This window comes from Ranitomeya variabilis, chromosome 4, assembly GCF_051348905.1.
Source record: "Ranitomeya variabilis isolate aRanVar5 chromosome 4, aRanVar5.hap1, whole genome shotgun sequence".
Lineage (NCBI taxonomy): Eukaryota > Metazoa > Chordata > Amphibia > Anura > Dendrobatidae > Ranitomeya > Ranitomeya variabilis.
This window is the reverse complement of record NC_135235.1, coordinates 155488297-155593773: the sequence shown is the minus strand read 5'-3', so window position 1 is coordinate 155593773 and position 105477 is coordinate 155488297. Positions and strand designations below refer to the sequence as shown.

The window sequence follows — 105477 nt, the reverse complement described above, 5'->3', positions numbered from 1 at the left end:
AGACCCCCGCATCATTCACAGGACAGGGTCAGCGCAGTAGACACTCTCCCCAGACAATGGGGGCATTTCTGCACCGCACCCAAAAAAGGAAAAACTTTTATACATCACATGAATCCCAAAGTAAAAAAATATTAAAGCTAATGAAATCCTGGGAAAAAAGAACTGCGTTATTAAGAGGCAACTCGGCGTCTTCTGCTTTGCAGGTGGTAGTAATGGCCGCGCACGGAGATCCCCGGTCACCGGACCGCCGGCAGCTGCAGGGACAGGAACATGGACGGAGTCAGGAGCCGGCGCGTCCGCGTCCCCGGGCTGTGTGGGGAGGCGCGGCCGTGGTTGCCATGGCGATCGTGCAACACTGACAGGAGGCGGCGAGTAACATGCCGGAGAAAGCCTCGGTGACGGTGCGGTTCGGTCCGTATATGAACGGCTCCGGTATAGTGCAGCACGGCGTGTCACGGCTGCGGGGGCTGCGAGGTAGGTGACTGGCGAGGAGACTGCGGGACTACATGTTAGCAACGTGTGTGACTACAACGGGTTAACTCAGCATATAAAATCAATTATTGGGACCGTAACTATTGGCTACACGGCCATCATAACAAGATCAAAAAAGTCAGGAGATAAGCTTTGTAATGGGTTAAAATAAATAAAGCTGGGGGGCGGACACCCGTGGGGGGTTTCTGGGACCCCCATCCAAGAGAACCTCTACTCCAGGTGTAATATGTCATCATCTCTGTGCTCCCTGATGTTTTCCCTGCTGCCCAGGACACTGTTTACACTGGACATCAGACATGCCATGCGATTATATACTGCGCAGTTATTGTGCCTCCGCCATTGAGGCTGGGTACCAGTGTCATTACCCTAAGGCCGGCGTCACACTACAGCGTAATACGGACGAGTGCTATGTGATAAAAAATCACATAGCACTCGGACCAATGATAATCTATGGGGCAGGTCCTATCATCTGCTGTTTTCTCAGCCGTATTATACGTGTGAGTGACATCGCAGCATGCTGTGTTGGTCACGTATTATTCCCGAAAAACGCCAATGCAAGTCTATGGGTGCGAGAAAAATATACACATGGACCATCAGTGTGACTTGCGAGAAATACGCACCGGTGTCCAAAAAGCCAGTAATTCAGGGTGCTGTAATGTAAAATCAGGGCCGGCCCGAACGTATAGGCGAACTAGGTGGCCGCCTAGGGTGCCAACCCTAAGGCGGCGCCAGAGAAAAAATAGAAAAAATTATAAAAAATCTTTTCAAAAGGCAAAAGGTGTATGGAGCGGAGCCGTGTGTGTATGAGGTGTACGGAGCGGAGTCGTGTGTGTATGAGGTGTATGGAGCGGAGCTAAATGTGTACGAGGTGTACGGAGCGGAGCCGCGTGTGTACGAGGTGTATGGAGCGGAGCGCGTGTGTACGGAGCGCAGCCGCGTGTGTAGGAGTAGCTATGTGTGGCCATTATACGGTATGGAACATCATGTGTGGCCATTATACAGTATGGAGCATCATGTGTGGCCATTATACAGTATGGAGCACTGTGTGGCCATATTTTTTTGTTTATAATTATTCTTTATGAAACAGTGTGATCAGCAGTGCTAAATGGGTGTGGTTGGGACATGGATATGGGTGTGGCTAGTTATGAATGGGTGTTGTCAGAGACGTGGCCTAAAATGTGCAGCGGCGCGCTTCACGAGCCGCAAACTTTGTCCCTCTTTCCCATCTTCAAAAGTTGGGAGGTATGTTAAAAGTAGTAGGGGCGCAAGAAAATAGTTTCGCCTAGGGCGCCGTAATCTCTCGGGCCGGCCCTGTGTAAAATCACACTGACAGGTTAGAATAGCTAAAATAAATGTCTACACATAGTATAGGCAGATATATATATATATATATATATATATACATATATATATAAATGTCAGTGACACACATATATATATATATATTTATATTTCATAGAGAGATAGCTGAATAGCCGGTAATTCAATTGTCGGGTTCTGTAAAATCATTGCAGAACCCAACAGGATATGACACATGGTTTACATACAGTAAACCATTGCAGAACAGTTAGATTTTTATATGTCCCTCACTAATAATGTTAGAAGTGTCTGTGTGTAAAATTTGGGAGCTCTAGGTGTTAAATTAAAGGATTAATTCATGGAAAAAACTGGCATGGGCTCCTATGCAATTTTCTCCGCCAGAGTGGGAAAGCCAGTGACTGAGGGCAGATATTAATAGCCAGGAGAGGGTCCATGGTTATTGGCCCTCCCCCCTGGCTAAAAACATCTGCCCCCAGCAACCCCAGAAGAGGCACATCTGTAAGATGCGCCTATTCCAGCACTTAGCCTCTCTCTTCCCACTCCCTTGTAGCTGTGGGATATGGGGTAATAAGGGGTTAATGTCACCTTGCTATTGTAAGATGACATTAAGCCTGGTTAATAATGGAGAGGTGTCAATAAGACACCTATCCATTATTAATCCAATAGTATTAAAGGGTAAAAAATACACACATTAAGAATATAGTATTTTAATGAAAGAATGAAACACACAGGTTTAATATCTTTATTGTACCCTCAATCCAAGCAAAGCCCTCATTCTCCTGTAAAAATTCCAAAATAAAAAAGCAACAATACCCCATACCTGTCCGCTGTACAGTCAAGTCCCACACAGTAATCCATATCTGGGGAATTAACATTTACAACTGGGAGTGCTGCTAATGCGGCCGCTCCCAGCTGTAAACGACTGGGGAATGAATGAAACGCAGGGAACGGAGCTTCAGTGACTAGCGGTGCCTTCACCGAAGCTGCGCCCTCTGGCGGCATCTATATATATAAGAGGCATTGTGATTACTCGCTAATCCCGCCCCCTGCACAGTAGCTCTGCCCCACCACATCACTACACATAATCCCGCCCTCCCACCACATTACCACACACAATCCCGCCCCCACCACATCACCACACACAATCCCGCCCCCACCACATCACCACACACAATCCCGCCCCCACCACATTACCACACACAATCCCGCCCCCACCACATTACCACACACAATCCCGCCCCCACCACATTACCACACACAATCCCGCCCCCACCACATTACCACACACGATCCCGCCCCCACCACATTACCACACACAATCCCGCCCCCACCACATTACCACACACAATCCTGCCCCCCACCACAACACCACAAATAATCCCGCCCCCCCACCACATTACCACACACAATCCCGTCCCCCACCACATTACCACACACAATCCGCATCACATCACCACACACAATCCCGGCCCCCCACCACATCAACACACATAATCTCGCCCCCCCACCACATCACCACACATAATCCCACTCCCCACCACATCACCACACATAAGCCCGCCCCAACACATCACCACACATAATCCCGTCCGCCCACCACATCACCACACATAATCCCACACCCACCACATCACCACACATAATCCCACACCCCCACCACATCACCACACATAAGCCCGCCCGCCCACCACATCACCACACATAATACGACCACCCCACCACATTACCACCCATAATCCCGCCCCCCAACACATCACACATAATCCCGCCCCCAACACATCACCACACATAATCCCGCCCCCAACACATCACCACACATAATTCCCCCACCCTATTACCACACATAATCCCGTCCCCCACCACATTACCACACATAATCCCGCCCCCACCACATCACCACACAGAATCCTGCCCCTCCACCACATCACCACACATAATCCCGCCCCACCCCCACCCCATTACCACACATAATCCCGGCCCCCCACCATATCACCACACATAATCCCGCCCCCCAACACATCACCACACATAATCCCGCCCCCACCCCATTTTAATCATTATTATTTTTATTAACTTCATTTTAAGTTCATTTACCACCTGCGTAAGCGCTATTGAATGTTGTCATTATTTACTTTGGTTTAATCACCAGCAGCGTTAATTAGATAGCAATGAGCGTGCCGAGCGTTAGCTGGCTGGAAACAGCTAGTGAACTCATATGAACTCTTGAGCGTGGGAAAGTTTCGGAATATTTTCCCACACTACAGAGTTCATATGAGTTCATGCCGCCAGGGGGCGCAGCTTCGGTGACGGCACCGCTAGTCACCGAAGCTCAGCCCCCTGCATTTCATTCATTCCCCAGTCGTTTACAGCCAGGAGCGGCCGCGTTAGCAGCACTCCCAGTTGTAAATGTAAATGCCCCAGATATGGATAGTGATGGCCCGCATCAAAACCAGGTCTCTTCAGCCTGGCTCAAATGGGTTTTGGCAACAAAGTGGGCAAACAGCCCATTATCACAGATTTGAATAAGTAACTGATGTTTTTAAGGGGTTAACCTATGTATTCTTTTTGTGGTTTCAGTGGCCCAAAGTCATTTAACCTCTTACAAACACCAGTTACTTATTCAAATGGCCAAAATCGACTGTCTGCCCACTTTGATGCCAGTTCTGGTGCCCAGAACCCATTTGTACCAGTCTGGAGGGACCTGCTTTTGATGCGAGGCTCCCTGTTCTATATGTCTGCAGTGTGAGATCAGTGGCCCAAAGTCATTTAACCCTTTGGTTAATGCCCTACGGTGCCCACTTTGATGCCCATTTTTGTGCCAGTTTTATAATTTTTATAGCTGTTTTTAAGTGTGTTCACATCAGGGCACCTCGCTGCATTGTAGGTTATTATTGTGATGCTTATTTTTTGTTGAAAAAACCTATACAAAAACAGAAAAGAAAGAATTGCCGAATAAGAAACTGACGAGTAAGAAACCAACTTCAGCCTCTTTACAAATTTTATATTTGTTAATAAAATGTAATTTATTTTTATTTCAAAACAAATCTTTTCTCAGGACTTTTTTTTTGTTTTTTTATACTGATTTTGACTCATGATCTGGGATCTACAGTAAGAAGAGTCCTGTCTCCAGCACTGTCCTGTCCAAGGATGCAGCGGGGGCACCAGCACTAGTAATACCAGACACACGTTCTTGGGGCGGCAGCAGCACTAGTGATACCAGACACAGGTTCTGGGGGCAACAGCTGCACTAGTAATACCAGACACAGGTTCTGGGGGCAACAGCTGCACTAGTAATACCAGACACAGGTTCTGGGGGCAACAGCTGCACTAGTGATACCAGATACAGGTTCTGGGGGCAACAGCTGCACTAGTGATACCAGACACAGGTTCTGGGGCGGCAACTGCACTAGTGATACCAGACACAGGTTCTGTGGGCAGCTGCACTATTGATACCAGACACAGATTCTGGGGGCAGCAGCTGCACTAGTGATACCAGACACAGGTTTTGGGGGAGGCAGCTGTACTAGTGATACCAGACACAGGTTCTGGGGGCAGCAGCTGCACTAGTGATACCAGACACAGGTTCTGGGGGAGGCAGCTGTACTAGTGATACCAGACACAGGTACTGGGGCATCAACTGCACTATTGATACCAGACACAGGTTCTGGGGCTGTAGCTGCATTAGTGATACCAGACACAGGTTCTGGGGGCGACAGCAGCACTAGTGATACCAGACACAGGTTCTGGGGCTGCAGCTGCATTAGTGATACCAGACACAGGTTCTGGGAGTGGCAGTAGCACTATTGATACCAGACACACGTTCTTGGGGCGGCAGCAGCACTAGTGATACCAGACACAGGTTCTAGGGGCGGCAGCTGCACTAGTGATACCAGACACAGGTTCTGGGGGCGGCAGCTGCACTAGTGATACCAGACACAGGTTCTGGGGGAGGCAGCTGTACTAGTGATATCAGACACAGGTACTGGGGCTGCAGCTGCATTAGTGATACCAGACACAGGTTCTGGGGCTGCAGCTGCATTAGTGATACCAGACACAGGTTCTGGGGGCGGCAGCAGCACTAGTGATACCAGACACAGGTACTGGGAGTGGCAGTAGCAATATTGATACCAGACACAGATTCTGGGGGCGGCAGCAGCACTATTGATACCAGACACAGATTCTGGGGGCGGCAGCTGCATTAGTGATACCAGACACAGGTTCTGGGGCGGCAGCTGCATTAGTGATACCAGACACAGGTACTGGGGGCGGCAGCAGCAGCACTATTGATACCAGACACAGGTTCTGGGGCTGCAGCTGCACTATTGATACCAGACACAGATTCTGGGGGAGGCAGCAGCAATAGCGACACCAGACACAGGCTCTAGGGTCGGCAGCTGCACCCTAGTGATGCAGATCAGTAGCTTCTGTCACTCCAACTCTGTGCTAAGTGCTACTTCCTCCTTCTTGAGTGATGACTCCTTTGCCAGAAATCACACAGTATAGTCTGTCAATCAAGCTGGAGGAGGTGGCACTGCGTGGGGATAGAATCGGAGTGACAGAGACTTCAGATCTACCATAGCCATTTGCATGTCAATTCAAGCATTGATTTCTCAGTAATAGAGGAATGGACTGGTCACATAAAGATATTGGATGATTTGTGTTTTAAAGAGCTACATGCAGATATAAATAGTTTGGGTGTGAAATCGTGTTGACAGATTCCATTTAACTCATTAGTGGCGGTAAAAAAGAAATAGACATCAATATTTGATTTTTTTTCTAACCAGTATTTAATTTTTGTAATTGGGACAGTTATCATTGAGTTGTAAATACATTAATGCATGCAAAATCATGTTCTGTGAAATATTTTGCATATGCATTGACCTCTTGTATTTATCTCTGATAAAAACATTTTACTACTAATGTACGCAATATGAAGCATAAATAAGGTGTTGTCATCAGTGCGTCTGTTCAATCTGAACAATTTTTAGTATCACAGTCAGATCATTATTGTAAATGGAATCTGTCCGTAGGATCAAGACTCCTGAGCATGTAGTTCATAGGAAACTGAATGAAGTGATACCTTGATATTTGTGATCCAATGTCTTATTCCAGAGAAATCAAAGTTTTTCTTGTATGTAAATTAGTAATTCCAGGCTATAGGGAAGATGTTACCTGGAAGATAACTCTGCCCCCAGAGCTTCTTTTAAATTAACGGGGGAGTTACCAGTGTGAGACAAGTAACTAACACAGAGCCAGCGTTATCATCACCGGGTGTCAGCTATACATCATTGCTGACACCCTGCAGTAACGCCCACAATTGGTGCTAGTGCCGATTGCTGGCGTTCAACCCTTCTAATGTCACTGTCAATAGTGATAGCGACTGTCACGGTGTGACCCAACCTAACAGGTGGTCGGTCAACGGACTGCACAACTCACAAATAACAGGATGGAAAAGGTGGGAGGAAGGCCCTATCCGTAGGGAATGGGAGGATGGTCACCACCTGAGCTCAAACCTGAGCTTGTCCCCGCACTCCTCTAGCGCCCTATGTGGGTCCTTCCCCCCACCGCCGTCAGGATACCTCATCCCTAGTAGTCATCTATTACTGCCCTGGCTAGTGCACTGGCCGGCAAGGAGCACTAGCCTCGCCTATGCAGATAATACACACAGGGTAAAGTGACAAACACCAAAAGGGACAAGGTAACAAAAACACCAACACTTTTACATGGTCATAGCATGAAGCTGAAGAATGAACTCCCGTCTGCTAATTTTACTCCCAGTTGCTGTTTTATAGAGTATAGTTGCGTTTATAGCTGCTAAACCAAGTACATTACTAAACACCTGAACAGGCCATCGGCGGCTTCCAGATTTTGTGGTGTACTTTCGAGCCATCTGGTCTACTGTGTCCACTCCAACCTTTGTTTTATTGTAAAATTGTACCGTTTCCATTTTTTTTTTCTTGTCGTTTCCAACTGCTACATCTTGGTGAAGACTACTGAGCAAAATGACATTCTTATTTGGCTTACCTTGGTAAACTGTAAGAGTGATGTCACCATTCTTCATCAGAGTAGTCTCATATGTATTTGTAATTAGGAGACTTGCCTACTACTACTTTTATGTATGGGGTCAAATTGACCCCTTCAGTACTTATAGGTATGAATTGTAAAATCCGGGTCCCTGAAAAAGTTTAAATTCATTTTTGTGTCCTAAAATATACACTACCATGAATACATAAAAGTCACAAAAACTCAGAACTCATTTGTTAAAATTTTAGAAATTATAGGAAAAAGAAATAGCACAAGGGTCAAAATGACCCCTCCGGTAGTTCTAGTGTTTAATGACAATTGCGCTTAAAAAGTCTAACAGTGCTCATTCCCTTCTGAGCCTTAACCTTGTGCCCACACAGTAGTTTTCCACCACATATGGGGTATCTGTGTGCTGAGGAGAAATTGCACTATAGATTATATGGTCCATTCTTTCCTGTTACCCTTGTGAAAATGAAATTTTGCAGCTAAAGGAACATTTTAGTGGGAAAAATGTAATTTTTTTATTTTCTCGGCTCAACGTTGGAAAATTCCTAGGGATAACGTTTCTTCTTGCGGAGAGTGACATGGTAAGCATACCGAGATGAGACATTTAAGCTGCAATGCTCCTCTGGGAAAAATGAAAATTGTCTCTTAAGAGAGGAAGAGGACTAGAACTCTAGTGCCACCTATAGGAAGTAGCAATTCTAAAAGTCAATGTCAACCGTTTAACGAGCCTTGTCACTTGACATGGGATAAAAGCCAGAACCAAAATCTCAATTTGCAGACACTGTGTTTTGGGGTGCTGCCCCTAGTCACTGCAAAGATATGGTTTGGCTGGGTGAAAGGTGTCTGACCAAGATCCAAGGGGTAACATTCCTCCTTGCTGAAAGTGACATGTCAAGCATGACGAGATGAGGAGACTTTTAAGCCACAATGCTCCTCTGGGAAATATGCATATTGTCTCTTCAGAGAGGAAGAGGACTAGAACTCCAGTGCCACCCTTATAACTTCCTAACAAAAAAATTATGTTTCAAAAATGATGCTGATGTAACGTGATAAGTGTTATTTATTTACTATTTTGTGTGACATAACTCTCTAATATGGAACGGGATGAAGGTGTCATTCAATTCGCTGATGAAGACTCGATGCAGATTAAAACTTGATAAAGTTTAATGTACAGGTTTACAGTGTCAACGCGTTTCAAGGCTACAGACAACCTCTTCATCAGGACGAAAACCTAGGTTTCCAAGTTTTAATCTGTATTGAGCTTTCATCAGCAGCGCAGCGCATTGACTGACACCTTCATCCTGTTCCATATCGCTCTTGGTCTCTCCTCGAGCGGTGTCTTGCAGCAGCTGATATTACGTGCCTATCATATGTTACTTCAATGCAACCTTACCAGGTGAGTGAATTCCTTATTCTTAGATTCTGTTATCATCGGATAAGACCCTATTCTAAGGGTACTGTTACACAAAACGATTTACCAATGATCACGACCAGCGATACGACCTGGCCGTGATCGTTGGTAAGTCGTTGTGTGGTCGCTGGAGAGCTGTCACACAGACAGCTCTCCAGCGACCAACGATGCCGAAGTCCCCGGGTAACCAGGGTAAACATCGGGTTACTAAGCGCAGGGCCGCGCTTAGTAACCTGATGTTTACCCTGGTTACCAGCGTAAACGTAAAATAAAAAAAACACATACTCACATTCCGGTGCCTGCGTCCGCTTCCCTGCACTCCTCCTGCATCCTGTGTAAGCGCCGGCCAAAGCAGAGCGGTGACGTCACCGCTGTGCTCTGCTTTCACTTTACGGCCGGCGCTCACAGTCAGTGCAGGGAAGCAGGCGGCCAGGGACCTGACGGACACCGGAATGTAAGTATGTACTGTTTGTTTTTCTTTACATTTACGATGGTAACCAGGGTAAACATCGGGTTACTAAGCGCGGCCCTGCGCTTAGTAACCCGATGTTTACCCTGGTTACAAGCGAACGCATCGCTGGATCGGTGTCACACACACCGTTGCAGCGATGACAGCGGGTGATCCAGCGACGAAATAAAGTTTCAAACGATCTGCTACGACGTACGATTCTCAGCGGGGTCCCTGATCGCCGCTGCGTGTCAGACACAGCGATATCGTATGGATATCGCTGGAACGTCACGGATCGTGCCGTTGTAGCGATCAAAGTGCCAATGTGAGACGATACCCTAATTCCCAGTTTTTCATCCGCTACGCTCTAGTTTAAGAGCATAAAAATTGAGAATTGCGAAATTTTTTATATTTTCTCCAAATTTCCAATATTTTCACAATTAAATGCCAAAAATGTTGACCTAAATTTGCCACTAACATAAAGTACTATGTGTCACAAAAAAACTGTCACAAAAATCACTGGGATACGTTGAAGCGTTCAAGAGTTATTACCTCATAAATTGACACTGGTCAGAATTGTAAAAGTTGGCCTGGTCAGGAAGGTGAAAACGGGCTAACGGGTGAAGGGGTTAATGGTAATCATTGCAGCGGTGTCATTGGCCATCTTAAGAGGTCTGTGCAAATGGCTGTTAAAGGTTATGTTTACTTGAGGCATTTTTGCAGTGTTTTGTAGCATATTGAACTTTTTTCAGGGGGGCTGTTTTAGTGTAAAAAAATTACTGATTTTCCGATCTCAGAAATTGTCATCAAATCTCATTAATGAAACTATATAGCTGATAAATAGTTATACCCAGGACCTAGATTAGAACGAGTAGAGTTCTAAGCAGAGATGAGAGGATTGATTCGCACGACTCCAGTCCATCGTCCAGGTCAGTGGCACCTGACGGGAAGCCCACAAATCTCTTACCTTCTGGTGTGGCATTTGACTTGACAGGGCTGGGGCAACGTCATCTGTGTGACATGATGTATAGATAATGTTGTGCCAGCACTGCGTGATCAACGGCCATGTCAGGGACACGAGAAGAGTCCTGCAAATCGATCCTCTCATCTCTACTTCTAAATAGTTGAAGTCACTAAAATAGTGTAACTTAAGTACCTTTGCAATTTTTTACTACATAACATCTAACTGAATGTTCTTTCTGAATTTTGTACAAGCTGTTGTTGTTTTGTCATAAGGCAGCAATTTTTCATTGAATGAGAATGGAGACATGGCTTATTAACATCCTAATAATGATGTAGAGCTCCTTTTGTGGAATGATGGTGATATCCATAGGTAAGTTTTACTGAATTATGTATAAAGCATACTGTACCTCGATATGCCCATGTCGCTAGTATCTGAGGTAGAAGGGAGGCCTTGGAAAGACCAGAAATAGGTGGAAATGAATACAATTTGTACTTAGATATCTAGACCTAGGCGCAGGAGGGAATTAGATCTGTGAACAGCTGTTTTCAGAAAGTACTAATAATGCTTTGCTTCCTAAAATTGATTCCCAATATACCAGACCATAAATTATTTTTTTCTGTACATCCTGAACTCCAGGAAATCAGTAAAGAACCTTCTAAAAAGGCAATCTTCATTAATACTGTTCTCCAACACTGCTACGTTTGTGACCTTAGCTTTGCTAGCTGCAATAAATTAAATATTTATTATGGAATGTAATACAAGTGTGAGCTTGTGTATAAGCTGCTGGGCTAGATATATCAGCTATACGCATAAAAATTTCATTCAGCCGTGTAATGTTTTGGGTTGTTTGGTATTGAAGTTTATTAGAGTTTCTATTGTTTGGTTACCTAAAAATTTAACCGCTTAACCCTGGGCCATTTTCCGTTTTCGTTTTTTGCTCCCCTTTTTCGCAGAGCCAGAACTTTTTTATTTTTTTGGTCAATACGGCCATATGAGGGCTTGTTTTTTGTACTTTTGAACGACATCATTGGTTTTAACATCTTGCGTACTGGAAAACGGGAAAGAAAATCCAAGTGCGGTGAAATTGCAAAAAAAGGACAATTCCACAGATTTTTTTTCTTTCTTTTCTATCATGTTCACTAAAGGATAAAACTGACTTGCTATTATGATTCTCCTGGTCATTACGAGTTCATAGACTCCAAACATGTATAGGTTCTTTATTATTTAAGTGGTGAAAAAAAATCCTAAATTTGTTTAAAAAATGTGCCATCTTTTGAGACCTGGCGCTGGGTGAGGGCTTATTTTTTGGGGTGCCGAGCTGAAGTTTTTATTGATGTGCAGCGCCCCAGAGTCCTGGTCGTTGCAGTACTGTGGCTCCGCCGCTATGGGGAGCTATGGTGCGTCCGATGGCACTGAAGGAGTTCATCTGATCAGGTATCACAGACACCAATACATTTCACAGCCGGGCCTCCGGGGGGAGCTAAGGGTGCTATTCATTAGGCCACTCCCCACCATAGTGGGTAAACTGGAGGTCAGGCAGGAAGTTAGATCAGAAAGCTGACTGGGTTGGAACCAAGCAACACCTTGTGGCAGAGGGTGTTGTAGGGGAAGATACAGTAGGGTCTCTGTCAGGGGTGGGATCCTGACAGAGGCTTGGCAACGAGAACGAACGTAACGGGACCGTGCCTGCTCCGGGTAGCGGCGGTACCCAAGAAAGGATTAGAAGAGAGATAGATTGTGCTGAGTGAGAAACGGGATCACGCAAAGGAGAAATACCAGTAGGAGTCGTGCTGTAAGATCGAAGCAACATCCTACTGAGGCGCACTACCGGTGGCCGGAACGCCGAGGGAGTAGAATAACATTCAGCTTCAAGCAATACTCCAAACAGCGGCAGGACAGTCAGTCTCAGGCGGGCTGTCTAACTCAAATCACCTATGAAGTCTTGGGAGGCAATTGTGGGAGAGGGGCGTCTCTAGGGTCCCGGAAGAACTCCAGGCCTACCCGTCAAACGGGTGCCGTTCCTACCCGAACCTCAGGGAGGGACGGAGGATTAGCAGAACATCATCTAATCGAGTTGTGAGGGAACATCAGAAACAGACACAACAGTTGTGAGGTACTTTCCGTAAGCACAGCAGGGAAGGACTACAACCAGTAGCGTAGCTACCAGGGGGGCAGAGGGGGCGGTGGCCCCGGGCCCTGTGCTCGGAGGGGGCCCACCCGGAGCTACGCTACTGTCAGGGCCGGTGTTGGGGGCCCCTGCCTCCGGTTATGGATTATCTTTTATTTCCCCTGGGTTTGGACTGCGCATGTATCTAAATGCACGGTACAAATGCGATCACACACACAGGGAGTCAACAGAGAAGGAATCAAGGAATGACAGGCCTCCAATCAGAGTGCAGGGAGTGAGTCATGTGACCGCTCTGCAGTCTGTGGAGGAGAGGGGGAAGGGAGGTCACTCACCCAATCCTGGCTGAGCGCGCTCTCCTTCAAAGCTCCGTGCTGCAGAAGTGATCAGCTCCAGCAGCAGCCAGGACACAGGGAGACTCTGCCTCTGAGCTGCGCTCACTGTCTGCACTGACTAGGAGGAGCCTGAGAGCCGAGGAGCAGCAGCCAGGACCAGAGGACACACTGCACAGAGCAGGTGAACTGATGAGTATCTTGGCACATGTCATTTAGTATTTTTTTTATGTCTAATCTGTTGCTTTGAATACATACATAAGGTATATAAAGCAATGAAGGTTCTTAAACTTGTATGTCTTGTTTATCCTGCAATCAGGACAGACACTGAAAACTGACGTGATTGATAAGTGTCTTGGCACATAGAATTTATTTCATGTGTTTACAATAGCACAAAGATATATCAGATCTGGTGGTGGTGTGAATATACACAGACTAGGTTTTGGAAAGTTTCTTGCCTGACATGATAAAAATGAAAGACTGACATGTGGACTGACAAGTATCTTGACAAATGACACTATATGTAGGCAGATCAAAGCATAAAAAGATAGGCATATAAGTTCAAGAATTCATTTGGCTTTTCAGTTTTATAGGTTTTGCCTATCATGCAGGCCCCATCTGGCGGTTTTTGCTATATACGGTATATATCCACTAAGTTACATTAATATGGAGATCCTCTTTGGCAGTGGCCATTGCATTGATCATGGGGACGAGATGGCCACGTTAGACCAGTAACTCAGGATCAATGATTGCATTGGCTGCGGTACGGACTCAAAGTGTAATAATATTTATCTTTTTGCATGTTTTTTCACAGCTGCTTTCGGTGGAGTTTTTGTTTGGACATTTTAAAAGTATCTTAATAAAGTTTATATTTTAGGGGATGTTTTATGTTAGAAGTTAGTCCTGTACCCTTGTAAAACTATATACTCTGTAATCTGAAGTATCTAAATGGCCAATATGGCAGGAAATGAGAAGCTGATAACAGAGAGCACTAGTTAAGAGAAAGGGGGGCTGAGCCAGCTCCCTGGATATAGGGGTTGTGTAGTCAACAGTTGCTCACTATGGGCCTGATTCACCGTCTCTCCTGCCTTGATTGACATGGCTGATGTCTCCTATGTCATCCACTGTCTGTCCGTCTCTCGCACCTGCACAGGAGGGAACATTAAGGCATCTTATTTATTTGACTGTATACGAGTTGGTGACTCTAGGTTCAGCACCTGTTCACACTTAGTCTATGTTTGGATGTGACGGTCAGTTTTTTAAAATTTGTACCCATATAAGGTCTGGCCAGCATCTGTACACCCTTACATAGTGTTCTAGAATGCACTTTATATGTCGCAAATCCTCTATGCAAGGCACAAAAAAGAGCTGTTATTATACTCACAGACAGCGCTGTCCGGGCGTCACTAGTCTTGATCCGGCGCCGTCCCTCTTCCTGTGATCGCTGTCCCGCTTCATGTGGAAGATGCATTCTACATCCTGCATTCAGTGTCCTCTATCGCACTCCTGTGCAGGTGCACTTCTCTTTGTCCTGCTGAATTCAGAGCACAGTATTGTAGTGCGCATGCGCCGGCTTTATTTCCAGGTCATCAGCGCCCTTTGGCGCATTCGCATTACAGTACTTAGCTCTGCACTCAGCAGCCCAGAGAGAAGTGCACCTACACAGGAGCGCGATGGGTGACACTGTGTGGATGATGTAGGATGTGTCATCCAGATGAAGCAGTAATGGAGGATGGCGATCTTAAGTCAAGACCAGCTATGCCTTGGTGAGCGCAGTTGGTGAGTATAATGAAAGGTCATTTTTATGCTTTGCAGAGGGGATTGGGAACAGATTTACAGCCTTCCATAGAGAGGCTGCCTATGCATTAGGATGCATTACGCTATATAGGCTGCCTATGGGGAGTGCATTATACTATATTGAGGACTATCTGGTGTATTATGCTATATGGAGGCTATCTAGGGGGCCATCATAGTGATGGAGCCATTTAACAGTTAAGGGGTCAGTATACTGTGAGGGTGAATACTATACAGTGAGGGGGCATCCTACTGTGTATAGTGGAGCTGTAAAAGGGGAGACTCGGGACATTATTAAATGTAAAGTGGTCACTTATTGTTATAGGGAAACTCAGGTTACTGTGACTATCAAAGGGGCACACAGAGCATTATTACTTTCTAGGGGGTAAAATATGGGCACTGTGTGCAAGTGCCCTAGAAAACAGAATTTAGAGGGTACAGAGAACCACACAGCAGGTGCAGTAATAGGGTCACATACGGCAGCAGCAGCTCATTATTGGGGTATCGGGCAGTAATAGGGTCACATACGGCAGCAGCGGCTCAGTATTGGGATATCAGCAGGATGAGGAGTTTGTGCAGGTTGGGAATAGATGGTGATGGGGCTGGAATGTGAGAAGTGAAACGTGTCTTTGTTGCTTTCTCTGCAGGTGAGTCCTGGCTGGAAGAAGTTGTCATGTCGGTCTGGGCCAGATGGAAAAGACGGGAAAAATGAACAATTCCGTCAGAAAGAACGTCAGCGGTAAGTCATTAACTGTAACTGTACTGTGATCTCTTATATGTTCTGTAGGACTGGTATCTACCACTGACCATATGGCGGTAATATCCATATTGGTCTTTATATAGAGATTATTTTCAGTAACATCGCGGTCATCTGCTGAGGTTCTCCTCCACTATTAGGCTGCCGTCACACTATCAGTGTTTGGTCAGTATTTTACATCAGTAGGGCTCTTTTCCATTTGTGAGAATCACGTCCGATTCTCACAGGATAAAACCATGCTGTAGCACCGGCAATCCAGAGCGGAGCATGAGGCGGTACAGCAACACGTGGAGCTGCACGCTCCGCTCTGGATTGCTGGTGCTACAGCATGGTTTTATCCTGTGAGAATCGGACGTGATTCTCGCCAGTGGAAAGGAGATCGTATTTGTAAGCCAAAACCAGGAGTGGGTGATAATACAGAAGTGGTGCATATGTTTCTATTATACTTTTCCTCTAATTGTTCCACTCCTGGTTTTGGCTTACAAATACTGATGTTAAAAATACTGACAAATACTGATAGTGTGACAGCAGCCTTAGGGTGCGTCACCCAGCTGTATTCAAGGTTACCTGGTTAGGGGCCCACTCAGAAGTTTCGCCCCCCCTGAGCCAAAACCCTAGCTACGCCCCTGACTACAACACATAGCGCTAGGGGGAAGGCACAGATTTCCTCCTGTGAAGAGAACTCTGGAAGTGCCATTGGACCGGCCGGACTTGCGCAGCCTGGTGAGCCGTATTCTGGATTGAGGACTCAGAGATCTTCAGTAAAGAGGTAAAGAGACTGCAACCTGGTGTCCTTGTTATTTATCGCGACTTGCACCCCACAACTGCACCGTTACAACACCACTTATTTCACCGGACGTCCCCCACTGACAGACAGGGCCACGGACCGGGTCTAGCCACCGTGACAACCCCAGGACTGAGACCTAGAGGCCCGGCTCCGGGTACCCCTAGGCCCTGCGGCGGTGTGGGGGTGCTCCAGATGCAATTTTGGCGTAGATACAATGTTTTATTTTGAATGGAGTGAAAGGGGGGGTGATTTGAACTTTTATGTTTTTTAATTTTTTTAATATTTTTAAAAACATTTTTGTTTCCTTTTTGCATGCTTCAATAGTCTCAATGGGAGACTAGAAGCTGCAGTGCTTTGATCGACTTTGCTACACACAGGCGACGATCAGATTGCTTGTGTGTAGCAGAAATGCTCACCTGTTTTGAGCGCCGCCCTGTGGGCAGCGCTCAAAGCAATCTGGCAATGACAACCACAGAGTTGTCATGCGACCCGTCAGTGACCCATGATCATGTGACAGGGTAACTGATGGGCAGAGCCAGTGACGTACTTCCTGTAAACGCGAGTTAAATGCCGCTGTCAGAGGTTGAAAGCAGCATTTAACTAGTTAACAGCTGCAGGTGGATCTCCGGCGCAAACGGGGAAAGGTGTTAAAAAATCTACATTAACCACTGGATTTTAAATTTGTCTTTAAATGTGTCAGACACATATGGAAATAGTTGTACATACAAACAGTTGCAATGCAGCAACCCTCTTCTTAAAGGGAATCTGTCATCAGTTTGTGTTATGTGATCTGAGAGCAGTATAAGGCAGAGGAAGCGAGCTTGATTCCAGTAACGTGTCACTTACTAGGCTGAGTTTTGCTATTTCAATACAATCTGTGTTTTATTAGCAGGAAATTATCACTATAGGACTGACTGACTGATGCCTCCTGATCCAGTCATGCTCCCAGCCCTGATTTGCATCTTTCTGTCACTATGCAATGCACACAAATCTGTGGCTTTGGGCGGGTTATACAGGGCTCAAAGAAATAGTGACTCTATCATAACCACTGAACCCAGTAAACTATGTGATACAGCACTAGAATAGGGGGTTCTGTCCCTACCTCATGCAGGAAGGATTCACAACTATTTATTTTCTCTTTTGGGAACGATTTATATCAACAGTGTCCCATGGGGAGAAAAATGACCCCACAATATGCTAATCTATTTATGACTAAACTGGAGGAGGAGTTTTTGTCATCTTGCTTTATAGCAAACTTCTGCTACATTGATGATCTGCTAATAATCTGGACAGGCTTAAATTATGATCTGCTTACCTTACACAATAATTTCAACAAGTTTCACCATCAAGATCACCCTCAACGTCTCAAAGTCCCATATACATTTTCTGTACACTACTATATACATCAAAGACAACACTTACAAACATCAATGTACCATAAGCCCACAGGACGTCTGGCATGTCTGTAAGGCTGCCGTCACACTAGCAGTATTTGGTCAGTATTTTACATCAGTATTTGTAAGCCAAAACCAGGAGTGGAACAAAGGGTAATGAGGAAAAGGGTAATAGAAACATATGCACCACTTCTTCATTTATCACCCACTCCTGGTTGTTTTGGCTTACAAATACTGATGTAAAATACTGACCAAGTACTGCTAGTGTGACGGCAGCCTAAGAAGAAGAACCAGGCCATGGGTACCTGTTCTATGCGGATCTGTCCGGAAGAGTCAGAGACCGGACAGACCTTTCCACTCAGAAATAGGGGGTATGGCTAAGTGGCAACAGCCACAGCACACGTGGAAGCAGTCAGTCTTGGCAGGAACAGGCAGCGCGCAGAACAGAGAGAGAAGCGCTTCAGCCCTTGAGCGCCGAGGCTGACAGAGAGCGAGGTGTCATGCGCTTCGTGACCGTGAGTACAGCGCCCGTGCCGCAAAGAGAGAACCTGCTATTGTACAGATGTTTGCGGCCCACTTTACCATCAGACGCCTTTCTGCCTACATAGGGCTTTGATCGTGCTGCGGCCTTCTTTGCTCTGGCCATATATATTTATGGACTAGGGGCTCAGCGGAAGGTATCAGAGACGGACCGCTGCCGCCAGAAGACGGACCGCCGTTACCAGCTGAATTTTCTTGGACCAACACCGCACCAGTTCAACTGCCTCATACAGTAAAATCACAGAGTGACAAGTTAGAATAGAATAGATATATAAGCATAGAATACATAGATATTGTAGTGTGGCGGCGTTCACACTGTTCAGCAATGAGGCAGTGACCCAGCAACATTCAAAGCAAAATGTCTTTAATGTCCAAAAACTTACAAATGAAAAGCAAACGGTATCCTCCGGATCGCAGCCGGGGCGTCAAAAACAGTTTGTATCCGAGACCTGTTGCCCTGGTCGACTGCACCACCTTGTCACGCTGAGGGGTGCCAGGTGTTCGCTTCCCTTGGTTCTATGTTGACTGCACACAAAAGCCGGGTATTGCAGAGTGACCTGCTCTGCAGCTTGCAAACCAACACTGACACACCCAAACCTTTGCTGCATGGTTTTTAAATGGAATCTGTGGCCATGAGCCACTTGCAAGACCCAGCTGGAGGGAGTGAACTGCCCAACTACCATTCTGTAGTTCACTCCAAAAATAAAAGCCCTTAATGGGTTTTCCTACAAATCTGACCGAGTCAATACTTGGACTCAATCCACGATTTCTTTTATTTTGCCTAGTGACTCACAGGCATCCTGCTGTGATTACAAGGTACTACAGCGGGTTTAATAGGATGCCGTCCGCATCTTGGTGGGCACATATTGACCCTCATATCTGATCCTCACTGCCTCACATATCCCCCCCTGTTCAAACTTCTGAGTTGAACACTTGTCACCATACAGGGTACCCGGGACAGGGCATCCGCATTCCCTTCCATGCCATCCTTGCCCCTTCCCTGCCCGATGTTCCACGGTGAAATTGTAATTTTGCAGAGACAGGAACCATCTAGTGACCCGAGCATTCCTCTCCTTGGCATTTCTCATCCAGACCAAGGGTAAATGATCTTTCACCAAGCCAAACGGTCGACCGAGCAAATAATAGCATAGGGACTGCAAGGCCTACTTAATGGCCAGGCACTCCTCCACTATGCTATAATTTCTTTCGACCAGGGTGAGTTTCTTAGGTGACCAGATGTTCCTCTCCGTTCACCTCCTGTGATGGTACTGCCGCTAGGCCAACGTTAGAGGCATCTGTCTGTACGACTAAGAGTTTGTGGAAGTTGGGGCTAATGAGAACAGACTGTCCGCACAGTGCCAACTTCATGGTTTGGTACGCTTCCTCTGCCTGAGGGTTCCTCCGGACCATGACCAACTTTTTTCCCTAGGATATTAGTTAGGGGTGTTGTTCTCCCAGAGAAATTAGGTATAAACCTTCGGTAATACCCGATGATGCAGAGAAATGCTCTCACCTGTTTGATGGTAACAGGTCGGGGCCAGTTCTTTATGGCCTCGATTTTATTTATATGGGGTTTGATAACCTCACGGCCAATCACATACCCTAAGTACCGGGCTTCCTCAAGCCCTATCACACATTTCTTGGGATTCGCTGTCAAGCCCGCGGCTCTGACCGAATCTACTACCGCTTGTACCTGGGACAAGTGGGTATGCCAGTCAGTACTAAAGAAGATGATGTCATCCTAGTATGCTGACACATACATCCGATGGGGTTCTAACACTATGTCCATCAGCCTCTGGAACGTGGCTAGTGCCCCATGTAGTCCAAAAGGCAAGACGACATAGTGGTACAGACCATCCGGTTTTATGAAGGCAGTCTTTTCTTTTGCTGACTCCGTAAGAGGCACCTGCCAATAATTCTTGGTCACATCGAGCGTGGTAAAGTACTGGGCCTGCCCCAGTTGCTCAATCAGCTCGTCCACCTGGGGCATTGGATAAATGTCGAATTTGAACACCTCATTTAACTTACAGAAATCATTACATAACCGTAATTATCTGTCTGGCTTCGGGATCAGTACAGTGGTGCTAGCTTACTCACTGCGGGACTCCTCAGTTACTCCTAGCTGGAATATTTGTCTTACCTCACTCAGGATGGCACATGGTACATTTTTATTCTCACATGAGACTCGGTGATAATGTCATGCTGGATGACAGAGGTTTGATCGGGTAGTTCCGAGAATACATCCGTATTTTCTTGTACTAATTTCCGCAACTCTCGACGCTGCTGTTTCGAGAGTGTCTCCTATCTTTACCTCTCTCTCAGCCTCCATCCGGGCTGATATCAGAGGATCCCCATATGATATGTCGGGAGTCGCATTCGTAAGCATACACTCCCAGTCTTTCCACGCTTTTAAAGATTGACATGATACAACTGTTCGGGTTTTTTTTTCCTGGGCTGGTAAACTCTGTAGTTCACTTCCCCAACTTTTTCTGGATCGCCCCCAGTGTAGGGCAATGGGGTACTCGGTACCGGGTCCTGTGGTTCGGGGGATGTCACGGTGGCTGAACTGGTCCGTGGCCCTCAGGGGTGTCCAGTAAAAGAGTTTATATATGGGCAAGGTGCAATAAAGAACGAGGAGACAGGTTTGCAGTCTTTTACCTTGTTTACTGAAGACTTCAGATGGTATCCTCAGCCCGGAGCGCCAGATGACAGGGCAGGCAGAGTCCAGTTGGTCTGAAGGCAATTCCAGAGTCCCCTTGTCCAGGTGGAAATCAGTAGCCTTCCTACTAGCGCCTGTGTGTTGTAGTACCTCCCTGCTGAGCTTCTCGGTAAGGTCCTCACAACTCTTGTAGATGTTCTAGATGTTGTTATTTCTTCCTCTCTGTCCCCCAGATGGTATGGATAGGACAACCCGTATGACTGGGATAGCCTGGGGCTTGTTTGTAGGGACCCTAGAGACGTCCCGACCCCCACAATTTGCCACCGTGTCTTCTTCGGTATTAAGGTCGGGCAGCCAACTTGGAATTGACTGTCCTGCCGTTCTCTGGAGCAAGGCTTAGAGACAGTTGCTCCCTCGGTGTTCCTGGCTACCGGCTTCTGTGCCTCAGAAAGGAGCAGCTTGTTCCTGGCTGATCTCCCTCTGATATTCCTCTCCTGTGCTCTGCTTTCCTGCACACTCTCTGCAGTATGTTCACCTTTTTGTGTCTTTTTCCAGGAGTTGCAGCACTTCAGGCCAGCAGAGCTCCACTTCTTCTGTCTGTCTGACAGGAACTGAACCCCTTTCCCTCCAGATCAGGATGTAAATAGGGGAGCTCACCCTAAACAGGCTTAGAGCTCCCCCTTCTGGTCTGGAGTGTGAACATGTTGCATGCGTGTAATACCTGAATGTGGTTGTCTTTCATTGCCTTCAGACATGACATCACGTCTCCCCTGAAAGGATAATGACATCACTGCGACGACCAGGACACTGGGGCACCGCATTTCCCTAGCCTCATATGGTCCTTGCCACTTGGCCATGAATTTAGCCTCTGTGGTGGGCACTCTTATTATATGTGCGTTTCTGCTTTGCCTGAGCATTCATTAGATGTTTGTTTACTATGGGCATGACTGCCGCAATCCAGACCTGCATACTCGCGACGTGCTCGATTACACTCTTATGTGGTATCGGCTCCTGTTCCCACGTCTCCTTGGCTACATCTAGCAACCCCCTAGGATATCTACTGTACAATAGCTCAAAGGGGAAAAGGCTGTGGAGGCCTGGGGTACCTCGTGGACAGCGAACATCAAATAGGGCAGTAATATGTCCCAATCCCTCCTGTCCTTGGAGATCACTTTCTTTAGCATGGATTTAGGGGTCTTGTTAAATCTCTCTTTACAACCCATCGGTCTGTGGGTGGTACATCGACATGCGCAACCGTTTAATCCGGAGCAGCTTACATAGCTCCCTTGTCACCTTGGACATAAAAGCAGTCCCGTGATCTGTAAGGATCTCCTTTGGTAGCCCAAGGCGGCAGAACATTGAAAACAGCTCGTGGGCGATCAGTTTTGCCAAAGTGTGGCAAAGTGGTATGGCCTCAGGGTAGCGGGTGGCATAATCCACTACGACTAGAATATGCTGGTGGCCACGGGTGGACTTGACTATAGGCCCCTCCAGATCCATTGCTGTCCGCTCAAATGGTACCTGTATAATGGGTAGAGATACCAGTGGACTCTGAAAATTTGTAGTGGGTGTGGTCAGTTAACACTCAGGACATGACTTACAATACCTCTGTACCTCAGCATAAATCCCGGGGCCAAAAGAAATGCTGCAGAATATGTTCCTGGGTTTCCTTTACCTCTAAGTGTGCCCCGCAGCATGTGTGTGTGGGCCATCTCTAGCACGGCCCGACGGTACGCCTGGGGCACTACCAGCTGTTCTACCACTTCATCTCGGATTTTATCAACCCTGTATAATCTTGGTTGATCGCCATGCGGGGAAAACTGCCTCTGCACATGGTTGCTGAGCCACCCCATTTATTGCCACCACGTTTTCTCGTGCTCGGGCCAGAGTGGGATCCTGGAGCTGAGCTGTCCCAAACCAACCAGGGGACACTTCCAGCTCGGGGATTGACAGTGTCTCCTCAGCCTCTCCTGCCAATACCGCTAGGGGAAACCTATCGGAGTTACACTCTGTCTTTAGGTTGGCGACCCCTACATCAGGTATCCCTGACTCGGGATCTTCGGGTTCAGCACCCGGAATAACATTTACCCTGGGAGGGTTAACCCTGTTCTCCCACAGGGACCAGAACAGGGGCAAGTCTCTTCCCAACACAGTCCCATATGGAAGGGTCTTCACCACTCCCACCACATGTTTTATCTATCCACACGTGGTGGAAAAAGTAACCTCCACTGTCAGGCACTCTTGAAATTCACCATGTACACAAACCACACCCATCTTTACAGTGGGTTCCAAGCCTGAGATCAGCGATCCTTGTACCAGAGTCAGTAGGCTTCCTGAGTCCAGGAGAGCCTCGACCTGGCACAGATGCGATTCACCCGCCTAAATGAACGGATTGACAGCTACATGTCCTGGCCCTTGGCACCACGAACACCTAATAACTGCAGCACAATGGGACCCCGGGACCAGTTTATGGGAAACAGCTCTTTTGTCACTCTCACTTCAGGGTACCCTCCTCAGTATGGGCTCATTGGCCCCAGCAGAGGGTCGTGGATCTTTCCCAGGCTCTTGGGCTGGCGGGGCTCAACGTGATAACTGAAGTCGAGCAGAGTTGCGTATAAAGTCCTGAGTGGCTGTACACCGCTCAATCAGGCTGACCACCTGGTCTAGGGTGCCGGGATCCTCTTGTCCCACCCAACGCTGATTAGCAACTGGCAGAGTCCACACTAGCCGATCGACCACCACCCTCTCTACCATCTGAAATGGGGTTAAGTTCTCAGGCTGCAGCTATTTTTTTACCAGCTGCAACAAGTCATATGCTTGAGACCAGGCAGGGCGAAATTCCGCAAAGGACCACTGGAACACCCACTGAGCCCGCACATATGTATTAACCCCCAGTCAGGCAAGGATCTCTCCTCTCTGCTTCTCATAGTCCAGTACATCGTCCCGACTGAGGTCCAAGTTGGCCTTCTGAAAATCTCCCATAAGGAAGTGGCCACCACTTCAGCCCACTAGGACATCGACAAGCTCTCCCTCTCTGCTGTGTGCTTGAACACGGTGAGGAACACCTCTGGATCGTCCTACGGACTCATCTTCCTCAAAGCTGACCGTACTTTATACAAGACCTCCGAATGGACCGTGGTCGCTGGGGAGGACGTCTCTCGCAGAGCCACAATCTGTTGCAGAATCAAATTGTTGGTCTGCTGCTGCTGAAAATCCTGCAACTTCTGTTGCTGCGCCTGAGTGAGGGCCAATTGTCTTAGTATTTCTTCCATCTTGTCGGCTTGTGCTGCAGCGTGGCAGGCCTAATAACCGACAAGCAACGGACTTTGGGGTATGCCTCAGTTCACACTGTCCGCATTCTACACCAAGTTGTAGTGTGGCGGCGTTCACTCTGTGTGGCAATGAGGCAGTAACCCAGTAACGTTCAAAGCAAAATGTTTTTTACATCTAAAAACTTTAAAAAAAATTACATCCACAGGTGCTTCACAGAATTTTATAACGTTGAGCTGTAAAAATGAAACAGTGCATTTTTCAAACAAAAATGTTGATTTTTGCCACAAAAAGTTTCATTTTGACCTTGGTAACAGGAGAAAATGGACCATACAGTTTGTTGTGCAATTTCACCTGAGTAAATTGATACCCCATATGTAATTAAAAACTACTGTTTGGGCGTTCGGCAGGGCTCTCAAGGGAAGGAGCGCCATTTTAATTTTGGTGCGCCTTTTTGGTTGGAATAGATTGCAGACACCATATCACATTTGAAGAGCCAGCCCCTGATGTGCCAAAACAGCAGAAGCACACACACGTAAGCCCATGTGGGAAACTACACCACTCAAAAAATTAATTTAGGTGTGTAGTGAGCATTTTCAAACCTCATTCAGTTCACAGAATTTTATAACATTGGCCTGAGTAAATGGAAAATTATTTTTTGGCCACTAAAATTTTGCTTTGGCCCCATGTTTTTTTATGAAGGGGTAATAAAATAGGAATGTTATAATTTGTTAAGCAATTTCTCCTGAGTTTGCCAATAACCCATATGTGATTGAACACTTCTTTTGAGGCACAGTGCAATATTTTCTGTAGCGCCAACATATTTCGCAGCACTTCAGATTTTAGAGTGGAATGGTTAGAGGGTGACATGTCATGTTGGCAGAACCCCTGAGGCACCAGAAAAGCAGACACCAACATATGTGACCCCACTATACAAACTCCTCAATTAATTCATCTAAGGGTGCATTGAGCATATGGACACCACATGTACTTCACAGAGTTTTATACCAGTGGGAGGTGAAGATAGAAAATTACATTTTTAGTACTAAAATGTTGTTTTAGCCCCAAGTTTTTCATTTTTATAATGGCTAATAGGAAAAAATGGACTTGTGTTTGTTGTTCAATCTTTTCCTGAGTGTGCGGATACCCTACATGTACTTTTCAGGCACAGCACAGTCAAAAGCTCAGAAGGGAAGGAGCACCATAATTTAGTGCAGATTTAACTGTTATGGTTTGCAGGTGCCATGTCACATTCACAGAGCCTCTGTGGTGCCAGAACAGCAGAAGCCCCCCTGTAGGTGACACCATTTTACAAACCACAGTTCTCAATGAATTCATCAAGGGTGCAGTGATCATATTGACACCAGGACTGTGTCACAGAATTCGGCGGGGACGAAAAAATAATTACATTTCTACCACAAAATTTTTGTTTTAGCCCCAGATTTTACATTTTCGCCTGGGGAAATGGGTAAACATGGCACCAGAATTTGTCACAAAATTTCTGCTGAATGTGAAAATACACCATATGTGGCTATACAGTACTGCTTAGCCACATGGCATGACTTGGGTGGGACAGAGCAATATTTGTCTCTTGGAGAACAAATTTCCATAGAGTACTTTTACGGAGTCCTCAAGTGCCAGAAGAGCAAAATCGCCCTTCAAGTGAACACATTTTGAAAATTACACCCCTCCGCAATTTACCTACAGGTGTAGTGACAATTTTGACTCCCTGGGTGTTTTCCAGAAACAGGCAGCAATGGATGTTGAAGTGAAAATTGCAACTCTGCAATTGTAGTGCCCATACATTGTGCTTGGCTTATATTTCTGGAGACATGGACCCCATTGATTAAGCGAGCTCTAATTGCTACAGAAATGCCAAACATGAATGCAAACTGAAATTTAGAAACACTGTGGAGCTCAAAACGGAGGGGGGCATTTGGATTTTTGAGCGCAAAATTCAATTGATTTCTTTTGAGGGGTGAGAAGCCATTTTTCTTTTCCAGAGCCTTTGAGCTACAAATGATGTGGAAGTATCCTATATTTCCAATGAGAGATAACGAACCTGAGTGGGGACTTCCTTTTTTGTGGATTGACGTGAAGCTTTTATTGGGAATATTTTACATAACATGTGAAAAAAAAAATCGCAGCATGCTCACAGTATTTTGGGACCAGTATGGAGTAGTATTGATAGATTTCCTAGCAAATGGTACCATGATCACTGGCGTATACTATGTTTCACTGCTGCAGAAATTGCGGTAGGCCATCAAAACCAGAAGATGTGGCATGCTCACCAAAAGGTGTCCGCCTTCTGCAAGACAATGCACCAGTTCACAACTGACATGTTGCCCAAATGGAAGCATGCGCCTGTGGCTTTGAAATTCTACTGCATCCCCCTTATTCACCTGACCTCACACTATCGGACTTCCACCTCTTTTCAACAATGAAGTTATTTTTGAATGACAAGCATTTTCGAGATGATGAGACTCTGAATTTTGAAGTCACAACATGGCTTTTGGAGCCACCTATCGACTTCTACATGCGAAGTGTTTACAGGTGCTTAAAGAGGTCGAAGAAGTGTGTGTCTCTAGGCGGTACCTATGTAGAGAGAGACTAATAACTGTGCCAAGTTTCCTTGCTCTCAGTGTACAGGAAGTGGGTCAGGGGAAATCTTTAATGAATGCCCCTCATATGTATTTATTGATATAATATTTTTTTTGTTTTATTTCTTATTTTGTGACTTTAAAAAAAAATATTTTTACAATTTCTTCTTTACTTTTTTTAACTTTTTAACTTCATCCTACTATTCATTCAAGAGATGCGGAGTGCTTCCACCTCCTTGTAGAAAAAATGGGGAGATGCCCACACGTTTCCTTGCTGGTTTAAATAGATCATGACTCCCTCCCACTGAAGGCATCCTACCTCATTTTCAAGAGTGGGTTCCCAGATCACACATGGGGCTCTTAAACACCATCTTGTGTATAATCGCCATGGCAAGGTTGTGTACGCTATATGACACCTGTTACTCACAGGAGGAGGGTTTACACACATCATGTCAATAAAGTCATTCACAACCCCCTACCAAGAGGTCATCATTCACATCCCCCAATACCAGAGGTCATATGTCCAACCCTGGATGTTCCTAGAAATCGTTTATCTATGCGTGGTTAGCGGTACCTGTCCTAGTCAAATGCGGCAAGATCCCTCAAGTATTCAAAGGATCTCTTTGAAGATCTGAGTCCCCGCAATGTCAGTGTCGAGGGGCGGGGTCAAAGCGCCTATCTCATGAAGACACATCTCCTGGTGTCCTTTATCACCATGGAGATCTGGCTCAAAACAGTGTCACATCCAGGGCGAAGGCTGAACACCGCTCCATGTTAATGTCCAGAGCGTCCCGCTGTCTCCATGGTAATCCAGTCCAAATGTCTAAAGGAAATGCCTCAATCGTATATCACATAACCTCATTATCTAAGGAAGGAGATCACCATTCTGTTCATTTATAGGGTTGTAGAAACGAGGAGTGTGTTATATTGTCCAATACCCAATATCATAAATGTAATTGATAATACCTTCAATACCATAAATATACACATTTGGCCAAATGGCTCCACCCCTCACTTTTGTATACATGATGTTAGGGCTGGCGGAACGCACCGAGTATATTTAGATATTATTATTGGTAGGTTCGCAGCCCGGGGTCCACCGTGCAGGAGACGAACCTGCTGCTAGCAAATGGCAGCACAATATGGCGGTATAAGCAAACTCTGTTACTTCACAGAGTCGCACAGAAGGGAAAATGCTGTGCCCTGTTAGCGTCACAGGGGAACTCAGCTGCCTAACAGAGCAAAAGCAATCAGTGGTCAGGGAGTAGCAAGCACACAAACACCTCCTCTCCGGTGGAGCCGGAATTCTAATGTCTTTATGCCAGCCCTGAATTCACCATACAAACTCCTCACCGGAGGTGCCGGTATTCTAGTGGCTTATTTCAGCCGGACCCTGACCATAAGCAGACAAGACCACTGAATAGCTAAAGCTCATAACATAAGCTGATCCTAGCCCATGGCCGTGTGACCATGCAAACCTTATATAGCTGCAGCAGACAAGGATCTTCCAAGTGGTCCAATGGGAGCTGCTACAGGACCTGAGCGTGTGACCCCAGACCTCCAATGGAAGGTCCTCCCTTGGGCATGCTCAGTAGAAGGACAGCAGGACTTACTCCCAGAAGCGACTCCTTGCCGCTGACCAGTACTGGCTAAAATGGCAGAACCTGGAAGAACAGCAGTAACCAGGCGCAGAGTATCTGCCTGAGCCAGACGCTGGGACTGCCGTCTCTGCTGAGCAGGCTCTCCTGGGGCTGGAGAAGGATGGGAGACCGCAGTGGAGATGGCTCAAGATTCCCCCTGTGCAGAGGCGGGTACTCGACACCTAACACACGATAATCTAAACCAGGGTATTTTCACTACTAGGTAAACATACTTAACATCTTCCATTGATCGGTCCCAGATAAAACCCATGGATCGATTCTCATATGTCCCAGTATTTCTGAAAGTACCACGCTGTCAATAGCAACCCTTAAAAAGACTGACATCATTAGATGTTTCATAGGTAAAAGACCAGATTCATCAGCATTTTCCTTGTAGTTGAAACTCAGTCCTATGGAATCAATTTATTTGGGAGGGTCAAGATAATCAGATAAGAGAGATGCGTAAATCGGGGAAGAAGGACTATGGGATGGATTAGAGGGACTCTGAGAGGGGATATCTACATTTATCTGCACTTTTTAAGCACTGAGGCCCCTTTTTGCTCTATGGACCAGTGAGCAATTACTTTATTTTTATCTTATACCTTCCCCTTAGCAAGTACACTCCCCTGATGACATCTCGAGTAAAGAAACGTGTCAGGAGGGATTTTTTTTCTAGGGTATACAGAAATATCTGGTCCTGATTCCGAGGCTTGTAAAGAGGAAATTGTATACATGTATTTAATTACAAGTAAGCATTATGTGGTCAGTCTCAGAGGGGATCATATTAGTGATTAACCTAATTGAATGTGTGCAGCATAATATAATTGAATTGCTACATGGAATTTGAAACTACATAGCTGACCTCTAAATGTTCACAACACACAAGGGAATATAGGCAAGTTATAAGAGTTGATTTTCTAATTTAATGAGGACCTTTCACCAGTTTGAGAATGTTAAACTGGCCACATCACTATTTGTGGCTATAGAGCTGAATAAAATGTTTGTACTTTTTAATTTCTTCTCTCTGTTGTGGAGATATTACTTTGTAAAGTTTAGAGAGTCTAATTTTCATGTTAGCAGAAATTCCTCTCTAGGGGCATTGACTTTCTCGCCTCTATGAGTATAAAGAGCGGCGGCTGTAACCGCGCCTTTGGTGGCCCTGACTGACAGCCGGCTGCCATGCAGAACCAGTGTCAGTGTTGGGGGCACAGTTAGTCACCACTCTGAACCAGCGCAGCTGCCAGGGAGAATAAAGTTAATTTTCTCCCGCATCGTTCGGCTATGTGCAGGCGCCGGGCAGCTTAGTAATGCTACTAACCTGCAGATTAACGCCAGATCTGCAGGTTAATAGCATTTTTGTTGGTGACAGGTTCCCTTTAAATATACAGCTCTGGCAAAAATTAAGAGACCACCACATCAAAACCCTGTCATGGGCAGCCCAATCTCCAGACCTGAACCCCATTGAAAACCTCTGGAATGTAATCAAGAGAATGATGGATAGTCACAAGCCATCAAACAAAGAAGAACTGCTTACATTTTTGTGCCAGAAGCAGTGGGAAAGACTGGTGGAAAGCATGCCAAGACGCATGAAAGCTGTGATTAAAAATCATGGTTATTCCACAAAATATTGATTTCTGAACTCTTTTTGAGTTAAAACATTAGTATTGTTGTTTCTAAATGATTGTGAACATGTTATCTTTGCATTATTTGAGGTCTGAAAGCACTGTTGTTGTTTTTTAATTTTGACCATTCTTCTTTGTCAGAAAAATAAACAAAATGTATTGCTTGGAAATACGTTTATAGAATAGTTTATAGTTTATTGCATGTTGTCAGAAGTTTATAGAATAAAAGAACAATTTACATTTTACTCAAAAATATACCTAAAAAGAGAAAAATCAGACAAACTTAACATTTTGCAGCGGTCTCTTAATTTTTGCCAGAGCTGTAAATCTAAGTCTGGTCTTATGTCTTGCGCCTAGTTTGGGCCTCGTAGGGCCTCATAGTGTCTTTATGCCTCATAGTGCATTTGTGCTTTGTAGTGCCTAAACTGTGCCTTTAGGCCTCATAGTTCTTCTGTGCCTTATAGTGTCACCCATCCTGCGTGATAATATAGGTGAATTTAATGAAAATGTGGAGTCCCTGTGGGTGGAGATAAGGGGAGGGGGAAAAAATAATAAATTACTGATAGGGGTTTGTTATAAATCTCCAAAAATAATGGAAGCAATGGAGAATATCCTCGTAAAGCAAATAGATGAAGCTGCGACTCAAGGAGAAGTCATTATTATGGGGGACTTCAACTACCCTGAAATAGATTGGGGAACAGAAACCTGCAGTTCCAGCAAAGGTAATCGGTTTTTGACAACTATGAGAGACAATTACCTTTCACAGCTGGTTCAGGACCCAACAAGGAGGGGGGCACTGCTAGACCTAATATTAACCAACAGGCCTGACCGCATATCAAATATAAGGGTTGGGGGTCACTTGGGGAATAGTGATCATAAAATAATAAGTTTTCATGTAACCTTTAATAAGATGGGTAGTAGGGGGGTGACAAGGACACTAAACTTCAGGAGGGCAAATTTCCAACGGATGAGAGAGGATCTTGGTGCAATTAACTAGGACGATATCCTGAGACACAAAAATACACAAAGAAAATGGGAGACGTTCATTAGCATCCTGGATAGGACCTGTGCACAGTATATACCGTATGGGAATAAACATACTAGAAATAGGAGGAAACCAATATGGCTAAATAGAGCTGTTAGGGGCGCAATAAGGAACAAAAAGAAAGCATTTAGAGAATTAAAGGAAGTAGGTAGTGATGAGGCATTAAATAAATACAGAAAATTAAATAAATTCTGTAAAAAGCAAATCAAGGCAGCAAAGATTGAGACAGAGAGACTCATTGCCAGAGAGAGTAAAAATAATCCCAAAATATTCTTTAACTATATAAATAGTAAGAAACTAAAAAATGACAGTGTTGGCCCCCTTAAAAATAGTCTGGGTGAAATGGTGGATGAGGATGAGGAAAAAGCCAATCTGCTAAATGACTTTTTTTCATCAGTATTTACAAAAGAAAATCCCATGGCAGCCAATATGACTAGTGATAAAAATTCCCCATTAAATGTCACCTGCTTAACCCAGCAGGAAGTACAGCGGCGTCTAAAAATCACTAAAATTGACAAATCTCCGGGCCCGGATGGGATACACCCCCGAGTACTGCAGGAACTAAGTACAGTCATTGATAGACCATTATTTTTAATCTTTAAAGAGTCCATAATAACAGGGTCTGTACCACAGGACTGGCGTATAGCAAATGTGGTGCCAATATTCAAAAAAGGGGCAAAAACTGAACTCGGTAATTATAGGCCAGTAAGTTTAACCTCTACTGTGGGTAAAATCCTGGAGGGCATTCTAAGGGATGCTATACTGGAGTATCTGAAGAGGAATAACCTCATGACCCAGTATCAGCACGGGTTTACTAGGGACCGCTCATGTCAGACTAATTTGATCAGCTTCTATGAAGAGGTAAGTTCCGGACTGGACCAAGGGAACCCAGTGGACGTAGTGTATATGGACTTTTCCAAAGCTTTTGATACGGTGCCACACAAAAGGTTGATACATAAAATGAGAGTAATGGGGATAGGGGAAAATATGTGTAAGTGGGTTGAGAGCTGGCTCAGGGATAGGAAACAAAGGGTGGTTATTAATGGAGCACACTCGGACTGGGTCGCGGTTAGCAGTGGGGTACCACAGGGGTCAGTATTGGGCCCTCTTCTTTTTAACATATTTATTAATGACCTTGTAGGGGGCATTCAGAGTAGAATTTCAATATTTGCAGACGACACTAAACTCTGTAGGGTAATCAATACAGGGGAGGACAATTTTATATTACAGGATGATTTATGTAAACTAGAAGCTTGGGCTGATAAATGGCAAATGAGCTTTAATGGGGATAAATGTAAGGTCATGCACTTGGGTAGAAGTAATAAGATGTATAACTATGTGCTTAATTCTAAAACTCTGGGCAAAACCATCAATGAAAAAGACCTGGGTGTATGGGTGGATGACAGACTCATATTCAGTGGCCAGTGTCAGGCAGCTGCTACAAAGGCAAATAAAATAATGGGATGTATTAAAAGAGGCATAGATGCTCATGAGGAGAACATAATTTTACCTCTATACAAGTCACTAGTTCGACCACACTTAGAATACTGTGCACAGTTCTGGTCTCCGGTGTATAAGAAAGACATAGCTGAACTAGAGCGGGTGCAGAGAAGAGCGACCAAGGTTATTAGAGGACTGGGGGGTCTGCAATACCAAGATAGGTTATTATACTTGGGGCTATTTAGTTTGGAAAAACGAAGACTAAGGGGTGATCTTATTTTAATGTATAAATATATGAGGGGACAGTACAAAGACCTTTCTGATGATCTTTTTAATCATAGACCTGAGACAGGGACAAGGGGGCATCCTCTACGTCTGGAGGAAAGAAGGTTTAAGCATAATAACAGACGCGGATTCTTTACTGTAAGAGCAGTGAGACTATGGAACTCTCTGCCATATGATGTTGTAATGAGTGATTCATTAATTAAATTTAAGAGGGGACTGGATACCTTTCTGGAAAAGTATAATGTTACAGGGTATATACACTAGATTCCTTGATAAGGCGTTGATCCAGGGAACTAGTCTGATTGCCGTATGTGGAGTCGGGAAGGAATTTTTTTCCCCATGGTGGAGCTTACTCTTTGCCACATGGGTTTTTTTTGCCTTCCTCTGGATCAACATGTTAGGGCATGTTAGGTTAGGCTATGGGTTGAACTAGATGGACTTAAAGTCTTCCTTCAACCTCAATAACTATGTAACTATGTAACTATGTAACTCTGCCTCATAGTGTCTCTCTGTCTCAGCGCCTCTGGGCCTCATAGTGCCTCTGGGCCTCATAGTGCCTCATAGTGACTCTGTGCCCCTTGTGCCTCTTGGAATTATTGAGTTGGTCTTCCAGCAATCCAGGGCCTCTGTCCTGCAGGACTCCTTGTCTTATGGTAATCTGGTCTATAACCAAGGTTTAGTCTGAGCCCAGAAGGAACAGTCCTGTGTTCCTGTGTTGTTAAGCATTATAATAGTAATAAATTTGCGCAAATAAAGACCTTGGCGATAGAGTCTTATTCGAAGGTTCACAATCGTTTATGTTGCGGGCCCCTTGGGGTCATAGATGAAAATACTTGTGAAGTCAGTTATAGAACATGCATGTGTTTCCTGCAGTTTGCACAAGAAGCTGCCCCGGCCGGTGGCAGAACATCTAAATGCTGATGCGGCACGCATTAGTCAGATTAACCGGGTCGGAAATCTGCTGTCTGCATGCCGTTTTATCTTGCGTGGAACTCATGTGGTGATGAGAGCCGCTGGTTCGTTATTCGCGATGCAGGCCGGCGGTCTGTCGTAGATCCTGGTCACCGAGAACAGTCACTGCCTCCTCGTGGTGAGCGATGAATGAAGCAGGACCTGGCATGACATAGAGGATCACTTGGGACCGCGAGGTCTAGGCTGAATGTCGACAGATACGGATAGTAAAAAGGACCAAGGATAGCAAAAAGGACCAAGAATATCCAACGCGTTTCGGAAAGAACGCTTTCCTTCATCAGGGATGGTCTTTAATGCATTAAAGGGCCTTTTATAAGTACAGTTATGGTCAGCTGATTTTTAGAGGAAGCCAAATAATTCAATCTCACTGTTAAGTCCTTTCGGGATCAGTGTGTCCAGAGTGAAAATCCACCTGCTTTCCACCAGGAACATTAAAGGGCCACTGTCACCCCCTCCAGCCGTTATAAACTAAAAGAGCCACCTTGTGCAGCAGTAATGCTGCATTCTAACAAGGTGGCTCTTTTAGTTTTTGCTTCTGTTATTCCCTCAATAAAGCGTTTTATAATTTTCCCTAAATACCTATCTTTGTACCTGGAGGCAGGTCTGAAGCCTCCTCTGTGAAGCGCCCAACTGCCGTCACTCATCTCTTCTGAGGCGATGGTCGCCGCCCGCTGCGCGCTGTTCTTAAATCCGGCGCCTGCGCTGTGCGTGCCTGCCTGGGGCAGGCGCAGTGTTCATTGGCCGTCATAGCTCAGATGCCGGGTGCCTTACTGCGCCTGTGCAGGCAGTGCGGCCACCCTGTTACTGAATCCCCGCCCCGCACTGTGTTATGCATTATGCACAGTGTGGGCTGGGATTCCTGGGCAGATTCCTGCACAGGCCGACCCTGGAAGGCGGGGAACCTGGGGGAGCACCTGACAAGCGCAGTGCGCATGCCCAGGAATCCCAGCCCCGCACTGTGCATAATGCATAACACAGTGCGGGGCGTGGATTCAGTAACAGGGTGGCCGCACTGCCCGCACAGGCGCAGTCAGGCACCCGGCATCTGAGCTTTGAAGGCCAATGAACACTGCGCCTGCCCCAGGCAGGTACGCACAGCGCAGGCGCCGGATTTAAGAAGAACAGCGCGCAGGGGGCGGCGACCATCGCCTCAGAAGAGATGAGTGACGGCAGTTGGGCGCTTCACAGAGGAGGCTTCAGACCTGCCTCCAGGTACAAAGATAGGTATTTGGGGAAAATTATAAAACGCTTTATTGAGGGAATAACAGAAGCAAAAACTAAAAGAGCCACCTTGTTAGAATGCAGCATTACTGCTGCACAAGGTGGCTCTTTTAGTTTATAATGGCTGGAGGGGGTGACAGTGGCCCTTTAAAGCAATATAGTTCACCTTTCTCCATGGTGGTGGTACTTTTTCAAATCCTATGATTTCCATGGAATGTGTTTCACTATTGTGGTATTCCACAAAATGTTTGGAGTGTGGGTGGCCGAGAAATTTTTGTTTTATATTCCGGATGTGCTCACTTATTCTAACCTTAAGTGAAGTGGGCGTTTAGTGTGACCCACATACAGTTTGTTGCATGGACATTTGATAACATATATAACCCCCTCTGATGAGCAAGTAATAAAATGCTTAATTACAACATTTGCACCATCTTTAGTAATTTCAGATGTTTTCCTAGTTTGTGTTTGTCTGCACATTGTGCATTTGCCGCAAGGGAAAAAACCTTTCATGTTGTTCTCAAGAATTGTAGCAGGTTTATGGGCATAAGAACACTGGACCATAGGTGCAATCAGATTGCCAAGATTGCGCGCTTTTTTATATATATAGCTTGTAAGTGTGGGGATATGACTTCCCAGGATTTTGTCATCTTTTAGTATCCCCCAGTGTCTATTCACTATATTTTTGAGAATGCTGGCATTGGAGTTATACTGTGTTATAATTTGGACAAAACCCGTTATCTCCATGTCCTTTGTTACAGGTTTTCCTTTAACCTTTTCCCGACCTGTGACACAGCGTATGCGTCATGAAAGTCGGTGCCAATCTGACCTGTGATGCATATGCGGTGTCACAGAATGATCGCGTCCCTGCAGGTCGGGTGAAAGGGTTAACTGTAATTTCACCAGACCTACAGGGACAGGGGGAGTGGTACTTCGCCCCCCCCCCCCCCCCCCGTGGCTACGATCGCTCTGATTGGCTGTTTCACTTTCAACAGCCAATCAGAGCAATTTGTAATATTTCACCTATGAAATGTGATGAAATATTACAATCCAGCCATGGCCGATGCTGCAATATCGTCGGTCATGGCTGGAAACCCTGATCTGCCACTGCCACCGATCTCCTCCCCAGTCCTCCGTCCTGTCCTGTAATGTGCTCCGCTCCCCTCCGTCCTCCTGTCAGCTCCCCCCGTCCTCCTGTCCGCTCCCCTGTGCTCCGATCCCACCCCCCGTGCTCCAATCCCACCCCCCATACTTACCGAGCTCCGGTGTCCCTCCTGGTGTCGGTCTTCTCCATGGGCGCCACCATCTTTCAAAATGGCGGGCGCAGTACACCCGCCGAATCTGCCAGCCGGCAGATTCATTCCAGGTACATTTTGATCACTGTGAAAAAACCTATCACAGTGATCAAAATAAAAAAAATAGTAAATGAACCCCCCTTTATAGGTAGGGACAATGATAAAATAAAGAAAATATATTTACTTTTATTTTTCCACTAGGGTTAGGGAAAGAGCTAGGGTTATGGTTAGGGCTAGGGTTAGGGTTAGAATTAGGGTTAGAACTAGGGTTAGGGTTAGAATTAGGGTTAGGGTTAGAACAAGGGTTAGGGTTAGAATTAGAGTTAGAACTAGGGTTAGGGTTAGAAAAAGGGTTAGAACTAGGGTTAGGGTTAGAACTAGGCTTAGAGTTAGAACTAGGGTTAGGGTTAGAACTAGGGTTAGGGTTAGAATTAGGGTTAGAATTAGGCTATGTGCACACTGTGCGGATTTGGCTGCGGATCCGCTGCGGATTGGCCACTGCGGATTCGTAGCAGTTTTCCATCAGGTTTACAGTACCATTTAAACCTATGGAAAACCAAATCCAGTGTGCCCATTGTGCGGAAAATACCGCTGCGTTGTATTTTCCGTAGCATGTCAATTCTTTGTGCGGATTCAGCAGCATTTTACATCTGTTCCTCAATAGGAATCCGCAGGTGAAATCAAAAAGTCAAATAGTGCTCCCGCCCTTCCGAGCCCTGATGTGCGCCCAAACAGTGGTTTACTCAAACATATGCGGTATCAGCATACTCAGGAAAAATTGCACAACAACTTTGGGGGTCTAATTTCTCCTGTTACCCCTGGGAAAATAACAAAATGGGGGCTAAAAAATTATTTTTGTGGGAAAAAATGATTTTTTATTTTCACGGCTCTGCGTTATAAAATTCTGTGAAGCACTTGGGGGTTCAAAGTGCTCACCACACATCTAGATAAGTTCCTTGGGGGGTCTAGTTTACAAAATGGGGTCACTTGTGGGGGGTTTCCACTGTTTAGGCACATCAGGGGCTCTGCAAATGCAACTTGACACCCGCAGACCATTCCATCACAGTCTGCATTTCAAAACGTCACTACTTCCCTTCTGAGCCCCGATGTGTGGCCAAACAGTGGTCCCCCTCCACATATGGGGTATCTGTGTACTCAGGACAAACTGGGCAACAGCTATTGCGGTCCAATTTCTCCTGTTACCCTTACGAAAATAAAAAATTGCTTGCGAAAACATAATTTTTGAGGAAAGAAAAATGATTTTTTATTTACACGGCTCTGTGTTATAAACTTCTGTGAAGCACTTGGGGTTCAAAGTGCTCACCACACATCTAGATAAGTTCCTTAAGGGGTCTGGTTTCCAAAATGGGGTCACAAGTGGGGGGTTTCTACTGTTTAGGCACATCAGGGTCTCTGCAAATGTAACATGATGCCCGCAGACTATTCCATCAGTCTGCATTCCAAAACGTCACTACTTCCCTTCCGAGCCCCGACGTGTGCCCAAACAGTGGTTTCCCCCACATATGGGGTATCAGCGTACTCAGGACAAACTGGACAACTTTTGGGGTCCAATTTCTCCTGTTACTCTTGTGAAAATAAAAAATTGCGGGCTAAAAAATAATTTTTGAGGAAAGAAAAATGATTTTTTATTTTGACGGCTCTGCGTTATAAACTTCTGTGAAGCACTTGGGGGTTTAAAATGGTCACCGGACATGTAGATTAGTTCCTTGGGAGGTCTAGTTTCCAAAATGGGGTCACTTGTGGGGAGCTCCAATGTTTAGGCACACAGGGGCTTTCCAAACGCGACATGGTGTCTGCTAACGATTGGAGCTAATTTTTTCATTCAAAAAGTCAAATGGCGCTCTTTCCCTTCTGAGCCCTGCCATGTGCCCAAACAGTGGTTTACCCCCACATGTGAGGTATCGGTGTACTCAGGAGAAATTGCCCAACACATTTTATGATCCATTTTATCCTGTTACCCATGTGAAAATGAAATAATTGAGGCTAAAAGAAATTTTTTGTGAAAAAAAAAGTACTTTTTTATTTTTACGGATCAATTTGTGAAGCACCTGGGGGTTCAAAGTGCTCACTATGCATCTAGATAAGCTCCTTGGGGGGTCCAGTTTCCAAAATGGGGTCACTTGTGGGGGAGCTCCAATGGTTAGGCACACGGGCTCTCCAAACACGACATGGTGTCCGCTAAAGATTGGAGCCAATTTTTCATTGAAAAAGTCAAATGGTGCTCCTTCCCTTCCGAGCCCTGTTGTGCACCCAAACAGTGGTTCCCCCCACATATGGGGTATCGGCGTACTCAGGACAAATTGTACAATAACTTTTGGGGTCCAGTTTCTCCTTTTACCCTTGGGAAAATAAAAACATTGTTGCTAAAAGATCATTTTTTTGACTAAAAAGTAAAATTTTCATTTTTTCCTTCCATGTTGCTTCTTGAATGTGGTTTTGAGCACCTTGAGGGGTGCAGTTTTTAGAATGGTGTCACTTTTGGGTATTTTCAGCCATATAGACCCCTCAAACTGACTTCAAATGTGAGGTGGTCCCTAAAAAAAATGGTTTTGTAAATTTCATTGCAAAAATGAGAAATTGCTGGTCAAATTTTAACCCTTATAACTTCCTAGCAAAAAAAATGTTTCCAAAATTGTGCTGATGTAAAGTAGACATGTGGGTAATGTTATTTATTAACTATTTTGTGTCACATAACTCTCTCGTTTAACACAATAAAAATTCAAAATTTGAAAATTGCGAAATTTTCAAAATTTTAGCCAAATTTCCATTTTTTACACAAATAAACGCAAAAATTATCGACCTAAATCTACCACTAACATGAAGCCCAATATGTCACGAAAAAACATTCTCAGAACTGCTAGGATCCATTGAAGCGTTCCTGAGTTAATACCTCATAAAGGGACACTGGTCAGAATTGCAAAAAACGGCCAGGTCATTATGGTCAAAATAGGCTGGGTCATGAAGGGGTTAAGGAGATCCTGGCGGGGTAAACCAGAAACATCGTTTTTTTATGCCTCCAGTGATTTTATATTATAGCCCTTTTCCAAAAATTTGGCGGTGAATAGTTCCGCCTCCTTGTCAAACTGTTGAGGTCTAGAGCAGTTGCGGTATAATCTCATATACTGACTTTTTTTAACATTTAGTAGCCAGTTGGGTAGATGGCAGCTATCAGTGGGAATAAATCTGTTGGCATCCGTAGGCTTATTAAAAGTGCAAGTGTGTATAGAAGAGTTATCAATAAAAAAAATTAAGTCTAAAAAGTTAATAGTATGAGTACTAGTGGTAGGGGTGAACTTTAAAAAGAATTCGTTTTTATTAATATCAATTAAAAATTGGTCCAGGGACTGTGGGCCCCCTGCCCAGATGAATATGACATCGTCTATAAAACGGCGCCACAGGACCAGGTCGGCTCGTATAACACCCCCAGGGATAGTGTCCTCTTCCCATCCAGGTTGTTATTAACCCTTGTCTGTTGTACACATTTTTCTACAGCTGGGCAAAGTGCATGTACTAAGTTTGGTAAAGTGCAATCATTGAATGGGCAAAGTGCAATCTGTTCCTCTATTTCAGCTCACTTGTAACCCTTGTCTGCTGTACACATTTCTCTACAGCTGTGCAAAGTGCACTAACAAAGTTGGGTAAAGTGCAATCACCGAATGGTCTAAATGCAATCTGTTCTTCTATTTCAGCTCAGGGCAGTGAGAATCTGGAATTGCTTGCCTGAGGAGGTGGTGATGGCGAACTCAGTCGAGGGGTTCAAGAGAGTCCTGGATGTCTTCCTGGAGCAGAACAATATTGTATCATACAATTATTAGGTTCTGTAGAAGGATGTAGATCTGGGGATTTATTATGATGGAATATAGGAATATAGGCTGAACTGGATGGACAAATGTCTTTTTTCGGCCTTACTTACTAACTATGTTACTATGTTACACTTACATATTACTCTCAGTAAACGCATCTTTTTCTCCAATGTCTTTATTTGCGCAAATTTATTACCATTACAATACTTATCTGACAACTTTGTGGTTATTGTCTAGATTTGCAGCACTAAGAGACCCTTTATACTAGCGCCGCTGTACTATATACTGTTATTGTGGGTCTGCAACAGTCATCATTGCTGTTCAATAAGAGGCATTTAAGGTCTATTCTATGGCTGCGGTTTTATAATTCATCTAAAAATCACTGTGGTTCATTATTTGTGTTGGTGTACAACAGGTGAGTGTCTAACTCTGTTTCTGCCGTATAATTTGACTACCACATATACAACCCCTGGCAAAAATTATGGAATCACTGGCCTTCTAGGATGTTCATTCAGTTGTTTAATTATGTAGAAAAAAAGCAGATCACAGACATGGCACAAAACTAAAGTCATATCAAATGACAACATTCTGGCTTTAAGAAACACTATGTCATGTCGGACGCTGTTCAGACCAGGTCGTTCGACAGACAGCGGTAATTCCGCTTTTGACCACTATTTGCTCATTGGCGTCGGCTAGATTTTATCTAGCTGTTCAGGGGTTAATTTACCTGATCCTCGGATTGGAAGCTGGGCCATGTGTTGTGAATTCCGCTCTTGCGCTCCCTCCGGTGGTTGTAAGTAGAACTTTTGTGAATTCTGCTCTTGGGCTCCCTCCTGTGGTTTTGAGTGGTATTGCTGCTTCTTGGATTTAGCATCAGCAGCTGCTTCCACTGATCTTCTTTCTGCGCGGCTATTTTAGTCTGGCTTTATTCCTCAATCAATGCCAGTTGTCAATTGTTCCTGCTTGGAGGCACGGCTCTTGGATTTCCCTGACACTCTGACCCGTTCAGCAAAGATAAGTCCTTGCTTGTCCTTTTGCAGTCCACTTGTTGTGGACTTATTGTTCAGCACATTCTATGTTTTGCTCATTTGTCCAGCTTATCAGTATGGATCTATTTAGCTAAGCTGGAAGCTCTGGGCTGCAGATTTTGCCCTCCACACCTTTAGTCAGGTGTGGAGATTTTTGCATATCTCTGCGGTGGACTTTTTCTAGTTTTTATTACTGACCGCACAGTGTTTCTTTCCTTACTGTCTATCTAGTTAGAATTGGCTTCCTTTGCTAAATCTTGTTTCATACTACGTATGTCATTTCCTTCTCCTCTCACAGCCAATATTTGTGGGGGGCTGTCCTATCCTTTGGGGATTTTCTCTGAGGCAAGATAGCTTTCCTGTTTCTACCTTTAGGGGTAGCTAGTTCTCCGGCTGTGACGAGATGTCCAGGGAGTGACAGGAACATTCCACGGCTACTGCTAGTGTTGTGTTAAGATCAGGAACTGCGGTCTGTATAGTTACCACCTGCCCAGAGCTAGTCGCATGTCGCTCCTAAATTACCAGTCCATAACAGCCATGCCCATTGCCTTTAAATAGTTCTCCTGATCATTGGGCGTCGCCGATTATAGCTTCTGTCTTGTGCGTTGTTATCTCGGTCCGGAGTGGAGAGCTGGTTGTTGGAGAATCGTTTCTGGTGGTGTATTTTCCTTAGTCTTATTTACTCCTTCCTATATTTGTGTTTATTTTGCCCTGCACATTTATAGTGTATTCCTGAGTGACTGCGGCGTGGTGTATATTTTCCTTTATCCTTGTCTGTGCTTACTGTGGGTATTGGTGTATTACCTCTTCACTGTGTGGTGGGCGGTTGGTTTCAGCCTAGGGTTGAAACAGGAGACAGGGCGAGGGTCGAGGCCTGGACATACACACCATCAGTGTAAACTCCAGGTAGAGGGTCAGTCAGGATTTCCCTAGTCTGAGGGAAATTGCAAGGGCCCAGGTTATTAGCTCTCGCTCACCTAGTCTCCCCGTGACATAATCGGCCCAACAAAAAAAAAAGGGTTTCTTTTTTTTTTTTTTTCTCTTGTCATGGATCCCATGACTTCCATAACCCGCCAGTTGGAGGCGCTGTCCCTACAGGTCACTGAGTTGAGGGAGGCAGTTCAGCAACAGGGACTAACAGTATCTAATGTGCAAGCTGGAGCAACAGGAAGAGTTGCTGAGCCTAAATTCCCTTTGCCTGAAAAATTTGCTGGGGAACGCAGTAAATTTGTTTCTTTTCGTGAAGCTTGCAAACTATATTTCCGTATGCGCCCGAACTCCTCGGGTAATGAGGCTCAGCGTGTGGGCCTGGTGTTGTCATTGTTAAGCGGGGATCCCCAAGCATGGGCGTTTTCTTTGCCATCTGATTCTGCTGCATTTGACTCTGTGGAGAGTTTTTTTTCTTCTCTTGGGAAAATCTATGATGAACCTGACAGAATGGCTCTAGCAGAATCTAAGATACGCACTATTCACCAGGGGGAGCGAGTTGCAGAGGATTACTGTTCTGAATTTCGTCGCTGGGCGATCGATACACAATGGAATGATCCAGCATTGCGGAGTCAGTTTATTCATGGGGTTTCTGGAAGGGTTAAAAAAGCCCTTCTGATGTACGAGACTCCTGCTTCTCTAGATTCCGCTATGAGTCTGGTTGTCCGCATTGATCGCCGTTTGCGTCAGGGGGAGCATGAGACACCGCCTATGGGAGAGGGTTTAGGTTCACGTGAGGTTGCTGCAGGTGAGCCCACAGAACCTATGCAAATCGCAGGGGTATCACATGTTAAGAATCGAGCCCCTGAGCTCAGGAAGCAGGGAGCCTGTTTTTACTGTGGTAAAACGGGTAATTTTATTAACATCTGTCCTCTGCTGTCTAAGAAAAATGCAACGGCGGAAAACTTCTAAGCTCAGAGGGTGTGGAGGAGACCAATCTGAGCTTATGTATATCCTCCATGGTGGTTTCTCAATGCATGCTCCCTGCTAAGGTTTTTATCGCTGGCAGTGAGCTGCCAATTACTGTTTTTGTGGATAGTGGTTCAGCCAAAAATCTCATTGATGAGGAGTTTGCGCACACAGCAGGTTTTAGGATTGAAAAACTGTCTCATCCTATCCGTGTGGTCACCATCAATGCTGCTCCTCTCTCTCAGGGGGAGATTACTGAATTTGTGGCTGAGGTGAAACTCCACATTGGGGTTCTACATTCTGAGCGGGTTACATGTAAGGTGCTCAGGAATCTTCCTGCTCAGGTGGTTTTGGGTTTTCCTTGGTTGTCCATGCACAACCCGGTAATTGACTGGAAAACTCAGGACATAATTCAGTGGAGCGAGTTCTGCCAGGAGAATTGCCTGGCCACATGTGTGGCTGCGGTGACTTCAAGCATTCCGGAGTCACTTCTGGATTTTATGGATGTGTTCTCTGAAAAGGATTGTTCAGAGGTGCCGCCACATCGTCCCTATGACTGTTCTATCAGGTTTAAACCAGGGGCCAAGTTGCCTAAAGCAAGGATGTTTAACATCTCCGGTCCGGAGAGACAAGCGTTAAAAGATTATATTGCTGAAAGCTTGAGCAAAGGGCACATCAGGCCGTCATCCTCGCCGGTGGCAGCAGGGTTCTTCTTCGTGAAGAAGAAAGATGGCGGATTACGCCCGTGTTTGGATTTCAGGGAGTTGAACCAGATTACGGTTCGTGATCCATACCCGCATGATGCCACTGATACCAGATTTGTTCAACCAGGTGGCGGGTGCTAAGTTGTTTACCAAGCTTGACCTCAGGGGGGCGTACAACCTCATAAGAGTCCGTCAAGGTGATGAATGGAAGACAGCTTTTAATACCCCTGAGGGTCATTTTGAAAATTTGGTGATGCCTTTTGGGTTAACTAACGCACCTGCAGTGTTCCAACATTTCATCAATGATGTGTTCTCGCATGTTTTGGGGAAATTCGTTATCGTGTACCTAGATGACATCCTCATATATTCTTGCGACCGTGATGCTCATTTAAATCATGTCAGGCAGGTGTTACAGCTTCTCAGAGAGAATAAGCTGTATGCTAAACTTGAGAAATGTGTATTTTCTGTTCAAGAGTTGCCTTTCTTGGGTTATATTGTGTCTGCTTCTGGTTTTAAAATGGACGCAGCTAAGGTGCAAGCGGTGCTGCATTGGGAACGTCCTGATAACCTGAAAGCACTTCAGCGGTTCCTTGGGTTTTCTAACTACTATAGGAAATTTATCAAGGATTTTTCCATCATTGCTAAACCGCTAATTGACATGACTAAAAAGGGTACCAATTTCTCTGTTTGGTCTGAGGCTGCTGTGCGTGCATTTGAATTTCTTAAGAACGGTTTTGTTTCGGCCCCCATTCTTGTGCAGCCAGACGTATCAAAACCCTTTGTTGTGGAAGTCGATGCGTCTGAGGTTGGTGTGGGGGCGGTACTATCTCAAGGCTCATCTTTGAGTGGTTTGCGTCCGTGCGCCTATTTCTCCAAGAAACTGTCGTCCGCCGAACGTAACTACGATATCGGCAACAGGGAGTTGTTGGCAATCAAGTTGGCCTTTGAGGAATGGCGACACTTCTTGGAGGGGTCGGTACATCAGGTTACTGTTATTACCGATCATAAGAATCTGCTGTATTTGGAGTCAGCCAAGCGTCTGTCCCCCAGGCAGGCTCGCTGGGCATTGTTTTTCACGCGGTTCAATTTTGTTGTCTCTTACAGACCGGGGTCTAAAAACACGAAGGCGGATGCTCTGTCCAGGTGTTTTCCGGGGGGTGAACCTCGGGATGATCCAGTTCCCATCCTCCAAAAGGGTGTTGTGGTTTCGGCTCTCACTACCGAGGTTGAGGCTGAGATTGCTGAGGCTCAGGAGGAGGTACCATCTGAGCTTCCCATCAACAAATCTTTTGTACCGCTTCATCTCCGCTTAAAGGTTTTGGCGGAGCATCATGATGCTGTCCTGGCTGGCTACCCAGTGGTTAAAGGTACCTTGGAGTTGGTGTCACGTCGGTTTTGGTGGCCCAAGATCCGACAGGACGTGGTCTCATACGTGTCAGCTTGTACCACGTGCGCTAGGGCTAAGACTTGAAGTACCTAGTAAGCCATGGACGGAAATCTCCATGGATTTCATCACTGATTTGCCCTCATCAGCTGGGAACACGGTCATCTTGGTGATTGTTGATCAGTTTTCTAAAATGTCACACTTTGTGTCTTTGCCTTCGTTGCCTAACGCTAAGACTCTGTCTCAGGTATTTGTGCAGGAGGTGGCCAGACTTCATGGGGTTCCGTCTGACATCGTGTCTGATAGGGGGTCTCAGTTTGTGGCAAAATTTTGGAAAGCATTTTGCTCACGGCTGGGGATCAAGTTGTCTCATTCTTCGGCGTTCCATCCTCAGTCAAATGGTCAGACTGAGCGTATGAACCAAATTCGTTGCTGGTGGTGTATTTTCCTTAGTCTTATTTACTCCTTCCTATATTTGTATTTATTTTGCCCTGCACATTTATAGTGTATTCCTGAGTGACTGCGGCATGGTGTATATATTTCCTTTATCCTTGTCTGTGCTTACTGTGGGTATTGGTGTATTACCTCTTCACTGGGTGGTGGGCGGTTGGTTTCAGCCTAGGGTTGAAACAGGAGACAGGGCGAGGGTCGAGGCCTGGACATGCACACCATCAGTGTAAACTCCAGGTAGAGGGTCAGTCAGGATTTCCCTAGTCTGAGGGAAATTGCAGGGGCCCGGGTTATTAGCTCTCGCTCACCTAGTCACCCCGTGACACACTAAAAGAAATCAAGAGCAAAAAATGTGGTAGTCAGTAATTGTTACTTTTTTTTAACCAAGCATAGGTGAAAAATTATGGAATCACTCAATTCTGAGGAAAAAATTATGGAATCATGAAAAACAAACAAAAAAACACTCCAACACATCACTAGTATTTTGTTGCACCACCTCTGGCTTTTATAAGAGCTTGCAGTCTCTGAGGCATGGACTTAATGAGTGTCAAACAGTACTCTTCATCAATCTGGCTCCAACTTTCTCTGATTGCTGTTTCCAGATCAGCTTTGCAGGTTGGAGCCTTGTCATGGACCATTTTCTTCAACTTCCAGCAAAGATTTTCAATTGGATTGAGATCCGGACTATTTGCAGGCCATGACATTGACCTTATGTGTCTTTTTCCAAGGAATGTTTGCACAGTTTTTGCTCTATGGCAGGATGCATTATCATCTTGAAAAATGATTTCATCATCCCCAAACATCCTTTCAATTGATGGGATAAGAAAAGTGTCCAAAATATCAACATAAACTTGTGCATTTATTGAAGATGTAATGACTGCCATCTACCCTGTGCCTTTACCTGACATGCAGCCCCATATCATCAATGACTGTGAAAATTTGCATGTTCTTTTCAGGCAGTCATCTTTATAAATCTCATTGGAACGGCACCAAACAAAAGTTCCAGCATCATCACCTTGCCCAATGCAAATTCGCGATTCATCACTGAATATGACTTTCATCCAGTCATCCGCAGTCCACGATTGCTTTTCCTTAGCCTATTGTAACCTTGTTTTTTTTCTGTTTAGGTGTTAATGATGGCTTTTGTTTAGCTTTTCTGTATGTAAATCCCATTTCATTTAGGCAGTTTCTTACAGTTCGGTCACAGACGAGTCCAGTTTCCTCCCATCCGTTCCTCATTTGTTTTCTTGTGCATTTCCTATTTTGGAGACATATTGCTTTAAGTTTCTGGTCTTGATGCTTTGATGTCTTCCTTGGTCTACCAGTATGTTTGCCTTTAATAACCTTCCCATGTTTTTGTATTTGGTCCAGATTTTAGACACAGCTGACTGTGAACAACCAGCAACTTTTGCAACATTGTGTGATGATTTACCCTCTTTTTAGTGTTTAATAATCCTATCCTTTGTTTCAATTGACATCTATCATGTTGGAACCATGATTCATGTCAGTCCACTTGGTGCAACTGCTCTCCAAGGTGCGATCACTCCTTTTTAGATGCAGACTTATGAGCAGATCTAACTTGATGCAGATGTTAGTTTTGGGTATGAAAATTTGCAGGGTGATTCCATAATTTTTTCCTCTGAATTGAGTGATTCCATAATTTTTCCCCTATGCTTGGTTAAACAAAAGTAACCATTACTGACTACCACATTTTTTGTTCTTGATTTCTTTTAGTGTTTATTAAAGACAGAAAGTTGTAATTTGAAATGACTGTAGTTTTGTGCCATGTCTGTGATCTGCTTTTTTTCTACAAAATTAAACAACTGAATGAACATCCTCCAAGGTCGGTGATTCCATAATTTTTGCCAGGGGTTGCATAGTGAATATTTGGCATTATAGACATATCAGGCTGTCACCACGATGATTTATTGTAGATTTCTATAGCTGTCTATATTTTCTTCTGAACTTAAAGATCTTTTGTATATCTAGCCTAGTTATTGCCCAGTACTTTGGTCGTTTAGGGCTTCTGTACCCACCCTGGTGCTATTTCTCTGGTACTACTCCTTGTGTGCTGTCCAGAGGGATATATTGGCAAAAAGGGAATTGGACCTACCGGTCATTTGGTTTCCAGGAGTCCCTCAGGACAGTTCTCTTATTTCCCCTCACTTTATGTTTGATCTAGTATACAGTGCCTTACGCAAGTATTCGGTCCCCTAGAACTTTTTAACCTTTTCCCACATATCATGCTTCAAACATAAAGATACCAAATGTAAATTTTTGGTGAAGAATCAACAACAGGTGGAACACAGTTGTGAAGTTGAATGAAATTTATTGGTTATATTACATTTTTGTGGAAATTCAAAAACTGAAAAGTGGTGAGTGCAATAATAAACATAATCTGCGGAAAATTCTGCACTGGTTCGCAGCGTTTTTTCCGCAGCATGTCAATTCTTTTTGTAGGATCCATTTTATCCTGTTGCCCATGTGGAAATGAAAAAATTGAGGCTAAAAGAATTTTTTTGTGAAAAAAAGTACTTTTTCATTTTTATGGATCAATTTGTGAAGCACCTGGGGGTTCAAAGTGCTCATTATGCATCTAGATAAGTTCCTTGGGGCGTCTAGTTTCCAAAATGGGGTCACATGTGGGGAAGCTCCAATGTTTAGGCACACAGGGGCTCTCCAAACGTGACATGGTGTCCGCTAACGATTGGAGCTAATTTTTCATTCAAAAGTCAAATGGCGCTCCTTCCCTTCCAAGCCTTGCCGTGTGCACAAACAGTAGTTTGTGACCACATATAAGGTATTGGTGTACTCAGGAGAAATTGCCCAACACATTTTAGGATCCATTTTATCCTGTTGCCCATGATAAAATGAAAAAATTGAGGATGAAAGACATTTTTTGTGAAAAAAAGTACTTTTTCATTTTTACGGATCAATTTGTGAAGCACCTGGGGGATCAAAGTGCTCACTATGCATCTAGATAAGCTCCTTTGGGGGTCTAGTTTCCAAAATGGGGTCACTTGTGGGGGAGTTCCAATGTTTAGGTACACGGGGGCTCTCCAAACGCGACATGGTGTCCGCTAAAGATTGGAGCCAATTTTTCATTGAAAAAGTCAAATGGCGCTCCTTCCCTTCCGAGCCCTGTCATGCGCCCAAACAGTGGTTCCCCCCCACATATGGGTTATCAGCGTACTCAGGACAAATTGTACAATAAATTTTGGGGTCCAGTTTCGCTTTTTACCCTTGGGAAAATAAAAAAATTGTTACTAAGAGATCATTTTTGTGACTAAAAAGTTAAATGTTCATTTTTTCCTTCCATGTTGCTTCTGCTGCTGTGAAACACCTGAAGGGTTAATAAACTTCTTGAATGTGGTTTTGAGTACCTTGAGGGGTGCAGTTTTTAGAATGGTGTCACTTTTGGGTATTTTCAGCCATATAGACCCCTCAAACTGACTTCAAATGTGAGGTGGTCCCTAAAAAATGGTTTTGTAAATTTTGTTGTAAAAATGAGAAATCGCTGGTTAAATTTTAACCCTTATAACTTCCTAGCAAAAAAAATGTTGTTTCCAAAATTGTGCTGATGTAAAGTAGATATGTGGCTAATGTTATTTATTAACTATTTTGTGTCATATAACTCTCGTTTAACAGAATAAAAATTCAAAATTTGAAAATTGCGAAATTTACGCCAAATTTCCATTTTTTTCACAAATAAACGCAAAAATTATCAACCTAAATTTACCACTAACATGAAGCCCAATATGTCACGAAAAAACATTCTCAGAACCGCTAGGATCTGTTGAAGCATTCCTGAGTTATTACCTCATAAAAGGACACTGGTCAGAATTGCAAAAAATGGCCAGGTCATTAAGGTCAAAATAGGCTGGGTCATGAAGGGGTTAAGGGTGCCATGTCCCTTTGGCAGAGCTCCTAAGGTGCCAGTACAGCAGAATCCCCAAAAAGTGACCTAATTTTGCAAATTACACCTTTCAATGAATTCATCTAGGGGTGCAGTGATTATATATTCACCACAGGTGGGTCACAGAATTTTATACCTTACAAATTACTAAATTGTTAGTACCAAAATTTTGTTTTAGCCCCAGATTTTACATTTCCACACTGCAAAATGGGTAAAAATGGCACCAAAACTTGTCCCACAATTTTTTCCTGACTTTAGAAATACCCCATATGTGGCTGTTAAGTACTGCTTACCCATACAGCGAGACGGGGGGGGGGGGGGGGGCAGAGTTCTATTTGCCTCCTGGAGTGCAGACTTTCCTAAAATAGTTTGAGGCCTCCATATACAGATCCCCTAAGAGCTAAAAGAGCAGAGTCCCCCCTCAAGAGACCTCATTTGGGAAATTATACCCCTTTGGGAATTTATCTACAGGTGTAGTGACGATTATGACTCCATGGGTGTTTTCCAGAAAGAAGCAGCAGTGGATGTTGCTGAGTGAAAATTGCAAACTGCCGTTGTAGTGTCCAGTGCAATTGTTGGACACATTGCATTTTTTGATCGCTTTCTATTCCAATTTTTGCAAGGCAGAATGAACAAAAAACAGCAATTCAGGAATTGTTTTTTGAGGTTCTCTTTTTTGCTGTTAGGCGTGTGGTAAAAATTGATAAGGCAGCTTTATTCTACGGATCAGTACATTTAACACGCTACCACATTTATATCTTTTTTATGGTTTTGGTGCTTTTACACAATAAAAACTATTTTATAGAAAAAATAATTATTGCATCACTGTATTATGAAAGCTATATCTTTATTCTTACTGATAGAGCTGTATGGCAGCTTGTTTTTGTGGGACAAGATGATGTTTTCAGTGATACTATTTTTGTTTACATTCGTTTTTTTATTGCATTTTATTTCAGTTTATACTCTGCAGTATGAGGAAAAAGCATTGTCTTTTGCCTTGTGTTCATTTTTTTCGATGTTCACTGAGGGGGTTAACTGATGTTACAGTTCTATAGGTCAGGTCGTTCTGGATGTGGCGACACGAAGTATCTGTACTTTTTTTTTCATAAAAATATTTTTCTGTGGGTACAATATATATTTTTATATTTTTTGTATAAAATGTTTTACCTTTTTTTTCACTTTTTACTTAGTCCCACTATGGGACTTTCACTTTCTGTAGTCTGATTGCAGTTCTAATGCATTGCAATGCATTGGAAGTTGCAGTCTTCTCTCACACAAACTTGTTAGATCATGCACTGATCATGATTCAACAAGTTTACTAGAGCCTGGGGACCCGGATGTTGTCACCATGGCAGAGGGCAGAATTGGCTCCCTCCCTCTGCCTAAATTTTATTGCACCATTTAGGGGGTTAAAATGCCGGGAGCGGTGCAGGCACCGCTCTTGGCACTGAAAGCTGGGTGTCATTTGTCAGAATCGGCTGATACCCAGTGGCGATACAAGATCGCTTGGACGTACTCAGTATATCCAAGGTTGGGAAGTACTTCCTAACCAGGACATACTGAGTACGTCCACAGTCGGCTAAGGGGTTAAGCCATTAGGCCAGTGTTAAAGGGTTTGACCACTACTTGGACAAACCGTTCTAGATTTAAATGTTTGGCCCCGATAAATTAAAATAGTTTATACACCTCTCCCGTGCCATCGCTGTTCCAGCAGTGTCGGCACTCACATTCCCGGGCCTGCTGTGCGATTGTTTTGACTCGTGAGCCTGGCGTCCAATCTGCGCTGGCACCACTGTCTTTACCTTTTTACGAATTAAACATCAAGAGGAAGTCAGGGTTGGAGCTCCTCTCCCTTCATCTTTATGTTCAATTCGTACGAAGGCTGAGACAGTGACTGAATGGGCGCCAGGCTCATGTATCATAACCGCAAGAGAGCCACGGGAACGTGAGTGCTGACACTGCTGGAACGGCACGGGAGGTTAGTGTAAGCCTTTTTATTTTATCGGGGCCAAGCGTGGAGTATGACAAAGGGTTGTCCAAATAGTGGACAACTTCTTTAAAGTTGTTGTTCACTACTATAACAACCCATTCTTGATCAAAAGGTTTGTCCCCCATAAGATAATAAAGCCTATAGTCACTTCCCATGCCAGCGTCATTCTCGTGGTGTCAGCAGTCGCTGTCCCCAGGGCTGTTGAGCGGTTTTGTGACACATGACAGGGGCGTAATTGTCTCCGCCTTCGAACATTTTGAACATGAAGAGGAAGTCCGGGCTACAGCTGATCTCGGACTTCCTCTACATGCTCAACACATTTGGAGGCAGAAACAGTGACGCCAGCGCTGAGTGGGCATCGGCATCACATGTCACAACACCGCACGACAGCCCCAGAGAGAGTGAGTGATGACGTTGCACGGGAGGTGAATATAATCTTTTTTATGTTATTGGGGCAAGCGAGGGGTATGACAAGAAGTTGTCTAAGTAGTGGACAACTTCTTTAAAGTTTCCAGAAACAATCTACATTATTTTGGCGGAGACAGTGACGCCAATGCTGATTGGGCACCGGCATCACATGTCACAACGCCACACGACAGTCCCAGGGAAAGCGAGTGCCGACGCCGCGGGTACTGCGCCGGCACAGGAGGTGAGTATAAGCTTTTTTATGCTATCAGGACCAAGCGAGGGGTATAACAAGAAGTTGTCCAAGTAGTGGACAACTTCTTTAAGATTTTCAGAAACAATCTACATTAATGTATGTGATCTCATATACAACATTTTCTGGAAATGCATGGAAAATTACCTTAATTAGAATACTTGCTGAGACATGGTCTGCACAATTTACTTTACAAGTGATACTAAAAATTCTGCAATCATAATTTCACAGTTTGCCCTCACTTTGAAGAGCTAATTAAACGATAAGGAGTGGACATGTGCCAGTATTACAAGGGAACAAAGAGTAATTAGGCAAATTAGAAAGCCATTTTTCCTATTTGTATTTTCTTATTGCTGATTAACAGCAGGCATTTTTCTTTTGGTTATTTACTTAACACTTAATAAAAGACTAATGCAATACAGATTCAGATTCAGATGTGTGCAAGATACAACTTAGGCTTAATGTTATTTGCTTATGGTTTGCAGTGAACATTTTGGCCATTCCTTTATATTGCTACAGCCCATTGCAAATAAATGCCACATCTATAGTGATCACAGGTTGTAACCTAAAAATTATAATTACTTGCTGGTAATTTGATTTTCCTGAAAAAACACTACTACTGATCAGAAGCCAAGAGCACAAAACAAAAGCCAACTCCCACTTCCTCCTTCAATTTGGTTTCCAACAAGTCAAGTAGGAGTCACCTAAATTATTATTGATATTATGTTATTATTTATACATTCACTCATTCCACTAATCATAAGCCAAAGGGTTAGAATAAAATAGGGGTGTTGTCATGGGTTTCAGGAAAATCAAATTACTGGTAATTGTAATTTTTCTCCTCACCTATGGCAGCACCTGAGAGACGATGACCAAGGAATCATCTGTTAGGGAGGGAACATCCCTGTAAGATCTTACATCTGAAGAAAGATCCCAAGAATATCCCAGTTCAATGGATAGTGGTTAAGGAAAGCAGAATGTGAACCTTTTAGATATCATACAATCAAGATGTCTCAATTGATTTGGAACTCCAACAAAAAAAAGTGCCAACAAGAGTTAAAAAGGAATTTTTTTTTACTGGTTACAACTTTTTTTTCTTGGAGAAGGTCTGTATTTATAGACTTCACTTATATGTTTGGTTGGTTATCTCCCTTTGATTTAATTAGATATTCTGTATTTGTTAAATCACCTAACCAACAACTGAAGTAATTCATTCTAAGCAGAAACTGGTAACCTTGACAAAGCCCTGAGTTGGGTTCATAAGAGGCTGATCGGCCCAGCAACTGCACCTGCCTAAAATATTACTTAACATCAAACCCTATATTTTTTATATTTTCTACTAAAGTAAGATATGGACCATAAGAAACCCTTTCAGTGTCCATGACCACCTAATGGTTTAAAATATCTACCCAACTCTATGCTGTCAATTTTAAATTGAGCATCACAGAATGTCAAAGTGGTTCCAGAAACCAGAAGAAATACAGTGGCATGTGAATGTTTGGACACCCTTGGTCAAAATTACTGTTATTGTGAACAGTTAAGCAAATTGAAGATGAAATGATCTCTAACAGGTCTGAAATTAAAGATGACATATACTGTATATTTTCATCTTTTACATTTTAAAAATTGCAAAAAGGAAAATGTACAGATGCAAAAGTTTCACCACCTTACATGGTTAGTACCCAGTAGCACCCCCTTTGCTGGTTTTACAGCATGTAAACACTATTTTTATCCCGTCAAGAGTCTTTCATTTCTTGCTTGAGTGATTTTCATCCATTTTTCCTTGGAAAATACTTTCAGATCTGTGAGTTTCCTTGTTCGTTTTGCATTCAATGATATTATGAAGTCTAGCCACAGATTTTCGATGCTGTTCAGATCAGGGGACTGTGAGAGTCATTGTAAAACCTTCAGCTTGCGCCTTTTGAGGTAGTCTATTGTGGATTTTGACGTGTGTTTAGGATCATTATCCATTTGTAGAAGCCATCCTCTTTTCAACTTCAGCTTTGTTATGTTCTCATCAAGAATTTGTTGAAATTTCATTAAATCCATTCTTCCCTCTACCTGTGAAATGTTTCATTTCATTTAGTTTAGGGCTGCCTAGGGTCATTCTAGGGTTAGCCATCGATGAATGGGTGGCGTCACTTTTCTTATCTATCCTACCCCCACTGTTAGGGACCTTTTATTTAGGATAAGTATAGGATTTTCTAGGATCAGCAATGTTCCCATCTCCACTGGGTCCCCTTCCATCAAAAACCTCTGTTGCACCAATGGCCAGTTCCAAAGTTTTCCTCTGTGTCTAATACAGTCTGTGTTTTTTGCCTCTGGTCACCTGACCCCTAATGCCTTACATTTCTGTTCCTCCCCCTGTGATGGGGTAGTGGAATAATGGTTTAAACAACACAGTAGTCATAATGGCTGTCTGTGTATTGTTTGAATATTACTATATGACCCTCAAATGGGACCTGTTTGCACTCCCCCATGTGATTATTATACTATTATTACTACTTTGTACCCCATTACACATAATGGGATCCAGCATATATGTTGTAATTAATAGTTTCACACATAGAGGGAGCGCCTCATGCACATCATGAAAGTCACACCAGATGTGATGTAGGCATTCCAGCTCTGTGTTCCAAGATGCTGGGCAAGGGAAGCTACTTTGAATAGATACACCACACATGGAAGTGACGTTCTCTATCTGTATGTGTGCTGCATGACACAACGCATCGGAAGGCATGGAGTGAGTGACATGGCACACACCAACATCAGAGGGAACGTGTGCATCCTCCACCTGAGCACTCCACCATTGGAGCCCACATGAACACCGGAAGTGACGCGGGTGTGTCAGCTGTGCCCTACACTGCTGGAGCGCACCGGAAATGACAACCTTACTTTCATAACGTCGGTCTATTTAATCGCCACCACTGCCAATCGTACAGATCAGACTTACCATATCTGAACATACGATGGACACGCACCCATCACTTTTTGTTCTATTTTAAGACCCCCTTCTGGTCTTCATCTCCCCTGATGATTTGAAAAATTAAATGCATCAGGAGCAATCTTGGACATTTCTAAAACAGATCCCATGGAATCCTTTGTGGTGGGGTAAATTTGACCTCCCCCCTCCCTTTGGACAACTAGGATCGTCTTTGAATTTGGAACATGATCTGGTCCTACCTATGAACGCAACTGGGTGAGATTGTTCCTTTATATTCATTAATCCTGTATATCAAAATGTAGTTGTATTTTTCTAGATAAAGCATATTGTGCAAGAAAAAAAATATACCAACATAGAAGAGGACTCTTTACTGTTAGGGCAGTGAGAATCTGGAATTCCTTGCCTGAGGAGGTGGTGAAGGCGAACTGAGTCAAGGGGTTCAAGAGAGGCCTGGATGTCTTCCTGAAGCGTAACACAGTTATGAGGTTCTTTAGAAGGACGTAGATCTGGGGATTTATTCTGACAGAATATAGGCTGAACTGGATGGACAAATGTATTTTTTCTGCCTTGCTAACTATGTTACTAATTTACCAGTGGAACGCAATCCTGGCTTTTCCAAACGTATCAATGGGGCTCAGGTGACCGGTGTTGTAAAAAAAAAAAAAAAAAAAATCACAGTAATCAGCAAGTGCTAGTCAAAAGATGTAAAGAAAACAGGGTATTTAGTTGAAACGTTTTTTTGCAAAAAAATGTATACTAAGCTGCTCCACCAAATCGTCAAGGTATACCCTTATAGAGCAGTCCTAACTAATGTATAGAATCCCTATCTGATGTATTTAAAACCTGATCATCGGTATAGTACCTGTATAAGCAGGGTTCAGAGAAGGACTATCCATGTGGACATGCAGGATGGAACAGCTTAAATGCAAATGACCCACAGAGGAGCGGTGGACTCCCCAGTCTTGTAGAAACAAGAGAACAATTATAGAACCAGAAACACATGGGCCACTTGCACATTGAACAAGTCTGTAGGAACCTGTTCACACCACCAGAAAACTTGAAGACACAAAAGAGCACAGTGAGGTCAAAAATACTCTGTTGTAAAAATCCTAGGGATTCTATACATTAGTTAGGACTGCTCTATAAGGGTATACCTTGACGATTTGGTGGAGCAGCTTAGTATACATTTTTTTGCAAAAAAACGTATCAACTAAATACCCTGTTTTCTTTACATCTTTTGACTAGCACTTGCTGATTACTGTGATTTTTTTTTTTTTTTTTACAACAGAGTATTTTTGACCTCACTGTGCTCTTTTGTGTCTTCAAGCATATGCCTTTTTGTAGTTCACAACTGTTGTCCTTTAAGCCATTATTCACAGATCAAGGGGAAATAAGGTTAACACGCATTGTTTGATTATTTATAGTCGTTCAATGTTTGCAATGGTCTGGACAATGTGTAATCAGCATATCAGCAAACAACATTGTTTAATTACCCTACGTCTCTGTCATCCAGGATAACCGCACAATCTGTTACAACAAACTTCAACAAAAGTCTGTTTTCTTGACCAATCAAAGAACAAACACATAAATTCAAAAGTCAACATATAGATAACAGTCTATGCCTCCTGGCTTACTGAAAATACACATATGAATATGTGTCGTCACATAAGTTTATTGCAGAGTTGACATTTTGTCACTCCAAAAGTGCATTCACTGGTTATATATTTAACCAACTCACCACTTAGTTCACTCTATCAGTTTTATGACTTTAGTCCCGAAATACTTATTGGGTATAATGGCTTCACAGGCTTAATTTCCAATTAGTTTCCATTTCCTGACTTCAACCAGGAGGATACACTGGTCTTGGAATATTTTCACCAGATCCAGTATAACCATGTCCATCGTGCAACTCCAATTAGGAGGATAGACTGGGAATATTGATGGTTTATCAGCCTTATACTGGCGAGTCCAGTTTGCACTTCCAATTAGGAGGGCAGACTGGTATGTGATGCCCGACGTGGCACAAGCAAGTTCATTTCCATACCAGAAGAGTAGATTGGGGCAATTAATTTTTTTATCAACCCCTTTCTGGCGAAACCAGCTCACACCCATTAGAAGGTCAAGACTGGTATAGTGCCACTTGATTCAATCAATTTCATTTTACCACTCCATATTAGGAGCATAGATTGGGGCATTGAGAGTTTAACCACTTAGCATCAACAAGGCCATCTTGTGACTCCAACTAGGAGCCTTTATTGTTCTTACGGTGGTTTTATTCAGCTTAGAGCAGCTATATCCATCTTGCACCTCCAATTTGGATTGTAAACTGAAATGTAGATGTTTATCAACTTAAATGCTGAGCAGACCATCTTATAACATCAGACCAAAAGGATCAACTAGACTTAAACTGGTTATGTGCAGCTTAGAACATAGAATGTTTTAACTGAAACTTAAATGGTTAACCAACTTAAATGCCAACCAGTTCAAATTATGACTCCAGACCCTTAAGATTAACTGGATAATGCGTTGGCCAGGAATCAAACCCGGGTCAACTGCTTAAAAGGCAGCTATGCTGACCATTTTACCACCAGCATCTACTTTACTATGATTTCCTTTGGGTTATCACAACCATGACCTACTCCAACTAGAATGATAACTGGGACGTAGATACTTTACTAAGATAAAGTCTACCAGTCCATTCTAAGACTCCCGACACTGGTCTTACAATAGATTCATTTTGATTTGTGCAAACGTTTACATCTCCTTCCAAGAGGACAACTGGAACAGATGTTAAATGCAGACCATTTCAATACATTTTGCAAGTATGAGGGATAGAATGGAAACCAGCTACCCTAAGGACTGTCTTTTATTAAGGCCCCTCCTTATTGTTTGATAGAATCAACAAAGACCGCTGTTATCATTTGGAAGCCATCCTTACCAATATCACCAGTATTGCAAGTAAAGGGTAGTGAAGCTTTAAGAAAGAAGTAAGAAGCAGACCTACAATTCACAAGTCCACTGATTAACCAAAAAAAAGCCACGACCTTCAAAGTTATACATACCATGAAATTCATACTCCACTGAAGGCCCCATCAAGTCACATGTAGAGGCAGAGGTGCATAAGAAAACCCTAGATCTGAGGTGACAGTTTATTCTACAACTGCGAAGCGGCCAAAAAAACTCTCTTGCTAAACACCAGAAATGAGGTGGTATGGCAAACATGAGGCCAGATCTAAGGCAGCAGGCAAAATGCCAGACATTAGGCGACAGGCCAAAACATCAGCAATGTGATGGCAGACCAAAAACACGAGGCCGGTGACTGACACATGCTTTAAGCTTCATACTGAAAAGATGAACACAAAGCACTGCTAAGAGCCGAATTCATGATCTCCCACTCACAAGACAGGCAGCACAACCCAAAGAAAGCCAAATGAAAACCACCAGATTGCAGGACACACGCTAAACACCGGGCTGCAGGCCAAATGAGAAATAGCATGCTTCAAGCCAAATGAAAAACACCATGCTGCAGGCCAAACAAAAACCGCCAGGCTGCAGGACACATGAGAAACACAGGGCTGAAGACAAAAGGAGGAACACTGGGCTGCAGGCCAAACGAGAAACCCTAGGCAGTACGACATGCGAGAATCACAAGGCCCCAGGCCAGGCACCATACATAAAACAGTAGGTACGAAAGCATTAAATCTAGATTCTCCAAAACCAATGTTAACATTTCATCTCCCAACTGGGCTCTTGTACTTCCTACCATTCTTACTACATTTGCTATAGATCATGCTATGGTGTTCCATGATTCACAGCTGCTCCAGCCATGTGCTAGAGACTCCTACATCCAAAGGACAGGAAACCACATTGAAGAAGGAATTGGGAATTTCCTTTTTATTTTGTGCTCTTGGCTTCCTGTCCAGTGATATGGGCAGATCCCTCTCTCTCAGGTGCTGTTATGAGTGAGGGGAAAAGTGAAATTTTATTTTTGAATATCACTTTGCTTTTTTATTCAAACTAGGTTAAAAATTCTATGCTTATTACACACCCTCTCACTCACCCAGCGTATATACAGAGCAGTGGGCTGGCTTTCCAATAGAAATAAGCTGTCCTCACATTACTATGTTCATGTGCAGAAAGAGAAAACATTGTCTTGTGTTGGGCAGAGCACTAGATGCCAAGCTGGATCATGGCACGGCTACCAAAAATCAGGGGTATTTGGCTTAATAAAATTATATTAGTAAGTTACATAGCTAGTTACTTAACATAAGTTTCTGAACAGGGGTTGTCAGGGAAAAAATAAATTGCCTCAACTGTGTATTTTAGCTGCAGAAGGGTACTCCGTGCAAGCTGGTTCCAATACTGCTTATGCCCTTGTCTGTATAATTGAATGTTATATTATGGTTCTATAGGATTTCTTGCTATTTCCTTTGATGACCATTAATGTATGACCCGATTCCCAAGACTACCAACATTAATTAGAAAAAATAGACTGAACGGCACACCAAATACGGAGGGATTAGTTATTGATACAAATTTTGCATTTTATTTAAATAATTAAAATGTCTCTTAACTTCCCATCCCCAAAGTACATTCTTTATGCCCATGAATTACTTGGCTGTGTGCTGTTATCTGCTCAATGCTGAGAAAAATAGGAAAACTTTTTGTAAAGGCAAGTATTGAAGTGCCATTCTGGAGAACCCAGGCTACCTGTACAACCGGAATCGTTAGTGACAAGGACACTAGCAAAACTAGAGTTAAATATATCAAGGAAGATAAGGAAAGCATAATTGTCTATGGCCAGTACCTGTAAAACTATTCTTTTTGGGAAATGTCATGTGTTAGCCTTTGCAGTGCACCTATTGTCATTGTATTTACACCAAAACAGGTGATATATATTCAGATACTCTTAACCCCTTAATGACAGCCAATACGTCTTTTAACTGACCTGAGATATAAGATAATAACCTCCCCATACAGGTGACAATCCAGCAGCTGTGGGCTGTACACTATAGCTGACAACTTGCTGCATCAGCCAAGATCAGTGTTTCCACTGTTTAACCCCTTAAATGCTGCTGTCAATAGTGACTACATCATTATAAATGGTTAACAGAGTGTGGGGGCTTCCTCTTTATCCCAATTGGTGCCGTCAGATCATGATTGTGTGGTCCTGATGTTTGCAATGGCAATTCACAACCAAATAGTGGCCTTAGAGTCTGATGGTTGTAGTAATCTGTTCAGAAGTTACCGACATTTAGGTGGTAAAAATACACATTTTCATTTCTGTCATACCAGATTGCATTAATTCCTGTAAAGCACCTGAAGGGTTAATAAACTACCTGACAGCAGTTTTCAATATGTCAGGGGATGCTGTTTTTAAAATGGTATCACGTTTGGGGGTTTCCCAATATATGAGACCCCTAAAGTCACTTCAAACATGGATCAGTCCCTAAAAAAATAAATGTTGTAAATGTCCTTGAAAAAATGAAAAATTGCTGCTACATTTTTAAACCTCCTAAAATGCTGACAAAATAAAATAACATTTTACAAATGGTGCTGATGTAAAGCAAACATGTGGGAAATGTTATTTATTAATGGTTTGCTGTGGTATGACTATCTGGTTTAAAGGGATAATCATTCAAATTTTGAAAATTGCTAATTTTTTAACATTTTTCTTAAATTTTTGATATTTTTTATAAATAAACACAAAACATATTGACCTAAATTTACCATTATCATAAAGTATAATGTGTCACGAAAAAACAGTCTCAAAATCACTGGGATTTGTTGAAGAGTTCCAGAGTTATTACCACATAAAGTGACACTGGTCAGATTTCAAAAATTTGGCTCCTTCACTAAGGGGTTAAGGGTGTGTTCACACCAAGCCCTTTTTTCTGAGTTTTTGGAGTGGATTTGAGCAGTACATATTCAAGTGAACATGTCATGTTAGATAACGCTATTAACCTGAAGGTATAGGGGTAGTATGCAGGTTAATAGTGTTAGAAAGTTGCCTTGACTCCATACTGAAAGCATGGCTACCAGAGAAAAAGAACTTAATTTCTCCAGGTAGTCTCTTGCTTTCAGTCATACAGGCATACCAGCTCTGCTATAGCCACTATTTACAGTACTGAGAGCAGTGACTGTCAGCACACCTCATAACTTTGACAGTTTTTCAGTGCATCTGTGCACCCTGAGCTCCGTGATATAAAGTTTATTTCCTCCCAGTAGTCATGCTTTCAGTATGGCTGCTAGGCATGTACGACTGAAAATAATGCACAACAGAGAACACTTTGACTACATCTGCATCATTATAGTCAATGGCCTTGTCATCTCACATGCCCTAATCCTGTTTTGCAAGGGGTCAAACTTAAGCCCCGTTGGAGCCATGGTATGTAGGGTCAAATTTGATTTAAATTCTGACTTAAAAGGTCAGAAAAGTGCTTTCAAATATTGTCATTTTGACAAATAGATGAACCTATGTAAAAATGCTTTTGTACCTTTTGGGTCTGAAAGTCTTTTTTTGCTGTTAAATACTTCACAAATATCCAAGATATGCTGTAAATAAATGGATTGTAAATTGTTTCCTAATGCAATGAGTGTGATCCATTCAATTATGTGTCAAAAGCACATTATTATGGTGAATAAAGACATGTACACAACTTTGGGGTTCATTGCGCCATCAATCTTAAATCTGAGGGGGTTTGACTATTAGAAAAGGACTGGTTATGATATGGTAATATTCATGGATGACGTAGAAGAGACACTGCCACATGTGATTACTACCATAAACAGATTTAGTAAATGTTCGGGGTTGTATATCAATTGGGATAAATCCGCTTTGATGCCTCTTTCCCATGTTTCAGCAGATCACCTTGAAGAGCTATCCTTATTACCAGTGGTGTCCAATTTTAAATATTTAGGAATAATTATACCCAAATATAGTAGACTTGATCTACAATTTAATGTTCTTCTGTTACTGGATCTAGTTAAGCATAAATTTTCGGTGTGAAGTAAATTACCATTGTCCGTCTCTGGTCGCATAAATCTGATTAAGATGATATTACTTCCAAAGCTCAATTACTCCCTTCAACATAGTGCAGTTCCTGTTCCCAGATCTTTTTTCTCAAATCTAAACTCTTTAATTTCATCCTTTAAATGGGGGAAAGCTAGGCCTAAACTTAAATTATCTACCCTACATAGGTCTAAGCAAACGGGAGGTGTGGCGTTACCTGACTTCTTCCTGTATTATTTGGCCGGACAAATCAGGGCTCTGGGTAAATGGATGCCTGGGGCAGGGCCGGCTCCAGGTTTTTGAGGGCCCCGGGCGAAAGAGTCTCAGTGGGCCCCCCCCCCCTTTAACACATACCACGATTCATGATGCCCAGATACAGCGGAGAAATATAGGTATAGTACAATGCCAGATTTCACTTCTTACATGAGTGATAGCTATTGAAAATTCTGCAGTGTATATATACAGGGCAGGAGGAGCGGTACTGTTCAATGTATATATAGAGGACAGGAGGAGTGGTACTGTGAAGTGTATATATACAGGAGGAGTGGTACTGTACAGTGTATATATACAGGAGGAGTGGTACTGTGCAGTGTATATATACAGGAGTGGTACTGTGCGGTGTATATATATACAGGAGGAGAGGTACTGTGCAGTGTATATATACAGGACAGGAGGAGTGGTACTGTGCAGTGTATATATACAGGAGGAGTGGTACTGTGCAGTGTATATATACAGGACAGGAGGAGCGGTACTGTGCAGTGTATATATACAGGAGGAGCGGTACTGTACAGTGTATATATAGAGGGGAGTGGTACTGTGCAGTGTATATATACAGGAGTGGTACTGTGCGGTATATATATACAGGAGGAGTGGTACTGTGCAGTGTATATATACAGGAGGAGTGGTACTGTGCAGTGTATATATACAGGAGGAGTGGTACTGTGCAGTGTATATATACAGGAGGAGTGGTACTGTGCAGTGTATATATACAGGAGGAGCGGTACTGTGCAGTGTATATATACAGGACAGGAGGAGAGGTACTGTGCAGTGTATATATACAGGAGGAGGGGTACTGTGCAGTGTATATATACAGGAGGAGTGGTACTGTGCAGTGTATATATACAGGAGGAGTGGTACTGTGCAGTGTATATATACAGGAGGAGGGGTACTGTGCAGTGTATATATACAGGAGGAGTGGTACTGTGCAGTGTATATATACAGGAGGAGCGGTACTGTGCAGTGTATATATACAGGAGGAGTGGTACTGTGCAGTGTATATATACAGGAGGAGGGGTACTGTGCAGTGTATATATACAGGAGGAGTGGTACTGTGCAGTGTATATATACAGGAGGAGGGGTACTGTGCAGTGTATATATACAGGAAGAATGGTACTGTGCAGTGTATATATACAGGAGGAGGGGTACTGTGCAGTGTATATATACAGGACAGGAGGAGAGGTACTGTGCAGTGTATATATACAGGACAGGAGGAGAGGTACTGTGCAGTGTATATATACAGGAGGAGGGGTACTGTGCAGTGTATATATACAGGGGAGAGGTACTGTGCAGTGTATATATACAGGAAGAATGGTACTGTGCAGTGTATATATACAGGAGGAGCGGTACTGTGCAGTGTATATATACAGGAGGAGTGGTACTGTGCAGTGTATATACTTCAACAGCCGCCCAGCCCAGGCCCCCAGCACCTGTCCTGTATATATATTATATACACTGTATCTATACAGGCTGTGCTGGGGGCCTGGGCTGGGCGGCTGCTGTAGTATATATATATATATATATATATATATATATATATATATATATATATATATATATATCAGCTGCAGCCGCCCAGCCCATGGCCGCCCCAGGTCACCCAGTCCCAGACTGTCAGAACATACAGCGATATAGCATTGCACTCACTCAGGTGCTGGTAGGAGCTCCGTCTCCTCCATAAGTTCAGCAGTGCAGCAGCCAGGAGATTCAGAGCAGGAGAACTCTCCGCCCACAATGTCACGCTGGCTGTGTCCTTAATTAACCCCTATGTGTGCCTGGCCCTGTACTGACAGTGAGAAGATGCTTGTGCCAGCGCAAATTGAAAGGGTAGAAAGGGTTAAAGCAGCCAGATGCCTCTATGACTGTGTGAGTGGGCCCCCCTGTCTCGTCAGGGCCCCGGCACTTGCCCGGGTAGGCCGGGTGTTGACGCCGGCCCTGGCCTGGGGGTCATTTACCAAATTCGGAGAGCCATTTGGCCCATGCTGCGAAGCTTGACTGCCCGATAGGTTTCTTGGAAACTGATAGACCCAATACCCCTAAATTATTACCACTTCTCTGCTTAGTGAGGTTGGTTTGGAAACAGGTGAAAAAGGTAATTCATTTTGATGGTATTATAGCCAAAATGCCATTATGGAATAATATGTACTTTCCAGGGCTACTGAATCACCCATCTACTCAATTCTGGACTTCATATGGTGTTTCAATCAATGATTTGTATGAGCAGGGCATTCTAATGTCTTTTGAACAGTTACAAATTAAACATAATATTCCGAGGCCCCAATTCTTTAGCTATTTGCAGCTCAGATCAGCAATACAATCGCATATGCGCAGAGTAAATACCATGATAACAATATCATCCTTCCCCTCAATAGGGATCCTTAAATCAGAGGGACCCCGAGGTCTTATATCCTCATTATATACACATATGTTATCCTGGGCGCTGACTGCTGTATTGACGGTTAAAGAAAAATGGAAACTCCTAGTTCCTGATCTTCAAGATGAGGACTGGGAGATCATTCTTGAATCCACAACTGGGGTATCTCCCTCGGCCAACATTAAAATAATCCAAAATACATCAATCATATTTAACGCTGTCACGACTATTTAAAATGGGATGGACTAATTCTTCAGAATGTCTGAGATGCCACGTAGTGGAAGCAGGCTTTCTACATATGGTATGGGGATGTCGAGTTATCCAATCCTTTTGGAGCGAGGTTACTTCGTTACTAACCTCCCTCGTACATATCTCTGTCCCTTTGAGTGCATTAGTATGCTTATTCGGGGTACTGGAAGAAGAGACATGGGGACACCATGTTCAAATCTTTTTGAGGGAAACGCTCTTTCTGGCAAGGAAAATAATAGCTTTGCGTTGGATGGGAAACAATCACCCATCTCTTAGGGCCTGGATTGATTTGGTGAACTCAATTATACTTTATGAACGTACGTTATACCAAAATAGGGGCTGTTTGGGGAAATATGGTAAAATCTGGGATATAAGGAACTCATGACACCTCACTGTCGTCACGTGACATAGCCTAGCTCTACTATAATAAATGGTAGAATTTACATTGGTTCACGCCTTGCTTCAATATTAAAATATTATCCAAATGGAACTGGTTTTGGCAGTAAAACAGTTTTTAGGGTTTTATTACAGGTACTTTAGACATACTGTACTATTTCAAGTTTTATGAGACCAGATCTGTGTACTAAGATACGTACTGATAAGACTTATTGTATACATTTGTACTGGTTTGGTTGCAAGCAAAACATGTACCGTATTTTTCGGACTATAAGACGCACCGGACTATAAGGCGCACCCAGGTTTTAGAGGTGGAAAATAGGGAAAAAAATATTTGAAGCAAAAAAAATGTGGTAAAATATTTAATAACATAAATAACATACTATTATATGTGGTGTTATTATATATAATAGTATGTTATTATGTTGGAAGCTGCGGGACCAGTGTGGTGTCTGTGAAGTACGATATGAAGACGCTGGAGGGTGAGTATAAGGGCTCATTTCCACATGCGAGGCACACGTCCTTATCTCGCATGTGGAAACCAAGCTCTGGTGCCGGCACTTTGGAGCGGAGCTGTGCAGCTCCATGTGTTCCTATGCGGCCGCACGCTCCGCTCTGGAGTGCCGGCTCCACAGCTTGGTTTCCACATGCGAGATACGGACGTGTGCCTCGCATGTGGAAATGAGCCCTAAGAATGGGGGCACAGGGCTTATAGTGAAAGCACCACTCCAGCACTGCAAAATAACACTGGAGTGCTGCATTAAAATCCCATGGGAGAACTATAACTCCCAGCATGTCCTGCAGATCCTATGACATGCTGGGAGTTATAGTTCACCAAAGGAGTGGCAGAGTGCTTTATTGTGTTTTGTAAAGACTGACCTCTTAATTGTGGCAGCCAGCCACACTGTTGTGAGGTAAAAGCTGGAGCATCCCATGACTGCACACACAGAGCCCTCCCTGTTGTTGTTGCCTTTCCACAGCGCAGGACATAAGAGGAAGCTGCAAGATTCTAGGTGGGAGTCTGAAGGACCTGTGATGATGTCAGAAGAGGGAGGGCTCTGAGCTGCCATGTGATGCTCCAGCCCGCCCACTTCTGACATCACACAGGTCCTCCCTGTGCACCAGACAGCTCAGCGTCCAGCACAGGCAGGTATGCAGCGATCTCCTGGCCCCTGCTGCTGCCTCCTCCTCCCCCGGACACACAGATTCTCCCCGGAATCAGTGCTGGGAAAACTGTGTGTGGCTGCTTAAGTGCAGCATTCATTTGCTGCTCCCGGCTCACCGCTCAGCTGATCGGTGGGTGGGGAGCCGCTAATAAATATTCACTGCACTTAATCAGCAGGGCCATGTGCTTTCCCCAGCAGCTGATTCCGGGCAGCGGGGACATCCTGAAGTGAGATAACAGTGCGATCCCACTCGCTGCTGCCCCCCTCCCCACATGCTATATCCGTACTATAAGACGCACCCACACTTTCCTCCCAAATTTGGAGGAAAAAAAAGTGCATCTTATAGTCCGAAAAATATGGTATGTCTTGTTGTTCTCTTTTTTCTGATGTTTAATAAATGAATTTTTAAAAAAAGGACTTGTTGGACAGAGCAGCAGTATGAGGCAGAGTCAGTACAAAATGTACAAAAGCTCCCAGTAAGCAGTGGAAAGTCTGTATTGGTTACCAGAGCACTGTGCTCGTTCTGTGGTTTGTAGAGGTAATGGGAGTAGAACCTTCACCAATCTAAAGTTGATTATTTATGCTAAGGGTACATCATCAATATTGAAATCCCAGAAAACTCCCATACATTTCTCAATATGGCATATCAAATCCTCTGAATGATCAATATAGCTGCTATGTGCATGCCCACAAGGAATTTATTAGGATTAGGATTTATTAGGATTTTATTATGAGTAATGATCCGGAAAGTCTTTGAACCTGGGTAGCATTAATAAAATGCAAAAATGAAAAACAAGTCAGCTCACCCGTCCAGGCTACTCCTCATCTGATCCCGCACGGAAGAAAGCCGAGCAACTGGTCAGAAATACTCCACGTGAGCATTAATAAAATGTACCATTTTGCATTGACTTCTTACACTGTCATGTAGTGTTATACCGCAGCCATGTACTATGTGGCCCCTGGATGAAAAGCAACCCCGTACATGAATGCTCTTTACTGTTCACATGACACAGGACTCATAGTAGCGCTCATGTCTTCTCTGGACAATCATTTTTCCTGATGTCCAAACAGTGCAAAGGGACCTTCATTGGAAAAAATAACTTTACCCCAGTCTTTTGAAGTCCAATCCTTGAACTTCCTTCAAAGATATTGTGTAAGAATTATGTATTTTTTATCTGCTGTCCTGTTTCCTTGACCATTTATTGGTCCTTCTTCACCAGCTTTTAAATCTTTACCTGGTAGAGACCTTGCTGATGCAGTAAAACTACCTTGCTTCTTGTTGCTGTGTTCAGTCTTGCCATGGTATATCACCTGTGTCATGAAACCATCTTCCAAAACCACACATTTGTAGCCGAGTATGGCTGTTTTTCATCCAATTTGAAATCTTCTAAACAGCTGTTTCAGTTAAGCAAATAAAAGAATGTTTTTAATTCCCTAAACTTGCCTAAATGTGTATGAAATGTAGTTTAATCCCTTCACGACATATGATGTAAACTTACCTCATATGTCCCTGCCCTTTCATCAGTCATTGTATTCCTCTATCAGGTGTGGGTGGATTGGAGCTCTGCCTTCAGCTATTAACCTCCAGCTAGAGGCATGTTGTTCCACTCTACTATTGCAGCACCTGTGAAGAATGAGAACGTTACGGGTCTCGGAATATGGCGATAAAAAGTACTTTTTTTTTCTTTTATGAATTTCGGAGTTTTTGTTCACCACTTTAAAAAAAAATTATACACGATTTGCTTTTTTGTACTGACCTGGAGAATCACTTTACTATGTCAGTTATACCATAAAGTGAAAATGGTAAATTAACCATTGTGAAATTTAAACGAACTTAGAATTTTTTTCCCGTTTTCAAGTACACTATGTGATGAGTCATAACAAAAAGATGCAAAAATACCAAGTAACAAGAGTGATGCTAAACATTTAAATCCCCAAAATTCCTGCCCTTACAAGGTCAGTTCACAGCTCACCCTAGCGGACATATTGTCCTACAGAGCCCTACATTTCTCCAAACACGTTTCTCCTTCAGGGGAGGATAAATGCACACAAAAGAAACTCGTTTCTGGGCTCAAAATCCCTTAATAATGACATCTAGTAGTGCTGGTAGTAGCACGTAGGGCTTTGTAGGGCAATATGTCCACTAGGTTGAGCTGTGGACTGCCCTTGTAAGGGCAGAAGTTTTGGGGACCTTGGACTAACTAGTGCTGAACAGAGCACAATAGATCCAGGTCCTGATCTCCTTTCCCATCTATACCAGAAGGCCAGCTGCTGGATTGATATTTGGCTCTTGTGAGACTGTTCTAATTTTTATATGCTATATTGTCCATCCAGCAGTGACTTAGAGGCATTGATTCTTACTGATGTATATAAATTGCCTTTCTGATTTATTGAGTGTTGTCACGTAAGCCGACTGCTTTACTAAGATTCTTATTTGACTCTGTTCTGCATCACTATGGTGTAATTACAGTCAAATATTGCGCCTTAGAAATTTGGGTGTTTTTAGAATTTGTGTATGGTTACCTATTTTTAATTGGTATAATTAAAAGTTAGATTGTATTATTTGTACTCACCTTGCTGCATAATAATAGTTTCTTCATACAGAAGGCATCTTAAGGCTGTCATCACCAACAAAGACTTATGTACAATGTATTACCATATATAAATAAAGAGAATCGAAATGAAAAGGGGAGGAGGAATAAGGGAGAATTAATTAACCCCTTAGTGACACAGCCAATTTGCTACTTAATAACCAGGCCAATTTTTACAATTCTGACCACTGTCACTTTATGAGGTTATAACTCTGGAACACTTTAATGGATCCCACTGATTCTGAGAATGTTTTTTCGTGACATATTGTACTTCATGTTAGTGGTAAAATTTCGTCAATTTAACATGCGTTTATTTATGAAAAAATAGGAAATATGGTGAATATTTTTAAAATTTCACAATTTTCAAACGTTTAATTTTTATGCCCTTAAATCAGAGAGATAAAGTACAGACCAAAAGTTTGGACACACCTTCTTATTTAAAGATTTTTCTGTATTTTCATGACTATGAAAATTGTAAATTCACACTGAAGGCATCAAAACTATGAATTGACACATGTGGAATTATATACTTAACAAAAAAAGTGTGAAACAACTGAAAATATGTCTTATATTCTAAGTTCTTCAAAGTAGCCACCTTTTGCTTTGATGACTGCTTTGCACACTCTTGGCATTCTCTTCATGAGCTTCAAGAGGTAGTCACCGGGAATGGTTTTCACTTCACAGGTGTGCCCTGTCAGGTTTAATAAGTGGGATTTCTTGCCTTATAAATGGGGTTGGGACCATCAGTTGTGTTGTGCAGAAGTCTGGTGGATACACAGCTGATAGTCCTACTGAATAGACTGTTAAAATTTGTGTTATGGCAAGAAAAAAGCAGCTAAGTAAAGAAAAATGAGTGGCCATCATTACTTTAAGAAATGAAGGTCAGTCAGTCCAAAAAATTGGGAAAACTTTGAAAGTGTCCCCAAGTGCAGTGGCAAAAACCATCAAGCGCTACAAAGAAACTGGCTCACATGAGGACCGCCCATGGAAAGGAAGACCAAGAGTCACCTCTGCTTCTGAGGATAAGCTTATCCGAGTCACCAGCCTCAGAAATCGCAGGTTAACAGCAGCTCAGATTAGAGACCAGGTCAATGCCACACAGAGTTCTAGCAGAAGACACATCTTTACTCTTTACAACAACTGTTAAGAGGAGACTTTGTGCAGCAGGCCTTCATGGTAAAATAGCTGCTAGGAAACCACTGCTACTGACAGGCAACAAGCAGAAGAGACTTGTTTGGGCTAAAGAACACAAGGAATGGACATTAGACCAGTGGAAATCTGTGCTTTGGTCTGATGAGTCCAAATTTGAGATCTTTGCTTCCAACCACTGTGTCTTTGTGCGATGCAGAAAAGGTGAACGGATAAACTCTACATGCCTGGTTCCCACCGTGAAGCATGGAGGAGGAGGTGTGATGATGTGGGGGTGCTTTGCTGGTGACACTGGGATTTATTCAAAACTGAAGGCATACTGAACCAGCATGGCTACCACAGCATCTTGCAGCGGCATGCTATTCCATCCGGTTTGCGTTTAGTTGGACCATCATTTATTTTTCAACAGGACAATGACCCCAAACACACCTCCAGGCTGTGTAAGGGCTATTTGAACCAAGAAGGAGAGTGATGGGTTGCTACGCCAGATGACCTGGCTTCCACAGTCACCAGACCTGAACCCAATTGAGATGGTTTGGGGTGAGCTGGACCGCAGAGTGTAGGCAAAAGGGCCAACAAGTGCTAAGCATCTCTGGGAAGTCCTTCAAGATTGTTGGAGGACCATTTCCAGTGACTACCTCTTGAAGCTCATCAAGAGAATGCCAAGAGTGTGCAAAGCAGTCATCAAAGCAAAAGGTGGCTACTTTGAAGAACCTAGAATATAAGACACATTTTCAGTTGTTTCACACTTTTTTGTTAAGTATATCATTCCACATGTGTTAATTTATAGTGTTGATGCCTTCAGTGTGAATTTACAATTTTCATGGTCATGAAAATACAGAAAAATCTTTAAATGAGAAGGTGTGTCCAAACTTTTAGTCTGTACTGTATGTCACACAAAATATTTAATAAATAACATTTCCACATGTCTACTTTACATCAGCACAATTTTGGAAACATTTTTTTTAATTAGGAAGGTATAAGGGTTAAAACTTTCTCATTTTTACAACAAAATTTACAAATCCATTTTTTTTAGGGACCACCTCAGATTTGAAGTCACTTTGAGGGGTGTATATGACAGATAATACCCCAAAGTTACACCATTCTAATAAAAACTACACGCCTCAAGGTACTCAAAACCACATTCAAGAAGTTAATTAACCCTTTATGTGCTTCACAGTAACTGAAGCAATGTGGAAGGAAAAAAATGAACATTTAACTTTCTTCACAAACATTTTATTTTCACAAAGTAAAAAGAGAAAATTAACCACAAAATTTGTTGTGCAATTTCTACTGAATACGCCGATACCCCATATGTGGGGGTAAACCACTGTTCGGTAGCACGGCAGAGCTCGGAAGGGAAGGAGCATCGTTTGACTTTTTCAATGCAGAATTGGCTGGAATTGAGATTGGACGCTATGTCACGTTGGGAGAGCCCCTGATGTGCCTAAACAGTGGAAACCCCCCACAAATGACACCATTTTGGAAACTATACCCCCAAGAAACTTCTCTAGATGTGTGGTGAGCACTGTGAACCCCCAATTGCTTCATAAATGTTTATAATGTAGAGCCGTAAAAATATAAAATCATAATTTTTCCACAAAAATTATTTTTTCACCAGAAATTTTTAATTTCCCAAGGGTAACAGGAGAAATTATACCCCCAAAGTTGCTATGCAATTTGTCCTGAATACGCTGACACCCCATATGTGGGGGTAAACCACTGTTTGGGCACACGGCAGTGCTCGGAAGGGAAGGAGCACCGTTTGACTTTTCAATGCAGAATTGGCTGGAAATGAGATTGGACGCCATGTCGCGTTTGGAGAGCCCCTGATGTGTCTAAACAGTGGAAACCCCCCAAAGTAACACCATTTTGGAAAATAGACCCCCCAAGGAATTTATCTAGGTGTGTGGTGAGCACTTTGAACCCCCAAGTGTTTCACTAAAGTTTATAATGTAGAGGCGTGAAAATAAAAAATCTTTTTTTTCCACAAATATTATCTTTTTATTTTCCCAAGGGTATTCGGAGAAATTGGACCCCAAAAGTTGCTATGCAATTTGTCCTAAGTATGATGATACCCCATATGTGGGGGGAACCACTATTTGGGCGCATTACAGAGCTCGGAAGGGAAGGAGCACCGTTTTGGAATGCAGCCTTTGATGGAATGGTCTGCGGGCATCATGTTGTGTTTGCAGCGCCCCTGAAATGCCTAAACAGTAGAAACCCCCCACAAGTATCCCCATTTTGGAAACTAGACCCCCAAGAACCTATTCAGATGTGTTTTGAGTACTTTGAACACCCAAGTGTTTCACTAAAGTTTATAACGCAAAGCCATGAAAATAAAGAATCATTTTTTTCCACAAAAATTATTTTTAGCCCCTAATTTTTTATTTTCACAAGAGTAACAGGAGAAATTTGACCCAAAAAGTTGTCCAATTTGTCCTGAGTACGCCAATATCCCATATGTGGGGGTAAACCACTGTTTGGGCGCACAGCAGAGCTCCGAAGAGAAAGAGCACTGTTTTACTTTTTCACTTTTGGAATTGAGTTTTATGCCGCTGCCGCCAGCTCCGCCCACTGATACTCACCTGTCTTCGGTGTTTCGGCACGCCTCCTCTCCTGGGGCGTCTTCCTCCCTGCGCTCGCTCCCGGCCTCTGATGTTCGTTGGGCGCGCATGCCAGATTCAGCACTGCACGTGCGCACTTCTGAGCCGTGATCACTGCGTTGAAAAACACGTGATGGTGTCTCCGCGGTGTTGGATGTTTGATCTCCCCGAGGTCATTCATCCTTATGTTTATAGTCTTTTCACTAGGCACTGCTCCTAATAGCCAGTTTCCTACTCCACACTGATGAGGGGCAAATACCCCGAAACAGCTGTCTGTGGATGGATACCATGTTTTGGCATAGGTGGTTTTCCTTTATTGGATGCTGCCCTTCCCGTGGTTGTTCCTTCCCGGTGAAAGACCTGGCTTTTCATTGCTTGCGTTGAGAAACGTGTGATGGTGTCTCCGCGGCTTTTCTACATGCATTTGCATATTTCCCTTTAGGGATGGGGCAGTGTTCTGGATCACTGCGTTGAGAAACACGTGATGGTGTCTCCGCGTTGTTGGATGTTTTGATCTCCCCGAGGTCATTCATCCTTATGTTTATAGTCTTTTCACTAGGCACTGCTCCTAATAGCCAGTTTCCTACTCCACACTGATGAGGGGCAAATACCCCGAAACAGCTGTCTGTGGATGGATACCATGTTTTGGCATAGGTCATTTTCCTTTATTGGATGCTGCCCTTCCCGTGGTTGTTCCTTCCCAGTGAAAGACCTGGCTATTCATTGCTTGCGTTGAGAAACACATGATGGTGTCTCCGCGGCTTTTCTACATGCTTCTGCTCCAATCCAGGCCTCCGCTCCGCAGCCCTCGCCTCATCTGGCCAGACCTCCTCGCTATGGTGGAGATCCTAAATTGTGTTGAGGGTTTCTCAATCAGTGTCAATTACACTTTGACTTGTCCCCGCTGCTATACCCTATGGACCGAGCTAAAGTAGCTTTTGTGGTTTCCCATTTGGAAGGCGAGGCTTTGGCCTGGGTTAACCCCCTCTGGGAGCGAGATGATCTGGTGGTCTCTCAACTTAATCGTTTCTTAGATACCTTTCGCAAGGTATTTGATGAACCCGGTCGTCTGGTATCTACTACTGAGTCTCTTTTTAACCTTCACCAGGGTACCCTTTCCGTAGCTCAGTAGGCCATCCGTTTCCAAACACTGTCTTCAGATTTAGGGTGGAACAATGAGGCATTGGTGGGAGCATTTTGGCGAGGTTTGTCTTCCCGAATTAAAGATGAGCTGGTGGGGCGTGACACTCCTACTACTTTGGATGATCTAATTTTTTTGGCGACTCGCATTGATTTGCGATTCCAGGAGTGCTCTCGTGAGGTTGTCAGAGAAAGGAGATCCCCTTGCTTGTCTTCTGCTACCCGGGGTGCTTCTTTCCCTCAGAGCACTATGGTAACAACCTCTTCTTCTCCTGAGCCCATGCAGGTAGATCGTCTCAAGCCCACTGAACAACGCCGTAAGGAGAGACTTGCACAGGGTTTATGCTTCTATTGCGGCAGTTCCTCGCATCTTCTACGTTCCTGTCCTCTGTAGCCGGGAAACGCCTCCGCCTAGGACAGGTAAGAGAGGCCTTCCTAGGTAGCTATGATTCCTCTCCACCTCTGATTCTGTCTGTGATTTTACATTTGGGGTCTTCTCGCTTCTCTCTTGAGGCTTACGTAAATTCAGGTGCTGCTGGGAATTTTGTCCAACTCGAGGTTGTTAAAAGACTTGGGATTCCTGTCAGATCCTTGGAGGTTCCTAGGCAAATAGATTCTGTCGATGGTCAGCCTTTGCGGGAGTCCGTTTCTTTAGTCACCGAGGAGGTCGAGATTCAAATTGGAGCTCTTCATCATGAGAAGTTGGCTTTTTATGTTCTGCCGTCTTTATCCCATTCGTTTCTTCTCGGTCTTCCCTGGTTAAGAAATCATGAACCTACCCTAGACTGGCGAACTGGAGACGTTTTAAGTTGGGGACAGTCTTGTCTGAATAGGTGCCTACTTCCTGTCAAGCCTACTTGTTCTTCTCCTTCTGTTCCTGAACTAGCAAACCTGCCCTCAGTTTATTCTGCATTTTCAGACGTCTTCAACAAGAAAGAAGCAGAGGTCCTACCACCGCATCGTCCTTACGATTGTCCGATTCATCTTGTTCCTGGTTCTACTCCTCCCAGGGGTTGTATATATCCTCTGTCTCCCTCCGAGACTCAAGCCATGTCCGAATATGTCCAAGAGAATTTGGCCAGAGGCTTCATTTGGAAATCTTCATCGCCTGCAGGAGCTGGGGGGTTTTTTGTTAAGAAGAAGGATGGTTCCCTTCGACCCTGCATAGATTATCGTGACCTCAGTAACATCACTATTAAAAATACGTATCCTCTTCCTCTCATGCCGGAACTCTTCGATCGTCTACGAGGAGCACGCATCTTCACTAAACTGGATCTCAGAGGAGCTTATAATTTGATCCAAATCCGTTCCGGAGACAAATGGAAGACTGCGTTTAACACTCGTAATGGTCACTATGAGTATTTGGTGATGCCCTTTGGTTTATGTAATGCTCCTGCAGTCTTTCAAGAGTTGGTGAATGACGTTTTCCGGGACCTACTTTATACCTGCGTTGTGGTATATTTCACCGGATCTACTTTCTCATCGAAGAGATGTCCGTCAAGTTCTTCTTCGTTTAAGAGAAAATCGGCTGTATGCAAAACTAGAAAAATGTGCCTTTGAACAGTCGTCACTGCCGTTCTTGGGATTCATCATCTCCGATTCTGGTCTTCGTATGGATCCAGATAAAGTCTCTGCCGTACTCAATTGGCCACGTCCACTCGGAGTAAAGGTAATCCAGTGTTTTCTAGGATTTGCGAATTATTATCGGCAGTTTATTCCTCACTTTTCCTCTTTGTCGGCTCCCATCTCATCTCTGACTAAGAAAGGTGCCAACCCTCATCATTGGCCAGCAGAGGCCAAAGAGGCTTTCCTGTCTCAAAGAAGCCTTCGCCTCGGCTCCTGTACTCCATCGCCCTGAAGCTAATAAACCCTTCTTCCTGAAGGTTGATGCCTCCGCTATCGGCGCTGGAGCTGTGCTTTCTCAGAGGTCCTCTTCTGGTCGCCTTGTGCCTTGTGGCTTCTTCTCCAAGATCTTCTCGTCTTCTGAAAGAAATTATTCCATTGGTGATAGAGAACTTTTGGCCATCAAATTGGCACTGGAGGAATGGAGGTATCTGCTGGAGGGAGCTCTACATCCCTTTGTAATCTATATGGATCATAAGAATTTGGCGTACATTCATTCTGCGCACTGACTGAACCCCCGACAAGCCAGGTGGGCTTTATTCTTCGCCCGATTTGACTTTGAACTCCACTTTTTGCCTGGTGAAAAAAACGTCAAGGCTAACGCCTTGTCCAGATCCTTCTCGCCGGTGGATGCTGAGGAGGAGACCACGCACATCATTGATCCAACTAGACTCATCACGGTTGCTCCAGTCTCTCTGGCCTCTTTACCTCCGGGTAAGACCTTTGTTTCTGAGAAGGACAAGAGACGCTTTTTACTTTGGGGACATGCCTCCAAGCTGGCAGGCCATATCGACTTCAAGAAAACCTTCAATCTCATATCCCACTACTACTGGTGGTCGACTCTTCTGAAGGATGTCCAAGGTTTTGTCGAGTCATGTCCATCCTGTGCTAAGAACAAGGTTCCTAGGCGGTTGCCTTCAGGTCTTCTGCATCCTCTTCCTGTGCCTTCTGCCCCATGGCAACATATTGCAGTAGATTTTATTACTGATCTGCCTTGTTCTTCTGGTTGCACCATCATCCTCGTGGTAGTTGACCATTTCTCTAAAATGGCTCATTTCATTCCTCTCTCAGGTTTGCCATTGGCTCCTGTGTTGGTGAAGATTTTTGTTCAACATATTTTTCTGTTTCATGGTCTACCACAGCATATCATTTCTGATCGAGGAGTCCAATTCACCGCTCGTTTCTAGAGGTCTCTCTGTAAGTCGATGAACATCTCGCTTGACTTTTCTTCGGCCTATCATTCACAATCCAACGGCCAAGTGGAGCGTACTAATCAAATTCTGGTGACTTATCTCCGGCATTTCTCCAACGCTCATCAAAATGATTGGTCCAACTTACTACCATGGGCCGAATTCTCTTATAATAATCATACCAGTGAAGCCTCTACCAAGTATACATTTTTTATCGTTTATGGACAACATCCTGGACTTCCTCTACCGGTTCCTCCTGTCTCTTCTGTGCCAGCGGCAGATTTTCTGTCTAGGGAATTCTCCAGGGTCTGGCAGAAGACCAAGTCTGCTCTCAAATTAGCTCAGCTTAGGATGAAGAGACATGCGGATAAAAGGGGTCTCGATTCTCATGTATTCCATCCTGGAGACAAGGTCTGGCTTTCGTCTAAATTTATTCGCCTTAAAATTCCTTTGCACAAACTGGGTCCTTGCTACATTGGTCCTTTGGAGGACTTGGCACGTATTAACAATGTTTCTTACAAACTTAAGTTACCTGCCTCTCTTCGTATTCCCAATTCTTTTCATGTTTCTCTCCTTAAACCTGTGGTTTTTAATCAGTTTCATGCCTCGACCTCACCTGTTTCTGCGGATAATATTTTTGAGGTAAGGGATATTTTGGCCATGAAAAGGTGTAGGGGTAGAACTTTGTTTTTGGTGGACTGGAAGGGTTTTGGGCTTGAGGAGAGGTCCTAGGAGCATCGGGAAAACATTCAGGCTCCTCGTGTTTTAGCTAGGTTTCTTTCCAGCCTTAAGGGTAAGGGGGACGTAAGGACGGGGGTACTGTTATGCCGCTGCCGCCAGCTTCGCCCACTCCCCCCACTCATACTCACCTGTCTTCGGCATTCTGGCACGCCTCCTCCCCTGCGGCGTCTTCCTCCCTGCGCTCGCTCCCGGCCTCTGATGTTTGTCGGGCTCGTGCGCACGCCAGATTCAGCACTGCACGTGCGCACTTCTGGGCCTCCTGCCGAACGCTCCTTCTCATCCTCTCTATCTTCCTGGAGGACTGTTACCCCTAAGTTTTCTTCACGCCGGTATGTATACCGCTTCCTGCCGCCCCTCTATGCCTGATGATCATATGTGCTTTCATGTGCTCTTGGTCACCCGTGGAGCATTCTATGCTCTCTGACTTTGTGTCTCTCCTTTCTCCACAGTATCCCGCCAGTTCCAGCATCTCTGCGGTGTTCCCGTCTGTCTCTGTGTCTCTGCGGTACCGCGCCAATTCCGGTGTCTCAGCTGTATCCCCGTCTGTCCCTGTGTCTCTACGGTACCTCAACTGTTCCTGTGTTTCTGGCGTGTTCCTGTCATTCCCTGTGTCTCTGCATACCTGGTTAGTCCCTTGGTGTCTGCAGTGCTCCCTCAGTCCCACTGTTGTTGCTGTATCCACCTATCCTATATCCCCTCCGCTCCCGCCAGTCCGTTTTCTTGTCCTTTTTCCATCTTGGTCCCCCAGCTTCCATGGCAATAGTCCCTCACGGGCCTGCCCCTAACTCTCCCTGTAGAGGGGGTGGTCTATCTGGCTAGCTCGTCCGTGAGGGGATCGTCATCACGGTCCAGAGGGTCCACTTTTGTTTTTGTATGGATCGTCACATTGAGATGGGACACCATGTCGCGTTTGGCGAGCCCCTGATGTGCCTAAACAGTTGAGAGCCCCTAATTCTTACTCCAACCCTAACCCCAACAGACCCCTAACCATAATCTCAACCATAACCCTAACCACAACCCTAACCCCAACACAGCCCTAACCCTAATCTCAACCCTAACCCTAACCACAACCCTAATCCCAACACACCCCTAATCCCAACCCTAACCACAAACCTAATCCCAACCCTATCCCTAATCCCAACCGTAATCCTAACCCCAACTCTAGCCACAACCCAAACACTAACTTAAGCCCTAACTCTAACTTTAGCCCCAACCCTAACTTTAGCCCCCAACCCTAACTTTAGCCCGACTCTAACCCTAATGGGAAAATGGAAATAAATACTTTTTATTTTATTATTTTTCCCTAAGGGGGTGATAAAGGGGGGTTTTATTCACTTTTTTTTATTTTGATCACTGTGATGGACCCTATCACAGTAATCAAAATGAACCAATAGGAAAAATCTATTGTTGCCAGGTGCTGGCTGGCAGATCTCAGCGGGCGCACTACGCATGTGCCCGCAATTTTCTTACCGGAAGAAGATGCTGGCAGTCATGGGGGGAAGGAGGAGGGACCAGGGACACTGCGAGGTAGCGTGGGGATCGGGAACCCTATTTCTTCTCTGATGTGCAATCACATCAGAGTAGAGAGAAATTAAATGGGAAATCAGACTTTTTTTGCAGTCGCCATTATACTGTTAATAGCGGCGATCGCAACCCCGGGGTTGGTAAAAACCGACCCGAATCATGTTCCCTGGGGTCTCGGCTACCCCCCGGAAGCCAAGTCCCTGGAGAAGTTCACACTCTGGGGGCGCTATACACTGTTTCCTCTGCGGCGCTAATTAACGGCGGTGTGGTTTAAGTATCCTTAACTACCGCCGCTAAAAGGCGTATCGGCGGTCGTTAAGGGGTTAGAGGAGAGTGAAGACAAAAGTGAAAAAACAATAATGAAAAAAAACAATACAGTGAAGAATGAAAGAAAAATCAATGTATAAGAAAGTATACAAAGTTATTAATATAAGAGAGAAATGCCAATAAAGCAGCCAGGGAAATGTTTAATTTTCCCTTATACAGTGCCTTGTGAAAGTATAAACTTTTCAGTTTTTGAATTTCTACAAAAATTAAAAATAACCAATAAATTTCGTTCAACTTCACAATTGTGCTCCACTCGTTGTTGATTCTTCACCAAAAATTTACATTTGGTATCTTTATGTTTGAAGCATGATATGTGGGAAAAGGCTGAAAAGTTCAAGGGGGCCGAATACTTTCGCGAGACACTGTATACCTATATATATATATATATATATATATATATATATATATATATATATATATAGTAGAAGAAATAATAAAAATATGTAAATAGCGTATAAAGCAAAAGAAACAAGTCAAGAGAAGCAAACATATACTGTAGACCCCAAAATACCAGTGTTAAGAGAAAATGAGACTAGTAAAACCAGTGAAATAAATTTAATAATGATACCAGTGAGAAAAGCAACCCACAAAGAACAACATACATAGCAGAAAAGCGTGTAAAACATGAGTTTATAGATATAATTATTGTACATATAATAATAATAAATGTAAGTAATGTATATTGGCATGATTTTTTTAAAACAATTGGACACCTATACAGTATGTAGGTGCAAAAAGTATAGAGAGACTTGATAAAGTACTGTGCATATTAAATATAAATATTTGTTATGCTAATGGATAATGTAAAAATATAATGCCATGATGTACATGGATCGACATCGTGCACAACATGTGCACACATATGGGTCCAAACTACCCAAATACTGTATGTAAATTAAAAGATAGTTGCAAACTAAGGTTTCTGTACCAAATATTAATTTCTTTTTTTTCTATTGTATCAAATACTTCTTTAATGCAATAAAATGCAAATTAATTATGTATAAATCATACAATGTGATTTTCTGGATTTTTTTTATTCTGCCTCTCACAGTTGAAGTGTACCTACGATAAAAATTACAGACATCTTCATTCTTTGTAGGTGGGAAAACTTGCAAAATTGGCAGTGTATCAAATACTTATTTTCTGCACTGTATATAGAGTGGCTTGCAAACGTATTCACCTCCCTTGGCAGATTGTGTACCTCACAACCTAGTATTTCACTTTTTTTTTTTTGAGGGTTTGCATCAGTTAATGTAAAGAACATGCCTACACCTGTGAACATTTGATTTTCTTTTTATTGTGAAGCAAACATCAAATAGGATGAAATAACTAAAAAAAACTTCAATGTGCTTAACTATTCACCCCCCTAAAAGTCAGTACTTTGTAGAGCCTTCTTTTGCAGCAATTAAAACTGCAATTCATTTTGGATAAGTCTCTATGAGCTTTCCAAATCTCGCCACTGCGATTTTTGCCCATTCCTCAAGGGAAAACTGCTCCAGCTCCTTCAAGTTACATGATTTTCTCTGGAGAACAGCAATCTTCAAGTCTGACCACAGATTCTCAATTGGATTAAGGTCTGAGCTTTGGCTAGGCCACTCCAAAACATTTACATGTTTCCCCTTAAACTTCTCAAGTGATGCTCTAACAGTATGCTTTAGGTCAGTCATTGTCTTGTTAGAAGGTGAAGCTCTGTCCCAGTGTGAAATCACTAAGACACTGAAACAGGTTTTGCTCAAAAATATCCCTGTATTTCAGACCATCCATCTTCCTTTTGACTCAGACGATTTTCGCTGTGTCTGCTGCAAAAAACATCCCCAAAACATGATGCTGCCACCACCATGTTTCACTGTGGGGATGGTTTTCTTGGGGTGATGAGCTTTGTTGGTTTGGCATCAGAGATAACATTTACCTTTGCGGCCAAAAAGTTCAATTTTGATCTTAACTGACCATAGCACCTTTCCCCATACATTTGGGGAGTCTCCCAAATGTCTTTTGGCAATCTCAAAAAGAGCCATACAATTTTTGTGTGTAAGTAAAGGTTTTTTTTCTGCCTAGTCTCCCATAAAGGCCAACTCTTTGGAGTGTATGGTTTATTGTGGTAGTATGGACAGATATCCCAGTCTCTGCTTGAGAACTTTGTATTTCCTTCAGGGTTGCCTTTGGTCTCTGCACTGCCTCTCTGATCAATGCCCTCCTTGCCTGTGCTGAGAGTTTTGGTGGGCGGCCCTCTTTTGGCAGGTTTGTTGTGGTATCATATTCTTTCCATTTGATAATGGATTTGATGGTGCTCCAGGGATCATCACAGTTTAGGAAACTTTTTAATAACCCAACTCTAACTTGTACTTCTCAACAACTTTGACTTAGTTGGAGATCTTCTGGTCTTCATTGTGTTGTTTGGTTAATGGTGTCTCTTGCTTAATGGTGTTGAAGTCTCTGTGGCCTTACAGAAAAGGTGTGCATATGCTGACAAACCATGTGACACTTAGATTGCACACAGGTGGGCTTTCTTTCACTAAGCATGTGACTTATGAAGGTACCGTATATATTCAAGTATAAGCTGACCCGAGTATAAGCCGACCCCCCTAATTTTGCCACAAAAAACTGGGAAAACGTAATGACTCGAGTATAAGCCTAGGGTGGAAAATGCAGCAGCTACTGGTAAATTTCAAAAATAGAAATAGGTACCAATAAAAGTAAATTAATTGAGATATCAGTAGGTTAAGTGTTTTTGAATATTCATATTGAATCAGGAGCCCCATATAATGCTCCATACAGTTCATGATGGGCCCCATAAGATGCTCCATACAAAATTCGCCCCATATAATGCTCCATACAGTTTATGATGGGCTCCATAAGATGCTCCATACAGTTCATGATGGGCCCCATAAGATGCTCCATATTAAAATATGCCCCATATAATGCTGCACAAAGGTTAATAATGGCCCCATAAGATGCTCCATAGACACATTTGCCCCGTATAATGCTCCACAAATGCTGATTATGGCCCCATAAGATGCTCCATAGAGATATTTGCCCCATATAATGCTGCACATGGCCTCATACAGATATTTGCCCCATATAATGCTGCACATGGCCCCATAAGATGCTCCATAGAGATATTTTCCCCATATAATGCTGCACATGGCCCCATAAGATGCTCCATACAGACATTTGCCCCATATGCTGTTGCCGCGATTAAGAAAAAAAAAATGACATACTCACCTCTCAGGCCTCGGGCACTTGCTATATTCACCGGTCCGCTTTCCACCGACGGCCGCTGTGTCTTCTGCACTGACATTCAGGCAGAGGGCAGCGCGCACACTAATCGCATCACTGCGCCCTCTGACCTGAGCGTTAATGCAGAGTACGGGGAAGACGCAGCGGCGGCCGTCGGTGGAACTGGGTGCAGGTGAATATCGCACACTGCGTTATACTCACCTGCTCCTGGCGCGGTGTCCCGGTTCTCCGGCGCTGGCAGCTTCCTGTATTGAGTGGTCACATGGTGCAGCTCATTACAGTAATGAATATGCGGCTCCACCCCTATGGGAGTCCATATTCATTACGGTAATGAGCGGTACCATGTGACCACTCACTACAGGAAGAAGCTGCCGGCACCCGGAGAACCAGGGACATCCAGGGACCACGCCAGGAGCAGGTTAGTATAATTAGACAGCTGCTCCCCCTCCCCTGCCGACCCCTGAGTATGACTCGAGTATAAGCCGAGAGGGGCAATTTCAGCCTAAAAAAATGGGGTGAAATTCTCAGCTTCATAGCAGAAGTAATGAATGCATATGCCAATTTTCAGTTACCGCATTTAATCCATAAATATAATTTATGCCTATGTTTTTCTGACTTCACTTCAACAACTTAGACTATTTATTGCTGATGTATCACACACAAATGTGATTACAAAAATATTTAAACACATGTTGCAATGTAACAAAATAGTTAAAAAGGCAAGGGGGTGAATACTTTCACAAGCTACTGTATAAGCTTAGCATAAATGAGTACACCCTCTTTTAAAAAGTGAGAGTTTAATCATTATCTCACTGAACATAAAGGCAGTTTCAACAATTTTTGGCAAGACTGAGTTTCACTTTTAAACTCCTGACATGACAGTAAGGTCAATATTGTATTACATAAAAGTGACATAGTATAATTTACAAAATTAGCAATTTTACTCTAATTAGTTGATGTACAAATAATTAAAAACACCATATCAAAAACTACTATATCTAGTATTTTGTATGCTCTCCATGATTTTTAAGGACAGAAAGCACCAAGTCTTCTAGGCATGGAATGAACAAGTTGTTGCCATATTGCAACATTTATCATTTTCCATTCTCCAAGTCCCCATAGGTGTTCAGTTGGGTGCAGATCGGGAGACATACTTGGCCACAGAATCTCTTTCACCCTGTTTTTATTCAGAAATGCAACACTGATCTTAGATGTGTGTTCTGAATCATTATCTTGGAAAAGTGCACATTTACCAATGGGCACAGAGTGATGGTAGCAACTTTTTTAATATAGAGCAGTACATCTGTGAATTCCTGATATCATCAATGAAATGTAGCTCCCGAACACTAGCAGCATTAATGCCGCCCCACATAAGGACACTGCCTCCCCTATGCTTCTGTGTAGGCACCATTCATTTTTTTTTTATATATATTCCTCACCTTTAGACACCTTAAGCTAGGTTCACTTTGCGTTAGTGGGTGATCGCTAACGGACAGCGTTGCACGGCGAAAATGTCGCAATTAACGCCGTGCAAAGGGTCCGTTAGCGCACCCATTGACAGCAATGTTGTTTCTGCCTGAAGCGCTTCGCTAGCGCGTGCCTTTTTTTCGGCTCGCGCTAGTGATGTGCCGTTCTTTTGTGGCGCGCCTCGGACGCTTCTTGCAGCGTCCGCGGCGCGCCCGAGGTCCGTTCCCCGCTCTCGCAGATCGGGTATCTGCGAGAGCGGGGACGTTAACGCGACCCCTAAACGCGACCCCTACAAATACATTGCGTTAGCGCAATCCGCTAGCGCTAAACGGATTGCCCTAACACAATGTGAACCTAGCCTTACAGTTTTAAAGCCATCAGTTTCAAAAACTTTTATTTAGGACTCATCACTCCAGCTTATAGAGTCCAAGTAACCTTCATATTTTTCAGCATGAGCCCTGGCAAATTATAGACAGGAATTTTCCTGTTTTTCTGCACAGGAATTAGGAGAGGCCTCTTTCTTTGACAAGACCCATGCATGCCATTCCTCTGCAGAGTACTTTATATTGTGTTACGGGAAACACTCACCCCAGTTTGTTCTTTAGCTAACTGCAATGAACTTGCCTATCGATTTTACTGTATAACAAAGTTTTTGTCCCTCGGAAAATTTTGAGTGTTACTGAGAGATTTTTTGCATGCTGATTTCAGAAATGACCTGAGATTTTTCCTATCACGTAAGGTTTTTGAGAAATGATACCAAACATTATAATATTCGGTTATAATTCTAAAAACTCATATATGAATTTCTGCTACATATGCGGAGAATATACAATGAAAGCACAAAAGAAGGAAATTACTCCACTTGTTAAGAAAGCATATGAACTATACTTTGAATGTTCAATTGGAGATCAGGACAAACAGTGAGAACCTCATATATGCTGTGCATCTTGTTCTAGAAGCCTTATAGCATGGCTGAATAGATCATGACCTTCAAAGCCGTTCGCTGTCCGAATGATATGGAGAAAGCAGAGAGATCATGTAACAAATTGCTACTTCTGCCTTACAAATGTAACAGGATATTCAGCAAAGAACAATAAATCAATAGAATATCCTAATCTTCCTTCAGCGATAAGACCCATGCCCCACGATGAAAGTCTTCGTGTTCCAAAGTCGCCCAAAGTATGGACAGTGGAGGACAACAAAGATGAACTAACAATGTCAGTGGAAAATGGAACTTCTGCAGACCCAGACTTTGAGCCTTCTACATCTAATCCACATCTGTTCAGTCAAGCTGATCTGAGTGACTTGGTCAGAGATTTGAAATTGTCAAAGAGGCTGGCAGAATTATTGGGATCAAGGCTACAAGAACGGAATCTCTTATTACCAGGAACAAGAGTTTCTGTTTTTTGCCGTCGTCAAAAAGACCCTAATCAATTTTTCAACCATGTCGACAGTTTAACCTTTTGCAACGACATCTTATGGTTGTTTGGTGCTCTTGGATGTGAACATGACCCAAAGGAATGCCGACTGGTTATTGACCCATCAGTTTTAAGTCTGAAGGCTGTTTTACTACACAACGGAAATATCTATCCTTCTATACCTATTGGACATGCCGAACACATGAAAGTAACGTATGAGAATATGGAGTTACTGTTGACCCACATTAATTATAGAAATTATAACTTTAACATATGTGGTGATCTAAAAGTTGTTGCACTTTTTCTTGGACTGCAGCTTGGATATAACAAGTATTGTTTTATTTGTGAGTGGGACAGTCGTGCACAAGAAATGCACTATTTCAGAAAGGACTTGCCACTCCTCAAAACCTGGTTGCTGGACAGAAGAATGTTAAACATAATCCTCTGGTTGATCCAGCAAAGATATTTCTCCCTTCTTTGCAAATTATTATGAAGAATTTTGTCAAAGCAATGAACAAAGAATCGGAAACCTTTTCTTACTTGCGACAGAAATTTCCAAGAATAAGTGATGCAAAGATTAAAGAAGCTATTTTTATTGGCCCACGGATCAGAGATATAATGGATGACAGTAGATTTGATGGTATTTTGCAAGGTGCTGAACAAGTGGCATGGAGAGCCTTTAAAGATGTGACCTTCAACTTCCTTGGCAACAGCAGGGCACCGAACTTTGAACAACTCGTGGACAACATGCTCATAGCATATCATTTGATGAAATGCAATATGTCACTAAAAATGCATTTTCTACATTCTCACTTGGACTTTTTCCCAGCCAATCTTGGTGCCGATAGCGATGAAAGAAAGATTTCACCAAGACATTGCGCTGATGGAGAAAAGGTACCAGGGAAAGTGGAGTATGTCAATGCTGGCTGACTATTGCTGGAATCTTATTCGAGAAGCATCTGACACGGATTATAAACGAAAGTCGTCTGCAAAACACTTTTGAACAATTACTTTTGCTACTGACATCGATGCACATATATGTAGTGTCTCGGATGTCATAATGTAGACTATAAACTGTTGCTCCTTAACCCCTTACTGCCAGCTGACGGAATAGTACATCATCTGGCAGTATCCCCTGCTTTGAGGTGGGCTTCGGTGGTGAGCCCACCTCAAAGTCGCAACATGTCAGCTGTTTTTAACAGCTGACAAGTGCCACAGTAGGTGCGAGTGGAATTGGGATCCGCCCGTGCCTATTAAGTAGTTAAATGCCACTGTCAAATTCTGACAGCGGGCATTTAAATGAACTTCCAGACGCCGATCCGGAAATACGCGCAGCGATGACCCCCGTCACGTGATCAGGGGTCATCGCTGCGTTGCCATCACAACCAGAGGTCTCTTTGAGACCTCTATGGTTGTTGATGGCAGATTGCTACAGCAAGCCTATAATTCTGCTGCATAGAGGTGATCTGAGCATCACCTCTAGGTAGCAGAGGCGATCGCGCTATGGCAGCTTCTAGCCTCCTATGGAGGCTATTGAAGCATGCAAAAAGTAAAAAAAAAAGGGTTTCAAAATATTAAAAAAGCAAAAAAGTTCAAATCACCCCCCTTTCGCCCCAATAAAAAAAAATAAAACAATAAAAAAAAATAAAACATACACATATTTGGTATCGCCACGTTTAGAATTGCCCGATCTATCAATAAAAAAATTTACCTGATAGCTAAACGGTGTAGCGAGAAAAAAACTCAAAACGCCAGAATTACTTTTTTTGGTCGCTGCAACATTGCATTAAAATGCAATAACGAGCAATCAAAAGAGCATATCTGCACAAAAGTTGTATAATTAAAAGCGTCAGCTTGTCCTGCAAAAAATAAGCCCACACACAGCCATATTGATGGAAAAATAAAAAAGTTATGGCTCTGGAAAGAAGAGGAGCGAAAAAGAAAAACGAAAAAAATCGAAATAAGCACCGGTCATGAAGGAGTTAAAAAGCTTACGTGATACAGACTTTTGGAGCACATATTCGTGTTCAGCCCGTCACATGACTGGATTAAAACCAAAACCAGAATCTCAATTTGCAGACACTGTGTTTCGGGATACTGCCCCTCGTCAGTGCAAGAGACAATTTACATATTTCCCAGAGGAGCATTGCGACTTAAATGTCTCCTTATCTCGGTATGCTTAACATGTCAAACTCCGCAAGGAGAAATGTTGCCCCTTGGATCCCAGTCAGACGCCTCTCACACAGCCAAACCAGATTTCATACTTTGCACTAACGAAAGGCAGTACCCTGAAGTAAGTGTCTGCAAATTGAGATTCTGCTTTGGCTTTTATCCTAAGTCACGTGACAAGGCTCGTTAGAGGGTCGACATTGACTTACAAAGATTGTTCCTTCCTATAGGTGGCATTAGAGTCCTCTTCCTCTCTGAAGAGACAATTTGCTGAATTCTTGTTGATTAAAGTTGTGTAGTCTAAACTTTAACTTTGTTCTTCGATGCATTTTTTTTTTAGATATATGGTTTTCAACACATTTGTTGTGAAAATTATTTTTATGTCTGTGCAAAATAGCAAATCTTGTATGCAATCAATATCCCACTTTTGTACAAGTATTGTGTAGTATGGTATCCAATAGAAAATGTTTACTCTGAAAGGATACCAATGGATTTCTGATAAATCTGTTGGGATGCTGTCCTTTATGCTGATCACTGTATATATACACGCATGATGTATACATTGTATATTGCAGCTGTTCTTGCCTGTGATGGACACAAAGTTTTCTTGGAGGAAATACCAGATCGGGACACTGTGGAACTTATGGTTAATGGAGAGATTGTATTTCACTGTAATATCAAGGAACTTGACTTTGGTAAGAATAGGATATTTCCTTTCAAGTAATGTTTTACCAAACTTTTAACTGAATCATCTATATATATGAGGCATTGTGATTACTCGCTAATCCCGCCCCCTGCACAGTAGCTCCGCCCCCCACCACATCACCACACATAATCCTGCCCCCCACCCCATTACCACACACAATCCGCACCACATCACCACACAATCCCACCCCCCACAAATCCCACCCCCACCACATCACCACACATAATCCTGCCCCCCCCACCATATCACAACACATAATCCCGCCCCCCCACCACATCACCACACATAATCCCGCCCCCCCACCACATTACGACACATAATCCGCCCCCCCACCCCATTACCACAGATAATCCCGCCCCCACCACATTACGACACATAATCCCCCCCACCCCATTACCACAGATAATCCCGCCCCCCCCACCACATTACGACACATAATCCCGCCCTCCACATTAACACAGATAATCCTGCCCCCCCATCACATTACCACACATAATCCCGCCTCCCCACCACATTGCCACATAATCCCACCTCCCCACCACATTACCACACATAATCCCGCCCCCCCACCCCATCACCACACATAATCCTGCCCCCCCACCCCATCACCACACAATCCCACCCCTCCACCCCATCACCACACAATCCTGCCCCCCCACACCATCACCACGCATAATCCCGCCGCCCCACCACATCACCACACATAATCCCGCCCCCCCACCACATTACCACACATAATCCCGCCCCCCACCACATTACCACACATAATCCCGCCCCCACCACATCACCACACCCAATCCCGCCCGCCCACCACATCACCACACATAATCCCGCCCACCACATCACCGCACACAATCCTGCCCCCCACCACATCACCACACACAATTCCACGCCCCAACATATCACACATAATCCCGACCCCCCACCACTTCACCACACATAATCCCACCCCCACCACATTACCAAACATAATCCCGCCCTCCACCACATTACTACAGATAATCCCGCTCCCCACCACATTACCACACATAATCCCGCCCCCCACCACATTACCACACATAATCCCACCCCCCACCACATTACCACAGATAATCCCACCCCCCACCACATTACCACCATAATCCCGCCCCCCCACCACATCACCACACATAATCCCGCCCACCAAATCACCACACATAATCCCGCCCCCCACCACATCACCACACATAATCCCGCGCCCCAACACATCACCACACATAATCCCACCCCCAACACATCACCACACATAATCCCGCCCCCCCACCCATCACCACACATAATCCCGCCCCCCCACCCCATCACACATTATCCCACCCCCACACCCCATCACCACACATAATCCCACCTCCCACCACATCACCATACATAATCCCGCCCCCACCACATCACCACACAATCTTGCCCCCCCACCACATTACTACACATAATCCCACCCCCACCACATTACCACACATAATCCCACCACCCACCACATTACCACACATAATCCCACCGCCCACCACATTACCACACATAATCCCGCCCCCCCACCACATCACCACACATAATCCTGCCCCCCCCACCATATCACCACACAAAATCCCACCCCCAACACATCACCACACATAATTCTGCCCCCCTACCCCATTACCACACATAATTCCGCCCCCCCACCACATTACCACACATAATCCCGCCCCCCACCACATTACCACACATAATCCCGCCCCCCCACCACATCACCACACATAATCCTGCCCCCCCACCATATCACCACACAAAATCCCACCCCCAACACATCACCACACATAATTCTGCCCCCCTACCCCATTACCACACATAATTCCGCCCCCCCACCACATTACCACACATAATCCCGCCCCCCACCACATTACCACACATAATCCCGCCCCCAACACATCACCACACTATTGTTATTAACTTCATTTTAAGTTAATTTACCACCTGCGTAAGCGCTATTGAGTGTTGTCATTATTTACTTTAGTTTAATCACCAGCAGCGTTAATTAGATAGCAATGAGCGTGCCGAGCGTTAGATGGCTGGAAACATTACACTAGTACAACACAAACAACACTAGTATATTAATAAAAATATTCTAAATAATCTAAATATTTTTCTATCTACTGGCTAACACGGTGCAAAGATATATATCTTTCCTGTATCCTATATTATTATTCATTTAGGGCACAGACTGACTCCATGTTTTCTATATATTCTGTAAATTACATGCGTACATTATTTTTGTATCCACATAGATTCTGTACATGCACCATTTAGCTAATTACTATACATTTAGACCACTTATCAACAAATCTTTGTACAAGTGTAGCGTCAAATAGGTTGTCCCACAAACAAAACTCATCCTACAATTTGATGTGTTAAAAAAATATTCCTATGCTGAGATAATCTTATAAATGTGCCCCTGCTGTGTACTGTGTAATGGCTTTGCCTGATTGTCTAGTAACATTGTCTGATCATACCACATCTCCTGGGCAGGGGTGGATGGAGAGTTACCACAGATAATTTTTTAATCTACAGTTGTGCTCAAAAGTTTACATATCCTGGCAGAATGTTTGCTTTCTTGGCCTTTTTTCAGAGAATATAAATGATAACACCAAAACTTTTCCTCCACTCATGGTTATTGGTTGGGTGAAGCTATTTATTGTCAGTCTACTGTGTTTTCTCTTTTTAAATCATAATGACAACCCAAAACATCAAAATAGCCCTGATCAAAAGTTTACCTACCCCATTTCTTAATACTATACATTGCCCCTCTAACATCAGTGACAGCTTGAGGTCTTTTGTGGTAGTGGTGGATGAGGTTCTTTATCTTCTCAGATGGTAAAGCTGGCGTGCCCAAGCCTGGATGAACGTCCCACCCCGACGCACGTTTCGCCTGTTCTTCTTCCCGGGGCGTGAAGAAAGGAAGAAGAACAGGCGAAACGCGCGTCGGGGTGGGACGTTCATCCAGGCTTGGGCACGCCACAGGTAATATACCCATATATGCACTTTATCTCCGCTCCTATATGGCTTAGGTTATATATAGTTTACAAGAGTGTTCCTTCAGCTGGCTTCTCACTTAGGTTTCTTGATACCAGTGGCTGCATGTGATGCTGTATTCCAGGTTCACTGTGATTGTTTATTATCAGTGTTTAACTCTTGGGCCATTATGAGTGCGGTTTAATATTGATTATCCCGAATGCCTTAGCCTTGGTGATTTATAGTTGTATTGTGAGGTACTCAGGTGTCATTATTTTATATGTGTATTTTGTGAATAAAATTGATATATTTTGCATTCCTCGAGCCATTGGAATTTTTTTGGGTGGCTTTTGTGTATCGATAACACTGTAATTGCAACCTATCAATACCCTATCCTTGTACGACACTCCTGACTGTAAATATTTGCTCTTGTATGTATAGCTGTATTTTCTAGTGCGCCTCTTCGGCGATTAAATATGAAATTAATCTTGGGCTGCACTTTTATCTCGATCCACGAATCCCCACATCCGCACGCTCTGTTGATTATATCATACGCTACCCCAGGGTTGGTTCCTAACCCGATCTAAGCCTGCTGTCGGACGGGGCTTATTTTAAATGAGGAACTGGTGGCAGAATACCGTATTGTTTTAGTGAGGAACTCTGGCAGTGATGGCCGGGAGGTTTAGATATATATCCCCAGCCTGAACTGGTGAAATATATTCCCCCTCATTGGGAGCGCCTCACTAACTCGTACCTATAAGGGAAGCCTTTCCGGCAACTATTTGCCCTCGGTGCAGTTCCTTGACTGACCTGAGGCAAGTGGTGGAGCCAGAGAGCTGATCCATGCTGGGCCCTTCTTTCCCCTCCCCCGAGGTGAGCGATGTCAATGCCCCCCTTCACCTGTGAGATCCCTTACAGATAGCCTGGCATAGTCATGTTTGATTTATGTACTGTTTGACTTTACTTTAGAAACTTTACTTTATACCTGAAGTTGTGTGTTGTAATGAAGTCATGCGGGTCTCTTTCCTTGTCCACATGCTCAGCTGCCACTGAACCCCAGTCTCTACCCTCCCCTAGTTCGGGTAGGCCTGGGTTCCCCTCTGCGGTTCAAGGGTCCGTATTGTGTCCCCGGGGGACACGTGCCCCACGCCGTCGTGTTCGGTCATTGTGGGGGCATTTTTGGGCTGGGCTGCAGCAGCGGCTGCAGCTTACCACGACAGTTTCCTGTGCCTTTGTAGCTCACACATTGCCAAACTATCAGCGATCCACCTTCGTGATTTACAGTAGGAATGGTGTTCCTTTCATCATAGGCCTTGTTGACTTCTCTCCAAATGTAACGCTTATGGTTGTGGCCAAAAAGTTCAATTTTGGTCTCATCACTCCAAATTATCTTGTTCCAGAAGTTTTGAGGCTTGTCGCTGTGCTGATTTGCGTATTGTAGGCGAGATACTTTGTGGCATTTGTGCAGTAAAGGCTTTCTTCTGGCAACTCGACCATGCAGCCCATTTTTCTTCAAGTGCTTCCATATTGTGCATCTTGAAACAGCCAAACCTCTAGTTTTCAGAGAGTCCAATATTTCAGCTGATGTTATTTGTGGGTTTTTCTTTGCATCCCAAACAATTTTCCTGGAAGTTGTGGACAACATTTTTGTTGGTCTACTTGAGTGTGGTTTTGTTTTTATAGAGCACATGATTTTCCATTTGTTAATCACAGTTTGAATGCTGCTGACTGGCATTAATTCCTTGGATATGTTTTTGCTTCCCTTTCCTGTTTTATACAGTTCAACTACCTTTTATCGTAGATCTGTTGACAATTCTTTTGCTTTCCCCATGACTCACATTCCAGAAACGTCAGTGGCTGGATGAAAGATGCAAGAGTCTGTCAGGATTCCAGAAACTCACTCAGCTTTTATGCACACACACTGATTATAAGCAAACAGGTCCCAGGTGAGGATGTTAGCCATTCAAACCCATTTGTGTAATTTTCTGTGCAAGTTATCAGGCCAAAATCACCAGGGTATGTAAACTTTTGATCAGGGTCATTTGGATGTTTTGGGTTGTCATTATGATTAAAAAAATAGAAAACTCAGTAGTTTGACAATAAAAGGCTTCATCCAACCACTAACCATGAGTGGAGAAAAAGTTTTGGTGTTATCATACATATTTTCTGAAAAAAAAGGCCAAGAAAGCACAAATCCTGCCGTGGTATGTAAATATTTGAGCACACCTGTATATTTGTCGGATAACCCCTTTTAACTAAAAAACATTTCAGCATGATTCTGTAGGCATACATCTTAATAACAGACACCTAAAGTATGCATTCATATAAAGTACTACTCCATAGGAGGCGGTTCTTTCATCACCGGATAGGTATCAGTAATGTATGTTCCAAGTATTCAACAAAAAGTTGTAAGAGGGCATCACTCAAATATACATAAATATTGGGATCAATTTATCTCATACCAGGGATACCGTTAAGACTATTGAATATGAATATAAAAGCATTTAAAAAAACCAAACTGGCTGTAGTATATTAACTAGATGAAGTTAGAATGAAACAAGATCTCCACTGTCTATACATTTCATATTATATTACAAGGTAGCAACATGGATAATATTAGTCTAATGAGGGTCAACCTAATAAGCGCATGTGTAATCCATTCAGATAAAAATGTGCTAAAGTTCACAATGTAAATTCAAGTTCACAACAGGAATTCAAATACTTATGCGGATAGGCTAACTAAATGAAGAGTTGTCATGCAATAAAAATACTAGAATGTGTGGTAAATACATAGTAAACAACATATTGTTGACACAAAGATATAACAGCCTGAATGAAGATTCCCAAGTAGATAATGGGCAGGAAAAACTCCACATGTATCGCCACTATAGTTGTGGCTTCATCAGGGATCTCTCTCACTCTCATCCATCAAGGGTCTAGACCAGCGGTGGGCAATTAATTTTCCATGAGAGACCGTGACTGTTGTCGAGGGCCGAACCAATAGGCTGAAATTAATTCTGCTCAATATTAATATCAATATATAATTACATTATTGATAATTATATTATTAATTGTATCACTTAATATTGAGCAGAATTAAGTGTGCTGACATCCTCCTAAATATTGTTTGAAACCAAGTACAGCTCCTTCTGTATAGCGTATGAGCTCCCCACAGCCCCTTATATACTTAAGAGCCCTCCAAACAGCCTCCCTATATCCTGCATGAGCCCTACACAGCCTCCCTATATACAGCATGAGCCCTACACAGCCTCCCTATATACAGCATGAGCCCCACACAGGCTCCCTATATAGAACATGAGCCCTACACAGCCTCCCTTTGTATACTGCATGAGCCTCACACAGCCTCCCTATATATACACTGCATGAGCCCCACACAGCCTCCCTATATACAGCATGAGCCCCACACAGGCTCCCTATATAGAACATGAGCCCTACACAGCCTCCCTTTGTATACTGCATGAGCCCCACACAGCCTCCCTATATACTGCATGAGTGCCACACAGCCTCCCTATATACACTGCATGAGCCCCACACAGCCTCCCTATATATACTGCATGAGCCCCACACAGCCTCCCTATACAGGTCCTTCTCAAAAAATTAGCATATAGTGTTAAATTTCATTATTTACCATAATGTAATGATTACAATTAAACTTTCATATATTATAGATTCATTATCCACCAACTGAAATTTGTCAGGTCTTTTATTGTTTTAATACTGATGATTTTAGCATACAACTCCTGATAACCCCAAAAACCTGTCTCAATAAATTAGCATATCAAGAAAAGGTTCTCTAAACGACCTATTACCCTAATCTTCTGAATCAACTAATTAACTCTAAACACATGCAAAAGATACCTGAGACTTTTAAAAACTCCCTGCCTGGTTCATTACTCAAAACCCCCATCATGGGTAAGACTAGCGACCTGACAGATGTCAAGAAGGCCATCATTGACACCCTCAAGCAAGAGGGTAAGACCCAGAAAGAAATTTCTCAACAAATAGGCTGTTCCCAGAGTGCTGTATCAAGGCACCTCAATGGTAAGTCTGTTGGAAGGAAACAATGTGGCAGAAAACGCTGTACAACGAGAAGAGGTGACCGGACCCTGAGGAAGATTGTGGAGAAGGACCGATTCCAGACCTTGGGGAACCTGAGGAAGTAGTGGACTGAGTCCACTGTGTGCAGGAAATGGGCTACAGGTGCCGCATTCCCCAGGTAAAGCCACTTTTGAACCATAAACAGCGGCAGAAGCGCCTGACCTGGGCTACAGAGAAGCAGCACTGGACTGTTGCTAAGTGGTCCCAAGTACTTTTTTCTGATGAAAGCAAATTTTGCATGTCATTCGGAAATCAAGGTGCCAGAGTCTGGAGGAAGACTGGGGAGAAGGAAATGCCAAAATGCCTGAAGTCCAGTGTCAAGTACCCACAGTCAGTGATGGTGTGGGGTGCCATGTCAGCTGCTGGTGTTGGTCCACTGTGTTTCATCAAGGGCAGGGTCAATGCAGCTAGCTATCAGGAGATTTTGGAGCACTTCATGCTTCCATCGGCTGAAATGCTTTATGGAGATGAAGATTTCATTTTTCAGCACGACCTGGCACCTGCTCACAGTGCCAAAACCACTGGTAAATGGTTTACTGACCATGGTATTACTGTGCTCAATTGGCCTGCCAACTCTCCTGACCTGAACCCCATAGAGAATCTGTGGGATATTGTGAAGAGAAAGTTGAGAGACGCAAGACCCAACACTCTGGATGAGCTTAAGGCCGCTATTGAAGCATCCTGGGCCTCCATAACATCTCAGCAGTGTCACAGGCTGATTGCCTCCATGCCACGCCGCATTGAAGCAGTCATTTCTGCCAAAGGATTCCCGACCAAGTATTGAGTGCATAACTGAACATTATTATTTGATGGTTTTTTTGTTTGTTATTAAAAAACACTTTTATTTGATTGGACGGGTGAAATATGCTAATTTATTGAGACAGGTTTTTTGGGTTATCAGGAGTTGTATGCCAAAATCATCAGTATTAAAACAATAAAAGACCTGACAAATTTCAGTTGGTGGATAATGAATCTATAATATATGAAAGTTTAATTGTAATCATTACATTATGGTAAATAATGAAATTTAACACTATATGCTAATTTTTTGAGAAGGACCTGTATATACTGCATGAGCCCCACACAGCCTCCCCAATATACAGCATGAGCCCCACACAGCCTCCCAATATACTGCATGAGAACCACACAGCCTCTCCATATATACAGCATAAGCCCCACACAGCCTCCTAATATACTGCAGAAGCCCCACACGGCCTCCCAATGTGCAGCACGAGGCACCCATAGCCTCCCCTTGTGCAGCACGAGGACCCCATAGCCTCTTCTTGTGCAGCACAAGGCCCCCATAGCCTCCCCTTGTGCATCACAAGGCCCCCATAGCCTCCCCTTGTGCAGCACGGGGGCCCCATAACCTCCCCTTGTGCAGCACGGGGCCTCCATAGCCTCCCCTTGTGCAGCACGAGGCCCCCCATAGCCTCCTCTTGTGCAGCACGAGACCCCCATAGCCTCCCCTTGTGCAGCACGAGGCCCCCATAGCCTCCCCTAGTGCAGCACAACCCCATAGCCTCCCCATATGCAGAACAATGCCCCCATAGCCTCCCCATGTGCAGCACAACACTCCCATAGCCTCCCGTTGTGCAGCACAAGGCCCCATAGCCTCCCCTTGTGCAGCATGAGGCCCTCATAGCCTCCTTATGTGCACCATGTCACCCCCATAGCCTCCCCTTGTGCACCACAACATCCCCATAGCCTCCCCTTGTGCAGCACAACACCCATAGCCTCCCCTTGTGCATTACAACACCCCCATAGACTCCCCTTGTTCTGTACAACACCCCCATAGCCTCCCCTTGTGCAGCACAACACCCCCATAGCCTCCCCTTCTGTAGCACGACCCCCACATAGCCTCCCAATGCCCACCCAAACATCCCATACACATGAAAAAAAATGAACACCACATACTCACCTCGGTCCCGTTTCCCAGCGCTCTGCTTCTGTCTCATTGTCTCCAGTGCACGGACTCTTCGCAGCACACAGCTGACACGATGAAATGATGTCATTGCTTCAGCTGTTTCATACACTCATTGGTGGAGGAAGTGGCCGGAGGCTCCTCCTCCACCAAAGAAGTCAGACTCAATGCAGATGGAGACAGTGGGCACAGAGCGGCCCGTGGACCTCTGTTTTCTAGAGACTGCCAAAGGGCCGGATGTGGCCCAGGGGCCACACTTTGCCCAAGTCTGGTCTAGACTGATTCCAGAAGGTGACTGCTAAGTGTTTTACTACACACAGGAAACATATATTACTGATACCTAACCGGTAGTGGTAGAAATAAAATCCCAAGTGTGGTACCTTAAGGCCATGTGCACACGTTGAATATTTGGATGCTGACATTTCGCCACCATTTCTGCAACTCTTGGCAAGAAAAAGGCAGCAGGAAACATGTACATTTTTCTGCATTTCTGCATGCAATTTTCACATGTGTTTTTCTAGTGTTTTGGACAGTAATGAATGCTTTGCAGATAGATAATAAATATTATATAGAAAGACAGACATACAGTCATGACCGATAGTGTTTTCACTCATGAAATTAATCCAGAATATTAAATTTTTCTCCCTGAAAATTATCTTAATTACACAAGTTTTGTTATACATGTTTATTTTTTGTGTCTATTGGAACAAAACAAAAAAAGACAGAGAAAAAAAGGCAAATTGGAAATAATTTCACACAAAAACCTCAAAATTGGCTGGCCAAGATTGTTAGCACCCTCAACTTAATATTTGGTCGCACACCCTCTGGACTAAATAACTGCACACAATTGCTTCCTATAGTCATCAACAAGCTTCTTACACCTCTCAACAGGAATTTTGGACCACTCATCTTTTGCAAACTGCTCCAGGTCACTCATATTTTAAAGGTGTCTTCTCCCAACAGCAATTTTAAAATCTCTCCGCAGGTGTTCAATGGGATTTAGAAATTTAGACTCGTTGCTGGCCACTTCAGAACTGTCCAGCACTTTGTTTCCATCCATTTATGGGTGCCTTTTGAAGTATGTTTGGGGTCATTGTTCTGCCGGAAGACCCATGAGCTAGGACACAAGCCCAGCTTTCTGACACTAGGCACTACATTGCCACCCAAAATCCTTTTGTAATCTTCAGATTTCATGATGCCTTACACACAGTCAAGGCAACCAGTGCAATAGGCAGCAAAACAACCCTAAAACATCTTTGAAACTGCACCATATTTGACTGTAGGTACTGTATTCTTTTCTTTGTAGGTCTCACTCTGTTTTCGGTAAGCAGTAGATTGATTTGCTTTACTTTCTTGGTCTCATCTGTCCACAAGACGCTTTCCCAGAAAGATTTTGGCTTACTCGCATACATTTTGGCAAGCTGCAGTCTAGCTTTTTTATGTCTGTGTCAGCAGTGAGGTCCTCCTGGATCTCGTGCCTTAGCGTTTCATTCCCTTCAGGTGTCAACTGATAGTTTGTGCTGACACTGATGCACCCTGACCCTGCAGGACAGCTTGAATTTCTTTGGAACTTGATTGGGGCTGCTTATCCACCATCCGGACTATCTTGTGTTGCAACCTTTCATCAGTTTTTCTCTGCCGTACATGGCCAGTGATATATAGTGATTAGCTACAGTGCTATGGGTTTAAACTTCTTGATTATGTTGTGCACCGAGGAGAAATGAACATCAAGATCTCTGTAGATGAACTTGTAAGCTTGAGATTGTTTATATTTTTCAATAATTTTGTTTCTCAAATCCTCAGACAGTTCTCTTCTATTTCTGTTCTCCATGCTTAGTTTTACACACAATGCAAATACTGAGTCAGGTGAGTTTTAACGAGCATCACAGGCTTGAAACAAAGTTGTTTATCACAATTTTGGAAAGGTGTCAACAATTTTGCCCAGCACATTCTTTGGGGTTTTGTGTGAAGTTATGTCCAATTTGCCTTTTTGGCTTATAACAAATAGTGTAATTGCAATAATTTTCTGGGAGAAATACTTCATTTTCTGGAACAATACCAAGGGTGACAACATTTTTGACGATAACTGTGTAGACATATAATTGCACCACCCCCGACTATTATAGAATTGCACCCTGTGGCACTTATTGGACATATTTTTATGATTACATAAAAAATGAAGTAAAAATGGTGTCTCCCCTATTTTTGATAACTAGTAAAGGTAAAGCAGACAGCTGATTGCTGATATTATCATGCCGGAAGGTCCGTGGTTATTGTACTCTCTCCAGCCTAAAAATAGCTTTCAGCAGCCTCAGTAGTGGTGCATTGCATTAGATGCACCAATTGTGGTGCTTCACCTTCGCTCTTTACGATTGCCCTGGTGGCAATCGGTGTAGTGGTAGTTGGAGTTGATGTCAGTTATGAATTGTTAAAGCTCACAACTGGCATCAAGCCCTGGTATTAGTAATGGAGTGGTGTCTATCAGATACCCCTCATTACTAACCCAATAATCAAAAATAAAAACACAAAAAAAATTTGAAAAAAAACTCCCAGGCTCATTCCCAGATTCACCCCCCCCCCCCCACCCCCCCAAAAAAAGCCATTCTGGTCTGCTGTAGTCCAAGAAATCTGCCGTAGTCCACAAATGGAAACCTGAAAAACATAAAGAGAGAGAGGAAAAAAACAAAACACTGTCCTTCGTTCACCAATTTATTAGAAAAATGTTCCCACGCAGGTCCGATGTAGTCCAAGCAAATCCCTCAAAGTTCCCCGAATCCTCTATGCAAAGCATATGTAGCCTCATTCTTACAGTAGGTTCCATAAGCTTTAGCAGCAGCCACACTCTGGTCTCACTGCGCTGCTCAAGACCCGGAGGCTCTGAACTGCGATAACATCAGTAATTATGCCACTCATCAGAGTCACTGGGTCTCACAGAGAGCAGCGTGACTTGCTGACTCTGATGATCACCGCTGTTCAGAGCTGCCGAATCTTGCACAACTGGCGTCCAACTCAGCGGCTGTGAATAGCAGTAACGTTACTTACTGCTATTCACAGTTGCCAAGTCCAGATTGGTGTAACACTGAACTACATCGTACCTGCATCTGAACATTTTTCGTAATAAATTGGTGATGTGCCACTTCTGGAGTGGCTGCAGGCAGGTATTTTTAGACTGGGGCCCAATAACCATGGATGTTCCCAGCCTGATTAATATCAGCTGTCTGCTTTAACTTTGCTGGTTATTGAAAATCGTGGGAACCACACTACGTCATTTTTTCATTCATTCATTCGTTCATTCATTCATTTAATACAAAGCTGTCCAATAAGCTCCACAGGGTGAAATTTGTGTCAGTGGGTTGTGTAATTATATGTCTATAAGTCTGTCGCTCTGTTTCTATGTCTGTCTATTGTAGTGCAGCGGTATCCACGCTGTGCAGTGATGAGACAGTGACCCAGGAAAAGTTCAAAATAAAGTGTCTTTTAATATTCAGCTTACTCGCAAACAGAACATAACTCGGATCCTCCAGATCGCAGCCGGGAAAACAAAGATAGTCTGTGACCTGTTGCCGTGGGTGACTGCACCACTGTGTACCCTGAGGGTGCCACATTTTTTTGCTCCACTTGGCCCTATGTTGCCTCACACAGGTAATGCTCTGCAGCGCCGACTGCTCTGCCTGCTTGCAAGACCAAAACTGACACGCCCAACCCTCTGCTGCAAGGGTTTTTACAATAACCTGTAGCCGTTGGCCACATGGAAAACCCGGCCCGGGGGAGGAAACGGACCAACCCCACTACCTTCCGTCCGTAGTCCGTTTTAAAAATAAAAGCCCATGACAGATTTTTCTAAATCTGCCTTGAACAAATAGCTTGTCCAAAGCCAACACTCACTTTTATTCTGCATTGCAATCACATCTATACCTGTGACTGCAATGCACTTCCACAGACTTCATATGCTTCTTTACGCATCCTGGGGGACACATAGCGACCCTCGCATATAACACTGGTGTAACGAATACCGGGGATATTTTTATCATCCCACTGCTCCACCAAAATGTCAAGAATCACAGGGGAATATTTTTATTATCCCCATTTCTGACACCAATATGTCATGAACCAGGGTTGTTTGGTTGGCCCCAGTTCTTTTCTGAAGGGGATTTATCTATATCCCACTTCCCAGTTCCGGTTTGGAACTTGCTGCTCTCTTGCCCCCCCCCCCTTACCCTCAGGTGAGACAGGGTACTGCACCTAGGATAATTAGTTGCCGGAAAGGCTGCCTTACCATGTACTGGCTAATGGGCACTCTGCAGCGAGGGTGATATAACTACTCCTACTCAGGCAGGAACAATAATTATCAACGCTGTCTGTCACTACCAGTTTTCCCAACAGCTCAGGACACTTTCCGCTGACACCAGCTCCTATTCCTGAATTGGTAATGGGTCAGGAGCCAACCCATTTAGTAGTGTCATTTACTTCAGAGGACGTGACAGTACGTTATAGAACAAGGAGAAACAAAGCTAGTAACTTTATATATTTTACTCCAAAAGGTAGGCAGTGTTTACAAAAGGGTAAAAAGATATTACAAGAGAAGACAAGTATCGTATGTACAGACAATTACAAAAATAGCAGGGATTAAAGGTGAAAATCAACTTACAGTTATTTTTATATCATTCAATGGTACGCTATGTTGAGGCGGGGGGAGGGGACCTTCCCAAAATCATCAGGTCAGATTGCACAGCCTGTCGTAGCTGAATCCCCTGGCAAAAGATCCCCCTTGTCTGGGCCTCTTGAGTTTTATACCTTTGCCCAAAACTAAGGGACTCCCGCCCCCCCCCCCCCTCAGATGACCTCATGGGGTGGGCAGAACTATGGAATGCACTCCCCTTTTCACAAGGACTGAAACCCTATTAATTTCATAATTCGGGGTGGAAGTCTCGTTGACCGATGGCGGGACCATCATCATTCTGGTTTTGAAATTCATTTTCTATTAAGTCTAAACATGGTGCGGGAGTATGACCTGTTTAAGCAGAAATCCATTTCTGTGACTGTGCTGGTTCTGGACCCTAGAAAACTCACTGGCTGGTAGTTCTACCTATGCACATGCCAAAGATGTATTTGTCCCACTTCTATCATTACTCGGTGATAAGATATTTACATTTGCAAGGACAAAGAAACAGTAGTTTTTCCATGTGCTTCTACTTTGTACTTTCAGTTTAGGGCCAGAAACTACTCAGGGAGGGTACGCTGGTCTCACATTACAGTTGTATAGCAGGGGAGAGGGAGGGGGAGTGAAATCGCACACAGGCACATGCAGGCAGATGAAACTGCAGCTGAGAGCGCTGTATGTGTAACTGAAATAATAAGAAATTCTTCATATTTCCTGACAACCGGTCACTGCCTCACACTGTCTATATCTATTATCTATCTCTATGAATCTGACAGAAAAAAGATTCGCCAGAAATCCGCATGCGTTTTTACCGCAATTTTACCGCGTTTTTACCGCGTTTGTTATGCGTTTTTTCCCAATGCATAGAATAGCGGGACAAACAGGAAAAAAACGCATCATGAGCACAAAAATTGCATAATGCATTCTAAATGATAGGATGCATAATGCATGTGCTTTTAATGAGTTTTTATAGCGAAAAAACGCACGAAAAAACCTGAACGTGTGCACATACCCTGACAGTATGGAAATCTCACAAAGGGAGAACTAAGCAAGTGCAAACAAATGAGCAGACGAAGATGCAAAATCAAATAACCATATGTTTAATACAAAACAATGCAGGAAAATCGTTACCATATGAATGTGCCCCAGGGTTGCCCAAAGCCAGGGTGCATTTGACTCTCATATTGCCACTGAGACCAAATAGGTCATTATTATCTATTTCTGTAGCATTCACTGATGTCTAAAAATGTATGCAAAAAATGTAAGCAAGTACGCCGCAAATCCACAATCATTTTTGTACCTGCGCTTTTGTAGCATTTTTGACTGACTTCAATGTAAGCCAATGGGTGAAAAAACACTGAACAAATGGACATTCTGCAGATTATTTTCTGCACCATATCTGCCTGTCACAAATAAGCAATGTGTGCTTGACACTTCAGGATTCCCATTCACTTAGGCATCAGGATTCCCTTCAGGTTTTGTTGACAATTCCATTCGGCAAATATGCAACGTGTGCACATGGCCAAACAAGTCATTTAGCAAATCCAAAAATCTTGCCGTTTGCACACTTAAGTTGGGGTCACATTTGAGAGAAACTCGCATGAGTCTCGCGTCTCAATACCCGGCACTCGGACCAGAGCGCTCAGCTGCATAGAAATACACTCAGCCGCACACACCGGTCCCGAGTACAAGCGGCAGTGCCGGGTATTGAGACACGAGACTTGTGCGAGTTTCTCGCAAATGTGACCCTGGTCTAAGCCTTATAGTGGGATGATACAACCTGTTCTGTGGTAATGCCTATATTTATAGCGCAGGATTACATTATTGAGTAAAGAGTTAGCAACAAAGCTACTTATTTACAAAGTATTGATACATACAGATTCAGCCCCACATGCTGAAGAGTGACCAGAACTCCTGCAAAAATGGGAAAAATATTGCTTGATGGCTAATCTATAGCTTTATTTTTGTGTTGTAGGAGGTGATGGCAAATTGGACCCACTCTGCGAACAAGCAAAACATGCTGTGTTAAAGGCATATTAATAAATATTACGTTTATGTTATGTAATATACAAGATGGGAAAATAATAAAATTGTTACGTAAATTAGAAGGTACTATAAATTACTGCTAATTGAAACGTCCGGCACAATGGTGCCTAACACTGTCAGTGCAATAAACAGTCAAATGTATCAACAGATTTGATCTATTGTTACTTTTTAATTATCTATACAACGTAAATTCTGTATTCGTTACAAAGCACAATGATCAGTACAGGAGCTGAGTTCCCTGTCTCTGTAATTGCTGTGACAGAGAAAGGGACTAGGTTAGGTCCAGAGATGAGCCGGTCATCTCACGTTCTCCATAGGGAGCAGTCTAGTGCCAACACAAGAAGCTTACTCATGTTAAATGCTAACAAGAACCAGAACTTTATTATTCAATTTCAGCTTTCTTTAATCTTTTAGTAAAAAACTGAAGTAGAACAAGCAATTTTGCTACTTGAAACAAGAATACTTTATGAACTTTATAGACCTATTCTTGAAGCTCAATATTTAAATTGAATGTGTCACCAGATTTCACAATGCAAACTGCACACATTACTAAATAAATCTGCTAGCCCTACTAAGGATGCTGTATTTACTGTGACAATTTGTCAGAATGACTGTGTAATCAATCCTTTGTGAAAGTTTATCTGATTCTCTGCTCATCTCGCCTGACTGACAGCTCCTCCTGCTGCTGAGTTTTCCCACTGCTCAGTACAAGCTGCAGCAAAACAGGCTGGGTGAGCAGGGACTGAATACATTTGGACTCATGAACTGTTTCATTCTATAGCTGAACTCGTGCTCATCATCAATTTCAGAATTATAGAGCCAATCTGACATAATTGTTTAAAGTAAATTTTCCAATGTGGACAGGTCTAAGAGATCTATATATAATATATACAGTTGTGGAGTTTAGTGACAGATCTGCTTTAATTAAAAATAAGCTGAGCTTCCACAGCAATCTTTCCCGATTTGCCTTCTAATGAATTCAGAACCGCTTATTCCTGCACGCCTCTCAGTAAGACGGGAGTGCGAAGCGCCAGTTTTAATGGATCTGAGCCGTACTGTTTTCGGCTTCATGTTTGAATGGTCCAAGTGTCATCAGTGTTTTTGATCCTAGTTTCATCAGTGTTTGGTTCTTGTGT

At 43.6% G+C, this 105477-nt stretch overlaps 1 protein-coding gene across 1 annotated transcript; it reads left to right on the top strand.

Moving 5' to 3' along the window:
* The first annotated feature begins 313 nt into the window (after positions 1–313).
* Positions 314–104738, top strand: C4H10orf53 (chromosome 4 C10orf53 homolog). The gene is made up of 3 exons (XM_077257196.1): positions 314–474; positions 88465–88584; positions 104271–104738. Exons 1-3 carry the CDS (start codon positions 378–380, stop codon positions 104333–104335), a joined length of 282 nt encoding a protein of 93 aa, XP_077113311.1. The 5' UTR covers positions 314–377; the 3' UTR covers positions 104336–104738.
* Positions 104739–105477: the final 739 nt, after the last annotated feature.

What these genes read in the sequence shown, in the direction of transcription:
- C4H10orf53 (XM_077257196.1), top strand. Translation starts at nt 378, where the DNA reads ATGCCGGAGAAAGCCTCGGTGACGGTGCGGTTCGGTCCGTATATGAAC. An exon ending in ACGGCTGCGGGGGCTGCGAG is followed by an intron (nt 475 to 88,464) that starts GTAGGTGACTGG and finishes TGTATATTGCAG; the next exon opens with CTGTTCTTGCCTGTGATGGA. An exon ending in TATCAAGGAACTTGACTTTG is followed by an intron (nt 88,585 to 104,270) that starts GTAAGAATAGGA and finishes TTTGTGTTGTAG; the next exon opens with GAGGTGATGGCAAATTGGAC.